This window comes from Mauremys reevesii, linkage group 4 (assembly GCF_016161935.1).
Source record: "Mauremys reevesii isolate NIE-2019 linkage group 4, ASM1616193v1, whole genome shotgun sequence".
Classification (NCBI taxonomy): domain Eukaryota; kingdom Metazoa; phylum Chordata; order Testudines; family Geoemydidae; genus Mauremys; species Mauremys reevesii.
Window position 1 is genome coordinate 107,372,767 of NC_052626.1, and position 144,179 is coordinate 107,516,945.

The following is a 144,179-nucleotide window of genomic DNA, read 5'->3' on the forward strand; positions in this document are numbered from 1 at the left end:
CTGGAGCAAAGATATGACATCAACAATGATGGCTTCATTAGCACTAATATTATAAACAAATGACAAAAAATCTTTAATGGCCTGTCACGCTCAGGCAAAGTTTTAAAAGTATGAAAACCCAGCTGAATTGTATGTATTTTTCCCATAGCTTCTTCCCCACTATTATTGTGTCCTGTGATATGTGTATAAATGGCACAAAGCTAATGTGACCAGGACAGTTTTCTATATAATGCCTTATGCCCCAGCAACTTATTGTGGAACACCTGAAATGTCCGAGTTTTTCATTTAATCATTTTTTGGGGGGATGGGGGTGGGGAGGGTAAACTACAAAATGTTTGGCCAAGATATATTGCATTATTGAGTAGAATTTCTTCGTTGTTTACCAGAAACAAACTGCAATGGAATGAGAGTTCAGGGTAATGAACAGTATTTGGAGTTAAATGAAAAAGGTGAATGAGTGATATTATTCAAAGCTGTGTTTTTTTGCTCTAAGTGAATGTTAATGACACGCGGTCAGCATTTCGTGATAGACTCATTCAGACTTACTTGATACCAAAAAAACCAAACCCTGAACTCCAAAAAATACACACGCATTGTTACTGTGTCAGAAGTTGGCAGTAGCAATCCCAGCAGAAATTCTGGCACTGAAGTCAGTAATATCAATGGCATAATTCCCTATGGGACCAGGATTTTGCCAGGCATTCTTTTTAAAGTGAACTTTTTCCTGAATATTTTGCAACCCTAAAAAATGCTGTCTCAAACCCGTTTGTTGATTTTGAAATTATGGTCACCTTTTCTAATGCTCTCTATGGCCAGCTGGCTCCACCTCCCTGACTCATTCAGAGATGTCATCATCTAGCATTTGTGATTTCACAATCACTTTCATGGAACTGGATTGTGACTTGAATTCAAGAATCAGGAACGAGAAGGAAGCCGATTACACATTACAATTATGCACAAACAAGGTGAGCTGCAGCAGCTGTCTGAATGGAAATACAGGAAATCTACATGACAGTTAAATAAGGTTTTGGTAAAATATTTACAAATATTAATGTTAGGGTGTCTCATTAAATATAATTGAACTCATTGGAGAGACAGATCTCTGTATAACATAAGAAATATTTCACTCGTTAGCAAAGATGCTAAGAATCATGTTCATGTTATAATGAAAGTGTCTGACTGGAACACAGCTGAAGGAATTGACAATGGGGTATAGAGACTTTCACTTTTAGGTTTCTGCTTCAAATCCAGTCCAGGAAAATGGTGACTGAAAGTTGTTAATTTGCAAGAGCTGTCTGGTGGCCTTTGTGAAATGAGCTCGTTTCAATCTAGTTCCTCCTGGATAAGTATCCACAGAACAGAAAACACCACTGTAAATGGTAATAATTAGTACCCAGGCCAGTGGACTCAGGGGAGAGGCCAAGGAATAAATGGGCACAGAAAATGAATGGCTGTTTAGAGGTAGCCCATCCTGGTTAGAGTTAGAATCATAGACTATCAGAGTTAGAAGGGACCTCAGGAGGTCATCTAGTCCAACCTGCTGCTCAAAGCAGGACCAATCCCCAGATGGATTTTTGCCCCAATTGGCCCCCTCAAAAATTGAACTCACTGCCTTGGGTTTAACAAGCCAGTGCTCAAACCACTGAGCTATTCCTCCCCCCTGAGTTGGGGGTGGATTGGTGGGGCAATAGGAGGAAATTTGCACGTCAGAGAAAATGGCTTTTGAGTAATTATAATGGACAAAATTTATTTGTGACCATTCTTCTGATAATTCCCTAGCCTTCATATATGTAACCCTTGGAAAATTGAAGGGCAAAGGAATGAAGTCTAATGTCCAACTTCTAACACATTTTAACATTAACTCTTCACTGCTTGAAATCCTATCTTTCTTTTTGCTAGGAATGTTACTCAAATGTTTGAGGCTTAAATAGGGTGTGAAGAAGAATTGCAGGATTGAATGGAGTCAACGAGAGGGTTTTTCATGCTTCAGAGGACAACACAAGACTCTACTTTCCTGAGGGAAGATGGTTCTACTTTCCTTGTAAGTATTTTAGTTGTGAACATTCTGTGGTTCTGGCAATGTTCCTTTCTCTTCCTCTGTTTGCGTATCTGGACACTACCAGGACTTCTGCAGGTCGAGGGATTGTTTTACTTTCAGTGGCACACAAAACATTATACTGAGCACAATTGACTAGTATTGATGGGAGAGCAGGGGAGCAGAGAGGAGGAAAGGAGAGGGAGAGGTTCTGAGATGGAAAGAAAGGTTGAGAAGAAAAGGTGGAGAGAGTGATAGAGAGAAAGCAAATGAAAGAAAGGAGGAGACAGGAAAAGGTGTGGACAGAAAATAGGAAAGAGAAGAAGAAGGGTGAAGAGTAGCTTGAAGGAGAAGGCAGAAGAGGCCGGAGGGAAAGAAAGGGGGAGTCACAGAGGGGTAGAGGACCAGAAGGTATGGAGATGAAGAGTTAAACATGACTCCTAACAGAGTTCCCTTTCACATTGATGCTGCTTTTCAAATGGAAATAGTGGGGTCAGCGGCACGGGGCTGATGCGGCTGTTGGACAATGGTACAGTTAGCTCTGCTCAGAGCAAGCGACAAAGAGAGAGAGAGAAGAGAAGATGTTTGCTGGAGGAGCCCCCATTCTTCACCAGGAGGTTGACGACATGCTACTGTTGTTTTCCCCGGCTCCTGTGGGGAAAGGGTGGAATAGGAGGGGGGGGGGGGTGTTGAGGTCTTGCCTGAGCTCCAGTTCACTTTGCAGGCTGTAGTTGGGCTTGTCACAGAGGGCCCTCAGGGCACTAAAACTGTCTCAAAGAATGTTAACAAGATTGGGGGGTGGGGGAGCCAAAAGATTTCAACACAAATAATCTTCAAGGAGTGTTCGGTAAACAAAAAGGACGGCAGCATGCCAGGAGCACCTGCCTCTCATTGCATTGACATTAATTGTTTGGGGAAGAAGAAAAAAAATTCCCTTTGTTCTGTGTGTGTATATTTGTGTGTGTGTGTGTGTGTGTGAGAGAGAGAGTCGAAGGGGGATTGGCTGCAGTGATAGAACAGCACAGTGTGGGCAGTTCCAATTTTTACTTGGTCCTTTATTCAATGGCCAAAGCACAGTCCTCCCTGCCTAGTTAGAGGTGCCATGTAAGTATTGCTTTGATACAGATACCATCCTCAATGCACTGCTATGGTTATACTGGATTCTTATGTATTACAGTAATATCTAGAGGTCCCATCTAAGATCATTAGGTACTGTTATCCTAGGTGCTGTTGCGCATGTAGTAGTGGATAGTCCCAGTCTGAAGAATTACAATCTAAATAGGCAAGACAGGCAGAGGAAGCATTATTATCCCCATTTTATAGAGGGTGAACTAAGGCTCATAGATTAAGTCACCTGCTGAAATAATTCTGTGGCAGAAACAAAAACTGAACCCAGATATCCCAAGTGCCAGTCCAGTGCCTTTAAAAGGTATGGGATAACCTGGTCACAGGCAAAGTTTCTTCCTTATCCCCTTTACTTATATATCGGATTATGTCCAAAAACATGAGGTTTTATTACCCTTTCCAAACTCTTTTCAATCCCGACTAGTATCACTCTGGATAGTCTTGTTATCTGTAAAAATGTCTAATCCTTTTTTGAACCCTGCTAAGCTCTTGGCCTCAATGATATCATGTGGCAATGAGTTCCACAGGCTATGTGTGAGACTTTTCCTATAATTGTGCTGGAAATAAAATAGTTGGAGAGTCCCTACATCTCAAAAATAAGTGAAGAGGAGTTAGCCCAAGGGAGAACAAATCCAGTGACAACCGCAAGGCTTATCACCTCATTCTCTAGGGCTCTATCTGACTGGGGAATGCACTTTTCAGGGATCCATGTAGAATGCAAATGGGATTTTCGAGTAGAGATCATTCTGCTCCAGGTTTCATCTGTCCACCTTTTTGGAGGATAGCAAGTTTCCTTCAACTCTCTGGAGCTCCAGGCTGAGCAACATTAGCCATCAAGAATTTTAATAGCATATATTGGCCAGTTAGTGTTTGGATACTCATCAAAACCTGGCACAATTTCTCTCTTTATCTCTAGTGCATGTAAGAAGATCCTGCCCACAGTGGGATCAGAAACATGATAGTTTACATCTGCATTTGAACATAGCTGTTTGTGGGTTAATGTAATTCTAAAGTAGTTCTCTCAGACTAAAAACAATTCTCCTGGCCACCCTGGTCATGGAATCAGTGTTAACCTTGTGACAGCATGTGTGTTTATAGACACACTTGCAGGTAGGTTCTTCTTCCAGTGTGGGCAGGGCATAAATCATCCTTTGGAGATAACTCTTTGGCAGCCTTTCCGAGAGCCAGCTTTGCACAGCAAGGCTGAGATACTGTATCTGCTCAGGGAATGGAGCCTAAGGGCTTTGATATAATGAAAGAGGCTGCTGTAAATCAAGGGGTGAGGGTGGGGAAGGGCAGAAGGACTCCCATCCCTGTAATTAATACCTCGGGCTCTGATCATCTATGATGCGCTTTTCCGGGAGGGATGAGAGCATCCACATTTCTTCACTCCAAGATTGAAACCCTGAGGGACCCAGCAATGCATGGCCCTCCTAAGCCATAATAATATGGGAGCTGCTTTTCCTGCTGGCTATATCTTGAATCACTCTGAAGGCTAGCCATGAAAGGTCATCCACCTATGCAGGTCTACAGAAGATGGTGATTTTTGAGACTTCAGGATGGTGCTGCTGCTGCTGATGTCATAGGCTGCAGCAGGAGACAACAGCCCTTTCCACATAAGTGGACCCCTGATATGCAAGCAGATTTGACTTTGTGTGTGTGTGTGGTGGGGGGGGCAATTCTTGAAATCAGTCATTTTTCCTTCTGCTATCTCATCCGGCATCCAACTATTCCAAGCTGCTCAGAAAGAGTACATGAAAGTGAAGTGAAATCGAGCAGTGACCACCTCTGTTGAATGATGGAGGTCTGCAGGTGGGATCATGCTTTGCCAAAGAAATGAGTTGCTTTAGAAAAGGCTCCCTCAGTGACAACAGGGTGAAGTCAAACAAGGTATGTCTCATTAGAAGATGATGGTCCATTTGGAAAGGTTCCAATGGAGAGCAGGTTTTGGAGAGGGGATTCCAATGGACAATAAAAACTGGCATTCTTGTACCACTTTGCACCTAGCCATCTCACAGTGCCTCACAAAGATGATTAAGTACCATTGTACTCATTTTGCAGGAGGGGAAATTGAGTCACAGAGGGGGTTATGTGACTTGCCCAAGGTTACGTGGTGAGTCAATGGCTGAAATGACTCTAGAACCCAGGTCTCCTGACTTGCAAACTGGTTTCCCATCCACCACACTGAAAAATTAAACTGTATTCTAACTTTGAACATATTTCCATGGAAAATACCTAGGTTTATTGAGAGGTGACAACACAACCCAGCAGACAGAGCTTCCTCATAAGGCACACCAAGGCTTCCTACAGAACGTGAATAACATTGGACAGGTACAGCGTCTGTGGGTAGCTACCCTGTGTAGCAGATTCAGAAATCATCCAACAATGATGATAGGCCATTCAGCTGCTGGAAATGGGGGTAGCTCCTTTGATTTTAATGGAATAGTGCTGATTTACACTAACTGAAGAATTGGCCTTGTGTGTTTCAGGCTTCCAGGAGGCTAGGCCTAGTCTACGCTTATAAGTTTTGCCAATATAGCTATATACTGCCAGCTATAGCTACAATGGCAAACCCCTGCTAGTGTAGATTCCTCTTATATCAACTAAAATGCCAGAATAGATTATACCAGTTCCATGAACAAAATAAGCTATGCTAGCAAAAACATTTTTATGCTGGCATAACTGTGGCTACAGTAGGGCTTTGGCCAGCAGGGGCGGCTTTAGCCATTTCGCCGCCCCAAGCATGGCGGCACGCCGCGGGGGGTGCTCTGCCGGTTGCCGGTCCCGCGGCTCCGGTGGACCTCCCGCAGACGTGCCTGCGGATGCTCCACCGAAGCCGCGGGACCAGCGGACCCTCCGCAGGCACGCCTGCGGGAGGTCCACCGGAGCTGCCTGCCGCCCTCCCGGCGACCAGCAGAGCACCCCCCGCGGCATGCCGCCCCAAGCACGCGCTTGGCGTGCTGGGGCCTGGAGCCGCCCCTGTTTGCCAGCATCGCTATGTCATTTCAAAGGAAATCACACCCCTAACTGACATTGCAACAGCAAAACTTTATGGGGGATACCTGGCCTTGCATTGAATCACAGACCTTAGAGATGGGAGGAGAGCTGCCAAAGGAAAATACAGTAGAACCTCAGAGTGATGAACACCTCGGGAATGGAGGTTGTCCAGAACTCTGAAATGTTCATAACTCTGAACAGAACATGATGGTGGTTCTTTCAAAAGTTTATAACTGAACATTGACTTGATACAGCTTTGAAACTTTACTATGCAGAAGAAAAATGCTGCTTTCCCTTTATTTTTTTAGCAGTTTATGTTTAACATGGTACTGTACTGTATTTGCTTCTTTTGTTGTTGCTGCTGCTGCCTGATTGCATACTTCCAGTTCCAAATGAGGTGTGAGGTTGACTGGTCAATTCATAACTCTGGTGTTTGTAACTCTGAGGTTCTACTGTGCAGCTGAAACTAAATGTATCCTGTCCCTTTCTTTGAACAAACTCCCAGGATTTAATGACCAACTTCCTTATTACTCACGTCTCTTTCACCTGGTCTGTATTTTGGCTGAAAAGACCATACTCTAAACTCCCCCTTCCCTTGCCATCTTTACCCCCTCTTCATGCTTGGGATCCTCTTAAGTCTTCTTTTGTTGGTTTATTCCCTAGTCTGCTTGAACTTTAATCTTATCTGATGGCACTCTGCACATCCTTGTAATGCCTTTCTCTTCTCTCTTACTTTTCCTTCAATAGTTACCTTTCCTACCACATATTCTGGGGTTAAATGCTCCAAAGGGAATTGTATACCCCCTACTTCCCCCCACAAAAAGCAATCGGGGCTAGCTGGAAGCTGCTAGAGAATGTGTGCCCTGGAGAGTGGTGGGGCCTGCTGAAGATTTGAGAGGAGATGAAGGGCTCTTGCAGAGTCTCTTAAAGGGTTGCAAGGAGGAAAGAAGATGTGGCCATATTAGGGTCAGCCCATCTCTCTGCTCCAAAGGAAAAGATTCATCTAATGATACTTTCAACTCAGGGTATGGCTACATTGCAAAAGAGGGGTGTGCTCTTAACTCAGGTTAGCTAACTCCGCTGAAAATATTAGTGATGACATTGCTTCTTGGCTTTTAACTCAGGTTAGCAGTTCTATTTAACCCCAGATCCCTCTGTAGGCTTTAACTCAAACAGCTAAGCTGAGTTAAAGCTGAGTTGTCATGACTTCACTGCTATTTTAACCCAAGTTAGCTAGCTAATCAAAGTTCAGAGAATCTCACAAGAACAGATTCTCACTTGATTTCTAATTTGCTTATTGGATAAAACTCAGAAATGAAATAACAGACCTTTAGGAGTCTGCCTATCATTAGCGTCCACCAGCCCTGAATTCAGTGGAGGAATTCTAATAATCTCTCTAGAGCTTCCAAGACTCAGATGTGAGACACAAGGTAAGCAAATACTCACCAGCAACCACAGACCACACAACAAAAACACTAACCCAGGAACCTATCCTTGTAACAAAGCCTGTTGCCAACTTTGTCCACATATCTATTCAGGGGACACCATCATAGGACCTAATCACATCAGCCACACCATCAGAGGCTCGTTCACCTGCACATCTACCGATGTGATTTATGCCATCATAGGCCACATGCCGATCCACCCACTCCTTTTTAGCAGCCCCCCCCCCCCCATGCTTCGGAGGAAAGCGAAAAACAGCCACCCCCAAATCTTCCTGGAGGAAAAAATTCCTTCCCCCCAAATATGGCGCGAACCCGCTGAAACCCACACATGGCCCAGTGTGGCACTTAATTGACCTATTGACTAAGCCCGTTATCCTATCATACCCATCTCCTCCATAATCTCTAGCTTAATCTTAAAGTCGTCGAGGTCCTTCGCTTCCACTGTTTCCCTCGGTAGGCTGTTCCAGTATGCACTCCCCTGATGGTTAGAAACCGTCTAATTTCAAGCCTGAATATCCGCTTGTCCTCGTGTCCACATTAGCACTGAGCTGAAATAATTCCTCTCCTTCCTGGTATTTATCCTTCTTTTGGTTAAGAAAACAAACTGAGCTCTCAAGTCTCCTTTTTCACGACAGGCCTTCCATCCCCCTGATCATTCTAGTGGCCCTTCTTTGTACCCGCCCAGAACATGGGAGACCAAACTGCACACAAATACTCCAAATGAGGTCTCACCAACGCCTTATATAACGGACTAGCACCTCCTTCCCCCTACTAGAAATACCCTCGCCTAATGCATCCCAACACCGCATTTTTTTTTTTTACACACATCATATTGCCTACTACTCATCATCCCGATCAATACTAATACTCCAGTTTACAAGGTCATCCAAATCTCCTGGAGGATATCCCCCTTTTTTTCCGAATTGGCAACCTCCCAACTTGGTGTGTCACCCAAAATTTAAAATCGGACCCAAACTGAACCTTGAGGAACTCCCACTAAACCCCCTCAAACTGACAGTTCCCCCTCCATACTACTACTCTGAAGTCTCCCCTTTAACCAGCTCCTTATCCCACCTCTGGATTTTCATTTCGATCCCATCTTTTCCAATTTAAACAGTAATTCTTCATGAGACACCCGTATCAACGCCTTACTGAAAAATCCATATATTAGATTCCCCCTTGTCTAAAAAAAAAAAAAAAACTTTACAAAGAGAGAGAGGTTGGTTTGGTTGGGACTTTGACTTATCCATGCTGTAAATCCATCTAATCCATCCATCTTCCCATCATCCCCCCACTCTCTTCTCTCTTTAAGATTTTTACCCGGTCACTTTTTTTCCCCTTCTTGAATATAGGAACTACATTAGCTAATCTCCAGTCAAACGGTACAACGGTACAACATGTGCCAGCAATGTCCCTCTGCCATGTACATTGGCCAAACCGGACAGTCTCTATGTAAAAGAATAAATGGACATAAATCAGACGTCAAGAATTATAACATTCAAAAACCAGTTGGAGAACACTTCAATCTCCCTGGTCACTCGATTACAGACCTAAAAGTCGCAATATTACAACAAAAAAACTTCAAAAACAGACTCCAACGAGAGACAGCTGAATTGGAATTAATTTGCAAACTGGACACCATTAAATTAGGCTTGAATAACAACTGAGAGGGGATGGGTCATTACACAAAGTAAAACTATTTCCCCATGTTTATTTCCACCCCTACTGTTCCTCACAACTTCTTGTCAACTACTGCAAATGGACCATTTTGATTACCGCTACAAAAAGTTTTTTCTCCCCTGCTGGTAATTGCGCACCTTAACTGATCACTCTCGTCAGAGTGTGTATGGTAACCCCCATTGTTTCATGTTCTCTGTGTATCTATCTATCTATCTATCTATCTATCTATCTATATCTTCCTACTATAGTTTCCACTGCATGCATCTGATGAATTGGGCTGTAGCTGACGAAAGCTTATGCTCAAATAAATGTATTAGTCTCTAAGGTGCCACAAGTGCTCCTGTTCTTTTTACAAGGTAGGGAAAGACCCAAGAGAGAAGCTAGTGGGAAAATTATACGGGAACAAGAAGATTAACATGATGAGGGACTCATTTTTGTAGCATAAAATTACATTCTTTATAGATTCATTTTCACAATTCAGCATTGCTGGTTAAAATAATTTGCAACAAAGTGAGATGTCCCTAGGTTTATGTGAGGGGGAGATGAATTCTGCTACAAAATGAGTGATGTCTGTGTGGAGGGAGAGATGTTTGAGATATATGGTCTACGATCTCCATTTTCTTGGGTTTGGCATACACCCTGTAAGGCGAGGCTAATCTGCAGGATGTAAAAGAAATCCCAAATTCACTCTTTATGATGAAACCTCCTGGAATGCCCTGAGTCATGATGGCAAATTGAGAGCAATGAACAGGACTCAATGAACAAGGCACCGGAATGGTCCTAAGGAGAACTGGGCTCTGCTGCTGGCTCTGCCATTAACTTCCTGTGTTACCTTGAGCAACTTGAAAAACCTCTCTGTGCCTCAATTTTGCCATGTGTAATAATGGAGGAATCCTCATTTGTAAAGTGCCTTATGATCTAGGGGTTAGAAGTGCTGCCTAGGCGCTAAAGAGGATGATAGAACATGATCTCTGACTAGCTGGGTAATGGCCACGCATCGCCACTATACCTTTATATTTTTCATCCCACATCACACCTTAGATTCTTACATCTAAAAATTCTCAGTATAATTCATAAAAGAGTTTCCTTAGGACATCTTGGATCCTCCAGTTCAAGTCTGCAGAATGACAGTCAGGACCCATAGGAATTTGCAGGTCCATTGCAGTCAGGGGCGGCTCTAGAAATCGGGCTGCCCCAAGCAGCGCGGAGCGCTGCGCCCCCTCCCCGGTCGCGGCCTCCCTCTTCTTCGGCTGAGAGCTTGCCGGCATGCCGCTGCGCGGCGGCGGTCCAGCCGACAAGCGACAGCCTGCCAGCCCGCGCCCGCCGCTCTCAGCGCAACGGAGAGCGAGAAGGGGGGGGCGCCAGTCATGCCTGCGCGGCAGGTCCACCGAGGCCAACCGCCCCCCGGCGCCCGCCGCGCCTGCCTGCGCCTGCTTGCGCGTGTCTAGCCCGCTGATTGCAGTGAACAGTTCTAATGGAACCCCCTGGCAGAAAATTCTGGATTCAATAGCCAATGTGTGTAGCAAGCCCCTGTCAATCCTCCAGAATCACTGCTTCTGCCTCGGAAGGATTCTATAGCTAGGCCTGATTCCACAGCATTTGCTGTGGCTACAGAATTACAAACCACTATGGGCTTGTTGTCAATCTATAGTTTATACTGGAGGCACTTGGGAAATCCCAGTGAATTCATGTGGGTCACTCCCTGATTGCTCAGAGTTGTGAAATGCATTCTCCATTAAATCCATTCTTCCTGCAATCCCCCTTTTCCCTTACTCCAGATGTCCACTCTTCCGCCACAAGGTGAGGAGTGCGGAATGAGCTCATGGGAGTACACTGGTGCCCTAATGTGTTATAATAAAACTGCAGACATCATACAAACATCATAACATGAACTAGCCAGCTCCTTTGCAGCCCAACTGCAGTTTGATGCCATGTCCTACGACCCCCCAGTTTAACCATTAACAGGCTGGCTAGCCCCATGGAGACAATGGTCTGTTTGTTTAGCGCCAAGAGCTAGAAAGGAGCTCCTATCAGGGGCCCTGGCAGATTTATCAAAGCGAAGTGATTAGCTCTATTAGAGAAGGGATTTGTGTAAACAAAAAGACAGGTGCAAAGAGGCTATTCCAGCTGGCAAAGGCTTCATAGAGCTTTCAGCGTTTCAGTGGCAATAAAACTTCTTCCAGGAAACAGAATCAAACCGGAGAGAGAGCATGTATATTTTTAACTCATTAGCTCTGACCTTCCTATTGTTCGTCCATTCTCTGTGGGATCAGCTTCCCCTCCCCAGCTGTCTCTGGTTTGGAGGAATGTGGCTTCTTATTAACCCCCACATTCCTCATTGTTCCCCACAAGGAGGCAGGTGTCCCTAAATCCACAGCGCTCCCCTTTGTCCCATACTGGGAAGGGGGGGGTGTCCTCCTTCCATACCTCTCATCCCCCAGTACTTCCCTTCCCTCTATTCCACACTGGGAGCGGGGAGTTGTCTTCATACTCCTTACCCTCAGAACTCCTTCCTGTATCACTTTGGAAGGGGGCTTCTGTCACAACTTTAATCTCATAACTGCATCTGCTCCACAATGGGAAGATTTTTTTTCTGTACCACTAACCTTCTGCTTCCACACATTCTACCAAATCTTCCCTATTTTATGTTGGAAAGGGATCTTTCTCTCTCTCAATAACTTCTGAGTGCATTCCCCTTCTTGATGCCATAACAGTAATGGCAACCTCATAACTTGAACAAAGACATCTAAAGGAGGGCTACTTGGCATTTGCTTCACCTGTTGAATATCCATGCAATTAAGTGGCTTGTTCACTTAAGTCCAGTGGGAATCATCTGTGCTTCCCTCATGGAAATATAGGTCTGCATATCCTTCAGGAAGGTGAAATAGAACTTCCATGGAAAGCCCCAGGACTTTGACCTATCAGGCGAGCCCTCTCTGCATCCAGAATAATTACATGAAACCTCATTAAGATCAGAAATATGATCCTTTCTTACTCCATGTGTTGTTCAGTTATATCTACCAACCAAAGCAAGACCTCTCTCCTGCCAAAAACTCTGCAGAGCAAACCACATCTGTGGAAATGAAGGTCGAATTCTATTCTTCCTCATGCATTGGGATCAAAAATGTCACCTGAAATTCTGATAGTAAAACTCTTTGTTACTTCAGGAGATAATCAAAGAAGCAAGAGGAACCCAGGTCCTCAGCTATGTTTGCAGCACTGGCAGTGAGAAAGATAGCCCTTTGCCTTGGAAACTGAGTAACCTTGACATGGAAAATGATTGAGTGAAGAAAGACAGCTAAACTACACAACACTGTGTTTTTCTGTTTTGCAATAATATGCATGTTTTTCTGATTCTTGTAGTGCCTACACTACTTCCCTTAATGGCTGGCTTCATTATGGTAGCCATATGATGCATTACCTCTGAGTGTAGCAGAACCTAAAAGGTATCTGTAAACCAATTTGTATAATTTTGGCAAAGGGCCAGATTTGGAAATGTATTTAGGCACCCAAAGATGCCGAAAGGTGCTCTGTAGTATTTTCAAAAGTGCACAGCAACTACGTGCTTTTGAAAATCCCACTAGATGCCTAAATATCTGGCCCTATGTCTCTTTGCAATGCACTGAATGCTTCTCATATTGTTGATTTTTCCTTTCTACATGTTTGCCATGCAACAAATACTGTGTTATCCCACTCAGATTTACACAATTAACAGTTACACTTTAAACAGTATTCGCCAGACATATAACCACACAAAGGCATGGAATTTCCTTGTGTGTGTGTGTGTATACTACTGGGGAAGCAAGACATGTGCACACTCACATATCTAAAGTAGGCACAGCATGGTGAATTAAAGGGTGGGGGAGATGCAGTTCTAAATTGGATTGATTTGGATGAGTTTGAAATAACCTTGGTCTACATACAAAGGTGCACCATTTAACTAAAGATTTGGATCCTGCAGCCAATTTGTGTGTGGACATTCTGCATGGGTTCACATTGGTTTAGCTTGTCCTTGTTAATTTGCACGACCACCACATGGGACACTTATGGACAGATCTGCCAATTTATTTTGGTGCCTAAATGGGACCTGAGTTCCTTTGAAAATCTGGCCCTGATTGTGGCTGCTAAAGTCTCTGGAGAATCTGGTCACCTATGTGCTAGAAGCCAGGTGTGAGACCAGATGCTAACAAGATAGCCATGCAAACTCTTTCCTCACTGACCCCAATGCTCCCCAACCCATTCTGCATAGCAATCCCCACTCCCACCAGCTCCCTCTTTTTTCTCCAGTCACACGTCTTCTTGGGAAGAATTTTAAAGCTGAAAAAAACCAACAAGCTTATCCCAGTTTGAGCAGTGGCCTACTAAACCCAGGGTTGTGAGTTCAATTCTTAAGGGGGTCATTTAGGGATCTGGGGCAAAAATCTGTCTGGGGATTGGTCCTGCTTTGAGCAGGGGGTTGGACTAGATGATCTCCTGAGGTCCCCTCCACCCCTGATCTTCTGTGATTGTGGGGTTTGAATTCAAAACATACCTAACACCAATGGAGCTCTGAGAGGAGGCACCTTTACATATAAAGGGGTAAACTGGTGGTGAATAGTCAGTATCTGTAATATACTACCTTTATTAGATGCTGAGCAGGCGGAAGTGGTTAGAGCAAGTCAAGAGCCTACTTGCTGACCACAGTAGCTGGAATACTGATTGCACTTCTAGTCCCATGGCTGGCTGGCTGTACGTGTATGGAATACAAGTGAGGCAGAGTGGTCACCCGGATGGAGATTTAGGTTTCTATTCCCAGCTCTCCTGCTGGGTGAGCTTGGGCAAGTCATTCCACTTCCCTGTGCTTCAGTTGTCCCATCTGTGAAATGGTGATGGTGATACTGGCCCCCTTTGTAAAGTGCTTTGAGATCTATGGATAAAAAGTGCTATGTATGAGTTATTATGATCCTGCTAGTTGCAGGGTGCGCTAACAGCTAACAGTGTTCTGATGCTGTTTGAAGTTAGTGTTTGTCTTTTAATGCCACTACAAAATAAATGCCTGGGGCTACATTTTCAAAACGCAAGTGCTTAGGTTATGCCCACAAAATATGCACATCCAAAAAAAAAAGAGTTGTGCATGAAGAACTGGAACTTGTACACAGAAGGACTCTTTTCACATGACAAATACAAATACATGTTTCCATGTGCAATTACCTGTTTGCATATGCACACACAATTTTGTGGATTCAATTTAGGCTCCTGTGTTTACAGAAATGTTGTCCCTAATATCTGTTTATGAATCAGCTTGAGGCTGCTGCTCTACCAGGTTATTCTGTAGATGTCTTACTTTCAAAATGTGCTGTTTTGTTCAATATTAGTCTAGTGAAGGCTTCTTTCTTGCCATCCCCTCATCTCCCCCTCTTCCTCCCCATACCACATTTCCATATGGGGGGGCCCCATATGTTTTGTATGCATAGGTGAAGATAGCTGTGTGACCAGGTCTGTAACAGAGCAATGCAAGACCTATTAGTACCACAGCAAGATGTATTCTCTACCTGCAAAATAAAAAGGTTAATGTTCACGCAGTCCAGAGCCTAGTATTCTGGGCAGATGCTGACCTTACAGTGCTTTGTGTTGTACACTTGTGGCTTGCTGGAATTGTTCTTCTCTGCGTTGGGAGAAAACCTCTCTGATTTGAAGATCACCCTCTAGTCTGTGATCCCTCTTACATTAGCTTCCTTAATTATGTTTTCACGTCTCTTTTCCCAAAGCTGCTAGGAGAGCTCTAAACCTGCAATTTCATGTCCTTCAGGCCCATTTCTTTGTCAGTTAATAGGATACGCATGGGTAACAATGGCGCTGACTTTAGAACTGAGGAATCAGAGGGGCTGCTTTGTGAATTCCCCTAAACCGATAGGGGATGTCGAACTGTTTCTGTGTCAGAATTGTGACTGAGGCCCCCACTCCCTCTAATTCCAACAGAACCGCCCCTCCCCCCTGCTGTGACGTCCACACTAATTAAGTACTATAGTTTCACATTTGGAACAGACTTCCCTGCTACAAGCAGCGCTCACCAATCCCTTGTTACAGCAGCTGTTTTATTGCTCTAGTGACACATGTTCGGTTCAAAGTGAGAGAGGCTCAGAATGTTCCCTCATCCCAGCAATTTGACTGGCTGAACCACTCGCCTTCAGTGCTATAAAAAAGTACCTGCATTCTAAGACGAGTCAAACACAGGTGTAACTCCTTACGTCGTATGTCATCGTCCTCCCCCACCCCCCCGCAACATACACTCCTTGTTGGTTTATGACCGTTTGCCATTATTTATCTTAACTGAAAATTGGTTAGTAACAAAAGGTGTGTATGTGTGTAAGAAACCAAACACTCAATTGGCAGGGCTGAAGTTGGAACCACAACCCATTGGCTCACCAGCTGCTTCTGTTTCCCAGTTCTGCTCTTTCTCCTTGATCTGCACTCATGTTTATGCACTCACTCTACCCAAAGAGGCTTGCACACATAAGTCTCATATTTGCATCCCTCTGCACAGTCACACACGAACCCCTCTCTCCCTCTCACACACTTATAATCACCTACAGAAACATGCTCCAACATACATACTAATTCATATGACCGAAGTCCCACAAATATACTCCTCTACATGCTCTCTCACATGCTCACATAATAACAACCATCTACACAAACACTCACACAACCATCCTCTCTCCTACACTTACTCCTTTGCAGCCACATACTCATACCCTACCATACAAACTTCCTTCCAATACAAAACCAATCACACATAAAATCTACTCAAGCAGCACATGCTTACTCATGTACCATGCAATGCCAAGCCATTACTGTATTCTTGTATAATCATTTCTGTTTTACCTTTATCACATAATTTGCATAGACAATGAAGGGGACTTGTTCCATTTTATCTCACCTGATACTATACAGCTGTTTAAAACAGAAGGCTCAAAAGGGCTCTGTTCCTTCATTGAGGTGCAAGAAAAATAATGCATTTTCACTCCCCTTAATGCAAAAGCATGTGTTCTCTGCTGTGATGGCAGAATAGATTAATCAGAGTGACATGTGTGTCATAAGGAACTTCATTTATTCCTCTTCCTAAGGATTAATATTGGATCTGGGCAAAAGAGGAGGGAAAAATATACTCATGAAAATTCATGCAATTATTTTTTGGCTAGTAATTTCTCAGCATTCTGCCACTGAATAAGGAGGAAGTGGAGATACTGCTGCCTGGAAGGCATGTGGCCTAGTGGCTTAAACATGGGGCTAAGATCCAGGAGACTTGCATTCTAACCCTCGTTTCAACCCTGCTGTGCTATTTTGTGACCATCACAAAGGCAATTCAATAAAACTCACTATGTTAAAGCAATGTCTTGAAACACAGAATTGTGATTCCCATAACAACCTTAGCTCCCTCCTGCCTATACCTTACAATAAGACCTTTCATCATATGATCACACAAAATGTAGGTCCTTAACTCATGGAGCCAGTGTGAAAAGGCAGGCAGGGCACAAAGATGCTCCCCATATTTCTTCTAAACAGGAATGTGCAAACGGCATTCTGTCACCTAATCAAATCCATGCAAATATTCAGTGTCAGCAGCAAGCTGTGTGTAATGGGTTCAGTGAGGGCAGCTGTTCCATATACAGACAAGGCAATGTTTACCTAAATGTGTACAAGTGCCTGCAGTTTATGGCTCATGGAGAACCAGCCTGCCACCATAGCAATTGGAATAGGTGCATTGCCTGCATGTGGGGGAAGCTGATGGTATCAGCAGAAGCAGGTAGGCAGACATTGTGTGCATTTCCGATGGATAGATAATGGGAATGCGGTCCATAATCCTAAAGGTGATTCATTATTCTGAATGTTTGGGGTGATTCAGGGCTATCCGAGAAGAAACATTCTCCAAACTCATATGGCAATGTAGAAACATAGCTGCTATGACAGATGTCCAGTAGTACACACTGCATCAGTCTTGCTACACCCATGCATGCCTCTCAGCTCTGGAATGGAGTTCTCATTGATGCATGTGTTGTAGGAACACAGCATATTCAGTACAAAATTAAAAATAAAACAGCCTGCAGCACCACAGAAAAGCAAACAGTTAGTGTGATCACCAGAATTAACCAACACTTACCACAGTGGTATCCAAGGAACTAAATATCCCCTTATGCTTAGGATAGCAAACAAGGCCTATATTCAACAAAACACCTATTCACATGCTAACTCCCACTGAAGTCAATGGGATTTAAACATGTGTTTAACTATTTTGCTGTTGACACTGTTGATTTTTTAATGGTGACATTATATCATATACACTATGGACATCTGACCCATTGGGAGACAGATCTATCATGGACACAGTACCCCCATATAGTCCCATACATCTAAACCTCAGACAGCAAATATCCAGTGTGGCTCCACCATAGGCTTATTATCAGCATGACACTAGACATTTATTATTAATATTATGGTAGGTCATGGAGATCCCATCCAACACTGGGCCCCTATTGTGCTAGACAATGTACAACTCATAGAAAGAGGCAGTGCATACACGAAAGAGTTTACAATCCAACTAGACAAGACAGCAAAAGGGTAGGAGAAAGGGATATGACATACAAAGAGAAGATTTGGAACTGATGCCACATAGAATGAAGTGACTTGCCCAAAGTGACACAGAAAGACCGAGCTGTGGCAAAGCTAGGCACTGACCCCAGATCACCATTATCCTAGTCCAGTATTGTAACAATGAGACCATTCTTCCACCTGTGGCATCTATATTACAACCAGCTGTCTCATCCTATTATAGGGGCTTTGGGCACTATGTATAGCACGAGAACATGGCAAGTTTAAACTGCCTGTATTTTTTGCTCACAATCTTTTATCCTGCTTTTGGAGGGAAATATACCAAGGATGAGATTTAACCTTGACCTCCTCTCTCTCTTCAAAGACTGTGCCTGGCTCTTCTTACGGGGCACTAAAGAAGGCAGTAAGACCTGCATAGTCCCTTACATTCCCTGCAAGCAAACACAGGAGCATGGGAGTAGATTTTCCTCTTTGGCACTCTTTTTGAGAGGGACGAATGCATCTTGTTTGCTAACTGCACCTACTTGCCAATTAGAACCAGTAGACACCAGATGAAAATGCCAAGGGGGCATTTCAGCCAGGATTGCTGCATCCTTAGACTACTTTCAAGAATGCCTCCCCTACGTAGACATTCCTGATCATGGCATAAGGTGGTCAGGGCTCCCCAGTTTTTGAATGAAAGATTGAGTCCAGTTCCATAGACCCTTTCCAGGGTTTACACTATTGCTAAACCACCAGCTGGCCCCAACAGCACTTATTATGTAGATTGGCTTGCTGCTTGACAGAATGACCTGCCCCAGATTGCATGATGGCCTGGAGTGGTGTATTTCTATCATAAAGGATCAATTATTATGGGTGGACTGCAGGCAAATAACACAGTAGATTAATACTTCTTCTCTCCCCTCCTCTCTTTGCCTCCAAGGGATGAGTGTTTCAAAGCATCTTGGGTCCAAAGTGGTGTCATCAGTGTTTGTGTTTAAAAAAAATAAAATAAAACGAGGAAGCCCCCTTGGGTATGTATCCAAACACTTGGTTGAGTGAAAACACCCAGCTGCATGTTTGTAGCATCTTCCCTCCCTGTCTCCCTGGAGGGCAGAGCTCTCTGTGGTGGAATGTAGGTGTGCGGGGATCAGTAACTCATGGATTCCATCCACTCCGGCAAATCGGTGAAGCCCCAAGAGACAGGCTGCCGGGATAGCTCTGTTACTCTGCCTCACTGTCTCTTCTAAAACCCATGCTTTCGCAGCACAAAGAAAGCGAATGGGGATGTTTGGGAGCGAAGGGGACTAAAGAGGGACTGATTTGCCAACAGTCTTGTCTGATTCCTCACCTGTTTCCAAGGACAAGGAATTGTATTTATTTATATTTTTAAACCAGTGTGTGATGCCCCAGTCCAGGCAAGGGTCTCATTTCCGGTCAGGCCCTTTAAGTCTGTGTATGGAACATGTGTACGCAGTGTACTGTGTGAAGGGTAGTGAAATGTATGCAGAAGCCTGTGACATAGGTCTTTTCTCCCCCAACCCCCTTGCCTATTTTTCTCGTGTTTGTGCCCACTTAATTTTTCCTGTTATTTCCTTCTCCTGGATGCTAATTCCCAGCCAAGAATGTGATGGAGCTATCTCAGCTATTTGCTGACTGTAAGCTCTTTGGTGCAGGGACTGTCTCTTTGTTAATAGGTGCTTTATGGCTACACACTTCAAGATTAATCGCCCTATGGATCTTGAGGCACTGAGGCTGAGTCGTAAATGGTTGCAGATTCAGGGGGCACAAACTGTAATCCCTTCCTTGAAATTGAGCTACATATGCCCTCAAAGTGGAAAGGCTTGCCACTCGCGCAATGGCCTGTTCAGCCGCAGGCATACCCACAAGACACCTTTGGACAATAACAAACAATATGTTTACCCAGTGCTTAGAACAATGGCACCCTGGCCTCCTGGTGCTACCATAATACAAAGAGTAATATTTTTCCTGAGTGCATTATTAGACCAGAGGCGCTTGGATATGTGCCATGCAGCTGCAGATGTTCCACTTTCTCGTATGGGACAGGTGCCCAGGTGCAATGTAGCCACAACGTGTGGTGCTGCTAAGCTGAAGTGAGGATCATCCCAGTGCAAGGGCTGTACTGACACAGAGCTGACATATGGGCTTGCATGCCGCACATCCTCCTTATTGCCCTCTGGGGAGCTAGGGGGTGTGGTCAGGATGTCCTTACACCTTGCCAATCCCAAGCCAGGTTTTTGGCCCTCTACAGCCATTATAGGCCTCGGGGCTGCTCTAAGACAGCATGGGAAGGAAGAAGTGCTCAGAGGAGCACTTGTATTATAGCAATGCAACTGAGAGCCATAAGCCAGCTTTGAGTACCACCCCAACTGGCACTCTCTGCATTTTGGGTATAACTCAATGATCTGGCCTTGTGTCTAGAGGGATTCGCTGGGTGACATGCTGAGTAACAGTGTTGCCAGCTCTCATGTGTCTCGCAGTATTTGGTATTTTTCCTTAAAGCCCCAGCTCCTGGAATCTTGTGATCATGCAAGAATCTCAGCTTTCATTTCAAAATATTGTTCTATCCATCAGCTTGATTGTGGAGAAAAACTTGGAAAAGTGACCTGAATGCACTCTAACATTTAAAAAATCAGAAGGCAAATGAAAAAGAGCCCTCTTTTTTGCAGCCAATCTCATGATATATTTTTGGCCTGACTCATGATTTTTGAATGCCTGGGGTTGGCAGTACTGGTGTTACACAGGAGGTCAGGTAGATGATCCTAATGGTCCCTGCTGGCCTGAAAAATCTGTGAATCTTCATTGCTAGATCAAATTTCCAAAGCTTGGGCAGGCGACTTTATTGGTCATGCTCTGCCGTCTGTCTATTATTTTATCTCTATTGTCTAGACTTTCCTTTCCATGTTCCAGTCAGTTCTTGCAGGAAAAGCAGGGCCAATAGTACTTGGATAGACAAACTAAAATTGGTGAGTCAGTTGAAACCACTCTTCCTTCTGAGTCAGGGTGAACCAGTGGCCCACAGCTTGGTGCTTGGGGGCATTGTGTGTCTGAGGTGTTGTTTTTGAAATTGCACAAGAATAGACTGACTCCAACGTCCCATAAAAACTGAAATGTAGATCATTCACACTGCCGTTTCAACGGGAGACTTTATTCTTCTTTACTTTTGGTTCCTGGCCTGAACTGGTTTGTGGAGTTGCTGTGCATTGTTAAGCAGCTGTAAATCGCAGTTTTGCCACCAGTCCTAGATTAATAGCTTCTGTACTGGAGGAATTGGCACAAATACTACGTATCCTACATCTATGTAAAACCAGAACTGGGCAAAACCCACTAAAAACATCCTTTACGTATTCACTTAAATCAAGATGAAAATAAAATTCATTTTGGCCCAAAGCTTGCTTTATGGAAGTTCCCATCTATTCCAATGGTTGCAGTTTTCACACACGCGATTGCACATTTTAAAATTTCCCAATAACGTATTCCAAAATAAAATACAGATAAAGGCATAAACTCTAAGAGAGGCAGAGTGGCCTAGGGAACCTTGGCGTGGGACTCCAGAAACATGGGTTCCGTTCCTGGCTCTGCCACTGGCCTGCTGGATCACGTCACTGTTCTGTGCCTCAGTTTCCCCATCTGTACACTCTGGATAATGATATTTCTGTGGCAGATACTTGCTTTTAGCTCTGTGGATCAAAGTACTCTATAAGGGCTAAGTACTTGGACAATAAGGCAAGATATTTTTATGTATGCAAATAATTCAGGGAACACAATATCTAAAAGCTGCAAGGATAGCATGCTTTATGCCAATGGACAGGATCTAATCAACCTTCTTCAGCAGAGTGAGGGTTTAGCCCTAATTTAGTTCAGAGAGGGAATGGTCTTCATTTCCTCTTCCAGTTTGACTATCAAAATAATGTTCTGTCCAGCCTGTCAACAAGCTGGTGAATGAAACCTAATACACTCAATCAAAAACTTGAAGTCAAAAGGCGGGGGGTGCATGAGATAAAATCATTTTTGAGACACTTTCTGCAGCCTCCCTCATTTCTAGTAAACTCCTTGTGACCCATTCCCCTTTGGTATCCTTTGCGGGTGACCTTAAACCCTTGTCATTCAGAACACCAGCGTGACCCTCTGTTTTCTGGTCTTTTCAGCCAGACGTACTATTGTTTGGAGCCCTTTGAAATGAACTCTGGAATATTCCAGCGCAGTCAGGCTTATGTCTGGTGAAGACTTTGGTTGCAGATAGTTCCACACTGCTAGTGGTGCATTCCTAATCTCTCTCTCCCCTGCTTCTCTCTCTCTCTTTCTCTCTCCTCCTCCCCCAGTCTGGCCTTTTGTTACCATCAAGGAAAGCAGTGAAACAGGATTGCTCAATTAACGTATATGTACCTTGGCAGGGCACCAAGCAGAATCATTGGCTCCACCCTGCCTTTCCTTCCCTATAGCCATATAGTTACCCCCTCCCTCTTTTACATACCATTCCTCCTCCCTATCTAGACTAATCTTCATCAGTCACTGCTCCTACGCTCTCCTGCTCTGACATGCTTGGAGTTTTAGTACAATTCCTACGGCAGGTTGTGTCATGTCCTCTCATGCTGGCTGCTTTACATGGATCCAGGCCCATGTAAAGTGCTGCCTTGAGCAAGCCTCTCCTCTTTCTCTCTCTCTCTCTCTCTCTCTCAGTAATTTAGGGCGTATTTCCTTATTGCTTGGCATGTTAGCCTCCTTGCTAGCAGGAGCTGGCGCTTTCCGTTTGCTTTGGAGAATTGGCTAAAATGCACAGAGGGAAAACCAGCCAGCATGTTGCAGCTTGTGCCACTTCAGCTCGCAGCCTTGTGATTTAGACTCTCGGGGATGCAGTTGGGTTATTTCTGGAATGTCAAATGAATTTCACTTGTTACAAAACAAAAAGGCACAACTGAGACCAGGTTTATGGCCAGGACTGCTCGCTCGTTTATGGGAAATGCCTCTATTTCTCTGCCTCTCTGCCCCACTGCTCCTGCACTGCAGGAAGTATAGTATCTTTCTCTTTCCTTTGCAGAAGCCCTTATCTGTACAGGACATGGTAGAACCTATTCAAAGAGAAGATGTCTGTTTTCGTCTTTCCTCCCCCTGTGTTTTGCCTATCCTGCTCTGCCTTGTGCTCTTTCCCTTGGTCTCTCACTTTGCTTGTCCCTCTCAATCATGTCAGTCTGTCTCTCCCCTACTCTCTGTCTCCAATATGTCCTTCCTCCCTGCCTGTTCATTTCAGGTAGCTGTAATATTGAATCCTGTTATGCTATAGGGCATCCTGCCATGTGGATCTGTGATACTCATTATCGTACACTGCATGGCGTTTTAAGAAATGCCTCTTTTTTGGCAAAGGGACTGTCTCTACCATATCATAAGCCCCATCAGGTTATGTATTGCCAATGTACGTGAATAATATAGTCTGTTGAACAAGGTGACAGGATGGTGGCGCTGATAAGGTTTGTAGTGTTGATCCTGTGCTAGAGACAGCAAGTAGATGAAATGCCTGTAAATAACCACAGACATCAGCTGGCTTTCAGTAACCCGCCCAATGTGGAGAATTAGGAGGCATATTCCCCCACTGGAATTCAGTCAGAGCATAGAGGAGGGAATCCCCTGCACCAGAAATCAATCAGAACACCCCACAGCGCCAGCTTTTAGAGGATGCAGTAGAATCGCAGGATGTAGAGCTAGCCTGACCTATTGTATGATTCTTTTGGATGATCAGTTAATATGCTAATTAAATATATCTCTTCTGTATTCCGTGTCTTCACAGGGCAACTCGCTGGTCTAGTTAATGGGTGCGGTGTGACAATCTACAGCTTGCCTTCAGTACGCATGGTGTAGAGCAGTTAAGTGATCTGATATTCCAGTTATCTTGAATAACAACATACATTTGCATAGTACCTTTCACACTGAGGAACCTGAATGGCCTTGAAAGACAATAGATGGAGAGCAATCACTTTTTTTGCACACACAATTAACCATGTTTAGCGAGGAGTGGCAGCCTCTGTGGCACTGCCCTACAGTTGTGGGAGGGGACATCTGGGGAAGGGATAATAGGGCCATTTCTGTTTTTAATGAAACTTATCAAGGGCTAAATTACAAAACCAAACAAACCAGACTCTAAATTTGCATATGCATTTTTTTCTGCGTGCTTTGCAGTGACTGGCTTTGAGCTCTCATATTAGGGTTGTGCAGAGGATAGAAGTTCTGTCTTACAGAGGATTTAAAGTTTTCAGACTATGTCTTTGAAGTGAAAACCTGAACATTTCAAAATTCTCCACAAAGGAAAATTAGAAATAACGAAATAAATTAGGTGTCATTCAAAATGTTTCATTTCATTTCACTTTGGATTTTTTGTAATTTTGTATTATTACATTATAATGCAAAAGTAACACACTGAAAAGTCATTTCAAAACAAAAAATCAAAATGTTTCATGCCAAAAATATCTAAATGGGATATTCTGACAGAATATGACTCCACGGAAGTTTCAGGAAGATCCAGAAGATCTTGGTTCTGGAGATTTCATCTCAAAGGCCCATGCAGGAACTCAGTTTCAACTGCCTTGGAACAATAAAGGGCTGAATCAATCCTGCTGGGACTCTGAAGCTGTGTTTCCCTGGAAGCTAGGTATTTCAAACCTGGCATCATCTCCTCTGCCTAGTAGACTAGCCATAGAACCCTGGGATCTAATCCTGTCTCAGTCACTGACACTCTTGTGACTTTGGGTATGTCACAGAACTCCTTTGTTATTGAACACTTGTGTGCTCAACATTGTGCAAGATCCCACAGCTGACCAGTCCCTTCTCCCCAGGACTTGCACTGTAATTAGCTCCTCAGTGCAGGTACAGTGTCTTCCTTTGTGGCTTATACAGCACCAAGCACACAAATAGCCAGAGTTAGAATTGTAACAGAACTGCAGTGGGATGTGCTGGCATGAAGTTCTGCCCTCGTTCCTCTCATTGTGACCAAGGGTAGTCTGTCCTTGGGCCCGCCTTCCCATCTAACTCCCACTATGCCTCTCCCTCCCGGTCCCACCCTTTCACTGTGACGGGCAGCATGAGGTGCTTCAGTGTGGGTGGGGTGCCAAGACCCACGCTCTTTCGCTAGCTTGCTCCCTGTCTTCAGGAGCCTTCCCTTCTGTGGGTCTCCTTAAACATGTCCGAGGCAACAGAAAGAGGATCCCCACTAATGGAGGGAACAAAACGAACGTAAAGGGAAGGGAGGCACAGATAGCCCCAGAGAGCTGGAAACTGCTGAGGAACTCCTTTGGCCCCAGCAGAATGGATGGTGGGGAGAGTAATAGAAATGGGATAAAATGTAATCATGCAAAGTGCGGGGTCATGCATTCAGGGTCTAACAGCAAGAAGTTTTGCTATAAGATGGGGACTTACCAGTTGGAAGCAACAGAGGAGGAGAAAGACCTGCGTGTATTGGTTGATCACAGGATGACTATGAACCATTAATATGATGCCATTGAGAAAAAGGCTAATGGAGTCCTAGGATGCAGCAGGTGAGGAATTTCCAGAAGAGATAGGGAAGTGTTAGTACTATTATACTGTAGCAAATTCTTTCCCAGGTGGGTCTTGCCCACATGCTCAGGGTCTAACTGATCACTGTATTTGGCAAGAGGAAAGAATTTTTCCCCCAGGTCAGATTGGCAGAGACTTAGGGTTTTTTTTGCCTTCCTCTGCAGCATGGGGTGCGGGTCACTTGCAGGTTTAAACTAGAGTAAATGGTGAATTCTCTGTAACTTGAAGTCTCTAAACCATGATTTGAGGACTGCAGTAACTCAGCCAGAGGTTAGGGGTCTATTACTGGAGTGGGTGGGTGAAGTTCTGTGGCCTGCAACGTGCAGGAGGTCAGACTAGATGATCACTATGGTCCCTTCTGACCTTAAAGTCTATGAGTCTGTGGGAGTCACTTAATAACACTCACCCCCACCTGACTCCACTGAGACAAGTAGGCATGAGACCGGGGGGAAGGTGGAGGGGAGGGAAGTGAAATGTGCTCAGCAATGTCCCAGACCTAAGTGAGAGGAACTGTTGGGTGGCGGTGCAGAAAGGAAAAAGGAGACCAGTTCCTTATGGTGAGCTCTGGCAGGCATTCTCCCTTCCGCTTCCATCAGTTATTAATTTATTTAACAATAAATAAGGAACAAGGAAGTTCCTAATCCACTCATCTGAAAATGCGGGGAACAAAAGCAGGAACCTCGGTGAAATTAGTTCTCCTCGCGAAATAATCTTCCTCCACAGGAAGGACTCCCCTCCTGCTTAACACACTTGATCTAATAAAGGTGGAGCAGAACTGTACTTGTAATAGGCCCAAGCCTAGCATCCTTAATCCTGTTGACTAGTACCTTACTCGTCAAGCAATCCCAGAGTAAGTTACTGTTCAGGGTGAGCAGGGAGGGCCCTTCATTTGGGGATTCTTTGTGGTGGCCTCCTAAATTGTCCAGTAAGGGGGTTAGAGTCTCTCAGCAGTCACACTGTATTCGCATTAGGCAGGTTAGTGAGTGGAACAATATAGAGAGCTCAGGAGGAGAGAGAGAGACCAACCATAGGAGAAACCCTGCCCGCATTGAAGTCAATGGCAAAACTCCCATTGTGATTCCAATGAAGCCAGGATTTCACCCAGACTCTTACCCTGGCACTTATCTTCTCTGATGGGTAGGTATAGCTGAAGTAGTGGCCACTAAGAAAGAGGAGGGGTGAAGGAGAAACCAGGCAAATGTCCCCTACATTTTAAGATTCTTGCTTAATGAGCACATTCGCTCAGCGCGGCAACTTGTGCCATATCAGTAATCTTATCAGGCTTGGCCTGCCTTTGCCACCTGCAATTAAAGATATCAGGCGGGTCATAAACTAGTTTGTTTTAAGTTCCTCTGCACTAAAGAAGAGAACAAGTTTCAAAGTGAACTTATTGTTTTATTTTTGTCATAAAAAAGGAATAAAACATGACCGGCTCTCTTTATGATTCAGTGATTATGCACGTTTCCTGTTGGGAAGCAGTGGTGCCCTGCTCTCCGCTGCAAAGGCTGAAAGCAGTCGGCGCTAGCACTGCTCTAGGCATGTGTCTAGTGACTTCTGAGCCACTGATGCTTTCATGAAGCCTCTTGGGGAGAATTCACCTTGCTTTCATTCCCTCGTGAGGAGGTGAAATGGATTTTCATATCTGCACATGGGTTGCAGGGGCTAAGAAGGGTTTCCAAAGAGTCACAGCAGCTGCTAAAAAAAGTAAGCACAAGTTCTATGCAGTAGCACCCACCTTTTCAAGTGTGTTTTATATTTTATATATTGGTTAACTGCCCTCTGTTCTGATTCATAGAAAGTTAGGGCCAGGTTTGGCTACTCATACTCAAAGTGAATGTACCTACTCCAAAATGGTTTCATAGGGTAGCAGACTCTGGACCGCACTGCACATCTAAAAATTCCAAAGCATCACCACGCCTAATTACACACTGCTTAAAGCATAGCACACTGTAGTGTGTCTAGGCACCGGGGACCAGATACAAAATACTAAACTGGTGCAATTTTCATTATTTAAAGGGGAAAAAAAACAGATGTGAGTCATGATTTTTTAAAAAACATACTAACTAAGATATTTTGTATTCTAAAGTAACCTCAGCCAATTTTGTAATACTTTATATATATACAGAGTTTGTTTCTTAAAGGGGCTTTGAGCGAACTTCTTTTTGGTGGGTCCATTATTTTTTTTAACAGTGGATGCCTGAAGTGGCTCAGAGGTCTGAAATATTATAACTTGCAGGAAATATGGATTAGTGGGCAAAGCACAGGTGACATGATCAGAGTTATATGATACATGCAATTTATCACATGGTTCTGCTATTTAACCCATGCCTATCACCCCCACCTATACATGTGTATGAGTGTATATTTACACACACACACACACACACACACACTATATTTTCCAATAGATTTTAAATATGTGCAAAATATATTTTATACAACAAACCAGCAATTAACAAAATAGATAGTTTTATTACACCTCCCCCACGCCAAATTTTGGCCCAGGTGGCATGAAATCTGTAATCTTACTTCTCAATGTCTAATCTTTCCCACCACACCAAGTGTCAAACTATACTTCTTAGGCCTAGGTTGAAGATACACCTCTACCCTGATATAACACTGTCCTCATGAGCCAAAAAATCTTACTGTGTTATAGGTGAAACCGCGTTATATTGAACTTGCTTTGATCCGCCGGAGTGCACAGCCCTGCCTCCCCCGGAGGGCTGCTTTAACGTGTTATATCTGAATCTGTGTTATATCAAGTCGCGTTATATCGGGGTAGAGGTGTACTCCCATTTCATTCCTGTTGGGGAAGCTAGCTTTATCAGGAATCACCCTCTTTCAAAGGACTCTCTTTTGCCATTGGAAAGGATAAGACCCCCTCCCCGTTTAAAGGAGATGGAAGCAGGAGATTGTCCCTTCTGTCATCATGACTAAGATCACCCTTTCAGAGAACAATTCTAGGAGGAATTATTTCTCTCCAAGGAGCTGCTACAAGACCTATCTGGGGCCAAACCAAAATCCAGGATCTGGATTGGAACATTGTGTTTGGTGACCTATTTCTGTAATGGACTGAACCTAACACTTGCAGGAGTATAGGAGGAGCATGGTCACTGAGACACTCTGCGGCGGTTCAGCATTTCTGGACAAAATAACTCAGCAGGCCTGTCCAAAATAACATGGTTGAGTTCAGAGCTTCATCCTGCTCCTGTCCATCCATGCTAGGGGGTCTAGTATGGGCAGCAGCACTAGCTTGTGTAGGTCTCATTCTATGCAGTCACTCTACAGAGCCGCAAGAGGAAGGGGCAGCTCCTTGCCTGATTTTCTGCACTAGTACAAGACAGAGCCCAGTCTGGCTTTTCACCTTCTATTATAGTGACAGCTCTGTTTTGCTCAGGCTCATGGCGTTCTTTATCCTTCCAGTATGCCAGTGAATTCTTCGCTTGCTTTGCAATCAACTTTTATGACTACATGTGTACTCATTTCAGAGCTAAGGATCCTTGCACTTGGCTTCAGCTGTCATGCTATGCTAGGCTGAGAAAGAGATGAGGACTGAAATGTCCCTGTACAAGAGCACACCTCAGCAAGCCTTTTACCACTTGGGATAATACTGCACGCGGGGTTGTAGGGTTTGGATTCTCTCTAGAGAGGAATGGGCTTCCCTGTGATGGGATCAACATTTTTCATGGTGGGGGTGGGAGGAAGGAACTATGAGGAGTTTCATGTACCACTCATGTGTGGAGAGGGAGGCTGTTGAGTGCACACTCAAATGGTTATTTTAGTTTTACACTCAGGCAAGTAGCCTGGACACATACAGACACTCTAATGGTGCTCGCACAGATATACCCACAACAAATGTGCAGAATACAGTACACATACATCTATTCACATGCACAATGTATCTATCTCCTAGGGTAGTTACATGCTCTCCATTACCACACTGTCGTGGCACCTCACCATCTTACTTATCCTCACAATGCCAGGGGCAATAGAGCAGTGCTAGAATCCTCATTTTACAGATGGGGAACAGAGGCTCAGAGAAACAAAGTTTGTGATGGAGCAAGAACTTGAACGCAGGTCTTCCAAGTTCCAGGCTCGGGACCTCAACTACTGGATCCTGATGTACATGCTGATGTGCTCAGAGTACCGAATATGCATACATGTTCACAGACATGTATGCCTATGCAGACATAGTTTAACACACACTCACATCCATGTAACTAACACACACATGCGCTGTGGCTTTGATGGGCTCCGGCCGGGAAGTGATGTAATTCCTCCTCCGGCTGCCAGGGGCGCTGCGCTGCGGGAGCCAGGTGGGCCGCCACCTGGGCCTGGGCATGGGCCCTGTTGCTGCTGCTGCTCCCCTGACCCCTGGTCCTGGGGCTCCCGCTGCTGCCTGGCGGGTCTGTGGTTGCTCTGCTAGGCCTGGGCTGCGTCCTGCTGCTCGGGCTGCTCTGAGCCGCTCTCTCCATGAGTACCCACCACCCTGCCCACAGCCAGCCCCAGACCCCCTGCCCGCAGCCAGCCCCTGCCACGCCCCCTGCCCTGCCTGCACCAGCCCCGCACCCCCTGCCCTGCCTGCAGCCAGCCCTGCACCCCTTGCCTGAAGCCAGCCCCTGCCGCACCCCCTGCCCTGTCTCCAGCCAACCCCTGTCGCACCCTCCTGTGGCCCTGCCCAAAGCCAGTCAGCCCCACACACCCCTGTCTCCAGCCAGCCTCGCAACCCCCTGCCCTGCCTGCAGCCAGCCCCTACCTCCAGTCAGCCCCTGCCCTGCCGCCAACCAGCCCCACCCCCCCGTCTCCAGCCAACCCCGCACCCTCTTGCCTCCAGCCAACCCAGCACCCTCCTGTCTCCAGCCAGCTCCACACCCCCTGCCCTGCCTCCAGCCAACCCTGCACCCTCCTGTCTCCAGCCAGCTCCACACCCCCTGCCCTGCCTGCAGCCAGCCCTGCACCCCTTGCCTGAAGCCAGCCCCTGCCGCCCCCAGCCACTGCCCAAAGCCAGTCAGCCCCACACACCCCTCCGCCTCCTGCCCTGCCTCCAGCTAGCCCTGCCCCACGCTCCTGTCTGCAGCTGGCCCCACGTCCACTGGCGCCCTACAGTTCCCAGGGCAGTAACCCTGCACACCTACTTCAATGAGGGGGGCAGAGAGCAGCTGGGACCCACGCATGTGCACACCCTAGAGTGACCAGACAGCAAGTGTGAAAAATTGGGACAGGGTGTGTGTGTGTGTGTGGGGGGGGGGCGTAATAGGAGCCTATATAATAAAAAGACCCAAAAATCGGGACTGTCCCTATAAAATCAGGACGTCTGGTCACCCTAGCACACCCACAGGGAGTGGCGGGGACCCACACATGTGAAACAGAGCTCATTTCTAGTTCAGGCCCATCTTTTTAAAAAAGAACTTTAGGTGGGGTTAACATACATCCGTATTTTCCTGGACATGTCAGGCTTTTTGGTTCTTAAATTGCCGTCCGGGAGGAATTTTTAAATTTTAAATTTTAAAAAGTCCTCCCGGGAAAATACGGACGTATGGTAAACCTATTGGTACAAAAAAATACGTACTGTGGCACATCCCTTAAATCAGAACTTTTTATAGGGAACTGGTTGTTAAGATTTTGGCAGCTCATCATTGCATATACCCACAGCTAACACAAGCACCCACATACAGACAAATGCACACCAACAGCAGAAGCTTCATGGCACTATTTCTGAAGAAAATGAGACACAAAAATGTGAGGCTTTAAGGGTTGTTTTTTCCCTCTCTCCCTTGTTGAGCCATAAAGGAGCTGGTTTGCTGCAGGCTTAGCTTATTCAGAATCTGTCACCTCCCCAGCCCTACCCTGCACTTTTAAACAGGACAAACAGGTTATGACATTAAAGTTTCAAAACCTGGGGGGTTCCTAATAGAGGAGAGGTTAATGCAGGGGCACTTTAGGCCTCCAGAGAAGGGGAGTGGATGTTTTCACATTTGATACAGACAGAATTTCTCCAGATCCAGGAAAGCAGCTGTCTCAGAAGGAAGCCTTTTCTCCACCCTCCTCCTCTCCCAAACTTGGAGAAATTTTGTATCTTGGCAGCCACAGGGCTCATTATTCATGGCAACCTGTAGCCAGATCTGAAGTCTCATTGCCCCAGGCCATGTTTCTCTGCTACCACAACCTGAATGATTTGGGCTGGGTTTTAATCCAGGTTCAGAATGGATGGCTTTGAGTGAACAAAAATCCTCACATTTGTGCCAGATTTCATACTGAGTGCAACAGAATCCACACAGGCCAGCTTGTCAGTGCCAGGAACCACACCCCCCTGCCTCCGAGCACAGTGAAAACCATACATATGAGATCCCAAAGGTCATGATTTACACTCCTAGCCTGAGTGTGCAGTAAGATGAATGCACAGATGCACTTTGGTCAGGACTACGTACCAAATTTCCAGCACCAGCACCATACCATATTAGGATTCACACCACATGACATTAGTGCCAGGACTCTCCTTCCAACTTAATGGGCACATGCAGGCTATGCAAGCACAATGAAGTGTTATGTGTGTCTGTTGGTGGGAAACGGGGGAAATCACTGATGCTGAGGCAGAGGTTATGTGGGTGTGGAGGAAGCTGGTGTGCCCTGTGGGGTAGGTAGGAATGTACGCTGTATGATTAACTTCTTCTGTGTGCTACACCTTTACATTTCTAGGAGTCTGCAGTCTGCAGAAGAGTAGTCCTTTTGTTCTTAATGTAGCTTCATCCTGTTGCAAGGAGACACACACATATTCAGAGAGGCCTGTCTTGGAGACTTTACTTTCATTCTTTCTTGTAATTTTTCCTTCCTCTAAAATAAAAGTAATTTTAGACTGAAGGCATGAGCACCAAAACCTACATGGAATTTTAAACAAAGTTTTAAGAGGAAGATAAGCCAGGGCAGTATACAAGAAGCAATACCCTAGTTGCACTGTTCCTGTCCCCAACACTGGGTAGTGGGCATTTCACTGGGCATGTCTGAAGCACACACTGCACTCTGACAATCCAAGGCCAGCAGAACAGCCTGGGATGGACCTGAGGGTCTGGCTCATAGACATGGAGCAGGCGCAAATGCAATTCAAAATCACTGTCTTCCCTGCTTCTTCCCACACATATGCGCACCTGCATGTCTCTCACTTACTCTGTTTAGCTATCTCCCAATGAGAATAGCCCTGTCTTCATGAATCAAATTTGATCTCAGCATAGTTCAGGGGCTCTGAACCCAATTGGTTCTGTTATTTGCAGCCAACAATCTTGGGCCTGGCTGGATGAGAGAAACACATGAAGGCGCTCAGTGTCTGAGAACAGGCTGAAGCTGTGAGAGACTGAAAAGTATGAGGAACTTGGAAACTTGACAGCTTGTTTTTCTGGCTCTCCCCAAGAAGTAGAGGCAAGATGCAACTTTATACCATGGAATAATAGATCTTTAATAGTTACCAGCCCAAACAATCAAGCTGAGGAGGCAAGTGGGGGAAGCCACTTCAGGTATGTGTTTATGTTTAGTACTTTACACAGCAATACAGAGTGTGTTGAATCCAGTTCAGGCAGGTAAAATAAAGTAAAAGCCATTAAGGGAGTTCTCTGGAATCACTGCTCTACAGTAGGTGAAAAATCATTACCTAAGCATGTCTATATTAGTCTTAACTAGTGTGGAGCAAAACTCAAAATGTTTTCAGTTTGGGTTTGTATAGGACAAATGTAACCCACTGTTGTGCATTATACTCCTCAGCTCCATGTCTGAGCCAGAGGGAGAGTTGATGAGTAATGGTCCCTGTTAACTAACTTAAACCTTTAGCTCAAATGATAACGGTTTGTACAGATGTTGCCAGGTTCAAACCCAGCTGTCGGCCTACAGTAAGGGATACTCCTAGAGCTGGTCAGAAATGATTTTTTCCCCTTGTGGAAAATTTTGATGAAAATGAAAAAAACCCCACAAACCTTCATGGCAAATTCAACTTTTTGTATTAAAAAAACGATCACCCTCCCAAATGAAGTATTTCTCCTGAAAACAGTAATAATTCCATTCAGAAATGCCACCGCAGTGCCTCATGGCAGTTGTATTTTGTCTAGTTGAAAAACTAATTTTCCATCGAAAAAGAGTTTCAGTGGAAATGTTTTTGACTAGCCCTAGCTACTGAGTAAGCACAACACATTTTTTATGGTTCTCTGACCATGAGCTGCATCTTTCTAGAGCAGAGGTTCTCAAACGTTGGTCCGTGAGCTCCATTCAGGTGGTCCACAGATAGTTCCCTCTAAGGTGCGTGCCTGGGCAGCCACACACAAGAGAATGAAGAGCCACCCACCTGAGAAGCCGTGCAGGTGTGGCTCCACTAATTAGGTGCCTGGACCCTGGATATGATGCACATGTAAGGTGAGGTGGTGGCCTTGGGGGGACTAGGGGGTAGATGGAAGGGTGCTTTGGGGGTGGGGGGAATTTGGGACGTGCAGTTGTGCAGTGGCCAGAGAAAGAGGTGACTTTCCCTAGCTCCAGGGCAGTAGCTGCGGGGGAGAGTCATCCCTCCTTCCCAGCCTCAGCTATGGGGCTGCCGTGGTGGGAGAGAGGGCACCTGGCACACCCATTGCATTAGAAAGGTAAGACTACTGGTATTAAAATATGAGCTGTGTGCTTTTATTTGTAGAACAAAAAAAACTTTAATTATTAAGGTGTTTTTTTTATATAGTGCTTTTATCCAAAGCACTTCACAATAGTTAGCTAACGATACAAACAACATTTGGAAAGATCATTAAGTGGTCCGCCGAGACCCTCAGCAATGTTCAAGTGGTCCGCAAAAAAAAAAGTTTGAGAACCACTGTTCTTAAGTGTCTGTCCGAAGCCCTTTAGGCCCCACTCTGTGCCTAACCCACCAAACCTCAGGAAGCTTCCTCCATCCAAATCCCTCTTAACCCCTGGATATAGAGAGAAAGATTTTCGAACTGAAAAGCCAAGAGGCCACTTGCAGGGGAAGGACGGTTACAAGCCAGAGAAAGGATATTGGGGGGGTGGGGGCCCATGATGTACACAGGGGGAGGGTTAGGCAGCTGCGGGAGTGTACAGAGCAAAGTGTGTTACTCCTCTTTTCCCTCCTACTCTTTCGTCACCCGCTCCTTCGCTCTATGCCCTTCACAGAATGACAGAGTCAGGGCACTTTAAAGACTGATATGGAAGAAAACAGCATTTCCCCCTCTGCATCCCCTGCACTGTTCTCTCCCTGCCCTTACAGCCCCTGCCAGAACCATCTGCCACTTTTTCATTTTTAGAAACCCATCTCCTCCAGGGGGGCCCTGCCTTAGTTTTTGATCCTCTGTCTCTATGCTCTGTTGCCATCCTCCTTTTTCAGGGTGCCCCATTCTTCCCAGATTTCTATGTGTCTGGCTTCCAGTCCAGAACCCAGCCATGATCCAAACAACCAGGAGACCACTGAATGTAAAACCAGCCAGGAAAGACCAAAGGTTTCTACCTAGCTACTTTACCTGGTAACCTGGGCTCCCACAGGGATCACCTCACTCCTGCTGGGAGGCTTTGCCATGGCTCCTGATAATCTCTATTCCCTTTTCAGGGTTGGTGTGCGCTCTCTGAATCCATATAAGGGAAAGAAGGATTGGGATTCAGGGAACGTGGAGTGAAATCCTGGCACCATTGTAGTCAAAGGAACTTTTGCCACTGACGTCAGTGGGACCCGGGAGTCAAGGCCTGGTTCTATCCCTGAATTAATGTGCAATTCTGGGCAAATCATTTTACTTATCTACGCTTTAGTTTTACTGTGTGGCCAGTGGTTCAAATATTAGTTCTTATGGGATTCAGAATCTGTTCAGCCATTCTCATGTCAAAATCTATCTGCTCCCATTGCTCCCAGGCAACTCTCACAGAGATGCTAAACTGTCTAGTACAGAATAGGCTCTCCTATGTACTTTAACCATTGATGCTGTGCACACAAACCCAGATGACAGCAGCCAGCCATATATACACATGGCACTGGGAATAAAACTCATGATTCTGGGCTGCAAAAACAAGAGGCCTCTCTGTGGTAATCATAACCAGCAACTTTCCCTGCTCAGTTAGCAGGTCATAAACACACACTCAGGTCTACATGGCTTCGGGCATGGCATTAACCTTTGTGTGACTCAGTTTCCCTAGCCATATAATACTTCTTCTCTGCATCACGGCACCAGACAACAAGGACTATACTTCTTCAGTGGTGAGCAGTTTGAGGGTTTCAGAAGAGTCAGGAAAAAAATGTCAGGCAGGCCCAGGGAATGGAGGCGAGGTGTTACAATGAGCACGTCTCTGTAGTAGGTTTTATTTGCTTTAGGGCGCAAGGTGTGGACTCATTCTCATGCCAGCTCAGATGCCAGTAAAGGGGCATAAGTCCAAACTTGTACCCAAATGCTAGAATTAAAATGAAAAGTTTCAGGATTGTAAACAGTCGTGCTGACAAATGGGGAAAAAAACAATCCTCCTGCAGTTGGAACATTTCATGCAAAAGAGACTAACAACTTTGTAGGGACCAAAGGGATACAGTGATTGGCAAGCACAGGATTTGTACACACTTGTACATACATACACAAAACAAGACTGTGCTCTGAAGGACAGGACTTCCCCTGGCCAATTTTAAATTAAGAGAATAGTTAGCCAATAAGTTGTTTCTCCTCTATTTTTATTGCTATTACTGTTTAAATGAAATCTCTCTAGCTGTTCAGTTTGCTTGATCCAAAAGTGTCTGTGATAACTGTGACACCAGTACTGATGTACAATTGATGATGATTTCACAAACTGGGCATTGTGGCATTATTACATCCTGACTCCTCTGAAAACTACTCCCTCGGGAGGTGGTGGGGGGGCGGTTAGAGATGATAGCTAAGTGAGCATAGGGATAGCTAAGATAGTCAAGACAAAGATAGAGTTAGGTAAGTGATTTGAGTGCAGTCCAAACCCTTCCATGCCAACCCTGTTCAAATGTTTAGAACAAACCCATCTGTTTGTGTTCAGGGTTCCCAGGCAGAACTTTGTGATGTTGCATTTGTGGATAGAGTGAAAGTCCAATCCCCCGCTACAAGTCACCAAAGAACTATCTGAAGCAGAATAATCCCACCCTCTTAGAGAGGTTTTAGTTAGTAGTTTAGAAAATACCCACCCCCAAATGACACCGAGATTGGAAGGGCCCGTGGCTACAGAAATAAACCAAAGAATAAGTGAAATTAATCCATAGCGTATTATTATGGCAGTTCCTAAAGACCTCAACTACAACCAGAGTCTCGTTGTGTTAGGTTCTGGACTAACACAGACTAAGAGACAGTCCCTGCCTCATTGTGCTTACAATGGAAACAGACAAGACAAAGGAAGGATTAGTCTTATTCCCATTTTACAGGTGAAGAACAGAGTTACATAAAGATTATTAAGTGACTGCTCAAGGTCACACAATCAAGCTGTAGCAGAACTTACAACTGAAGCATGACCTCATGAATCCCCATCTAGTTCTTTAACCACAAGTCCATCCTTCATCAAAAGGATGGCCTTGATTGCTAGGGACTGCCTCCCACAAACTACAGAAGGGAAATGGAGGGAAAGTTAGGGGCTTCCCCCTTTTTATAGGTCCCTTCCGTCACAATGGAGTGCTGATGTCATTAATGAAGCAGGCTCCAGCAGGACTCCACTGTGCTCTCTTAACTCACCTGAGACTCTCCACGACGCCCACGGTCTGTCTCACCGTCACTTCCCTTTGTTAGAGACAGCAGGGTGGGGGTGTGACATGACTGTTAGGGCCCCTTCGGGGACATCTACACAGTCCATTGAATCAAGCCTCCCAGCCTGGGCTGACAGAAGCTGGGTTTGCCAGAAGCTGGGAATGAGCGACAGGGGATGGATCACTTGATGATTACTTGTTCTGTTCATTCCTTCTGGGGCACCTGGCATTGACAACTCTCGGAAGACAGAATACTGGGCTAGATGGACATTTGGTCTGACCCAGGAGGGCCATTCTTATGTTCATATGTTCTTATGATAGGCTCAGGCTAGCACTCTAAGGGTTTGTCTACACACACAGCACTGATGCAGCTGCACCGCTACAGCATGTCTGGTGCAGATGCTCTATGCTGACAGGAGAGAGCTTTCCTGGTGGCATAATAAAGCCACTTCCCCAAGAAGCAGTAGCTATGTCACTGGTTTATTCACACCCATGAGCGACATACGTTACGCTGACATAAGCTATAGTGTAGGCATAGCCTAAAAATAGCTGCATAGACAATGTGGGAAAGTTGTGGGTTGGGCTGGAGCTTGGGTTCTGAAGCCCCTCTCCCCAAGCTTCAGGGTGAGCCACAACTTCAGACCACTGTCTACACAGCCATTTTTAGGTACTAGTGCAAGTCCTGCTAGCCCAAGTCTTTCAACCTAGGCTGGGTGGCTTGCTTCCCGCTGGCTGGACAGAGTCTGAGCCACCCATCAAAACCTTTGAATGTGACGACTTTTCCATTGTGACATGTCATGACACCAGCACAGAGAAGCCCTGAGCAAGAGGAATAAGATTGGCCTATGAACAGTGAATTCCAAAGCACCAGGCCCCCTCTGCAAAATGGCCGGAGTAGGAATGTCCAGCCAGGCCCCTGATCCAAATGTCTGTAAGTGCTTCCTGAATAAAGCATTGCAGCCAAGCCAAAGCGTCTGTGTGACTAAAGCGTTTGGAGGAGGATGGAGGCGCTGGAGGCACTTGGCCCTTGATCTTGTGCCCTACACTCCTCTGGCACACTTACTCTTCATAATGACAACCTATTTCCACACCGATGTGTGCCCCGCAATTGTCTGAGAGCCTTGTCATCCTGATTCAGCCTCACTGATGTCCTCCAGCGGGGCTCACACTGGAGGCCATCCAGGAAGAGAGAGAGAGAGAGTTCCTATGGATTAAAACATTTAGAGGAATAAGATAAATGTAAGAATGAAGGAGGAGGTCCCTAACTAAATGCTTATCATACCAGGCTTGGCTACTCAAGATGGTTTCTAGCTAGTGCATGATGTGGAGGGGAGAGAGGGTCTGGTAGGGGTCTCTCCTTTGATGGGCGTCCTTGGTTCACTGTCAGTAACTCTGGGCTTTGAAATGTTAAGTATGCTTTATGGTGAGTTTCCCTAGAACAGAAAGATCTCTTACTGAGAGAGAGAGCGCTGTCTCCCTGATTCAGGAACAACCACTGAGCCCCCAGGATTGTCTTAGACCACAGCCATAAAAAGAGCAAGCAGAGGGAAAACCGCACCTCTGCTTTGGCTCCTTCCTTCTGCCCTTCTCCCTGAAGGAGAGAGCTGTGCCTTCAGATGAGGCATGTGCCGGCTGAAGGGTCCCCGAGCTCATCAGGGTGACAGGGTGACATGGTGACATTTCCCCCTTCTTTTTTTCTTTCCCCAAGTGTCACTTCTTAGCATAGCCAAGGAGCTGCCAATCTCCAACTCTCCCTATGGTATTTAAGTGGGCACCAGTCAGGGTAGCTGCCTTTGAGCCCTGAAGGAGACAGTTTCTCAAATGCAGACATTAGGAATGAGTGTGACGGGGAATGCAACACACACACGATAATAACCAGCAAACAAATCAGGTTTTTCATTCTGAGTCACTCTGGGAACGTTTTCTTGGATCTACATTTTTTTCTTTCAGTTCTTCTATGTTATGAAGCCCTCGAGTACCAAGCTGTCATTTTGCTAATTTAATCTTATTTTCTGTGTATGCTGCACTCTCTGCAAGTATGTGGGCTCTTTCTGAGAACGCTGAGAATTTAACCATTTAGTGGCACTTTGGTGCAAGATTCAGGGATGGACATTGTCACTGAAATCTCCTCTCTGCTTTCTGGGGGGAGGAAGTAAGAGAAGCCCCTGGCCTCCCAATTCCAAGCTCTCAGTGCACATATTTTCTCTGTGTCTCAGTTAGAGCCAAGTATCAGAGGGGTAGCTGTGTTAGTCTGGTTCTGTAGAAGCAGCAAAGAATCCTGTGGCACCTTATAGATTAACAGACGTTTTGCAGCATGAGCTTTCGTGGGTGAATACCCACTTCTTCGGATGCAAGTAGTGGAAATTTCCAGGGGCAGGTATATATAAGCAAGCAAGAAGCAAGCTAGAGATAACGAGGTTAGATCAATCAGGGAGGATGAGGCCCTGTTCTAGCAGTTGAGGTGTGAAAACCAAGGGAGGAGAAACTAGTTCTGTAATTGGCAAGCCATTCACAGTCTTTGTTTAATCCTGAGCTGATGGTGTCAAATTTGCAGATGAATTGGAGCTCAGCAGTTTCTCTTTGAAGTCTGGTTCTAAAGTTTTTTTTGCTGCAGGATGGCCACCTTAAGATCTGCTATTGTGTGGCCAGGGAGGTTGAAGTGTTCTCCTACAGGTTTTTGTATATTGCCATTCCTAATGTCTGATTTGTGTCCATTTATCCTTTTCCTTAGAGACTGTCCAGTTTGGCCGATGTACATAGCAGAGGGGCATTGCTGGCATATGATGGCATATATTACATTGGTGGACGTGCAGGTGAATGAATCGGTGATGGTGTGGCTGATCTGGTTAGGTCCTGTGATGGTGTTGCTGGTGTAGATATGTGGGCAGAGTTGGCATTGAGGTTTGTTGCATGGATTGGTTCCTGAGCTAGAGTTGCTATGGTGCGGTGTGCAGTTGCTGGTGAGAATATGCTTCAGGTTGGCACGTTGTCTGTGGGCGAGGACTGGCCTGCCACCCAAGGCCTGTGAAAGTGTGGGATGATTGTCCAGGATGGGTTGTAGATCCCTGATGATGCGTTGGAGGGGTTGTAGCTGGGGACTGTATGTGATGGCCAGTGGAGTCCTGTTGGTTTCTTTCTTGGGTTTGTCTTGCAGTAGAAGGCTTCTGGGTACACGTCTGGCTCTGCTGATCTGTTTCCTTATTTCCTCGTGTGGGTACTGTAGTCTTGAGAATGCTTGGTGGAGATTTTCTAGGTGTTGGTCTCTGTCTGCGGGGTTAGAGCAGATACGGTTGTACCTCAGTGCTTGGCTGTAGACAATGAATCTTGTGGTGTGTCCAGGATGGAAGCTGGAGGCATGAAGGTAGGCGTAGCGGTCGGTAGGTTTTCGGTATAGGGTGGTGGTAATGTGACCATCACTTATTTGCACCGTGGTGTCTAGGAAGTGGACCTCCCATGTAGATTGGTCCAGGCTGAGGTTGATGGAGGGGTGGAAGCTGTTGAAATCGTGGTGGAATTTTTCCAGAGTCTCCTTCCCATGGGTCCAGATGATGAAGGTGTCATCAACGTAGCGTAGGTAAAGAAGGGGCGTGAGTGGACGGGAGCTGAGGAAGCATTGTTCCAGGTCGGCCATAAAAATATTGGCATATTGTGGGGCCATGTGGGTGCCCATAGCGGTGCCACTGATCTGGAGATATATATTGTCATTAAATTTGAAATAGTTGTGTGTGAGGATAAAGGCACAGAGCTCGGCAACCAGTTGTGCTGTGGCATCATCAGGGATACTGTTCCTGACAGCTTGTATTCCATCAGTGTGTGGGATGTTTGTGTAGAGAGCCTCTACATCCATGGTGGCTAGGATGGTGTTTTCTGGAAGGTCACCAATGCATTGTAGTTTCCTCAGGAAATCAGTGGTGTCACGGAGATAGCTGGGAGTGCTGGTAACATAGGGTCTGAGTAGAGAGTCTACATATCCAGACAGTCCTTCAGTGAGAGTTCCAATGCCCGAGATGATGGGGCGTCCAGGATTTCCGGGTTTGTGGATCTTGGGTAGTAGATAGAATAATCCTGGTCGGGGTTCTAAGGGGATGTTGATTTGTTCCGGTGTTAGTGTAGGGAGTGTCCTGAGTAGATGGTGCAGTTTCTTAGTGTATTCCTCAGTGGGATCTGAGGGAAGTAGCCTGTAAAATTTGGTATTGGAGAGTTGTCTGGCGGCCTCCTTTTGGTAGTCAGACCTGTTCATGATGACAACAGCACCTCCTTTATCAGCCTCTTTGATTATAATGTCAGGATGGTTTCTGAGGCTGTGGATGGCATTGCGTTCTGCACGACTTAGGTTGTGAGGCAAGCAATGTTGTTTTTCCACAATTTCTATCTGTGTACGTCGGCAGAAGCATTCAATGAATGAAACTTTAGGGCCAGACTTCAAAGAGAACTGCTGAGCTCCAATTCATCTGCAAATTTGACACCATCAGCTCAGGATTAAACAAAGACTGTGAATGGCTTGCCAATTACAGAACTAGTTTCTCCTCCCTTGGTTTTCACACCTCAACTGCTAGAACAGGGCCTCATCCTCCCTGATTGATCTAACCTCGTTATCTCTAGCTTGCTTCTTGCTTGCTTATATATACCTGCCTCTGGAAATTTCCACTACTTGCATCCGAAGAAGTGGGTATTCACCCACGAAAGCTCATGCTGCAAAACGTCTGTTAGTCTATAAGGTGCCACAGGATTCTTCAGTTAGAGCCCTTTTCCTGGTTTCTTTAGGTCTTAAGTAACAAGGCCAGAGATAATTGGATTGGTGGGCTCTGTGAAATAATCCTCTAGAATCTATAGATTATTAAAACCTTCCCATTGCTCTAGGAAAGAATACTGTATGGTACCCTTCTTTCTTATGAGGAACGGAACCTCATTTCTCAGAATATCTGCTTGGGGAGTCAGTAGGAGCTGGGACTCAGTATTGCAGTTTCATCAAGAAATCCTTGAAGGAGAGAGGCGAGTGTATGAATGTTATCAAGGGAAAGAATTCAGACAATCCCTAGGGAAACCCTATGGATGCTAAGGAGAAAGGAGTGGGATGGCTGGGGAACATACTGTGGACTAAAAAGGGAGTGACTCCTCATTTAGGTCAGGTCTATGGAGAAAGAGAGACAAAAACAAGTCCTTTTGGATTAAACCTTAACTGCACTCATGAACTCAGATCCTGAAACTGCATACGTGAATTGGATTACAGCAGGTGGAAGAAAAAACTGAAGGAACTGTATAGACTCAGGAAATGTGCCTTTGACTGAGGTAGTTGTTCTCTTTGCCAAGTCGCAGCTACTAGACACTCTGAAAAGGTGTAACCAATTAACAAAGCCCCCTCTATTTTTTTGGCTGGACTCACTCATTACACAATTTGTACAACACCTCAGCTGAAAGTCTTGAAGTCCAAAGGTAAATGGTCTACCAGGTGAACTGTGAGCACGTCTCCCTCTCGTCAAACCAGCAGGGGATGGGTATGTTCTTTTCTTCCATACAGTGCAGCTGGGGCAACCTATACAAGCAGTTTTGCTGCAGTGGCGCATTTGCAAGTCCTGAAAGAATCTTCCAGAACAGTGATCCAAAGGGAGCATGTGTGATTTCTGTGTGGAGCAAGGGAGGTCAGTGGGTTTCCTGCAGAGCTCAAATGCATGTGGAAGGCAGTCTGTTGGAAGAACGCTGGCGCAGTGCTGTTCGGAGATTATTTGAAAGCTTTCTTGAAAGCATCGTGCAAGACGTGAGCTTCACAGGACCGAACAGATCTGAATTTAAATGAAGATCCTTGTTAGTATCATCAGTGCTGGTGTAACAACCCCCCAAAGTAGGAAGAATCCAAGGAAAGTGTCTGTAGTGCTGTAGAGGGATGACAGGTATGGATCACTGACAAACCGAAGACAGAAGAGCCACTGTAGCTAGGGATGTCAGCAATTCTGTTCTCAATCTCTTTTTCTAAGGATTCACAGAAGTCCTAACATTTCTTCCTTGACTGATTGTTTCACACACAAGATCTCAGTATGAGGCTTATATATATATAAAATGTGTGTGTGTGAGGTTTATGTGTATGTCTGTCTGTCTGTCCACTTTCAGGTGACGACAGTGTTGCTTTCACCAAACATAAAAGTAATAAGCCAGATCCTCTGCTCTAGGTCTGGCCCTTTATGCTGTTCCAGTGGTGCAAATGGGCCAGAAAGCTACCTTATGTGGCAGCAGAGGATTCTCCTTGTATGGAGGAATCACTGCATGGCACCTGTGAGGGTCATCATGGTGGAGTGAGAGAGGACATGGCTAGAGCACCATTCCTAACTAGTGTATCAGCCCCCTCGGTGGCTGTTCAAACTAGCACAAGTTAGAGCAGTTCCAAGTCTGCTTTACTTTGCACTGGGGAGTGAATTAGCCCCCAGGATTGGGGAGCACTAAGATGGCTCCAAGTCACTTTCCCCTAGGTACTCTGACATACCTGACGAGTTAGGCTATTATAATGTAGCGAGCAAGAAAACCCATCTAAAACCCATGAAACATCCTTTAACAAACTCTCTGAGTAAAACGAAGGTTTACACCCAGGGGCGGCTCTAGGATTTCCGCCGCCCCAAGCAGGGCGGCACGCCGCGGGGGGCGCTCTAGTGGTCACCGTTCCCGCGGCTCCGGTGGACCTCCCGCAGACGTGCCTGTGGAGGGTCCACTGGCCCCGCGGCTCCGGTGGACCTCCCGCAGACGTGCCTGTGGAGGGTCCACTGGCCCCGTGGCTCTGGTGGACCTCCTGCAGGCATGCCTGTGGATGCTGCACCGGAGCCGCGGGACCAGCGGCCCCTCCGCAGGCACGTCTGCGGGAGGTCTACTGGAGCCGTGGTCCCAGTGGACCTTCCGCAGGCATGCCTGCGGGAGGTCCGCCGGAGCCGCCTGCCGCCCTCCCGCTGGGATGCCGCCCCAAGCGTGCGCTTGGCATGCTGGGGTCTAGAGCCGGCCCTGTTTACACCAGGGTGTATGCCAGCAGAAAACAGGATATGAAGCTATTACAGGTGCCGGAGTGACCTCACAAGCCACAGGATTCCCACCTTTATATGATGCCATGTCTAGACTGAAAGACTCTCATTGACTTCAGTGGGCTTTGGATCAGAGCCTAACATAGGTCATCAGGACTACTGTGGCTGAAAGTAATTCCCCTCGACATCTTTACTGGTGGCTCATGTGAAATGAGGTTGGGTCTCAGCCCAGTCTTTAGTGGTCATGTGTCCATGTCACAAAGACTGCCATCACAAACTGGCAACCTTCTTGGCTGTGTCAACACAGAAACAAAGGAACTCATTGGCCATTTACCTTTTCTTATGGGTTTATAGTGGGTCCATCAATGTGGTATCTTAACATAGCATGGAGAGTGAACTACCCTCTTGGTCCTCTCCAAGTCAGGGTTGAATCACTTTGGGGAGGTGGGGAAATTTCCACCTTATGTGCTGCAGCTGCCCTGAAGTTTAATAAAGGAGTTTGTCTGAAGCTGACAATCTGGCACTTTTCCTCGACACAAACCTCTTCTGAAGTTTCTGCTTCTTGTTCCTCATCCATCCAAGCCCAAGTGCAAATTCTGAAACATGTACACAGACCCTTACTTGGGCTTCTGCCTTCAGACAGGCTGCCTCCAGTACTTTGTCTAGCGATAGAGATGTGAGGCGCTCACTCACTGGTCCCATGGAGAGCGCTGAAACGTTTGTTAAGAGCAGAGGGGGTGTGTCTGTTCTGATGATGCTGTGCTGCTGCTAACAGCCAGACCGGACCTTCTGTTCTCTATTTGTTGGTTGCTAAGCAAACCTTGGCCTCACTGGGAGCCTGGAAGCTGGACAATAGATCAAGGCCCAGTGCTTTGTGTGGCCTGCTAAGGCCTGTCATTTAAGGCAAGCCTCCCATTGATCCCTAAAGGTCAGTGAGTTTACCTTCAACTCCTCATGCTTACAAGAGGCTGAGGGGAGGGGGCTGCAAAAAGGAGTTTCTCCTATTGCCTCCTAAAGTGAAGCCACCTTCTTCCTTAGCCAGTCCAGCTGCCCATACAGGCCTCATGGAGCAGAGCTCAGTCAGTATAGCTTTCTGTAAATAGGGCAATGAAGCATGGATTCTGAGCATTTCTGTATCAGTCCATTAGGAATGCCTCCCTCCACTGCTTCCTTTCCTCCATGTCAGATATACTTAGAGGGGATAGGGTCGCTGTGACTTGAGTCAAAATGATAGTAATAATAATAATAATTAAAAAAAAACAGTATGAGGGAGGCAAGGAAAACCTGTTTTTGTTTTGAACAGAGCTTCTTTGTGCATTTACTATCTTCATTAACTCCCTCTCTCCCTCCTCTGGTGACGAGATTTGTATATTAATCACGTTCCACCTTCTCACACCCCAGCCTCCTATTGAGACTCCAGGGAGTTTACAGCATTCCTTCTTTCAGCTGCATTTCCACTCTGAAAAAGCGCCTGTGAGAAAATGGAACCTTCTTACTCAACAGATCTTGCTCCCAGTGTTTGTCAGAGTCAGAGTTGTTCAGTTTAGTGACAAACCATTTTTTATAACATTTTATTCCTCTTGGTCCTTCAGAGACAACACAAGTTGGGTTCTATTCCTTCTCGCACACCAACAAGAACAAAGCATAGGTGATTTGTAACTGGGTGCAGAATTTGAGGACAATTGCATTGCCTAGCGCATAAGTGAGGGCAGCACTTGAAGACACTGGGGTTGCAAAAATGCGATGGAGGACTTAATATGGCCAGTTGCTATTGCTGGAGTTGTAAATAATCCATCTTAACCTTCAGATCCTAGGCTGAGTTTGCAGGGCTGTTGGATAGATAAATAATTTTGTTACTAATAACGTGGGAGTGTTTGATCTGAAATTCATTGTGACTCAGTAAACGTGGGTTCCCATATTATATTCACTCTCCAGAGCAGATCCACACTTTAAGTTATGAAGTTCTTAGTGTATTTCACTGAACATCTACCCTCAGTTTAAGGATTCATGATGTACCTGTATCCTGACCAAAAAGGGGCACTCTGTTGCTGGAGCATGGATTTCAATCTCTCTAGTCATTCATTCCTCCATTTCATTTTCCCACACTGCTCCAGAACATGACCAGTTTTGAAACATTTTACCTTTGCTCCTACCATATAGATCATCTGTCCACATGCATCACTCTTCCTCTCGCCTTTCATTTTTCTTTTCTTAGTATGTTTGGGTCAATATGTTGCTCATGTAAGTAAAAGTCTAACAGCAAGATCTAAGCAAAGTTGGGACAACTGTCAGCCAAGCTTTCTGCGCACAGTTCTTCCAAGATACCTCAAACCTGACAGTCCTGGAGAATTCCAGGCTTGCTTGTCTCGTGAGCAAAAAACCTGCCCTTTTTGTGGCGTGAATTTGTTAAGTGGGCACATGGGGACTGGGAGGAGACAGCCAAACTCATTCTATTTATGATCTAAATAGAATTTGGATCCAGATATCCAGAGATGAAAAACTGGGGCCTGATTCCAAGCTCGCTGTAGTCAGTGGGAGTCTTTCCTTTGATTTAAATAGACTTTGGATCAGACTCTTGGTGCTTTGCACTGTTTCCCATGCGACATGCATTCTGGCTTTGTGGGACTGACAACCTCATCTTCCCTCAGACTCTAGTATCCCCTTTATTCCTTTGGTTAATCATCATTATTAACACGAATATTTATTTTTACTACAGTAGCACCTAAACACCTCTTTCAAGAAGCAGGGATCCATTGTGTCACATGACGTATTAAGTCACAGGATGACATAGTCTCTGCCCGAGAGTCTTGAGTCTAGAAAAAGAAAGGGCTGTGATTTGTACCTCTCTTCATTTCCAAATGCAGCTTTTTGAGGGTACATGTTTTTGGAGGCCCCCTTTGCAATGTGTTCCACACGTATGACTCCTTTACCCCAGCCCAGAATTCTCACCATGAGTCATGAGTACACTGGGGAATAAAGAAATTATCCCTAGAAACCAAGGATTTCCAAACCCTTGTAATTTTAATCTGGCTCTTCTCCAGCTGTCCCTCGGGCAGGTACTCATGGTATTTATGCAGATTGCTGCAGCAGAAGGACTAAGGCAATAGCCATCTTTTGAACCCACCACTCTTCTATTCTGTTCCAAGGAAACCAAAATGCCACAGCCAATAGTATAATTCACTGACTTCTGCCATGGCCCCCCAAGCCCCAGTCAATAAAGCTTGTCAGCAGTACTTGAGTTCTTTGTTTTCCTATGAGTTTTGGTCCAATGTCTGAGAGAAAGAAAAGTGAGTTTGAGGGGAGCATGCAAGGAAGGCACTGTGTGTGCGTCATCATCCTCAGAACAGGAGCAGCTGGATGTGGCAGGCATGAAATCCCAGCAAGAACTTTATCATCTAAGAAGATAGGGGAAAGACTGCGTTGAAGTGGGAGGGAGGAGAAAGAGGAGGAAAAGGTTAGGAAGCCCCTACCCCTCCCTTCCCTGAACACTCTTGAAGCAGATGCATTGTAATTTCCTCCTATTGTCAGTGACCCGAATGGTTATGGTGTTGTGGGGACCCCTGGCTTCACCTCCCCAAGGAACGGAACATTTATCAGCCAGAGTCAATGCCGAGCTGTGACCATTTATCACCCCCCTCCTCGGCATGTGATAATGGAGCTGCATGCTTCCCAGCAGGCCCTTTGGTCTGCATAAAAGACCGTGACACTGTTGCATTCATGGCAAACTTTAAGTAGTTTTTCCCTTCCTTGCTTCCCCTCCCACCCCCAACTCCTTTTACTTTCTTTCCCCTTTGTTCCTTTCTTCAGGGTTTTTGTTTTTGTTGTTGTTGTCTTCTGCTGCTGCGGCTATATTCAACTCCCTGCTTCTTTTCATTCTCCTCGGTTGGAAGAATTTCTCTCTGAGCATCTCCCCTCTTTCCCTTTCTCGGGAGCTCCGAAGAAAGGAGTTGTTGAAGGCAGAGAACTTGTTTTAAAGGAACACAGAATTTGGCCTATGGTTTAGATTTTGTAAAAACAATCCGTCACAAACCAAAGATTAATAGAAGTGTGACCACGCCTGAAAATAATGGCAGTCAAAAAAATCCCAGTGGGAATGGTTGCTTTTTAAGCAAATAAATATTCTCCCTGGAATGTTTGAAACCCAGATTTTGCAGCACTGAAATTATAAATGAAACAAATGAACTTTGCTGATTTTCATAAAGTGAGAGAAATGCAAAGTAAAGAAACATCCTAACAGCGAAAAGCCAATGGGATTTCTATGGCGTTAGTAGTAAAGTAGGCTGAAATTCACCACGGCATTCAGTTTCCAGTTGGTAACATGGAGATATATAGCACTTCCCTACCTTGTAGAAATGTGAAGATAAATACACCAATGAGTGTAAGGTGCTCAGATATTATAGTAATGAGACCCAGATAGATAGATTTTCAAAACTGACTACTGGATTTGGACACGCAGTTCCCATCCAATCCTTCTCGACAGCTTTGAACATCTCAATCACGGATAAACATGCTTGTTTATGATACCATTGAAATAAGTTTGTTTAAGCAGACAGTTCCCCTCATGCCTCTGCCTGCATCAATGAAAACATGCTTCTTGGGTTTAGATTGATGCATTTCCATGGCATAGACAGTTGTACGTGTCTCTGTTTTAGTGGAGGGGAGATCTTCCAAAAGGTGTGACACTGGCTTCTTACCATCCTATTTAGCCCAAGGAGGGAACAATACAAGAATGTCTGTATACCACATAGACCTTGCAAATGGCTATGCCCTCCCCATGACAAGGCAGTTTGGAATAATGAGATAGGTTTGAATATGGGTAAAGGACTGTAAACCTGGGAATGGACAGTGGAATAGGCAGCTGCAGCTTTATCTTCCAGTTAAAGGGGAGGCAGGGTAGAAGAGAGGCAAGAAACCCTAAACTATAGGTTTAATAAACCATAGGCCATTCTGTTGTTCCAAGGCAGAATGACCTTGCAGCATCCAGTCTCTGAAGGCTGGAAGTGGAGTGGCTGATATTAACAAGGGGGATCATTAAGCTGGCATGTTTAGTAGAGACCCAGGAGAGGTCCCAAGTGGTGATCCTCCACCTGCTAGTGGATCTGGTCACGTGGTGCTTGGCTCCAGTGGGAGCAATGCCCAGCCTGCTAGGCAAGAGGGAGCTTGGTCATGATGCAGGACCTCTGTTAATGTGGGAGTAAAGCGGGGAAATGTGATTTCAAGAGGAGTTGGAAGACCCACCAGTCAGTGACTGTGATGAGATGACAGGTGTGGTGGAAATCACCCCTTTTTCCATGTGCGTCTCTCAAGTATGTGACCATATCACTATTGCACACGATGGGACAGGCTCAGGATGGTCACGTCAGTAGCTGACTTAAGTGAAAGTGCGCCTTCAGTGTGCAGCCGAAAGCATTAACCTTTGCAGTAGGGGTATGTCTACCCTGGAATAAAAGACCATGGCAGGGTTGTGTCTGGCCTGGGTCACCTGCCTCCGGCTCACAGGGCTCAGGAGTAAAAATTGTTGTGTAGGAGTTCAGGCTTGCACAAGAGTGCTGGACCCTCCCCACACTTGCAAGGTGCCAGTGCTCAGGCTCCAGCCCAAGTCCAAATGTGTACACAGCAATTTTACAGTCCCACAGCCCAAGCCTGAGTCAGCTGAGCCAGGTCAGCCACACATGTTTAATTGCTGGGTAGATGTACCCTAGAAGTCCTGGGGTCAAGAGAACTTTGGCATGGCCAGACTAAGAGAGGGGTTTTAGACTGAGGATCTGGGCCCCCAGTTTAAAGAGGCTTGACACTGTAGTGAGAATGAGGGACATGGTGGGAAAACCCAGTCCATTGAGAGGGAGCGAAGATGTGTCTGTGGGATCCGGGGGGAAGTGTCTCTTTGGGGTGGAAACCTGAGAAAGGCAGATCAAAGCATCCAGAAGGTAGCCCACTGGTTTTGTCTCCCCCACTGCCCCTAAGCTTTTGGTGGATACATTTTGATTTAGTCTTTACCCACCCCTGGGAAGAGGGGAGCTAACATAGAAACACCTGCATCATCCTGACTGGTTGGGCCAGCAACCTTTCAGGAGGTGGCTGCCATCCAGCCCTGGGTCTCAGAATGACCGTGCAGATTCCAAGGCGAGACGGCATGGTGGGTGGGGGGGCGGGTAGGGGGAATCAGGCATCCTCCTTCACCCTCTGTTTAACACTTGCCCCTGCTGGGAGACCATCTGCTGACTGTCATGCTGTCACTGCCTCCGACTGGCTCCTCAAAGACAACTGGGGAGAGAGGGAGGGAAGTGAGGCAGCCGCTTTGGGAGACTTTGAGTGATGAAAAGAACATCTTCCCTTTCAGAGCTAATTTAGGGGTCACGGAGTGTGTGGGGGAGGGGAAGTTAAAGACCCTGACAATGTCCATCCCTGATAAATCTCCACTACAAACATGTTTGTCCTGATGGCTCAGAGATATCTGTACACATTGTCTCTCTCTATGGCTTTCTGAGTGAACCCACAGCCAATTCAATGGGGGAGTAGTGGCTAAACTTTGTGGCATGTCTGGTTAAATTTAATTCAAATCTAGTTTTTTCCATTGCTCTGGTGTAGACACAATGAGTAGAGTGGTCCTGGGGTACCAGAAGAGCTAGGTAGAACGCTTTCCTTTCCTTGTACTGTCTACCCAGGTGTCTTCAGATGAGAAACTGATTCCCGAGGCTACAGAAATCAGCCCTCAAGGTACACAATATTCTATGCGATGTTCGTACCATTGTGGTTAAAGACAAAAGGTGATGATCTCATATTTCAATTTAAGAATTATCTTCCAATGATATAAGTTTGCGTGGCACCTACCACAATGGGCCCCTTGTCATGCTTGGGGTCCCTGAGCCCTACTGTAATATAAACAACAGCAGTAATAATAATAATAATAATAATAATAATGATTCCAAAATTCTGGTCCTAATGCTCTCCAAACTTTGGGGGTAATTTAGACCCACACCTCATGACTCAGGGTCATCTCTAATTGTATGGAGAATCATCCTTTTATGGAGGGATGTTCCTTCCCTGTGTATTATTACTAAGCCTTTGTGCATGAAAACGGAATCTTTGTTGCTTAGGAGTTTATCTGCCACTGCTCTTTATTCCTCACCAGTAGTTACAAATCTTCCTATGTTTGTGTGTCTCAGATTTTGCTGTGGAGAGGATGATGTCACATGTTTGTTAGATCTTGTCCTAACAGATAAAGAGGAACTGGTCACAGAGCTTAAAATTACTGGTAGCTTAGGTACAGGTGGTCATGACTTGATCACATTTATAATGTACAAGCAGAATGGATCAGACCAGTAAAATATATATTTGGTGCTTTAATAGGTCCAGTTTCACAAAGCTGAAAATAATTATGAGCCAGATCACCTGGGAGGAAGAATTTAATCAGAAAATGTGAATGATAATTGGGAATAATTTAAGAACACCTTACTGAATGCCCCAACAGCCATTATCCCACAATTGAGGATGAAGGCCATGCTGGTTAAAAAACTAACCTATTTTAGAGGGGAAGTGAAGGCAGCTATAAAAAATAATATGTATATCCAATGGAAAAAAGGGGAAGGTTATAGTAATGAACATCAATCAGAAGTTAGAACTTTTGAAAATTGACAGGGGAAACAAAGGGACACAAGGCCAGCTGAGAAAAGGACACTAGAAGGAGTTTTTAAAATATATTAGGATCAATGGTATTGGTTCATTAATAGATGGAAATGGTAGAATTTTTGATAATAATGCAGATAAGGCACAAGTGTTCAATATGAGCACTACAACCAGGGCCGCAATCGGCAGCACTTCGGCGGCAGCTCTACCGCGCTGCTTTATTCTTCGTCGGCAATTCGGCAGTGGGTCTTACCCTCCAAGAGGGACTGAGGGACCCGCCACTGAATTGCTGCCGAAGAGCCGGACGTGCTGCCCCCTTTCCATTGGCTGCCCCAAGCACCTGCTTGGTGCGCTGGTGCCTGGAGCCGGCCCTGACCACAACACAAGTCCAGTGATCATGATGCTCAATAATTGTAACTCCTTAGAAGGTGTGACATTGTGAAGTACCTTTCTAGAATCTAAAAGCATTTCTGCCTCATTTTTCCTGCTGACAACAGCATTTCTACGATTAGTCTCTTCTTCCCTTGCCCGCAGTGGTGTCTGCTCCACACCTTCAGGTGGTACAGCTGAAGAGTAATGAATCCATGATGAGATACACAATATACAAGCATAAAATTGGCCTTGTTGGTTAGATGGGTGTAGTCCTGGTTTGGAGACTGTCTCTTATCTTACATTCCATCCTGGAAATTGAGATCCACTGGGACACTTCTATTCACAGTCCCTAAATTTGAGGTACAGGGGACTGGTGTTAGGGGAGACCTGGAGTTACCCAGTGTAAAACTGGAATAATATAGTGGTCAGTGAGCCTCAGGGATGGTGGGGCTTTACCTCTTTCTTATGTTGATTTGAAAAAAAGCCTGTGTTGGCTGAAAGGATGCTGTATAAGTCTCATTTTATTCAGGGTGTGATCCAAAGACATGGTAAGCATTCACAACAACCACTGTGTTCACTTACAAGAATCTTTAAGCCAGGGCTATCATGGGAATTGTGGATTCTCTAGATCAAGTCACCACACTTTTGCCTGAGGAGGTTGATGGTTGCATGGACTAAGACGGTGTCTTGGTGGAATTCCTGGGAATTGACTCTGGCCAACAACAGGTAGGGAATTTTTTGTTGTTGTTATAATTTAGCACATGTGCTCTGAAATCTTTTCCCTAAGTGCTCATTTTTATAACCCGTAACATAAATAGAAGTAGTATTTGAGACCTCCTTGAGCCTCATCCTGATGGGTCACCATGCTCAAACCCGATTGCTTTTTAGAGAGCTCACAATTAAGGGACAGATTCTGACACTCTTACTTAGGTTCAATAGCACCGTAGTTGACAAGAAGTCTCATGGAAGGTATTATTCAGCTATCAGAACCTGGCCCGAGGTCATGCTTTCAGAGTTTTAGGACTCATTTCCACTAGACAGCTACATAAGTTCATCTCTCTCCAGGTTTAACACATTAAACTTTGCTCCCCTTGTGCTTTTTAGCAACACTGTTGTTAGCTCCATATTTATTACCCCTTTCTCCCTATTTGATTTTGCTCTATCTGATCTCTCCTTCCCTCAGATGTTGTATTTTGTTGACATTTTAAGACGGTGGGGGTTTTATTTTACTTTTCATGTGATCTTTTAGGGGTTTTTTGTTGGGATTACTGAACAGTGCCACAGAATGGGGCAAGTAATACGTTAAATAACTGAGAACTATCATTACTTTGGAAACTATTGTTATCACAGAGGCTGTAAACTCTTTGGAGCAGGCACTCACCCATGGCCAATGGGAGATTATCCAGTAGTACCTCCACCACCATCTCTGTCACTTTCCAGCCTGAAGCCTGATCGGGAAGGGATCAGGATATTGCAGCGTCTAGGTAGAGTCAGAGGGAATGCTTGGTGAGCTTCTCCATTTGGTCACTCAGGAATGGGAGATGAGGAGCTGGGAGGCAGATGGAAAAGTCAGTTTTACAGAGTGACGGTTTCTTAAGTATTGGCTGGAATATGACGTGCTTTAGTCATAATAACCATAGTCCTTCCAAGGCACTTTCTTTCCCCAGGTCTCAGGGTGCTCTACAGAGGAAGGTAAGGTGCAAGGCTGTGCAAAGGGCAACCTGCCCTTACCTACCCATAATGAGCTTCATGGTGTCAGAGTCCTTGCCTTTTACAGTGCATTTCCTGACTCTTACTGTGTGTTTCAGCTTCTGGACAGCAACCTCCTACCCTTCTTCCAAGGGCATTTTTGGTTACTGAAAACTGGGAGAGGATTGGGGCAGAAAGAGGATCTTGATGGAGAGACAGTTGTAACAAAGGAAGAGCAGGTTGGGCTTAGCTCTTCTATACTTTAATATTAGTGGGATGTGTCTCCTTGCTCCCTGTGCCACTTCTATTGCCCCCGACTTTGCTTCCTTCTTGCTGATTTATAATTTTTTTCAAAAGTTACATTTCTTTGTCCTGTTGTGGTCTCTGCAGTGCCTGATAACTTTTTTTTTTAAATCTTTATCCCAGATGCATTTCTCTATGATGCTGAGTAATTTAATGGTTAGAGCAGGGGACTGGTAGTCAAGACTTCTGGGTTTCTATTCCTGGCTCAGCTACTAACTCACTGCGGAACTTTGGATAAATCGCTTACCCGGTCTGTGCCTCAGTTTCCCCAACTGTAAACAGGGACATTGATATATATCTACCTCATAGGAATGTGGTGAGTCTTAATTCATGTTGTGAGGCGCTTGCAGTTCCTCAGATGAAAAGAACGGCAAAGGCCAAAGCACCTAGGGCCTGATCCAAAGCCAACTGACTTCAGTGGATTAGGCCCTTAGCTTTTATTATTAAAGCAGATAATGGCGGGGGGGGGGGGGAATTTTTTAAAATTTTGCTTCAGAATCACATAGAGCTTTTTTTAGGGGCTCTCCTCAGCCTGTCTTCGCTGGCACAGCAAAGGAGAAAGAGCAGGGTCAGAGGAGAATTGAAAGGTACCCAACTTTGTGGTAGATTCCCATCAGTCTAGGCTTCAGAACAAGCAATTCAAAGCAGTATTGGCCTGGGCAGCCCTGAACCTTTGTTGAGTAAAAACTGTCCTAACAGCGCCATCGTGTGGCAGTTTGTCTTCATTGCCCCTGTGGTTTTGGAAATTTGCTATCCTTGCTTGTCCCATCAGCCAAATTTAGATACCTGGGGTGAAATGCTGGCCCTATTGAAGTCAATAAGAATTTTTCCGTTGACTTTGATGGGACCAAGATTTCACTCAAGCTGTCAGTTTTAAAACGTTTAGGGTTTCAGGGGCAAGGCAACATTTGTCAGATTTCTGATGAGCAGCCTAGGCTTTTAAAATCTTGTTCTTTCTCAGTATATCCTGTAACATCTACATTATTTTCATTTCTAACTTTTCCAGTGTAGCTATTCTGAGATGCTGGGCTCTTTGGCCCAGATCCTCCATGGTATTTAGAAACCGAACCCCTATGGCATCTAAATACCTTTGAGGATCTGGGCCTTTGTTTCCCATAGAGATGGCCCCAGGCTGCAAAATTCAGATCTGAGTCTGGATCCAAATGATTCTGAAGTGTTTAGATGTTTGGTCTGGTCTGGGTTGGATCTAAGAAGTGGTTAAACAAGAAGGGGGCTCTTATCACACTAGCATGGAGGAGATCTCCTGTGTACTTTTAGAAGCACCAGGCAAAGAGGAATGGTGCTTTTCCTTGATCTAAAGTCCCTTGCACATATTGCTGCCAATTTCAAAGCAGTGACATTTGCTGCCAATTTCAGTGACATTTTTGTGGGTTGTGAGCGCAGCTCACAGTTTTTTTCTGTTTCAGCCCAACTCCTCCTATCTAGTAACAATAAATAAATGCCAACACTTTAAACAGAGGACTGTAAGGTTCTTTCACATCACTGCAAGGTAGGTCAGCATTACAGAGAGAGAAATTGAGGCATGGAGCAGTGACATGATTTCCCCAGGGTCTCACTGCAAGTCAGTGGCAAAGCTAGGAATGGAACCCAGGAGTCCCGACTCCCAGTCCTGCCAGGTAGCCCCTATTTGTCCCTGTGGCATTTATTTTCCTCTTATTCCCTCTCTTTCAGAATCTCCAGGCATAACCTCTAGTAGCTGGAGGAAGAGCTGAAGGGGATACCTTGCTCACTGAGTGACACTTCAGCTGTCATGAGCTAGAGAGGAATCGCAGGGGCAAGTATGTGACTCACTCCACCCTAGAACACTGCAAAGCCTGAAAGGGCTGAGCAGAAACATCACAGAGACCTATGCTTTCATATCTGCCCAGCAAGTGAGGGCTGCTAAGGGGTAAAGCAATGGGGAGTGGGTCACCCTTCTCCCCCGGCTGGTATAAGCAACAGCTCCCCCTCCTCCTAGTTTTCATAGATCCAAAGGCCAGAAGGGACCATTGTGATCATCTAGGCTGACCTCCTGTATTGCACAGGCCATAAAACTTCCCCAAAATAATTCCCAGAGCAGATCTTTGAGGAAAACATCCAATCTGGATTTACAAATGGTCAGTGATGGAGAATCCCCAGGTTAATTACTCTCCCCAGTGGGGTGAAAGCTCCCCCTGCTGTTTAACTACTAGTGCTGCTGAGCCAGGAACATTGCAAATACGTTTGTTTTGGCACCTTCCCAGCAGCGCAGATGAGCTGAGACAGACGCTTCACTGTAACATAGGCTTTCACACAAGCCCAGCAAGTTAAAGGTGCTAAGCCAGTGACCTCACAGCAGCCTCTATCTTGCCATCATCCCAGCAAACCAGAAAGGCAAAACCAGAGACCTCAAAGATATACCTGCCTTCATATCGCAACAACACGCTCAAGGGCTGATTTGGTGACACTTACAATGGCCTCATTCTTGCTATCAGCCCAGCCAATTGCAGCAGCTGAGCCAGTCACCCTCAGAATGGTTTGAGCCTTGAAATCAGCCTAGCATAATACAGCTGCTGAGCCAACAACCTCACAGAGACCTGAGTCTTTACATCTGGCTTTCAAGCTAGAGATGCTGAGCCAGTGAGCTCACAGAGACCCATGCCTTGACATTGGTCCAGGAAGCAAGAGGTTCAGTCAGTAACCTCAGAGAGTTCTCTACCCTGACCTCAGACTAGCAAGCCAGAGGTCCTGAGCTCACAGCAAGCTGAGCCTCTACATCAGATCAGCAAAATGCAGTCGCTTGGCTAATACCCTCACAGTGACCTGTGAGTGAACATCAGTGAACAACCTGGAGTTGCTGACCAGGTGTTAAAGTGTGTGGGAATGAAGTTCATCTCCCTCTCCTGAGATTGGGGGAGCTCCCTAGGACTCCACCTCCTCCTGCCTTATCACAGGCTGGTGACCTGAATAGACACCACGCAGGAGAATATAGATTCATAGACTGCAAGGCCCTGGAGACCATAATGGTCAGGTAGCCTGACCTACTGCATAACAGAGACACTAAAATTTCACCCTATTATGCTTGCATCATGCCTACCACTTCTGGCTGAGCTCCAGCATCTGTTTTAGAAAGACACCCAGTCTTGATTTAAAGAGTTCAAGTGATGGAGAAACCACCCCATCCCTCCATAAACTGTTTCAATTGTTAATTGCAGTCAATATTAATCAGTTGTGCCTTATTTCTAGACTGAATTTGTCTAGCTTCATCTTCCTGACATTGAATTATTATTCTTTTGTCTGATTAATTAAAGAACCATTGACTCTCAGAAATCTTTTCCCCATGCAGCAGATTGTAGACAGTGATCAAGTTTAACCATTTATTGGCCAAGCTAAATAGAATGAACTTTTAAAATCTCTCCCTATAAGGCAAATTTGCCAGTCCCTCAGTCATTCTTGTAGCTCTTTTCTGAACCCTTTCCAATTTGACAACATCATTTTTGAAGTGTGAACACCAGAACTGGACACAATTTTCCAGTAAAGGTCTCATTAATGCTGTATACAGAGGTAGTAACTACCACCCTCCCCGACACACACACACTGCTTCTAGATAGTTCCCTGTTTATACATCCAAGAATTGCTTTTGTTGTCTTAAGGTATGTCTACACTGAAATGTAAGCCCAAGGTTAGTGGACTTAAGTCAGCTAACCCATGTTAGGGAACCCTGGGCTTGAGCGTCTACATTGTATTTTAACCCTAGGTTAAGAATTTTCTAACCCGTGCTTGAACCTAGGGCTCTGGCATCCACACTGCAGTGCGCAGACCCAAAATAACCATATCCCAGAGTCCATAATGCCCTCTGCCCCCCTGAAATGTGGCCACTCTAGCCCTAAGACCATGGTGTTCCATGGAAAAACTTTACTGCCTGCCCAGCATGTTACCAGGAAGCAGCTCGCTTTGCGAAAGGCTTGATGGGTTCTCTCTCCATTGCACACCAGGAGGCTCTCTGATAGTGTGCTTGCAGACTGGTGATCGGAACAGAATGGGTTAACGCTGATCTGAGCTGCTGCCGTTTGCAAAAGGAGGGTGGTTTCTGTTTTCAATAGTATAGATTGCAGATTGTTGGGCTAGACAGGACTAAGGAATTTGTCCTATGGAATTGTGGGATACATCTGGATAACTCCTGGGACCTGAATCAAGCGGGGCTGCAACTATACTGAAAAGCAATAGGACTCAGACCCTAGGTCCAGGCTTGACTTGTACTCGGACCCTCCAGCCCTCCTGGGACCCTGTGTCCAAGCCCTGAGTTACCACAATTGCAATGTAGATGCAAGGGCAGTTAGTCTTGATCCCAGGCCCAAGAATGGGCTAACATTGCAGTGTAGACATACCCTTAGCTACCACATTGCACTAACAGCTCATATTCAATTGGTTATCCACCATGACTGCTAAGAACCTTTTGGTGTCATTACCTTCCTGTATACTGCCTCCAATCTTGTAAGTGTGACCTGCATTCTTTGTTCCTAGATGTAGGATCTTACATTTAGCTGTATTAAAGAACACATGTTCTAGTGAGCACAGCTTAACATACAATCCAGATCACTTTGTAGAACTGACCTGTCCTTATAATTATTTATCACCACATCAATTTTTGTGTCATCTGCAAGCTTTCCCAGCAATGATTTTTAGAATTTTTTCCCCAAACCATTGATAAAGATATTGAATAGCACTGGGCCAAGCACCTGCGGGACCGCACTAAAAATGATGATTCTCCATTTTTCCAGATCTACCTGTTAGCCAGTTTTTAATCAATTTAACATGTGCTACACTGGTTTTATACACTGCTATTTTTAATCACTGTTGTGTGATCCTAAGTCAAATGGCTTACAAAAGTCTAAATATATTCCATCAACAATCATTATCTATCTATCTATCATACTTATATGGCTCCCATCACCATAGTATTGGAAAAACCTCACAGTCTTTAATAGATTTATCCTCACAACACCTTTGTGAGGTAGGGAAGTGCTAGTACCCCCATTTCACAGATAGGGAACGGAGGGACAGAAATGTAGGCATTTTGCCCAAGGTACCCTAGTCAACCAAACTTGTAATCTCATCAGAAAAACAATATCAAATGTGTTTGACAAGACCTATTTTGCATAGATACATGTTGACTGGCATTAATCAAATTACAATCTAATTCTTTCCTGTATCAGCCTTCCCATGATTTTGCTTGGCATCAGTGTCAGGCTAAACAGCCTATATTTACTCAAGTCATCTTGTTTATCCTTTTAAAATATCGGCACTACATCAGCTTTTTACCGGGCCTATGGACTTTCCCAGTGTCCCAAGATTTCTTAAATATCAACTTCAGTGGCTCAGACAATGCCTCAGCTAATTCTTTTAAATTCTTAAATTTAATTCTTTTGCTCCAAATTATGAAGTATCAAGTATCAAGAAGAGCTATTGTCTGACTGGGTAGCAGCATAAACACCTGATGTGAGAGAAGAATTGTCCATGCTGGGATTCTCCTATCTACACTCTTTCTTCTACCAGAAAAAAGGATAAACAGGAAGAACCATTCACCTTAGTTTTTCCCTTCACTTCTGGAGTCAAAGAAGACTTTAGCACTGGCTTCCTCTCTTCTAGCCAGAATCCTGGGGAAATGGAATGGGTCTTCCAGTTTCCATTCCATTCTCAGCACTCCATAGTGGAGTTTATGGGTGTGGATTGGGGCAAAAGAGATATTCACCTACACAGCACCATCTTCTGTGCATATGCACATGTGTGCACACACACAGAGTGGTTTAGCTGTCTATAGGGCTGCTTATGAACATGAGCTCCTTTCAGGTCCATGTAGTCCCTTGTCCCTGTTCTCTTCACCATGCCTTGTCCCATCACACAAAATGGTGAGATGTCATTTCACCATATGATATGCATTTGTTCTCCCATCCTGTAACTAGTCTACCACTCCTGAAGCAGCTGGATATTTTCTATTGGTTTGAAAATATGAAGATCACGTTGTTCCTGGGCAGGTTTCAGAGTTCCCGATGAATGGCAAGGACTTTGGCTACCCAAGGTTCAAAGTGGGGTGATAGCTCCTTTCCATCTGGTGAACATAGTTCTGAGCTTGTTCTCTGTGACAACAGCAGCAATACTGTAGAGAAATCTCATCCTCCTATTGCTTCTAGCTGGACAGATTCCAGAAGCCTCCTGTGTCATTACAAAGTATTACCAAAAATCCATACTCCTTCAATGCCATGTGTGCATCACCCACCAAATAGCTAATATGAAATACAGACCACTTGAGAAACAAATCAATAGACCAGCCTGATTTTGATGGCAGATGCATTGCACAGTGAAGCACTGTCTAAAAGCTCAATTACACTTCCTTCCCCGCTCCTCGCCTCCTGACAATTTCACCAGTTAAGCTCTCTTCAGCATTTCTATGTGGACTAGTACTTCATAAAAGACTATATAGTACCATAGCTTCCCTGGTTCCCTTTGGAAGGTCATTCTTAACTAAGTTTCTATTCAGGGTAGTTAAAGAGACACTGCCCTAAAATAATAGGTTTTGCAAAAGAAAAAATAGTGATGGTTTTACTGTATACAATAGGAACAGAAAGAATTTCATGGCCTTTCATAAAGAATTTCTAATTAAAACAGCTGATCTGATTGAGCAGTTTGGGGCTTTAGCTCTTCTGAAAATCAGCCACAAGATTTTCAAAACTTGGGTGCTGACATTGAAACACCTAGTTTAGTGGCCTGATTTTCAAAAATGCTGAGTCAATTATATAGATGCCTAAATATGGACTCCAGAGCCTAATTCTGGGCACCCTGTTTTGAACATATTGTCCTAAGGCTTTGGGAGATAATTCATTGTTTCCAAACATTGCAACTTGTGAGGCAGAAAGTGACACTAACTATAAACCCAAAGGGAAACTGTGTAGTCTAGTTTCACTGTCCAAACAGGAGGACAGTGCAAAACAAAAAGTAAACACACAGCATAAATAGCGAAAAACTGGATGAGTTGTTTTCAGTTTTATTCCTCGGAGGACCAGATTTTTAAAATTGCTCAGCACCCACAATTAGGAGGCCATTCATAATACATTTAAATAATTCTTTTGTTGATAGAATTTTACCTGTTGAGTGTCTATTTTAAGTAACAATCAGATTATATTTCACAATTTACACATTTTGTTTTACAGTAACCTATTAGTTTTTATCACTAGAAATTGACTTTGGTTCCATTGGTGCTTTCCGTTCTACTGGCATTCCATTTCTAACTATGAATGAAGACATTGCAGTACATACTATAGTGACTCCCATGCTATACAGCAGCTGCCCTAATTTACACTGGGACTGGCCCAGACCAGCCTCCGGGATCAGGTAGCTGTAATCTGTCCCTTGATCCCCCTCCATTTCCTAAGCCAAGCAGAGTTTGGGTGCCGGTGAGAAGGTACTCCCTTATGTCTATTCTATGCCACAGAAGTTAGCATTACTCCCAACCATCAGTTGTCCAATTTGCTGTCACTGGCTGCTTTTAACCCCTAGTACTTATTTTTCAATTTTTTGGTTCAGACAAACAGGGAGAGTTTGTTTTCTTCCCAATCTTTGCCTCCCCAGCCACTGCCCCTCTCCCTCCTCCCCCCAGCCTTCCACCATGCTGCAAACAATCCCTGGTTTGTTAAAGGGCATGAGTGCAGAAGGCAGCAGGTATTTGAGCTGGTGTGCTGCTTCATACACACACATACACAATAGGAAAGGTCAGAAGTGCAGAAAATACCATGCCCCAGAGGGACAGATTATAAAGAAAAGGAGAGCGAGCGAGAGAGGGCTAGAAGGACAGGAACACTGATGAAACAGCCTCTGTCGCTGCACTGGGGGCTGTGTCAGCTTCATTGAACAATACTGATAAGAGGTGATCTGATGGGGAGGGGGCATCACAGGCACTGCAACAGCTCTGCTATGCCTTAGGGAGGAGGGGGAGGTGAATGGGCACATTTAGACTGTGAGCTGTTGCCCACCACCCTCTGTGACATATTCCAGGGCTGCAGGTGGACGAGATGGAAATGGATAGGGAGAGGCAGGTACTCACTAGCAGAGTTTACAGAGAGCCGCCTGGGGCCAGACAGCAGCCAAATGAAATGGAAAAAGAGAACGTGTTGTCATTAGCAGACAAGGGACAGGATGCCTGGCTGGGCTCAGACTCGGCATCCAGCCTCGGTCAATGTGCTGAATTTCCTGTAAATTTGACGAGGGAACAAGATGACCTTAAAATGGCTACAGCCTCCCCAGCCCCCACACCTCTCTCCATTAAGCAAATTATCATTTACTGAAAAGAAAGGGACTGGAGCCAAGCCCCTGTTGCTTCAGGAAGCCATTTCTTTCTTTAGAAACTATCCCGATGTCAATGACTAGTGAAAGAGGTGGCAAACTAAGCCCCTGGTGAGTCTGAACCCCACCGAGGAGAAGCCAAACCAGAGAAAGCTAGTATAGCCCAGCAGAAACTGGTATGATCATATGCTGAACATTTGCATACAACCTCATTCTGGTGAGTCAAGGAGGCGGAGCTTGGCTTGTAGGGTGGAGTTTATGAAAATGCCACTATTGTTTTCTTCCTCCAATTCAAGTCCCGGTTGAGAGTTAGTTTCAGGTGGTGGGGTAGAGTTAAGATTTCTGAAGGAATGGGAGAGTTGTTGTAAGGATGGTTACCTTTAGGATGAGAGATCTGAAATAACAGCATTCTCAAAAGACCTCACACCTTATGAGCAATGAAATTCTGGAGAGTGGAGTTGATAGCATCATATGGGTTTCCTTTGCTCACTGATGTATGCTTGATTGGATTCTTTTAAATTGGGCAGAAATCTTTGATACCGTAGACCACATGGTTCTATGGACTTGACTGTGGACTCTGGTACTTTAAATCTAATTTATGCCTGGTTCAAGGCATGGCAGTTTTCTGATTAGCTACAGGAGCCTATTAGAAGTCATGCTGGTCCTTTAAGGAAGGTTCCAGATCCAGTACTGCCGGGGCCTGGTTTTTCACCCAGAACAGAGGCCTCCTGGGGCTAGTAGTTCCCAGAGCACATGAGAACTGTAGGCCTTGCAGTGACACATACAGGGACAAAAAGCATCCTCCTTTGGTTAGTGTGGGAGCAAGAGCTGTTTGTTCATCTCTCTAGTGAGGATAAGAGATTGGGGAAGGAGTCAGGTCTATGGCAGTCTCTATAGAGAGTTTGGAACTGACCAGTGAGGCAAGCCGGAGGGGGAAGCTTGGATGTCGTTTCTTGTTCAGAAACTATTTTGTGTGAGACTTATTAAACAAAACTCACTGAGGGGCTAGTGGGAGACTCTGCCAGTTTTGTTTGCACGGAGCCAGACTCCTAAAGGGGAAACAATTGTTTGGAAAAGGCTGGGGCAGTAGCCCTTGCATGTGGGGCCATAAGATTCTTTTTACCATTGCTATTGCCAGGGGCCCCAGGTATTATAATACATAAATAATTAGCACTAACGGTAATACTGAGCACTTACGTAGCTTTCCATCCTTAGATTTCAAGGCTCCTTACAATGATGGAGAAATATAATTACCCACATTTTACAGACCCTTGAATGCGAGACCTGCACCAGGTCACACAGCAGGTCACCTGACTCCCAACCTCATACTCTTTCCTTTATACCAGTGGTTCTCAAATTTTTGATCGCGCCCCTCATCTGTGGGTCTGTAGTAGTTTACGACACCCTCCCCCCACCATACAAGTACATATACCAATATATACAGCGACAGTGCTTCACTGGAATCGGTTTTGCCTTCGTTGTTTTTTGACCCTGTTGCATGAATGAGCTGATGATCCATTGTAATAAGAGCAAAAACAAAACTGTGATTGTGGTCAATGCTTCCAATTAAATACAAGTTTTTTATTTCCTAAAGCTTCTCTAGCCCCGCCCTGCCCCGCCCCATCCCGCCAGAATAGATTCTGTGCCCCCCCTAGTTTGAAACCTCTGCTCTATACCATAGCTTCATCCCAGCAGCTTTCTGCCTCACTTGCACTGGAGACTTTAGTGTCCAGTGCGGGAGCTTGGATTGCTTAGTTTTTTTTCTATTCCCCACCAGGTTGTGTCTGGCCGTCTCTAGATATGGACATTTCCTGCAGAGGATTGTCAAGTGTTTCATGTCACAGAAATAAATACCTGCATGGCAGAAGCAAGAAGGGGAAATTACAGAGCTCAGTAAGAGCCCATTTGTGGAGAACCATAATTGCTGATCCATTAACAGCACTAGTGACTAACGGCAATTAAAAAAAGAAGCGAGAAGTCGTGTTATTGGCAATAGCAACACATGGTCTTTGTTTAAAGATTCAGTACATAGAAAAGTGCATCGACAGGCTACTGACTGTGGTCAGGGTTTTGTGTGTGTGTGTGTGTGTGTGTGACATTTTCAAGATGATACTTTAAAAAAACCAGAACTGTTGTTATTAATATTACTGCAATTCACCTTTTAGAATTCATACCGCTTTGCACTTAGAATGAACATTGGAAGGAGGTTAAAAACTAAAGCCTGGTTTCAGAAAATAAGTTAAGGATTCTTTTTATAGAGAGATGGGCAAAGCCAGCTGGCCAAGACCTGGTTCACAATAGGACTGGATGGGGATGGTTGGCTGATGGGGAGCTACGCCAAACTCTGACTCTGGACTTGTGGGCCCATCTGGTGATAACCCATTTGAGATTCTGAATGTAGGCTAGGGATTGACAGCAAACTGGCCTTGGGATTACATGGACAGTTCATGATGAAAGGCTGGATTTTGACTCTGGGATTGGGGGCAGGTGATGTGGACTGGATTCTGGCTGTGCATGTATAAGAGAACTGGAGGTGGCCTGGTCTGGATTCTACTTTAGACTGGTAAAGTGGCTTTGGATTCCAGTCCTAGGGATCAGTCTTCATTCTCAGCCATGCCAAACTCAAGCCCAGTAGAGCCCTGAGAATGAGGAGGAGGCAAAGGGCATTCCAAGCCAGCTCTCTACCTCCCTGATCCTAAGGCTGGTCATGGGCTGAACTGTCCCTTGGTACAAATTAAAGCAGCTACAGGACTATTCTAATTTATGCCAGCTGTAATAGTCCCTTAGGGACTATTCTGCTGGCCCAGAATTTCTGCCGTGGCATGTGTTTCTGCTGCATACCTTGCTGTTCCTGGCCTGTCCCTTTCATTGAAATGATGGGGAGTGGATAGCGTAAAGGTGTGTGCAGTGCCATTTTTATGGACACAGAAGATATCTAACAGGAAACAAACTAGAGAGAGAGACAGGAAGACAGACTGAGTTTAGGGATTCTCTCAGCAAGAGGCTGACTCACGTTTCATTTGTTATGGAACTGATGCAGTAGCGAAAGAATAGCATTTAATGGAAACCTGAGACTCCTTGCTTCTTTGAGAGTGCAGGGGGAGTCCCCAGCTGCTCTATCAAGGGCAGCTTTAAGAGCAGTGCAAAGGGGGACTTAGTTTGGACTCAGGATCTGGCCCTAGTGTTTTACACAAAAGCTCAGTTTTTTCCAGTGGAGGGTTAGAACTGCCTATGTTAATAGAGGATGGTGACTAGATTTTTATTTTTCCATTGCTCACTTTAGGGTAGTCTATTTTGTGACGGGAATGTGTGCTTACGAGAGCAAGGTAACTAACTGAACACTGTTGCCTAATGTAAGCACAATCTATCGATCAGGTAGAAGGTATCACAAATAGAATATTCTCATTCTCTACAGTATATTTTATTCTCTCCCTATTTTCCTTAGAGGGCGCAATGATCTCCTATAGCCACTGCTTGAATCTCTAATGATATGTATTGTGGAGCATGTGCTCACCTTACAGGAGCTGCGATTTTGGCCACATGATCATGGAGAAATGAGGAAGTAGGGAGAAAGGCAAGCTCTAAAGGGAAAGCCCACTTCTAATTATATGCTTGTACCACTCTTGTTTGTATTTTTGGTGCCTCCTAGATTCAACAATGATTGGCTCTCTAAATAGCAATGGTAGGTTATATGGCACTTACACCAGGATAGTTTATGCTCCCAGCCTTTGCCTCTGGTAAGCTGTGTTATGAATCAATAATATTCTTTCTTTTCCCTTTTTTAACCGACCAAACTCTGAACAGAGTTTCATGTTTTGTTCTCAGCCGCTCATGTTTCTGGGTTTTGCACTGCAGAAGGAGAGCACAGATACTGAGTTGGAAAAAGCAAGGTCTGCAAGAGGGGTCCTGTGCTTTCAGAACACAGGAGTCAGAGGTGTGAGTGGGAGCAGGAGAGTCACTATTTCATTGCATAGACAGGAAAAATCCAGTCTTAGATTGTATATGGGACTGCAGCCCATGTATCCTGGAACCTCTCCCAAGCTTGCCTCTTTGGCCCTCCATGCTCCCCAGAATGGTACTTTTATGACCGTAACAAGATGGGGAACATGGCAAGAGAAATGAGAGGGGAGGCAGGGCTACACCAGCTGGTGCTTGTTAATCTGAGGCGACCTTCGCTGCTGGCCTCATTGGCCCTTTCCTTTTATGCCTCGGTTATAATGCAGTCCAAATAACACTGATTCTGATCAAACAGGGGCTTAATGGAGACCTTCTCCACTCATTGCCCAGGCTGAAAGGAGGGACTGCGTCACGGGTGGCAGGGAACAACAGGCAGCTGTCTCTGCATCTGCCCTGAGCTGCTTATCTGCAGAGCAGCAAGAGCTTCTCCATTTAGGGCAGTGTTTGCTTTGCCCAACTGTGGAAGTGTGATAGGGGCTGTGATGAGACACACGTTCCCCTCCAGCCCCTTACGTCAGAGCTGTGTGCGTGTGCACTTGACTCTGCACAGACAGAACCTGGTCTGCGTGCCATGTAAGATGGGGGCTCTAAGAATCATCTTATTCTTGCTGCCTGACCATGGGTTTCCTTAAAGTCAGTGAAGCAACATGTATCATAAAAACAAATGCCAACTTGTCTTGTGTGCATGTAGGCCCCCTCCTTAGCCAGGACCTTGCTGTCTAGCGATTCTTGTATGTGCCCTAGCGTGGAATTGCATCAGCCTGACAGAAGAGCAAGCCGAAAGAAAGAAAATTCCACCTCTGAAACATCAGGCCAGCCTAGAAACCCATCTGTGAATGTCACCCCGAACCAGATCTAATCAGTCTTTTCTCTGCTTCTAGGGGGGGTTGGCTTCCAGGGAGTTGCACCAATGTAATGGAGAGAAGAACCTGGCCCCAGGAGGTTTTGCTGTGCCTTGTCTGTTGCACAATACACAATGCCCTTTTCTCAGAGATAGTACACAGCTGGCACTCATCGACAAACCCCTGAATTCCTCCCCCCATCTCTCTCTTTGCACATGCACACACACATACAAACATACTTAGCCTGTCCCTTCTTGTGTCTTCATCAGAGATAGGAAACCTCGCTTCTTGCATCCTAATCCCTTCATTTCCTTTGAAAAACCAAGAGGAATGATTGGATTTCACTTGGTAATTTGCAAAAAAACAAGCGCCAGGCACGGATGCTGATATTGTTGATGGTGCTGCAATTACACCACGTTCCTGTCAGGAACGCCCAGCTCATCACCCCTGCGAGGTTATTTTTCAGCCAATTTCAGGAATAAATGGCTCCCATTCTCTCCCTAATGGAAGACCACTTGAAAGGATGATTTAGTAGGCAGAGAAGGAGGCAACTTAGTGGATGCCCTAATGACAGGTTATCAGGCACAACAATCCCTCTCACATTACTAAGCACTGGTGAAAAAACTCCCCAAAGAAGTGCTAATCCTCCAACATCTCAAAGGGACCAGCATGCTCTGGGGTAACAACCCTTTCGGAGCATGCACTGGACAGGTGTAAAGATAATTTGGGAAGAGGTGAGCCTAGAATTTGTCCTGATTATTATTGTTTGTATTGAAGTAGCACTTTGGAGACACAGTCCTGGACTTGATCCCTACTGTGCTAGGTGCTGTACAAACACAGAACAAAAAGACAGACTTTTTCCCAAAGAGCTTCCAATCTAAACTCTTCTGCCTCAAGAACATTCTTATTAACATGTATTTTGCAGTGGGGCCTACCAGCTGCAACCAGATTGGCCGGCATTGTGCTAAGAAATGTGCAAACACATAATAAAGGACAATACTTGCCCGCAAAAGCTGACATCTGCTGGCAATAATTTTAATTAAGTTAAACTATGAAGTTATAAAGAAGGTGAAAAATGAAAAAAACAAAAAGTAAACCCATGTATTCCAAAATATGACAGAGCTTAAAATCTTAAGATATAGGCAAAGCAGCTGGCTAATGTAACAACCAAATCTTAGTCCCAAACTTGACACTGGGCCCATCACTAGATCTTTATGGTTCATAAAAGTCTGGCTAACTGTTGGGTGCTTATTTGAACCAAATCTGCAAGGTCTGAGATTTCCCAAAAGTGACTGTTGATTTTAGATGTCTAACTTCAGACCCTCAAATGGGCCTGATTTTCAGAAAGAATTAAGCACTCACCTTCTGAGAAGCCGGTTCCTACAGTGTGTCTAACATTGAGCATCCAGAAATTCAGGCACCCAAAAATCACTGGTAGGGCTGTCCAGAAAACAAGATTAATGTTTGCTGAAAAATGTTAAGGTTTAGACATTTATTTTCTTTGTGCTTTGGAAGAAAAACTAGATCTTTCAAAAAATTTCTTGAAAAAAACAAGAAAGAGAGATACCAGAATAACCTATTCCCACTGGGAAGGGTGTTCACTTGGGATGTGGAAGACACAGGTTCAAATCCCTGCTCTGACTGATTCAGAGCAGAAACTTTCACCTGGGTCTCCTACATCCCAGGCAAGTGCCCTAATCACATAGCTATTCTGGGGTAGGCCTCTCTCTGCCTGACCAGAAATTCCATCCTGGACCTGAGCAAATCTTTTCAATGAAGCAGCATTTTTTAAATGAAAAACCACTTCACTGAAAATTTCCTGACCAGTTTTAATCACTAGTCACTTAAGGTGGAGGTGGTTATGTGAGAAATTGACAATGTGAGACTTTTCTTCTGTTTCCTCTATCTCTGGATAGATTGCCTAGGACTGGAATCCAGAGCCAATTTACCAGTCTAAAGTAGAATCTCCCCTCAACACCTTCTCCTGGGAGACCTGGAACTGGCTGGTCTCCGAGGTAGGGCAAACATTAGCCAATCAGACCTGCCTTGCTCAGAGTGGGGGAGGAAGTGAAGGGCATCTGCTGCCCCTCCCCCAGGGTGCTTTAGCCTATTTTTATTTCCCCCAGCTATTCTTGCTTGCATGTCTCAAGTTGAATCAACTTGCCCCTTTACTCGGAGGATCATAGGGAGATTGACAGTGCCACTTCCAACTCTCAGCCCGGGAAGGACAGAACTGCCTTGTTATGTCTAGCCAACGATCAGCTCTTTTATGTTTATTGTAAAGATAGTGGTTTAGGATGGTAAAAAGCAAAGCCACTGATAGCATTTAAGCTCTAGAAAAGTTTCATGGGGGAAAAAAGAGCGGGAGTGGCTAGACAGGGGAGGGTCCCCACCAAAGGAGTCGTGGTCATTAGAAGCTGCTCCTGCCTACTGGAGGGAATAGAGGACCCCAGGGGCTGTTCTTTAGCTGCTCCGCCCTTTTCCCCTAATCTCACTCAGACAGTCATAATTTTGAGGTGTTTGGTGTCAGGGCGACGGTGACATTTGCCAGGTTTTTAGAGCAATGTAAAAGAACATATTAAAGCTTTGGTTAGTCTATGTATCTCCCTAATCCTGATCCGCTTCTGTCTCTCTAGCATTAAAAACCATCCTGAGCTTTCTTTCTCTTCAGGGAGGTCCTATGCTTCATCCCCATGACACAAAATCTGTTTTTATTATCGAGCAGACTGCCCCAGACTGAATGGGCCAGGTCCTCAGCTGTTAGAAATCACTCTGCTCTGGTGAAAACAATGGAGCTATGTCAGTTTACACCAGAGAGATGCATGTCTCATTACAGCTTCACCGAGCATCGGGGGAGGATCCTGCAAGAAAATATACAGGGTCTCAGGGGAAGGATCCCTAGTTTTTGCTTTGGGAGCCCATGCTATCCCCCTCATACCAGATGAGTAACTTGGGAAGTCAGGGTTTGGGCAGGGGGCCTGAAATCAGCTGCATCTGCAACAGCAAAAGACAGCATAGGAAAGTGTTAAACTAAGCTTCCGCCATTCTATTATCGAAAAGAAAAGAATAAAAAAGGAGATAATCCTTGTTTAAATATCACAAGCAGCAGCTGAGTCAGTGGGAGCCTTAGGCTGGAAATGTCAGGGAGGAATTTAGATTTTCGTAGCAGTTGCTAGCCTGCAATTATCATAAGTCACTTATGACGACCCCTTGACCTTCATTGCCCCCACCTGCACATCCATAGCAGTGGGAAGAGGAAGTGGAGACAAAACACATGGCCCTAGCAGTGGCAGATAAGGCAAATTGAACAGGATCCCACTTTAGGTACAAGACAATTCCCTTCAGGCTATGGCAAGGTTGGTGCGTGTGTGTGTGTGTGCGTGTGAGATGGACAGAGAAAAATATTAGGGTGTGGGGGAAGCACAAAGAAGGCAGGAGAATAGGGGAAGAAAAGAGAGAGACATGGAGCCAGGGAAGGAGACAAAGGAAGAAAGTGGGAAAGAGATGGCAGATGAGGGAGATCATGTGCTAACTTCTGGTAAAGGAGGGATGGATTAGCGGAGGATGCTTTCAGCATCTGATTGCTTTTAGAGCTATTTTAAAGGTGGGGGTTGAGGGAAAGGAAGAAAGTTCCAACAAAGCCAATTTTTCTTCTGCATCGTCTCCTTCTCTGGTACTCCTAATGTCCTTCTCTGACAACACAGCCACCCTTGGATTGCAACTTAGCATCGTACTGTATTAAGGAGGCGGGAGCATCTCTACCAACTCCTCTTGCTGGAGGTTGGGGTGTCAAAAATCTCAGGCCTACCCATCCCTGTTGAACGTACCCTTGGAGGGCTGGGCGTAATTGTCACCAAATCAAACTTCCAAGGCCAGCTCTCAGCAAGATGACAAGACATTGCTAGGCACTGTGAGGAAGGTATTTAGTTACTACCTGGGCTCTTTTCACTCCTGGGCATAGCCAGCTGGTACACAGCTGAATGAGTCATTTAAGGTCTTCTTGTGTTAAGACCTCTGAGACGGCTCCTGCTTGGTGGTTTTGTAGCAATGGGGCACACATACTGGATCATCAAACTACATTACCTAGTCACTTTGAAATAGCCCCAAAGTGCAGTCACCCCAAAAACTTCCTATAAGGCACCATGGAGAATTTAGGAAGCTAATAACTGAAAACAAAGTTCCACTTCAATGGCCGCCCAAAATCATCCTTTGTTTTGTTTTTATTTGTCTGCATTTTTGGTAATATTGCTTGGGGAGGGTCTCTCTTATTAAAGAGGTACCTTTCTTTTGGTGGTGAGCGATAAGGGTCCCAATCTTGATCTTACTTCCACTTGTTTTACACAGGGGAATCTCTATTACCTTCAGTGGAGTTACTCCTATTTTGCATCAGTGTGGATGAAACCAGAATTGGACCCCATTTTTGCCTAAGGCTCCCAGGTAGGTTTTGGGGACAGCTGAAATTGAAAGGGGAGGGAGGAACATGAAATCATAGTGAGTTCTGGAGAATGTTTTGTACAAACGCACCTTTGTACTTCTAAAAGACCCTGATGGCTGAGCCATCACACATACCACCAGGCAGGAAGCATTTCAAAATATAGGTTGTAGGTGTAACTCTGCATTCTGTAGCTGCATTACATGTGGCAATGTTCCTAGTTCTACAGCTTCCTCAGACCTGCTGGTATATCCATTCTGTTTCTACACTGACTCATTACTAGATTGGACAAAGTACTGGAGAGTCATAGATTTTGATTCCAGAAAGAGCCATTAGATCATCTAGTCTGACCCCCTGTATGACACACAGCATAGAATTTTGTCCAGTTACTCCCATATTGAGCCCAGTAACTTATGTTATATCTCCCAGAAAGGCATTCATTCTTGATTTGAAGACTTCAAGAAATAGGGATCCCACCACTTGCCTTGGTGGCTTGTTCCAAAGGTTAATCAACCTCACTATTAAACATTTGTGTCTTATTTCTAATCTGAATTTGTCTGGCTTTAACTACCAGCCATTGGTTCTTGTTAATGCCTGTCTCTGTTCATGTAGGGAACACTCCTGTAACAGCAAAGGTTATAGAACATATAACCTAATAAGAGTCAGATTCACCATTGTGTTACTCCAATCTTACATTGATATAAGTCTACTGAAATCAACCATGATACACCAGTATAAAACTGCAGTAATGCAATGGGGAACCAAGCCCAAGTCTTTTTGGTCCTTAACGCCCAGGAACTTGGGTCAGCAAATCACTTTTGATATATCCCGAAGGCACAAAAAATGGGCTTAAAGTTTGGATTAAAAATGAACTATCCCTAATCCTGAGTGGGTTGAATGAGGCTTGTCACTGGTAGACATATGTCCTTTTTTTACAGATAAAGAGGAACACAATAATGTTTTCTCATGCTCTTTCCCTTTTATTTAACTCATGAAAATAACTCATGATTCAGCTGGTGTGAATCAATGTAGCTTGCATGGACTTCATTGTGAAATACCGTTGGCAAATTCTGATTCAGAATTAGTTGAGTCTACATAATAAATCTCATCCATTCAATGCTGTATGTAAAACATCTTTCTATTAGCATATAAATAAACAGCTGTATGAAGTCAATATGGTGCTATTTCCATATGATCTGGGACTCATAGCCCTTGATCCTAAAATTATATCAGACCTTTTGTTTGACAGATGGATCATTTTCATGCTCTGATGCCTGAGGAGAGACCTACCAAAGTGGGTAAGAAGTGGGTTATTTACTGTGCACTCAGAAGTAGTACTGAGCTGCATTTTACTGTCATCTGCTCCTATTGTCTTCTTGGCTGACATGGAGCTGCCATTCAAAAAAAATGAGAAAAAGGGGTGGAAGGATTGAGGGGGAGGGAACATATATATTTAACAGAAATTATATGTTACTGACAAGGAAGAGCATTCAGCAAACACTGACAAAAACACTGCCTGTGATGGAAACCCATGGCTTTTTCTGCGGTTGCCACTTTCCATTTGCATCTGCAGGCAGATCCCAAAATGAGTTGCTGGGAAGCTCTGAGGGAAAGGGCATTCTATAAATTCTATAAATGAAGGAGTGAAATCCTGGCCCCCTTGAAGTGCATGGGATTTTGGCATTAACTTCGATGGGGCAAGGATTTCACCCGAAATCATTTGCTGAAAATAGTGAACAGTGAAAATCTTCTGATCGTTCCAAAGGGAGATGGAAACTGGTTTTTGAGCTTTGATACTGGCTTTCCACTCCCCCTTCTGCTGCTGGCACAAATTATATAAATTATTTCCTGCTATAGAAGGCTCAGAAACGGTGGCCAAGGGTAAAAATTTCAAAGGCGCCTGAATGATTTAGGTACCTGCACTAGGTGACTTATGCACTAAGTACGAGAGCCTAAGTCTCATTGAAAGACAATGATTTTCAGAGGGTGAGGGCTCAGCACTTTCTGAAAATCAGGCCCCTCTAAGATGTCATACGCTGGGTGCCCAAACTCACTAGTCCTTTTTGGAAATCTTAGCCACTGCTTTGTATCAAAAACTACTCATTTTCTCCACACACAAATGCATAGTCCATGTAGTGTAAGGTTTGCCACACCTGGTGGACCCTGAGGGGGTCTTGTGCAGAGGGAAACTCCCTGCTTTCTTTAAATGTACTGTTCATTGCACCATCCATTCTTGCACTTTTTGCATACCCTGAGGAAAAGTGTTGGAAACTGAGTCTACTCTAGTTTCAGCCAAGAGCTGCATTCACATTTAGTGCATAAAGAATTACTTTCACCCTTTTTGAAAGTCCACTGCAGCACATTCGGTTTATGCCTGGTAGCAGGTAAGAACCTCTCAACGTTTCCTTTTTATCTATAGGGGAAGCCAGAGAGTTTAATATGCTAATAAACCTGGCAGCATTTAGGAACACACCCTCAAATTTCACCTTTAGATGGGGCCAGAGAGCATCTGTTCCCTGCAAACCTCCTAGTTCTGAGGCTTACAGCTAGAATAGGTACAAAATAAAGTGAAGTGTGATTTATTTTTTTTTGCTTGCACACAGTGTTAGGGAACAGTCTGCTGGGAGTGCCACAGGAGAAAAAGTCATTTTCCAGATTCTTGCAAATTACAGGAAAGCAGAATCCATTCTCTGGCCCCTCTGTGGTCCAGGTGGAGTTCTCCAGTCTTCCTGTCTGATTCAGGGAATATTTTCTAGATTATACCCTTCATTTGAATTTGCTCTGTTGGAAATGGAGATTTCTTAAAATAGGCACCAGGATGGGGTTTAGGGTGGGAGGGGTAGGAGAGAGAGCACCAACAATATAATTGTCCATGATCTCTGTCAAAATACAGATGGTGATGGTCCTGTCTGGTGAATGACTAACTAATAAGATCCGAATGTCTCTCTCTTATTGCTTTTCACGTGTATAATTTGTCAGAGACTGTCAAGTGCTACAAGGGATGGGTTGGAGGCTTGGTATATGCACTGTAGACATAGTGTGAGCAACAGGGCATGAGCTTTCATCTGCTGTAGGAGAGGACTCAAGAAGGATAAGCCAGTCAAAGAAAACAGTTGAGCAGGTGTGTGAGAGAGACTTTTGGTGCCCATGAAATTGATACACTAAACTAAAATTACCAAAGGACCAGCTGCATTAAGAGGAGATGTTTAGGCATCTCGGAAATAGATCTGCAAATGCACCTTAATCCTGACTTGTGAAATACCCTACTGGTCCTGTCCTTAGGCCCTTATGCAGCTCTACCATTGAACTTCTATCAAAACTTGCTACATACTCCCCTGTTCCAGTGCAGCAGCAGCAATGCCTTCCCAGTTCATCAAAATCCCAATTCAGAATACCCCTTTCAAGACTTGATTTCAGGCCTGAAGTGCATGAGACGTACTGGGTTGGAACCTAGATTAGAAGAAAGGAGGATGTAGCACGATAGAGTGGAGATGCATTTGCAAAACACTGTGAGGAGACAAACTCACTACTTTTGAGTTTGTCTCCCTTTCATGACCAATAGGATTTGCTCCTCGATAGAAGCCTTGTGGAAGAAGAATCCAGCCAAATACTAAAGTACTTATATTGCTTTCTTCATTTACAAAGTTCTGGAGAGACATTAACCAACTATTCCTTACAACAGCACTAAGCAGTAAGAAGCCATGAAAACTCTATTAACCTAATCTAGAGAGGGGGATATTAAGGCAGAGAGTTATATGACTTGCCCAAGGCCCCATAGTGAGGCAGTTGAGAAAGGCAGCCCCATGTTTGCTCCACTTGTTCATGTAGGTGCTCTGTAGATGTAATCAGCCCTGGACAATTGATTATGTTTTTTTAATTTCAGATTGCTTCTGATGTTTTGCCCTCAGCTTGTGGTATAAGGATAACTGTGTAACTGTTTTTACAGATGAGAGATAATTTTGCCAATTCCAAATGTTTAAAAATCCTGAGTCAAGCTACCCAAATTCATCAGTTGGGCTTAAAAATCATGAGATTTAAAAATAAAATAAAATAATAATAGTAATTTGGGCTCTTCTTATTTGCCTTCTGGTTTCCTTTTGGCTATCCTTGGATCACATTTTCAGGGTTTGCTCCACAGCCATTAGAGCTAGAACTTGAAAGCTGAGGTTCTCATGCAATTACCTGACTCCAGGAGCTGGAGCTTGCAGTAAAACATTAGCTATCATGAGACTCATCTTAGAATCATAGAGGGGCTGATCTCTATAAGGAGAAGTAAGAGGTGCATAGGCCTTGTGCTGACTCTACACCGGGTTGAATTTTACTCTGTCTGAAATACCTGCTGTCCTACACAGGTGACAAATCAGAATCAACTAAGAATTTGGTGCTTATAGATGTGCATTTTTTCTTAATGGCTCCTATGAGGTGGACTATCACAGGACACTGGAAGGCAGCAGAGAGGATTGATGGAAATATGGGCAAACTTATGAACTCTCCAGAGATCTCACAGCTTTCTGATGTCATCAGGGAGCAGAACTATCTCCTCTACTATTTATTTATTTTATTATTATTATTTTTGCTGTATCAATGTCCTTACAAGTGGCATTTTGGGGAAATATCTACATTTGCTGTGTAAGGTTGAGAAGGTGACCAATTAGCTTTATAATTGTGAAAGGTTCCAAGGGAAGGTACACTTTATTTTGTCTCCTGTCAGCTGCCTGTCTGTTCGCTGCCCATATTTCCAAAGACCAAATGACACTTAAGTGCTTCCCCATTGATCCAAGAGAAGAGCGTTGTTTTGGATTCTGCAGTGACGGTCAAATCATCAATATGATGTTTCTGAATTCTCGCTCAGATGCTGCTTGGCCATTTCCTGGCTCTTGTTAATGTTAATTGCTGCAGCATTTCTCCCTCTGAGGCAGAAAGTGAGAGATTGTTGGTTTTTTTCTGAGAAGTCAAGACTGAATTCTAAGCTATAGGGTCATGTGAAAACACTGATTTTGCATGTGTTCTTGGAGGAAAAAAGTTCACTGTTTTGCTCAAAGCCATGTTATGATCCTCCCAACAGTTGATTGGTGTGAAATTTTCACAGAATGGCAATTGCCCATTGAACCATGTCTGGTTTCAATATTTGGCTTGTGTCAGTGCAAAAACTAAGCTTTGTGAGAACAAAATTTTGAATTTTAATACCATCAAGAGCTGTGCTTGAAAACAGGATCATACATGAGTAAAACCAGGCCCATTTTCATTCTAAAATGTCCCATCTTTGAGAAGGGGAAAAATTGTAGAAATTTATCATAAAATTTAATCAGTTTCACAACTTGTAAAACCTCAAATTGTGAGGTTTTTCAGATACTCAGGCCTGGTCTACACTATGGGGTTAGGTCGAATTTAGCCGCATTAGGTCAATTTAAAAATGACTGTGTCCACACAACCAACCCCGTTCCGTCGACCTAAAGGGCTCTTAAAATCGACTTCTGTACTCCTCCCCGGTGAAGGGAGTAGTGCTAAAATCGACTTTGCTGGGTTGAATTTGGGGTAGTGCTGACACAAATCAATGGTATTGGCCTCTGGGAGCTATCCCAGATTGCTCCATTGTGACCGCTCTGGACAGCACTTTGAACTCCAATGCACTAGCCAGGTACACAGGAAAAGCCTCAGGAACTTTTTAATTTCATTTCCTGTTTGGTCAAAGTGTGGCAAATTCAGCAGCACAAGTGACCATGCAGTCCCCCCAGAATCATAGAGCATAGAATGTTTCTATGCTCCTCCTATCATCTCTGCCCCTGAGGTTATCACAGATTAGAAGGTGAAAAAAACACGCTTGCAATGACATGTTTTCTGAGTTCATGCAGTCCTCCCGCACTGATAGGGCACAGCTTAATATATGGAGGCATTCAGTGGCAGAGGCCAGGAAAGAATTAAGTGAGCGCAAAGAGCGGAGACAGGCTGCGATGTGGAGGCTAATGGAGCAAACGGACATGATGAAGCGTCTGTTGAGGGAGCAAATGGACACGATGAAGCATCTGCTGGAGCTGCAGGAAAGCCAACAAGAGCACAGACCCCAGCTACATCCACTGTATAACCGCCTACCTTCCTCCCCATGTTCCATAGCCTCCTCACCCAGATGCCCAAGATTGTGGGGGAGGCTCCGGGTACCCAGCCACTCCACTCCAGAGGATCACCCAAGCAACAGAAGGCTGTCATTCAAAAAGTTTGATTTTTAGTGTGGCTACAATAAGCAATGTGGCCTTGTCCTTTCCTCCTCCCCACACCCCATCCGGGCTAGCTTGTCCGTTATCTAATTTTTAAAAAAAATAATAAAGAAAGAATGCATGGTTTCAAAACAATAGTTACTTTATTTTGAAGAGGGGAGGGTGGTTGTCTTACAGGGAATTAAAATCAACAAAGGGGGTGGGTTTGCATCAAGAAGAAACACACACAACTGTCACACTGAAGCCTGGCCAGTCATGAAACTGGTTTTCAAAGCCTCTCTGATGTGCAGCGCGCCTTGCTGTGCTCTTCTAATCTCCCTGGTGTCTGGTGCAAAATGATTGTCTGCCATTGCTTTCACGGAGGGAGAGGCAACTGACGACAGGTACCCAAAACCACCCACGACAATGTTTTTGTCCCATCAGGCATTGAGAGATTAACCCAGAATTCCAATGGGCAGTGGAGACTGCAGGAACTGAGGGATAGCTACCCACAGTGCACCGCTCCGTAAGTCTATGCTAACCACGGTAGTGAGGACACACTCCACTGACTTAATGCTCTTAGTGTGGACATACACAATCGACTGTATAAAATTGACCTAATTTCGTAGTGTAGACATACCCTAAGATATTGAATCAGTTCCTCAGCTTGTGTAAATCCACTTGACTTTGGTGATGCTACACTGATCTAGACCAGCAGATTGTTTGATCCATTTTGCACAGTCCTGCTTATCTATGTCTCCACCTCAAACCATTGACCTTGTGGTTCTTTTTAAGGAGACAGCATAGTGATTTGGCTTTGCGATGGTTCACCTTCCCCTCCCATTATCCACGAGAACGAGGCTGGGAAGAAAAAAATGCTTTGGCTTCATATGGATCTCAGTCTACGGGAGGCAAAAATCAGAAGCTTGAATCTGAGACGTAATAGGTCACTGAAGATGTGGGAGAGCAGAGACAAGTCACCAGTGGTGAGCAGTGGATTGAGCCTCAAAATTCTAGGGATCCTTGATGGAGTTGGGATGATTGGAGGAGGCCCAAAGCAGCATTTAAAAGGCGGTGAAAGAAGGTCAGATAGCCAGTAGCACGGAAGGAGGATAAAGAGTACATGGGAGCATTACAAAGCCAAGGAGTATGCAAAAAGACCCTTTCTTTCTCCCTTCTGTATACTACACATCTATCAAGTGGCCAACATTCTTGCTACCCTGGCAGTATATGAATTGTGAATCTGTTTCCCTGCCAGAGCCTTGTACACTTAATGAGTTCCCAGTCTCTGAACACAGTATGATCCATTGACAGCAATGCGCTAGGGCCAGATTCTACTCCTCACCTCTGAGCATGGTAAGATCTACCCATCAGCATCCTAGTGACCTAGTGCACAGGAGAGCAGCTCTCCATGTTGGATTCACACACCATGCCAACTGCCTGTCAAAACCAACTTGTCCAGGGTGCAGTGGTTTGGCCTCAGAGGAGCCTCAGAAGTTAGAAAAGCTTCCCTGAGTGCAAGGGGACAAGTGCTAAAAGTCATGGTTTGCTAAATAATAGGTGGCTGTAAAGTCAATGTAGATGTGGATTTTAATTATATTCTTTTCCTGTTCTTCCAGTCCCAGGGAGGTTGCTAATGACGCTGAGCTGTGAAGTATCATTATGGGCTATTAAACTCTTTTGTGGCATTCAGTGAAGTTGAATGGAGCTGTGAATGGAAAAAGCACAATTTGATAGAGCTGGCTAAACTCTGTTGTAATTGCTTAAAGTGGAAGACTATAATTATTCAAGACTATGGAAGGAGGGGGGAGAGAGAGAACCACATGGGGAACTGAACTCTAAACATGGTCATCAGTAGAACACTGTATTGTACACTGTTGGTCATATGAGATTTTGTCCCATTGAATGATCAGTAGGTACTGGTCACTTTCACAGTAGTATATATCAGCCCTTTAAAGCATATAGGGCCAGTTCCTTGGATCTGGTTGGGCTTCATGCAACATAGGAGCTGAGGCTGGGGGACAGGTGGTGTCAAGAGCTTAAATGAGTGCTGCTGTGTTCCCAGTGCTCTGCCTCTCCCATGACAAGGACACTCAAGGGTGCAAAGAGAATTTTTGTTAGGAGAATGTGACATACCGTATCTCAAAGTAGCACCCTGTAACCCCCATATTCATTATTCATATATGGGTATGCTATTTCATACAAAGCTTGCCATGGAAGATATCATATGAAAGGTCATGATCTCCTGAAACCCATTATTCTGTCAAAATATGTATATCATTAGTGTGTATGAAGTTATGACATGTTGCTGTATTGTTGTTATTGAAATACGTTATCAGTTGGGGAGTCGTCCACTGCTAGTTCTCCAGTGACAACAAAGGAGGTGATCCACACTCAGGCAGGTGTTAAACGACCATTAATCAGCAGGGGTATTGTAAACAAGAGATTTATAGTTCTGTAAGAGAGTTGTGCAAACACCACACAATGGGGATTGCCCAACTCAGGGACTCAGCAAAGCCCGCCAGGACATGTCTGGGCTAGTATATTCCATTTTTCAGGTAAATGGACTGAGAGTATAAAATAAGAGACAGTGGCACCATGTGATTATCTTTCTCCTCGCCAACCTATGGTGGAAGCAACAAGAACAATGGGAAGACACAGACTTGAACTGAGGAGACTGGTCCCAGGCTTAAAGGGAAAGCCTGTGTAGTAAGGACTGTAACCTACCTGCAACATCCAGGGGGATGAGAAAAACTGCTTGATCCAAATACTGCCTAGTCTAATAAATCTTAGGATTAAGACTCCATGCTTACCTTTTATTTTCTTTGGTAACCATCTCTGACCTTTTGTGCCTATCACTTATAATCACATAAAATCCCTCTTTCTGTAGTTAATAAATCTGTTTTATATTTTACCTAAAACAGTGTGTTTTGGTTGAAGTGCTCAGTTTACAAAGGCTAGTGTGGGTCCTCTCCACATTGAGGGAGGGGTGGACTGGGTAATGAACTTACACTGGTCAGACTTCTGATCAGGACAAGACGGTACAGTTCTGGGGTACAAGGCTGGGGGCTTGGGAGATTTGCTGGAGCCTTTTTCTGGGCAATTCACGAGTGGCGCAGGGAGCTTTCATGCAATTTAGCTGGGTGTGGGGCTCCACATGCTGTTGTACTGAGTGACACACTGCTTGGAGAGGTTTGCTGCGTCTCACTAGCAACCAGTTCCAGGTTATACCCCAGGATGAAGGTGTCTGATTTATTTTTGACTTCCAAGAATGTCAAACATCCTGCCTGAATCCTTTTGGGGAATGGGACATTGTGATATCTGAGTGGGAAGCAGAGCTTTGGTATACATGTGGGCTCCTAAAACAATGCCAACTGCTTTATTAGAGGACAGACGACAACATTTTCCTAGGCGGGACAGCTTTCCCAACTCCCAGGCCCTCCAGGCTTCTCTACACATACAAGCTGGTTCCTGCTGTTCAGCATATTAACACTAATTGACTCAGCAACATGTCATCCTAATGATGCATCAAGGAAGGCCAAATCCAGTCCCCTTCAGGTGGACACACCTTTTCCATTGTGGGAAAAAAGAAAAACAGAATGATCTGTGGCTTGCTCTGATGCCACAGCAACTCCCAAAGAGGTGGAGGGGTGCGTGCCAGTGAAACTCCAGAGTAGGGACTATGCCACAGAACTAAAGGGACAGTGTGGTCTAAGGGATATGGCACTGTACTGGGACTCAGGTGACCTGATTCTATTCCCAGCTCTGCCATTGATCCGCTGTGTGATCTTGGGCAAATCACTTCACCTCTGTTTCCCCTGTGTCTATCTTCTCTATTTAGACTGCATGCTCTTTTTGGCAAGGACTGTTTTTCCCTCATGTGTATGCAAAGAACCTAGCAAAATTTGGCTCTGATCTCAGTTGGGGCCTCGAGGTGCTACTATAATACAAATAATTAAAAACAACACCACCACAAAGGAATAGTCAGAGTCAGAGGTGCTGCTCTCAAGCAGAGGACACACAGCCTCTTCAATGGATGGTTTAAATGGCTTCTGTTGGAATGGAAGTATTTTCCCTCCTTTTTTTCTTGCTTTGGTGTCTTGACAGCATTTATTTTTCAGTGAAGGGGGCCGTTCAGTCTGTGGTACAGCGAGGAGGAATATACCGGTTACTAATAGTTTGGATATTCTGGAGTCATGTTTAGACCAGTTGGCGAATGGTAACACCCACAAAAGTGCACTCCCTATCATTCTGCTTCTGAAATATCAAATGAGTTCTGCCTTTGAGATCAAATCCCGAGTCTTTACATTACGCCTCTGGCCCCACTGAGCCAGCACGCCCTTTCAGGCACTGACCGGAGGTGCTCTTTCACTGGGCTCTGATTCAGCTAGGAGCCCGGGTGGTCAGTGATGAGCAACCTAATTCTGCCACCAGTAGCTCTAGGAGAATGTGATGCATTTGAGACCTGATCCAAAGCCCACTGAAGTCAGTTGAAATCTCTCCATCAACTTCAATCAACAGTGGCTTAGGCTGTTGGTGCTTTAGTAGTACCTTGGGCCTTTGCACATGCTGGCTGAGGCCATGGGCATAAAAGCTCTTCTGCTTCTGGGTGGGGTTTCTAAGAAGGCTTGATGGGCTGTAGAAGAAGTAATATATGAAGGTAAGCTCATTGTGGAAAGTGTGATGCTGGAGACTTAGGCCAACTCTAGGCCTATGTGTCAGCTGAACGTGTCAGGCAAAATGCTGGTGGAATATTATTAAAATTAAGTTGTTAAAACTGAAGTAAAATATGTAGTGTTTGGACTTTCCTAAATGCTGGTAATCTGATAACCGTAATATGCATATGTTAATCTCCGTATTTCTCATGTGAAGAGTAACATCTGTGCATGTGTGTTACATAATTCTCACATGGCTGGGACAGACCCCATGAGAACAAGAGCCATTAATCATTGCTGAGTTTCACCCATAGAAACGACTATACCTCTTAGGGGAAGAATGGTCAGTTGATACCCATTAAAAAGCAACATGTCTAAAGGGAACTCCTCAGTTCTCAACACAGTAGGTAGAAACCAGTGTACAGGACAACAGAGAAGAGGAAACTTCCACCCAGGGATGAGTCACTCAGGATGACTTCACTGAAGAATTACCTCATGGACTCCTCCCCATCACCTTGTTCATCTGTGAGCCTAGGTTCGAATGGGCACATGGCAGGGTTTTCAGATAAAAGCTGCCTAGGGGAAGGAAACCAGATTCTTTTTACCAGACTGGATCTTAAGAGGGAAGGACTTTGTGTGCCAGATAAAGGACCCCTAGCTTCCATAGCTGGGATAAGCCTCAGAAGTTGAAACTATGAGACTTTGTTACTTTGAGCAAGTTTTATAAGATAATAACCTAAGTTTGGCTTGGTCTGTCTGAATGTTTAGTATTCTTCACATTGTGCAAATGTCTCTTGCTTCATTTTCATTTAATTAATAAAGCCTAAATAAGTTTATTAAAAGGATCAGACTGAGCATTGCCTTATTGGATAAAGGAGGGAAACCTAACAAGGAACTGACCTGTGACATGTTTCTAGTCCTTTGGGAACAGAGAAAATTGGATTTTCTGCTATATTACGGTGAAAGGGGCCTAATATCACAGGGGTCCACTTATTTAGAGCCAAGAGGGGCTGGGGTTTCCAAGGGGATTGTTTAAATTCTATATGAAGGCTGGCAAAAAGTCTACAGAGTTAACAGCCAGTGTGGTTAGCTGGTGTGTTTGAAGAGTCACAGCTGGCACTGGGCTATCTTCCTTGTTATTGAACAGTCTGCTCTGAAGTGGAGCCCACAGTCTTCAGATACCAAGTGGCATGTCAGTAGGGACTGCCTTTTTGTTCTCTGTTTGTACAGCACCTAGCACAATGGGATCCTGCTCCATGATTGGGGCTCTGAGGTGCTATGGTAATACAAATAAATACATACTAATATCCTTGCCCAGCTAGGGCCCGATCCAAAGCCAATGGAAGCCAATGGATGTCTTTCCATCGACCATCATGTGCTTTAGATTAGGGCCATAAAGTATTCGGAGTGTGGTCTTTTCAGCTGAGTGCCCCCTGGGCAGTTTAGACAAGTGTACACTAGACAAGCAGATTGCTCCCTGCATCCAGGACACTTAGTAAGGGCATTTATTACAAACAAAGTTTTAAGATGTACGAACAACCAAATTAATCCACCTGAAAGGTCTAAAGTAACAGGCACTTCCCTGCTATTTCTTCTGTATCATCAACACTAGGATCCAGCAGCAGGTGAAATGAACATCCAAAAGACAGACCAACAGTGCTGTGTATGATAATGCCATTTCCTTAATCTCTCTCAGTTCTGGCTTACCCTTTAGTAAGGCACAGTCAGAGTTGCTTTCCCTTTTTCAGACCAGTTCAGATAAGCTGCCTCCAAGGGTGTTAGCAGTTTCCAATTCTGCTTCAGGAATAAGATCCGATAAATCCCTTTATACACACGCACTGTCCCTGTATGAACATGATGCCTATACACATGCAGAGAGAATTCTGTGGCCCGAACAGCAGAAACATAGCGCTAGAGAACGAGCGTTCTTGCTTCATCTTGAATCCCTTTCAAATGCTTTCTAAAGAAGTGCTCCTCTTTCTTCCCAAACAGGTTAGTTATTTAGTCAAATGGTGGAAACTGCAGGCAGGCATGGCTCTGGTGGGGCCAATGTTTAGCTAGGCGCACACACAAAAATTACATTTGACATTAGCACTAATTGCACACCCAATGGAATAGATGATTAATTGAGACACAGAGACACCAAGGGATGGAAATGTCAGAGCTGTAGGCGGTCTCCTAGCAGGTGGGGGTTGGTTTTCATTAGTGCACTTCTTGTTTGGATGGGCTGTCCCGCTCCTCTCTGAACTGGAGAGGGGTCTGACCCACCCTGAGAGAATGGACGGTAGAAGAAGCTGATCTTGTGATTAAGAAACTCGCCTGAGGCTTGGGAGCTCCAGTTTCAGTTCCCAGCTCTTCCACAGGACTTCCTGTGTGACTTTGATAAGTCACTGATTGGCTCTGTGCCTCAGTTTCCCATCTATGATAATGGGGGTACTGATTCTTTTGTCTGTTTTGTCCATTTATATGGTAAGCTGTTTGGTTCAGGGACTGACTCTCACTGTATGCTTGTGCAGCACCTAGCACCAGGGGGCCCTGGTCTCAGCTGCAGTTTCTAGGCAGTACTGTAATGCAAATAATAAATGCTAAATGAAGCCATACTTAGACTCCTGCTCATTTCTAGTCCAAACTTGAACTAAGATTGAGGCATCAGTAATAACTGCTTAAGAAGTACAATTTGGGAAGCAGGGAAGCTGGACTGATGGGCCACAGTGACTGTGCAACCCGCCACTATGGTGGGAAGCCCAGCTGGGGGATTCAGCTCCATGAGGCAGGAGCTGGGTGTGCTGCAGAGATCATGCACCAGATGTTGTCAGGAAGCTATAACTTGTGTTGCAGTGCAGCCATGACCCACTCCTCCTGGCAGATGCACTGAACAGTACCAACTGTCTCCAAAAGTTGCTGCACCCAACCCTCCTTGTCCAAAAGGAGACTGACTCATGGTGAAATCTTCATCAGCTTTCCTCTCCTAGAAGCTGTGTCTCCAGATCTTCCCATGACATTACTAAGAAGATGATGAGGTACCAAAAGGCAGCACCACCCCAATCAGGGCTGGCTCCAGGCACCAGCTTAGCAAGCAGGTGCTTGGGGCGGCCACTCTGGAGAGGGGCGGCAGGTCTAGGTATTTGGCGGAGGGTCCCTCACTCCCGGTGGGAGCGAAGGACCTCCCGCTGAATTGCAGCAGATCGCAATCACAGCTTTTTTTTTTTTTTTTGGCTGCTTGGGGCGGCAAAACCCCTGGAGCCGGCCCTGACCCCAGTACATTTTTATTGCATGGGGACACAAATAAGAGGGTTTCAGTTGAATGCCAGAGGAAAGGTGGGTGTTAAAGAACTTGCCATTTTGTCTCCATCCCTAAGTAGCACGTCCCTGACACTTCTCTCTCTCCCAGGCAACTGTCTATATGCATTGCCTTTAGAAACACCCATTCACCACTAGAAGGAGTGGAAGACTCCTGGAGAGTGGGGGCAGAGACTTTTAGAAAGGATACAGTAGGAAAAAAAAAGAGAGGCCAAATTGTGGTCAATTGAAAAGGGGATAGAAGAAATAAAGGAGAAAGGAAGAAGTGAGTCACTTCAGTTTGAGGGACTAGTCTGTCCTGGACAGAAATATTAAATTCCATCTCCATGAGCATTCAGACCTGGAAATCTTTTTATTGACTATGGGTGAAATCCTGATCTATATTGAAGTTGATGGGAATTTTGCCACTGATTTCAACGGGTCCCAGTTTTTTCCCTAGTTTCACTCTATTTCTCCCAGCAGATGCCTCTAAGGAAATCCTTGATAACTTTTTCACAAAATGAATAATTAGTCTGTGGAACTCATTGCCACAAGATAACACGGAAGTCAAGAGCTTAGAGTTAAAAAAAGGATTGTTTTTTCATATGGCTAAGAATATCATCCTGTGATGGAGAATGTATTCCACACTGTCATGAAACTGATAACTAGAACTACTGAGCTCAAGGTACCTGGCCTCAGCTGCTGGGTGGGCCAGCCCCAATTATTGATCAATCCAAGCTTTGGGTTAATATAAAGAAAGGAATTTGACAGTAGTAAAGGATTTGTAGGGAAAGAGACAGGAACTCTGCAGTCACCCTCTGGGACCAGAAAAGGTCAGAGGAAAGTTAATCCTATTGCTGTTGCTCCCCTACAGCTGGGTATATGTGAGCTTCCTTAGGTGAGTGGTAATACTAAAGTCTGGTTTTAAAGCTTAATAGAATCTTCCCCTTCCTCCTCAAACCCCAGTCCAGCTGCTCACCAGGGGTCACTTCAGCCATTGGCACAAACTAAATCAGCCTCAGGGATACTCTAATTTGTTTCTCACTCCCAATAGCCCCAAAGTGCCATTCCAGCAGCCAAAAGTCACCGGAGCTCAGCAGCACTTTGGCCACGCACCACTCCCTGCTTCTTTCTCCAAAATGTTATGGCGTCTATAGCATATACCTCAGTCTGCTCTCCCCTTCATACACTGTCTAGAACTATCAATGGGAGTAGCACATAGGCACTGAGCAGGACAGTGGACTGCTTTGGTTCTGTGATAAACAGCATCTGACTTCAGGAAGGTGATGTAGGAAGGTTCCGAGTGCTGTCCTGCACTTCAGTTTGGTAAGTAAGACTATTTTTCATCTCACGTTTCAAGCAGCCAGCATTTAGCAGAGGGAGAACAGTAGGTTTGAGAGGCACAGAGGGGATTAGGGATGAAATTAAAGGCATGGAAAGAACTTGGTGTTCAAAACGTGAGAGAAGGGGACACGTGAGATCAGGGAGGCAGAGGTGGCTGAGAGCTGAGGAGAGCTGGGATAGCAGACTCCCTGTCTGGTACTTTGCACATTGCTTCAGTTTTTTACCTCTGAAGAATGGCTGTTTTGAGGCAGCCCCTCCTAGGGCCACTTTCCTGCAGCAGGCCATGGCATAACCATACACCTTCCTCAGTTTCCCTTTTCTTCACACATTCAAAGGAATATTGTCTTTCTTAAAGGCAAATTTAAACCCTTTTATTCACATAAAGTGCCCCGGTCCACAGATCCCTCTTAGTAAAACCAATTCCTCTCAAAACCGCCTAAGTAAAACCAGGGTTGCCACGCAGCAGCTCTCCAATCCCATCCAAAGATCACCATTCCCAGGTCACCCACTCAAAAGTCATTAACTAGTCTACCCCAATTCCTTTGTCCTACCTGAGAGTTCCAAGACCAACTTCTCTCCCACAGGTCTCCTCCCATAGCCCCAAGTCAGGTCTGCTGAAAGAGCGTCTCCTCAGAGTTTCATTGCCCCAGGACTCCTCACCTTTGATTCCTATCCCTGCTCAGAGGAATCTCCCTTCAGGACCAACCTCTGGTTCTCGGGTTCTTCCCACAGCACTCCACTCAGGTCTCTCTGCAGTGTTACGCTCCCCAGGCTTCCTTGCTGTGAGTCCTACCTCTGCTCCTTGGGACCTCCCTCTAGAATCAACTGCTTGCTTCTGGGGCCAGCTTACATTGACCATACTGGTTCTTTCACTCTTCCTTGGGACCACTTCACAAGCCTTCCTGCGGGGTTCCTCAGCTCTAGCCAGTCCTCCCAACTGTTTTCCTTCATACTCATCGTCATCAGCTTGTAGTTATTGCTCTCCTCCTGGTTTCCTGGTACTCTTTCCCCTCAGACAACTAGCTGTCTCCTTCTCTCTTTCTACTCTGCCCCCAGGAAGCCCATCATCTATCCCTTTCTGACTTTCCCACTTCTCTGGCGCAGGTGTGTTTATTTAAACCCAATTGAGAAGCAGCTATTGAGTCACAGGTGCACTGGACTCTGCTCCCCCATAAAGGGGCAATTGACCCTCTGACAATAGTATTTGCATGCGTTTAGTGCTGGTAAGCGGACTCCAAAATGACCAAATTCAGTTGAAATTTATTTGTATTCAGTAGTGGGACAGATCCTCAGCTGGTGTAAATTGGCATAACTCTGATGTCAAGGAAGCTAAGCTGCCGTACACCCGCCGACGTGCTGGTCAAAAATATCTCTGTGCAGTGATACAGTTTTGTCATGCTGTTTGTACTTTCCAATTTAACTATAGTAGGTGACAAACAACAAAACTGTAACAGCCAAGAGATGTCAAGCACTTTACAAACGGGGCTTATTAAGTCTAGATCTCAGTGTGGGATCACTGCAACCATGACACAGCAACCACCAGTGCCACTGACACCAACGTGGCAGTTAGTAGAGAGGCTAAGGACCGGATAGGCCATCAAGAGTAGCCTATCATCTCTCCACTGAAGATGGTCCCTCCCAGCCAGAGTTGGGAGCCTGTTAGGGAGATAACATGAGTCTTACATTGCTGCGGTCCATGTTATTAACAAGAGTGGGTTTCTGGGACACATCCTCAGCTAATGCAAATTGACATAACGCCATTGACTTCAATGGTGCTATGACCATTCACACTAGCTGGCCCTCAGTCTTAAGGCTTGCAAGCCAGCACACAGCATTAACACCATTTTTTTAAATTATCAGAACTTGTTTCAAGGAAGTCTTGCCCAAGAGAAAAAGGCAGTTGGAGCAGCACCAAATCCCTGAGGCAGCCCCTCAGCTGGCGTGAATCGTCATAGCTCCATGGATCTTCGAGTCATTGGGTTTGGACTAATAACACCAAACGGCGCAAAACCCTGAATCCTTTTCATATTGTTCCAATTAGATTTCTGAATTAAAAAAAAAACGTCCTCCTTTCTTCCCAAGGAGTCTAGTCTTATTTACGCTGGTTTTACACCAGTCTGACCCCTTTGGGCCAGATCTTCAGCTGGTGTTAATCAGTGCTGAAGTCAAGAGAGTGGTGCCTATTTACTGCATCTGGAGAGCCGACCCTTTTGACTTCAGCAGAGTTATTCCTGATTTACACCAGGGGAGTGTATGTGAGCTCAGAATCAGGTCCAAAGTGGACATGCCACGTCCTATTTCTTTTCTATTATTCATTATTATTGTGTCTACATTACTGTAGGGCTGCAGACTAAAAAGGATAGAATGGTCTGGCTCTTTTTCTCCCTTGGTTTTATTCTCTTACAGCATCAAAGCACTTCAGCTCAGCGTAGCCCAGACTGGAGAAGAAAGTGGGGGAGAATAAAACACACAGGACCAAGGCGTGAACTCCATTGCAAGGAGGGAGAGAAAGAGAAACAGAGAGCAAAAGCTTTTGGGTGCAGGAGGAGAAGGGCTGATGGCTGGTTTGCAGAGGCAGGGTGTCTGCAATCTTTGTAGCAATTAGATTTAATGGGACAGAAGCGTTTTTCTCCTCCACATCCCCTCCTCCTCCTCTTCTCTCCCCCTCAGGCTAAAGGGAGGGAGGTGGGGAAGGGGGGGGATGTGAAAGGGTCTTTGACGTCAGACCTGCCCTATAAAAGCCTGACAAGGAGAGGCAAAGCTGAGAGCAGAGCCAGTACGACAGCAAGGATGCCAACCCCCAACTCCTCCACTTCTTCAGCCAAAGGCTTCCGCAGGGCGGTGTCAGAGCTGGACTCCAAGCAAGCCGAGGCCATCCTGGTAAGAACCCTCCCACCCCACCACCACCACCCAGTAATCTCCAGAATGGCTAAAGCTGCACAAGGGACTGTAACTATAGCTAGATGGACTAACAGAATAACTTTATTTCTAAAGCATCACTGAACCCAGGCATCTAGGCACTCAGGGTTGGCAAATCATAAATAAAATCCAGCCTAAATAATTCATGCACACAAACTAATACACAATAAATATAAATATCAGAAAACAAATAATCCTAACTAATAATATAATAAAACCGCCCTCTTAAATTGGAATGACCAATAGAGGGAAAACAAGACTAACAAGGAATCTCCAGGGTAAAACTGCACTTTGAAAATCTAAATACTCTCTAGGTTTTAAGTTCCCGGCACTAAGGCAAAGATCGTTCTTCTTTGCCAATTGAATGAAAACGCATGTCCGTCTTTTTTCCAGTGAAGCTACAAGGTGGTGGGAATTCAGGCAAACTTGTTAACTGTTCCTATGTAATTACTGCAGGGTCTGCTTCCACCCACAGAGATTTAGGATCATCGGCTCAGTGTGTGGAACAATCCCACATGCAATATAACTATAAGTGAGGGGAAAATAATACTTCCTGCTGAGTCTTAAACTACCTTTAAAATCTGAATCCAGCCCAGGTGAGTTTCAGATACACTGATTCAGTTGGCCTGGCACTAGGCACACGCAGGGCGTTTTAGTTACAAACAGTTTTGTCATCTAGTGTCAACTGATGTCCCTAGGAGACATTAAAGCCAATGAGACAATAAGGCATGTAGCATCCTGTCAGATCAAACCTTTAATGCATAGTTTGTCCCTTTTTGTGGCAGTCTCCCTCTCTGCTAGATGGCTGACTGTTACAGTAGGCAATCAGCTGTCTGGAACAACTTCCAAATGCCCCACAGTTAGGGCACTATAGGATCTCAAGTGATAGCTTTGATTAGCACCTGCATTTGGCAAACTCAATTTAGTGCCTTCTGTAGTTTGTCCCAAATACTGGTAGGTAGGAGATTGTAAAGTTTTTTTAAATGGATCTTACTGTGTGCAAAGAGTACATATTGAAAATCGGGATTTCACATAAGTTTAGAGTTTGTCTATACTGTAGCGTATATATGTGTTTTAAATATCCCTCGGCTTTTCCTAGCAGTGACTGTACAACCTTTTCCCTATCTGAGTCACATGAGAGCTTCCCCACATAAACTCCCCCCCTTCCCCCCCGCCCGCAAATTAAAGCTCCCCTCTTTCCTACCACTTTCCAGAACCACAGATATTAGACATGGATAGAAAAGACATTTCCAGAATCACCAGTATTTGACATGGAAAGAAAAGAGATGAGGTCAACTAATCCAATACATCATTGTTGTTTAATATTGTGTGTAAAACTGGATTTGACTTCTGATATGTTATTTGCAGGGGATGGAGCTTTCCATTCTCTGCTCTCTGTATTTTGCTGACCCACTCTTGCACCCGCTGTTTGCAGTGCTGTGTATTTTGTAAAATCAACTACTGTGCAAACAACAAAAAAGTTTCCCAGACACTGTAGCATGCTAGGAAAGAAGGGAAGGAGAGTTAGGAAATGAAGAGGTAAGCATGAGTTCTGCAATACGCAATCATGGAAAACCATGGGAGTTTCCACATCTCACTTTGGCATTTTCCAACTGGCACATAGGGAATGACAAGGTAGTTAATACTTAGAACACTTTTAGTAGAGATGCATCTTGTTCCAGCAAAAGAGTGCTTTGGCGGACGTAGTAGTGAACTCTTAGAACACTGGCACTTTCCAGATTGCCAGTCAAATGAACACCCCTCTGACTATGGGAACAGCAGGAGATGACAATGGAGGGGCGTTTATTTGGTGCTGTAATACAATTCATGTGGGTATTTAGTCTGTAAATGACAAACGTGACATTGAATGGTCTTGTTCATCAGGTGTATTAGTGATAGCAATACTGTCTCCTTTCATGGCACCCTGAGAAGAGAGTTTAGAAAAGCTCAGAATGAAATTGTGTTCGATTGTCACCTTTCGTCCCTTTTAGTGACTCTCTCCCTCCGCCCAAATGGCTAATTTAAAAATTGAGCCGGACTGCTGGGGGGGGAGCATTTTAAGTACTGTTTTGCCAAAGCTGCTGCTCCTGGATTATGGTAGCCCCCTTCCCCCGCACCTTTTTCACTCCACTTTCGGCACTGAAAAGCTTATATCAGACTTCAAGTTATTTCAAAACACCGTTGCCTTCGAAGGTAAGGGGACTTGGAAAAGCTCAGAACGAAATTGTTAGGCTTTAATAACAGATGGCAAATCTGAAATGCCCATTTAAGACTCTGTCTTTTCTTTTTTAGTTTATCCTTTTTACTGCACCTTTAGCAGAAGGTTTCCACATTCCCATTATTCATTAATCAGATTTATATCAACTGAGTCTCTGCTCCTGCATTTCTGCTATGTATTGAGTGTGGCCCAGATTTTTAAAGCTATTTCGATGTTGCTGTGCTTAGCATCGCAACATCTAACTGATTTAGGAATCTAAATCTCTTTTTCAAAAGGGATTTAGGCACTTAAGAGTCTAAATCTCAGAGCCAACTGATGGATTTAGACTCCTAAGTGCCTAAATCCCTTTTGAAAGTGAGATTTAGAATCCTGAATCATTTAGGTGTTGTGATGCTGACCGCAGCAACATCTATACAGTTTTAAAAATCTGGACCTGTATGTCTGGGACAAGTTGTCATCCTGTTTCAGTGTTTTAACATCCTGGCAGTGATCTGTTCCCTGTCCCACATACTTGCTCTGTTCTAAAGGAGCTGTTGCATCTCCTTTATCATGATGATGATCATGCACCAGGACCCTACTGTGCTTGGCGCTGTACAAAAACAGAACAAAAAGACAGTGCTTGTCTCAAAGCATTGAGGATCTAAGCATTGTCTACACTAAAAAGGGGTTGACAGTATAACTGTACCGTCTAACTCTCTTACAGGAGATACAGCTTATACCAGCAAAAGAGTGCTTTTGCTAATATTGTTTATATCAGTTCCTGAACAAAATAAGCTAAACTGGCAAAAGGAAATAATGACACAATATTGGTCGGTTATGCTAGGCTGTAGTAAATGTTCTTAACAAGTAAAATCCTCTCTGTTTCCTAGATTCTTGAAAATTATAAGCAGGGAGAAAGCTAAGTTGCTGTGGTTACTCAAACTCAAAAGGCCATACTCTGGCATCCTTACTCACACCAAGTCATCCCGCTGAGTTGCCACAATTTCAAAGGGGCTGTTGGAGGAGTAAAGTACCACAAACTGTCAATCATGGATTCACAATCTAGTCCAGAATAAGCAATCTGATGCTTAACAGAACAAAAGTAATGTTTTTACTGTAGTAAGAATTCTAAAATACACGAGATGAACTAATCTGCAAGCTGATTCAAAACACACCTTTCAACAATGACTTCTAAAAAAACCCAAGCATTAATGGGAGAACAGTCAGTGTGGAAAGAGGAATCAATTTTGTTTGTGCGTATCTAATTTGCAATTGACAATGAAAACCCTCTGCAACTGTACTGAGTTACAGCTTAACCCCTTTGGGAGTAAATAATATTCTAAAAAAATAGCAAGGAGGAGGGTAAAGAGAGAGAGACCATTGTGATGGAAAGCTAGCAAACAGACAATAGAGTAAGCCGTGGAGATGGCAGGCAAATATTACCTCCCCCAGACCCTCCCAAACAAAATCTAGTATCTTGTTAACTTACCCAGACATACTAGGTGAATGTTCAGGTGACTGCCTGCCAGCTGCTAGGATGATTCTACAGTTCTTTCTAGTAGCCAGATGTAAAGGAGGAAGGGAAACAAAACTGATTCCCTTTCGATCCAGTGCAGTCTGCTGCACATCCGTGAAGCCAGCCTTAATCATGCAGAGGAGGAGGTGTCATGTAGTAAGTTTTAGCAAAGCTGCAGTGTCAATGTCTGATTATGTTGGGGACTGACCGCTAGCATAACTCATCGAATGGAAGCAACTTGTGTCAAGTGGATGTTTATCAATGATCTGATCTGCTTATTCTATTCTGATTTTCATACAACACATGATCATGCTTTCAGAGCCCTTTCCAGTTGTCCATTAGACTCTGTGATTTATATCTGTCATGCACGGTTCATTCCTTCTTTTTCTTTTTCTCTACTCAGCCAAAGCTAAAGTTTGTTGAACTTCAGGGCACAGGGCAAGACACATCTTTTTGTTAAAGCATTGCTTGACTTGGACCATTGAGGAGGCGATTTGTTACAGATGGTGGGTGTTGCACAGGGGTGTTTGTTCCATCTATCATGGGAAGTTTAAATTAATTAACTTTAAGCACTTTCGATGGGATTTAAACCTGTGCTTAACTGCTTCCTAAATGGGGATGCTTTCTTCAATTGAGACCTAATATATTTATTAGATGAGTTTTCTGTTTGGACATGGACACATGTCCTCCATACCCATTGTGGACCTGATCATGCAGATAACCCATGATTGTTTGTTCAAACATGTGTGTTTTATACTGCAAGGAACAAATGTGTGACTAGCTTCAAATATCATCATATAAGGGAATCTATAATAAAAAGTACTGGGGGTAGGTGCATGGGTTGATGTATAAAAATATGCGGCACAGAAAACTATATAAGTGCTTGTGTTTAAAATATCAGAGGGGTAGCCCTGTTAGTTTGGATCTGTAAAAAGCGACAAAGAGTCCTGTGGCACCTTATAGACGTATTGGAGCATAAGCTTTTGTGGGTGAATGCCCACTTCATAAGATGAGAAGATGAGTGTGTTTTAAATGTGAGAGGAAAACTTTGAGACTGGCTGCATACAAGATGCATGAATGATTTTAAAAGAAAATACACGTGGGTAAGTAGAGGAAATGAAAAATACAAAAAAAGGTTGAATGGTTGAGCTGGTTTAAATTTTGCAAGAATTTTTTTTTTAATTTTTCCCCAAAACCTTTTGGGAGAGTTATGGACATTTTTAAAATATTTTCAATGGAAACTAACTGAAAAAATGTAGCCATCTGGGTTTTAGTCTCTTGGTGTTAGTCTTCTCTGTGTTTCTTCATAAGTCATGTCTTCTTTTTGTCATGCTCAGTTGTCATCATTCATCATCAGGTTTGGGGGAGTGGTTAGGATGAGTTATATGGTAGGATTCTTTTGACAGTTTTAAGGGTTTTTTTTTTAAATTTTGAAAACTTCCGATTGTGATGTAGAAAATGTTCAAATTTTTGAAGGAAAAAACCACAAATTATCAATGAGAAAGAAAATGTCTCTATTATGAGAGCAAATGGAAGGTCAATGCTTCCAAAATTGTTAAGAACTCTTTTTTCAACAGGTGAGTGAGGTTTGCACCTAGCTCTACTAATTAAATAAAGGCACTTGAGTAGGTGGGGAGAAAAAGGAAGTGAGAGATTTTATAAAGCTTTAAAACCAGACTTTAGTATTACTACCCACCTAAGGAAGCTCACATATACCCAGCTGTAGGGGAGCAAAATATTCAGTGACTGTTTATTGTACACAGGACTAATCTTTACTAGTCCTCCTGTTGGCATATTCAACACATCTGAAGAACTATGGGTGGGCAAACTTCAAAAAGTTCAGAGATTTTTCAAGACAAGAGGAAAGAAGGGCTTGTGTTTGAGGTCCTGAGTTGGGATTCAGAAGAACTGGTTTCAGTTCCTGCTCTGTGACACATTTCCTGTGCAAACTTGGGCAAGCTACTTTAGCTCTCTGTGCCTCAGTTCCATATCTCTAAAATAGGGATAATATTTCACTTCTCCCAATCTTTGTCTGCCTTGTCCATCTAGATTGGAAGCTTTTTTAGAGTAGGGACTTTCTTACTGTGCTTTTAAAATGTCTAGCACAATTGGGTCCTGAGCTGAGTTGGAGCCTCTATGTGCTACTGTCATACAAATAAAAGTTTCCATTTGGAAAAGCACCCAAAAGTTTGGGTTATTGTCACCATCTTATCTGAACTAGACAAACCTCTTATGCCTGCAAACTTGGGCTGGGAACAGGTTTTCTCAGGAGCTCACAATGCTTCCTGTTTCCAGCCTGGCCAGAATAGCTGAAACAACTTTTCTTCTTCTACTCTTCCCCGCAATCAGGGAGCACAAAAAAAAGAGCATTTCAAATGTGGGGTGAAGATTCAGTTTGGTTTTATTTTGTTGCTTAGCCTATTTGTACTCTGTTGCCAAATCTTGCCCAGGGAAGGAGGTATATTACCAGCAGTGTGCTGAGGCCAGGTTAACTAGTTGTGGCTGGGATGGATTTACAGCTTTTTCGGTTAGATCAAACAAAACATCATGAATATATGATCCCATAATGAGCAGTAGACACAAGCCTGGTGGAAGTTTACAGATGGACCATCTCACTCTCTTATAATCCAGTTAGGGCCATTTCAGATGGATTTGAAACTATTATTTCTGATAAGAGTGGTGTTAAAAAAAAAAAAGACAACCAAGGGAGCCTATAAAAGATGCTATTTGCAGGACAAAAACCTCCACAGACATACTCCTGCCTCAGTGTTTGGGAATGCACATAAGACACACACACAAAAAAATGGATAAATCAATTTCTCTACTGGTATAAATGGATCTAGCCCAATTACATCAACAGAGAATGGGGCCCAAGATCTGGTTTTGATGGCAGTGAATAAAAGGATCATAAGTAAAAGGTGGTTGGGTTGGCATATTCCCTCTGCACTGGAACATACCACAGCATGAGAGGAGGGATAGCTCAGTGGTTTGAGCATTGGCCTGCTAAACCCTGGGTTGTGAGTGCAATCCTTAAGGGGGCCATTTAGGGATCTGGGACAAAAATCTGTCTGGCAATTGGTCCTGCTTTGAGCAGGGGGTTGGACTAGATGACCTCCTGAGGTCCCTTTCAACCCTGATATTCTATTCTATGAGACTAGCCCAGTAAGGCATTAGGAACCTGTGATTCCCAGTGAAACTAATGCGAGTTGAAGGTAGTCAGCTCCTTGCAGTAGGCATTTGTGAGATCCGGACTTCTGTCTCCAGTAGAGGCCAGGGTTTAAATCAGTGTGTCTCAAAGCGCTAAAAGAAGCTTCTTTATCATGAAACAACACATGAAAACAATAGAATCCATAGTGCCCATAGCAAAAATCCAGGCTCAACCTTAGTAATACAAGAAATACACTCTTGCCTGACTACGCTTACTGCCAAATTCAGAACCTTGAAAAGAGCCTGGACCCAGACTGAGGTTTGCAGAGCCAGATTGCTCTAGTTGTCTCCAATAAGAGCTGTTCTCTGCTAGTCCTTGAAGGAATGTTACAATGGGGATCAGGTGGTGGGAGTCCCATTGTTCCTCGGTTGTCTTAAGGAGAAGATTGCTGCTTTTTAACTCTGCTCTCCTTCCAGTCTCCACGGTTCATCGGTAGACGGCAGAGCCTCATCGAAGATGCAAGGAAGGAGAGAGAAGCTGCTGCAGCAGCAGCAGCAGCCGCCGCCACTGATGCTGCAGAGTCCACAGAAACAATTGTCTTTGAGGAGAAAGATGGGAAGGCCATGTTGAACCTTTTCTTCATGCTTAAGGGAGCGAAGACTTCATCGCTATCCCATGCACTTAAAGTGTTTGAGGTGAGCGGCTAACCTCCTGTACTGCACTCAATGAACACTGCATTTGATGTGGGTGGAAGGTCTGCTACTGTAGCATGGGGGAACACTGCCAACTCACCAAAATTCAACTTGATAAGGGTCTAGTTTAAAGCCTCCCTAGTATGAATTATTGATTTAATTCTTCAGGGCTTAACTGGATGAATTCAAATATTGATGGTTACATTAACTTAAGTAGTACACTCTATTCATTTACTGGTGTCTCTATCACACTCTTTCCCAGAGAGACCAATACAAATGAGACAGACCCCTTGCCTGACAATGCTGTGGTTGTAATTCAGGCTCTGGGCTTGCCTTTGATTGAACATTGCCCAGAGTGAGCCAGTACCCAGCACAACTAAAGTATAAACAACTGTGGATTTGTATTCACCCCTGATTCTCATGGTTCTCTCTAATGACCCACACCCTGCACTGTTGTCCAACTTTATAGCAATCCCTGAAACACATCAGAGACTGCAGAGTTTGGACAGATTGCAGATGAGCCATGCAGCTCCCTCACATAGCCTCAGTCACCCCCTCGCTCAAGGCTCTGCCCATCTCTGAATCATATCCCCACTGAACTTCAGCCAAAGTGACTGGACCAGCTTCAGCATGGGCATAAATCAGCATAGTGCCCATCAGTTATACCTACTTACCACAGGGATGAGTTTGATCCATAAACTTTCAAAAGTTGCATTGATTTCCTTCATTACTGCATCCTGAATATGCCCATGACAAGCAGCATTTCTTACCACTGTATACAATTGCATAGGGAGATGGTAAATACTTGGGCTTTCCCAGTCAAAAGTAGCTTTATCTATGACATTGGTACCATGGATGGATGCTCACATAGGTAAGTGCTGCTTATTTAACCAGTCATAACAGATAATGACTTGAATTTATATAGTACTTTTCATGCAGAAATTTTCAAAAGCAGATTACAAATCATGAGCCTGAGTCTCTTCATTTATATTGGTTTAATTCCATCATCTTCTGTGGTATGAATGAGAGGAGAATTCGGTCAGTATGTGCATGTATGTGTGTAACGCCATAGTCCCCAGTGAAATGCAGCCATTTCTGAGGGTGAAACCTGACCACCATTAACAATACACAGCAACACTGAAAAACAGCTGAGGACACGTAGAAAAGAAAAAATATTCAGTTGAAATTGTTTGTGTGTGTGAGGGGAGAGTTTAGTTAGTAATTACTCAAACTGAAATTTGATCAGGACGCCTCCTCTAATCTTATGGAAAGCTGTTTGGGATCTTTAATGTCCACAAGTGGCCTTGCATCTCTTGTGAAAGCATGGGTGGAAGCAGGATAGAAATGTACCAACTTACAGTATTTAACACTGTGTTCCTGTAGCATATTGCCTTTGCTGTGGGATCTGTGGACCAGAAGTGCTCCACAAGGCAAGCATTTGAGAGCCCTGCTGGTCTTGGTCACAGTTGCTGTCTCTTTCCAGGAAGTTTGTGGCTGTCAGAAAAGGCTCAGAAGTGCATCAACAACAGATTTCAAATGCAATTTACTACTTCTCTGGTATGAGATGCCAAGTGATTCTCATCCTGTGAATTTTACAGGGTAAAGTTCTGCACTTAGTAGATGTGGGTGATATTTATTTTACACTGTGTGTGTGTGTGTGTGTGTGTGTGTGTGTGTGTGTGTGTGTGTGTAAAAATATATATTCCAAGGGAGCAGAAAACAATTTAAAAAGTCAGGCAAGAACTCAGGGTGGCTTTTATTCAAATGGCACCTGCTTTCTCTTGGGGCAATTTACTCATTGCATGAGGAGTTCTCTCAGCGAAGCGCTCTCTCAGCTTGACACAGAGAAGGATTTTTTTTTTAAAAAAGCCACAAGCATCTCAAGTTACAACAGGGGAAGATTCATTTCTCAGATCCCTCTGGCAATGCAGGTACAAGATATGAAAACAGACGGGTGTAATGACATTTGCCTCATCATGAAACAGGCTGCAGGGAGGCTGGTTTCACTCTGCTGTATGCGTTGCATGCAGCCAATGCATAGATAATGCAATCAGAGCTGTCAGATTAATGCTAAGGTATTGATTATTGGGGAACAATGTAATAGAGGTAAGTACATTTAAAAACATGGTCCTAAATTGAATTTATTCGTGACATTGCCTCCATTCCTTCTCCTTGTTCTGCCTCTGATTAACTAAAAATCACACCCCTTCCCTACTGAAGAACTCAGAGATTCAGAAAAGACTGGGTCGTCACCCAGAGAAGTGGGTTTGCAAGGGCCAGATTTCCCTGCATCAGGGAAAATATCAGAACCCTCCTGTGGATGCAAAGGGCCAACCCCCCTTCTCCACTCTTTATCTCTGAGTGAATTAATTGCTGGTGAAAGATGCCAAATTGATATCTCTGGAGACCAAGCAGTGCTCAGGTACAGCATGGGCAGCTGCAGAGCAAGCTTCCCATAGCATCCCTCTACCCTTTTCCTTTGCCCTAGCTGGAAGGACCACCTCTAGGACTGATATTTCAGTAGTCATTCCCCACTGAGATGCCAGAAGTGTGATGAAATCAACATCTGTCTGCAGGCAGGGCCGGTGCAAGGATGTTTCGTGCCCTAGGCAAAACTTCCACCTTGCGCCCTCCCCCGTCCCTGAGCCCCCACCCTGAGGCACACCCCCCCACATGGCAGCTCCCCCCCTCCGCCCTGAGGTGCCCCCCTTGCGGCAGCTCCCTCACCCTCCGCCCTGAGGCACCCCCCGCCCCCACCCCAGCTCACTCCTGCTCCGCCTCCACCCCGAGCATGCCATCGCTGCTTCACTTCTCCCGCTTCCCAGGCTTGTGGCACCTAAGCTGATTGGTGCCGCAAGCCTTGGAGGTGGGAGAAGTGAAGCATCTCACCCCTGCTCCGCCTCCTCCCTGAGCACGCCATCACTGCTTCACTTGTCCTGCCTCCCAGGCTTGCAGTGCCAATCAGCTTAGGCGCCGCAAGCCTGGGAGGCAGGAGAAGTGAGGCAGCCACGGGGGAGGAGGCAAGGCAGGGGTGAGCTGGGGCGGGGAATTCCCCTGTGTGCCTCCCCCCTTTACTTGCTGCAGGCAGCCCTCCCCGTGCTCCTCTGCTCCAGCTCCCTCTGCCTAAATGCCGGCGACAACTGGGGCGGCCAAAGATCTGGCTGCCGCCGAAGAAAATGCCACCCCCCAAATCCTAACACCTGGTTTCACCGGCCCTGTCTGCAGGACTGAGGCCACCAAACTCATTTCACATAGGTCATTCAACAGCAATCAGATTAACTCTCAGTTGTTACCAATCTGAGGTTTGACTCAATCCTGTGACCTAGAGGTGAAATCTTCTTGCTCATGGCACCAGCCTCCCCAGAGCCACCCCATCTGCTTCCAGATTTTTTCCTTCTGTCTAATCAGAGTCTGGTTTGGCTGGTCAAACTTGTTTTTTTTTCACCACTGCTGTAAGCCTGTGATCAGAAAGGAAGCTAAAAGTAATGCCTGGGACAGCCAGATGTTAGTACAAGTTTCCCGGGTCTTGAAGTAGCTAATAAGACCATGTGCTGTGCTTGTTTTTTTCCCCACTCAGTAAGGACACAAGTAAGATTAAACACCAGAGACAAAGCTGCATTTTCTATCTTTGCTGTTCTTTTTTCTCCCCCATTTTACTTGTGTCCATTTTGTTTTGTCTGAAAGGAAGCAAGATCAGACTTTGACAACCGAAGCAGTAACAGCTAGAGCCCAACTAACTTCTGCTCTTTTCCTCAGAAGGACAGATATTGCCACCTATCATAGCATCTAAACGACTGTCAGAGAAGGCTTTTTTTTCCCTTCTAAAGACTCATTACTTCTAAAGGGAAAGGGAACAATGGATGTTAGAATAAAAGCCTTACTTAATACTTAAAATTTCTGATGGTTTACCTCTTTCTCTTTCTTTTCTGTAACTTTAATAAATACCAAACTGTTGAAAACTGTTTAATGTTGGAGAGTTCCAGGGTCATGTTAACACCTTTAACTCTTTGGGCTCCTTTATTCCATCTGAATCAATCATTTCAGCACATGTTCTAAAATGAAGCCTGTTTTCCTATAGCCAAATGCTGGGGAATAAGCAAAAAAATGTGATAGCTTGAGTTAAAATTATAGCTTGCACCTGCATTCAGTTAGTCTGGAGACAGCAGAGAAAATGGGCCACTTGAGTGCTGCTAGTGAGAAACAGACTAATTCATAAGCTAGTTAAACTCTGTTAAGATGTCTGACTTTTGGGGTCTCTCTTTCATGTTTAATAAAAGAATTAGAATGATCCACACCTAGTGTAACTCATCTTAGTTCCATTTAGCTTCAATGAAGTTATGCCAGTTTATACCTGTTGTTGGGAATCTCGTAGTGGGTGCTTTGGGATTCTCCAATACACCGCAAGATGTTCCCAGCAGCACACCTAGCTCTGTCACTGAGATTGTAGGGTAGGGCATGAGGCCAAGTTCCAATTCTTCTCAAGAAGCAAGATGTTCCAATGGCAGCATGAACACTGGCTGATCTCTCATGATGCTGCTGCCTTCCCTTTGTTGGATAATAAAGATACCAGGAGACAAAGGAGGAACCTTTCCAGGTATTTATGATTTCATAAGTGTCTAGTAATTAATTCAAAATGGAACTGAAGGAAGTTACTTATTAGATCTACCATGTATCGGGAGTCAAGGTATTGGAAGGGAAGCTAAACCAGTCACAATGCTCTGTGAGCCAGCCCAATGGCCAAGCAGTATCACAACTTGTTAACATGCTGGAGATTAGAGTGAGAATATTGCTTCCTGGCTAAGAGGGGATGGGAAGACAGTGGAAGTAGCATGTAGACCTGCTGGCTCGTATGGGTGGTGAGAAAGGACCAAGGTGGTGGTTCTTAATATTACTTTTTAGAGATGTTGATAGCTTTTTTGACAAGAATCTGTAAAGGAATTTCCTTGACTGAGATACAGTAGCTGTGGTATGAGATCCTTAAGGAATTCAGAGGAGATGGGTGTAATGCATGAAAAACTGCCTGTGTGTTGGAAAGAGAGAGCGACTCAGTGTGTTTGACCCTGTAGCTCCTTCAGAGAGAAAAGATGATTCATAAATGATGTATAGCATTGACAGTTTCTTCACTGTCTTTATTTCAGCACCTTGGCCAGTGCATAGGACTGACACTGCCTGGTAAAGCTACCTCCTCACTTCCTGTTTTGCTTCCTTTGGGGTAATAGTGGCTGAAATCCACACCCATAATAGGCATTTGAGAGATATTAAGAGAGGTATTGGTGGAATGTCACTTCCTTATGTGTACTGCAGCTGTTCAACATAAGTAATAAGGTTCTGCAACTACAACAAATTGCAGCTATTTGTTTGCACACTCTGAGCTGAAAGCTTGTGCCTCTTGACTGACATTGATGCCTCATCACTTTGATAACAATTAGAACAGTTTGAGGAGGGCAATAGTCCATGTACAGGAAATGCCTCCATTTAGAAATTACTTTTTACCTGTGTCAGAGTGAAAAGCCAAAATAGAGAAAAAGTTAGTTTAAAAAATTCTGAAAATTTCAAATAGGAAATGCTAATTTTTGACATTTTAAATTGAAACAAAATTTGTTTCAAATCACCATTTCAAAATGAGACATTTTGTTTCAAAATAATTTTTCTCATTTTCATTTTCCCAATTGGAGAATTGAAAAATATGTCACCATGGTTCACATTTTCTTGCGCAAAATTTTTGACATTACAAAATGTGGTTTAATCTTGCAGAAAATGTCCATTAAGATTTAATGGCATTTTGTAATGGGAAAATGTTTCAGTCATAGAATTTCAACCTACTCACGTTACAGTATACGAAAGGGACGGAATTAACAGGAAAGTGTCCTGTTCTGATTTCAGGAGTTCCTAGCTCAGGATCAGAAATACCCATGCTCCTACCCTGCAGGCATCCTGGAAAGAGTTTGTGTTTCTGGACTTTCTCCACTTTAATTTCACCCTGTTTGAAAGTTTGCAATGCAGTGTTATCAGAGCCTGTATTTTTATATTATATCTTTCCCCTCTTCCACCCTCTAAAGACATTTGAAGCTAAAATTCACCACCTGGAGACAAGGCCCAGCAGGAAGCCTCGGGCAGGGACCACTGAGCTGGAATATTTTGTACGGTGTGAAGTCCATAGCTCCGATGTCAGCACTCTCATGAGCTCCATCAGAAGGGTGTCAGAAGATGTGAGAAGCACCAAGGAAGACAAGTGTAAGGAACTTGTAGCTGTTTTTTTTTCTTCTTCCAAGTCTAACATGAAGATTGAACTTTAGAAACTGTGGCATGGGGATTTCAGCACTCTCATGCCAGGGATCTGAATAGACTAGACTAGACTAGAATATTCCTCCCAGCAAGCTCCTCAGATCCCATCTTTTCTCTCACCTTCTCCCTTTTCAAGAGATGTCGGATTCCTTCTTTCAGGTCCAAATAGCAACAGGATTAGAAATGTAATGCCTAATACCTAGTACAGTACAGCTTCCACCCTGCTTATTCTAGCTAGTTGTCTATTTTATATTTCTGACCTTTCTACCCATGTGTCAGTAACCCCACGCGTGGTTGAAGGGTGCTCTTTCTACACCAGTGAGACACTAGTGACCAATTGCGTGTCTCTAAGGATTAGTAAAATGAATCCTTTCTAGTTGAGCAATAATTCTACTTTGATACATCACTAAGATCAGAGGATTTCTCTCTTCCTCCCAGCTTTGATTCCTGGAGCAGCTATTAGGGGGTGGTAAGGGTAAGGTAGCCCTGGAAGTTCATCAGGAAAAGTCAGTAAGAGCTTTAATTTTTTCCTGGTGAGATGCCAGCGCTCCAAAAATTGGCTAGTGATTTAAACATGATATTGTCTCAGACTTTATATTTGGGGTAGATAGGGAACAACTCTGGCTAAATGTGCCCAACAGATACAAAGAGAAAGGAGAGCTGAAGATGGGGATGATGATCAGTCATGGAGGCTTTCCTTACTATACCTGGTGTCAGAAGATCATGTGCCTGGGGTCTGGGTATCACACTGCTAATCTGGGGCCATTATTATCTTCCTGCATTCCTTGTAATTCCATCCCTTCAGTGTTAGCTGATCAGTGCTGCATCATCTCTCTCTGAGCTAGCGATGCAGGTGAATAGCCTGGTCCAAGTCATTGAATGATGGTTCCATATGTACACACAAACCTGGGAAGGCTGGTAAAATGGATTTGTTCCCTTACCACCTAATCCTTGATATACCTGAGCTTCATCAACAGAAGCAGTCAGAGGTGTGTGGCGGGGAGGGGTGGGGGGGTCATGCAGGATCCTAGGTGTCTTATAGTGACCATGTATTATTTTACCCTTGGGAGGGTGAAGCTGCTATGAGTGAAAGCCAGGTTTTTTTCCCTAGTGGTTTCCTAGTATCAGAAAATATCATTGTGCTGGGAGGTTGAAAGGAAAGTCATGTTTGCTCATGTGATGGAGGTCACTTTATTATGTCTGGCTGTGGGATAGGTGTACCATAAGAAGGGATCATGGGCACTCATGGAGCATAGCCATTGAAGCACAGTGGTGTCATATGCAATTAAATAATTTGGAATGGACATGGTCATGTGTTTATGCATGTGCCACATCAGGTCATGTGTGTGCTATGACCTTATCTCCTCCACTTGGCATGAGATATACTTAGCTCAATGTTCATTTCTATGGTCTTATTTCTCTTTACAGTTTACTGGTTTCCAAGAAAAATCTCTGAACTGGACAAGTGTCACCACTTGGTCACCAAGTTTGACCCAGACTTGGATTTGGATCACCCGGTGAGTTGGTGCATACAGATGTATCCTCACTTTCCAGCCACATGTCTTCCAACAGAAACAGAGAAATGGAAAGCACCGGTGATTGGAACTGGTTGGGAATTTTTTGACAAAATGTTTTTCTATCAGAAAATGTTGATTCTGCAAAACCATAACTGTTTTCAGGAAAGGGTCCGTTTTTGTTTAAAAAAATGTTAAAATACAAAAAGATCAAAATCAAAAGGAACTGTTTTGATAGACTCGAACTAAAACTTCTGTGGGAATATTTTTGAGATTCTGACTTTTCATCCAAATTGGGAAAGGAAAGCTTTTTAAAATGTCAAACATTTTCCTAGGATGAGAAAACCATTTCTGGCCTAGCTCTACTTGTAATCCAACCTTGCCTATCTCCCTGTAGCCAGCACAGGTTTAGTTCCTGCAGGATACTGCATTCCTCGGTGCTTTGTCTAGTCTAGTTTGATCAAGAGATGGGGCTTCTACTACATTCCTAAGGAGATTATTCCTCAGTCCAAAAGATCTCACTTCTGAGGAAATTTTCATGGCAATCTAGCCCAAATTTTAACTGGTTCTGTTTCAGAATTGGCTTCCCAGAGACGGAGTAGAGATGTCTTGTGTTTGGCTTGAAGGACCTGGCTTCTCAGAAAATGAATAGATAGGACATACATTGGATTGGGGCAGGGCCCAATTCCTCCACCTAGAAGGAGAATACAAAGCTCTCACTTTGAGATGGGGAAAGGAGTTACCTATGGGTATGAAAGGAGGGGCCTCTGTTGTAACGAGGGGCAGTTGCTCACTGCTAATACGTGAGTGTGTATATCTCCACCACTATAGGGCCTATATATAAGCGTGTATGCGGTAGCGTGGGAAATGAGAGAACTTTCCTGTATGAAATGTTAATTAACTTAAACTCTTGTTTTCTGTTCCCTTTTGTCACAGGGATTCTCTGACCAAGCATACCGGCAGCGAAGGAAAATGATAGCAGAAATTGCCTTCCACTATAAGCAGTAAGACACTTTCCAAACATATGTGCAGGAGCAATTTCATAGCACAGTGCCACCTGCTGGGAATTTATTATGTTACTTCCATAAACCTGTCTTCTATCAGCTTATCTTCTTCTCTGTCCATTATTTTGCCCTTCCATTCTCCCTTTCCAATTTCTTTTCTTAGGTCCTCTGCTCTCTGCATTCATTTCAGCTTCTTCTCATGTGTAAAAATCTGCATGTTCATTAATTCATAGATGTTAAAGCCAGAACAGACTTGCTGCATAATACAGGCCATAGAACTTTATGCAGTAATTTCTGCATCAAGCCCATAACTTCAGTCCGAGCTAGAGCATCTCTTTTAGAAAGATATCCAGTCTTGATTTAAAGACTTCAAGTAATGGAGAAAACACCCCATTCCTAGGTAAATTGATCCAATGGTTAATGACTCTCACTGTTAAAAATGTGTGTTTAAAGCTAGACAAATTCAATCTAGAAATAATCTTTCAACCACTGGATCTTGTTATACCTTTTTCTGCTAGATTAAAGAACCATCTACTATCAGAACTCCCTTTCCCATAAAGGTACTTGTAAACTGCAAACAGGTCACCTCTAAACTTTCTCTTGGGTAAGATAAAGAGACTGAGCTTCTTAATTAGTTCATTATAAGGTATGTTTTCCAGACCTCAAATCACTCTTGTAGTTCTTTTTAAAACCTTTTCCAATTTTTCAACATTGTTTCTGAAGTATGGATACCAGGATTAGACACAGTATTCCAGTAATGGTCTCACTAATGCTGGATACAGATGTAATACCACTTCCCTGTCCCTACTTAATATTCCTCTGCTTATGCATCCAAGGAATGCATTCCCTTCTCCACCCCACCTCACCTCACCTCACCCCACCCACTTAGTTATAGTATTGCACTTCGAGCTCATTACCAAGCAATCCAGATTGGTCTTTAGAACTGACTTGACCACATCATTATTTTTTATCACTCCTTCAATTTTTATGTCATCTACAAATTTTATCAGCAATAATTTTGTATTTTCTTCCAAATCATTGACAAAGATATTGAATACCATGGGGCAAAGAACAGATACCTTGGAGATCCCACTTTCCTTAACAAGATGATGATGATTCTCCATTCACAATTACTTTTAGATCCATTGGTTAACCATTTAACCTTAATATTTGCTGTTTAACATCCTCCCTGGTTACTGATGGAATAAAAGTATTTCATTATCACTGTAAGGCATGAATGCATCATCTTGCTTCTTTCCAAATACAGAGCAAAATTATTTATGGAATATTTCTGCCTTTTCTACATCATAACTGACAGTTTTATCATCCTTATATATTACCAGGTCTATCCCAACGTTAGGATTTTGTTTGTTTTAGTATATTTAAGGACAATAAGAAGGAAATCTTTACCTCTACTGGCTGTACATTTTTTCATTGATACCTTGAACTTCCCTTATCAATCATCTGCATTTCGTAACTGTCCATTTGTATTCATTGCTGTCAACTTTTCCATTGTCCGTGTGTGTGTGTATATATATAAAAGAAAAAATAGTCACATATATATATATATATATATATATATATATATATATATATATATATATATATATATATGAATAAATGTGACTACTTTTCTTTTATATATATATATATAATTTCTTGTGGAATTGTGGGTTTGCTGGGGGCATTGAATAAAGCATTCTTAAACATATGCTAATGATCACTCATATTTTGATATTTAAATTTTTCCTCCCCTCCCACTCAGTTTTACTCAACAGTCAGCTTTGGGGAATTGTCTTTATTAAAGCACCAAGTGTGTGTGTGTCTGTGTTTATCTATATAATTCTTGTGATTTATCACTTAGTACATTGTTCCTGTCCTTCTGAATTGTCAGTAACTCTAAAGTAGGCAATAGTATCTTTAATGTAGTGTGTCACTCCCTTCCCTTCTTACTAAGCCTACCCTATGAGCTAGGGTTGTGATTCCCAGCTCACATACACTAGCTTGATGAGCGTTAGCATGAGTATAAATAGCAATGTAGCTGTGGGAGCATGGGCAGTGACAGTGGAGGCACAGCCTAGCTGTGCCAAGATCAAACCCACCTGAGGCCTGTGGGCATGTACTCAGCACAGCTTAGCCGTGCTGCCATTGTCCATGTTACCACAGCTACAATAGTATTTATACTCTAGCTCTCATCGAGCTAGTGGGAGTATGTGTATACAAGCTGGGAATCACACCCCTAGCTCAAAGTGTAGACATGTACCCTATCAAGGAAATATAGGCTATCCAGTGATTTTAACAGTCTGGTCATGTGACTCCTCCCACCAGGTTTCAGTAACACCAGTCATCAATTTTTTTCGATAAAATGAGCATTTCTAATTCCTCCTGTTTATTTCCCAGCTTTCTAGTATTGGTGTACAGGCAATAGAAGAATTTCTGCTCCTTACGGCCCTTGATGCCCTGATTCTTTACCTTCAAGCTACGTTGAGTCTCAGTTACATGTTTTGAGCATATGTGCAGGGTTTGATTCTTTAGCACTCACCCCAGTAGCTGCTAGTTTAAAGCCCTCCTAACCCTATGTTCAGTTCTAAGCCCCATGTCTCCAGTTAGACCCATGCTAGCCCTATCCTCATATACTAGCTGTGTCTCTAATTAGCCTCATGACCAGAGCAGGGCAACTAATAGTGTTTTCAGTTTTCCCTGGCTAGTCTGAAAAATTGAAGAAAAAAATAATTTCTGGGGACAAAAAGGAAGGGTTTTTTTGACAGGTTCAGTGAATCAAAATATTTGTAAAACGTTGTTTTGTTGGGCACACCATAAAACCTTTTGCTTTGATTTTGAGCATTTTAAATATATTACAAAAAATTATAAATAAAATGAAAGGAACCTTTGAAACAAAGTTTCCATTTTTCTAGAATATTTTTAGCTTTCATTTTGACCCAAACAACTGAGCATTCTTGACAGAAATTCACTAAAAGTTTTGGTGTCGCTGAAACTGCATTTTTGGCCAAAGAAGTTTTGATCAAAAAATTTGGCCGAACTCTACTTATGGCCCATATGTTTCCTACTAGACCTGTGCTAATCCTGTGCCCCATACGCTAGCCATGTGTTAAGTTTAAAGTTGTCTAGTCCATATTATACTGCGCAGATATTGTGCATCGTAAACTTAGTGCTCTTTTCTTAAAGGGTGGGGGTCCTTTCTTAAGGTTGGGGCCCCAGAGTGTATAGCATGTTGTTATTGTGTTTCCCCATCTCCTATCGTCCCTAATCCCATGTTTGCCTTGCAGCGGGGAGCCAATCCCTAGGGTGGAGTACAGGGCAGATGAGATAGCTACATGGTGAGTGTTGATTTAATGCAAAATCCTTTCTGACTCCGTCCTGCTGAATTAGGAACCATGAAAGAGATAAAAAATATTGTCCCATTGACCAGCTGTGGAGGAGTGTGCCTTGGGCAAATAGAGAAATCAGAAAACAGTAGTGGGTTTATACTGGGGCCAGTACTGGAAGTTGAGAACAGAATGGTTGTGGTGGAGTGTCTTAAAAAATATATCACGATGTTACCTAATTGCCTCTCTGTAAAGAGCTCTGACTGTCTGCAAGGGATTCCTTGGGTGCTAACTTTCAGAGTAGCAGCCGTGTTAGTCTGTATCAGCAAAAAGAACGAGGAGTACTTGTGGCACCTTAGAGACTAACAAATTTTAGTTTCTAAGGTGCCTCAAGTACTCCTCGTTCTTTTTGGGAGCTAAGGGAATTCTAAGTGGGAGGGTCCAGGAGGCCCATCCCTAAAGAACAAGAACGTCAGATGATGCTAATGTTCAGAACTCAGAGAAGGAGGTGCAGCATGTGAGGAAATCTGACCCACTACTGCCACTCTACTTGTTAACTGCTCAGTCACCTAAGAAGGTCTAAGGCACATCCAAGACCCTTTAGTACCATCAATCAGTTTCTGCTGCTCCTCCTCTCTAAGGGCTTAGGGTGACCAGATGTCCCGATTTTATAGGGACAGTCCCGATTTTTGGGTCTTTTTCTTATATAGGCTCCTATTAACCCCCACCCCCATCTCGATTTTTTACACTTGCTGTCTGGTCACCCTATAAGGGCTGTACCTAAAGTCCATTACAGTTCCACTTCTTATTGTCTCCAGAGGCTCTTAGGGTATGTCTAAACTGTTTTAAAACCCACAGCAGCGAGCCTCCAAGCCTAGGGACAGGGTTGGGCTTCAGAGCCTGAGCTCCAGCCCAAGCCATGACGTCTACAGTGCTGCTTTTAGCGCCCCAGCATGAGCCTCATGAGCCTGACTCTGTAGATCTGGGCTCTGAGACTCACACCTGCAGGTTTCGTGTTTGCCGTGTAGACTTACCTTTGGTGGGTAGGACCACTAATGAGAAGATGACTTATCAGGGGAGCTGCTGATGTGTATTTTGGGATTATCCATCTGCTGTCTCTCTTAATTATCTCTCACTACTGTGACTTTTTTAAAAGATAAAGCCACTGGGACTGGATTTTTGTTTCCAGTTAGAATCAACTCTCTTGATGCACCTTGGCCTTGAGTTAGTTATCGCCAGATACAGGAATTGTCCTTGTGAAGGTGGCCTCTGAATTCTCCACTCTCACAATCAGCAAGAAGCATTTGGGTGGAGAGTGTGCAAGTGCATGTGGTGTGTAAACAGATAGAAAATCAATGGTTAAAAACAAAAACAGGGAGAGGAACTCCAGCAGGATGCTTACTGGGTGTTGTCTGTCCTGATGAGAGGAGCAACAAAGGCCGGCAGGGCTAGATCCTGAATTCACACCCTCTCTCCCATCTGTCACTCTGAAGGAGGGAGGTTTACACCACACTGAAGAGTCTGTACCCGACTCATGCCTGCAAAGAGCACCTGGAGGCCTTTCACCTGCTAGAGAGATTCTGCGGCTACAGCGAGAACAACATTCCTCAACTGGAGGATGTCTCCCGCTTCCTGAAAGGTGGGTGTGGGCACATTCCAGGGCCAGGAGTGGGATCACAGGGTCGTGGGTATCAGCATGGAGGCATGTGACTCCATGGAATGGTTGGGGTGCATTGCAAGGCAGAGGAGGGAACTGGAGGTTAGGGTAAAGAAGTGCTTGCTATGGTGGCCGACAGCATGAACTGATTTGTAGGGTAGTACAATCAAGGGAGAGGTCTAGCGGGCTCCAGGAGGGAAGTGGGCGGGGGACTCATGCAAGAGTGTGTACACCTCTGTGGAGTCTGAGAGTGACTTTAGAGAAAGGGAGGGAGCCAGCGAGCATTCTGGGCCCCAGTCTGAGAATTCAGGGTGGTGGCAGGAGTCAGTGCATTGAAACATGGGCTTCCAGGTCAGAAGTGCAAAGAAGGATTTGGGAGGGGACGGGGGGACGGTCTAGAGTGGAAATGTGTATTCCGAACACAGGAGTGAGAATCAACTCAAGAAATGTAGGGGCTACTGTGGAGGGTGTGTGGGCTGGGACGGAGAGCCCAAGCACTGAAATATTTGTGTATGGACCCCATTGTACGTAGTGGTGAATTTCAGCATTTGCCCAGTCACCATGTCCTCTTGACTTGCAGGGAATTTGCTGCCTATTGCAAGTAGAGATGCTAGGTCTGCCAAGGTAAAACTGAAGACATTCACTTACAGTACCATAGCTTTTGCTGTAAGTGCTGATAATACTATCATGACTAATGAACATCCCACCCTGAGACTCGGCTCAAAGGACTTTCACTATATAAGTAGGGCCCTACCAAATTCATGGTCCATTTCACGGTCGTGGGATTTTAAAAATAGTAAATTTCATGATTTCAGCTATTTAAATCTGAAATTTCATGGCACTGTAATTGTAGGGGTCCTGATCCAAAAAGGAGCATTGTATGTGTGTGTGTGTGTATGGCGGGGAGGTCACAAGGTTATGGGGGGGTACTGCTACCCTTACTTCTGCACTGCTGCAGGAGGTGGCACTGCCTTCATAGCTGGGCAGCTGGAGAGTGGCGGCTGCTGACCAGGAGCCCAGCTCTGAAGGCAGAGCTGCCACCAGCAGCAGCACAGGTAAGGATGGCATGGTATGGTATTGCCACCCTTACTTCTGCACTGCTGCCTTCAGAGCTGGGTGCCCAGCCAACAGTTGCTGCTCTCCAGCCACCCAGCTCTGAAGGCAGTGCAGAAGGGTGGCAATACCACAACCCTCCTCAAATAACCTTGTGACACCCCCGCAACTCCTTTTTGGGTTGGGACCCCCAGTTTGAGAAATGCTGGTCTCCCCCATGAAATCTGTATAATATAGGGTAAAAGCACAAGAAAGATCAGATTTCACAGTGGGAGACCAGATTTCACAGTCCGTGACATGTTTTTCACGGCCATGAATTTGGTAGGGCCCTATAGATAAGTAGTTGTTTGGATTATTTCAGAGAGAACGGGGTTCCAGCTCCGACCTGTGGCTGGCCTGCTGTCTGCACGTGACTTCCTATCCAGCTTGGCCTTCAGGGTATTCCAGTGCACACAGTACATCCGCCATGCATCCTCACCCATGCACTCCCCAGAGCCGTGAGTATTGCCGGGTACAATGCAGAATCCTCTCTGTCCTCACACTGCTCCTGCCACAGTGTATAACCAGGAAATGGGATTCAACCCTCTAGCAGTGACTAATCCATCCTTCCTCTTTTCTTTCCAATGGAAGGGACTGTTGTCACGAACTTCTGGGGCACGTACCAATGCTGGCCGACAGGACGTTTGCACAGTTCTCCCAGGTAATTAGGGCAGATTGTTCCTTACACTGAAAGCCCAGCAATGGGTCCTGATGCTCAGAAGCCATTTTAGGGAATGGTGTGAGAACTCAAATCCAATTTATCCCACCAGGGGGATTACTTAGGGATATGTGTAGTTATGTTGGCTATAGGGGAGCTACTTCACTTCCAATTTTCCCCAGCAGTATGGTTGGGAATGGCATGGAAATAGTAGCTGTGTGGGAGCGTATTCCTAGCACTGCCCTAGCAGGAGTTATTGTAGGGCATGCTATAGGATCATGGACTAGAGCTGGACAGAGTATCAAGCACAGCAAACAATTTATCCAGTGGATTTTGGCCTTGTTCCTCCCCGCAAATGATCCACAGATCAAACTTTGCATTTTATGAACATAGTCATTCTTAGTAACTGTTCCTCAAATACATGGCGTGACTGTATTTCAGCCCACAGGTTGCTTGTGCCCTCTCTACTTCGAGTTGTGCTTTTTACTCTTTGTTCATTTCTGATGGGTGACTGGCTACCTACATCATTAGTAGTAGTTGTATTTTTACTATTGACATGACTATTGTCATGGACCAGGACCCTGCTGTGTCTGCATATCAACTAGCATAAAATAAAAGAGGGTCCCTGCCCCAAAGAGCTTACAGTCTAAATATGACAACAGAAGGATACAGACAGCTGAGGGAGTACAAGGAAACAAGAGACCGTATTGGTCAGCAAGATAGACTGTGTTCTCAGTGCACCAATAGCCAAACTGTTTTCAAGTTTTTGGTAGGAATCATGGAAAAGGAAAATTCTAAAGAGGGATTTCAAGAAAAATAATGAGGCAGCTTTATGGATGTTTATGGGGAGCTCTTCCCGAGCAGGAGAGTCAGCTTGGAAGAAAAGCATGAAGGTCCTTGTTCGAAAATGTAACAGATGAGTGACAAAGGCTGACATTTGCTGGTTGGAGGCAGAAATTGACATCTTGATACCGAATGAGAGATGATAGGGAGGTGGAGATAGGCCATCAAGGGCCTTAAATGTGAGGTCTGTTTACAGACTGAATGGACAAGACAGAGAGAGAGAAAGGAAGTATTACCCTTCTTTTACAGATGGGGGACTGAAGACTAAAAGATTAAGTGACTTGCCCAAGGAGTCTGTGGCAAACCAAGAAATAGAACCACATTTCCTGAATCCCAGCCTGGTGATTTAACTACAAGATCATCCTTCTTCCCCCTGCGCTCTCAGCCTCCGTAGCATGAGGTGCTAAAGGAAATGATACCGAAGCAGCTGCTACACACTAAGCTCAGAATTAGTGTTGTGCCACCTTGCTGCTGGTTTCTGAGCTGCTAACTAGGGGGTGGTGTGAGAAGTCCATAAAATGAGTGACATCTGAGCAGGCTAGAAGCCAAACCCATTAGCAAAACTGACTGGACTGAAATGGCTCTGGGTGTTTACGCGTTAACCTTCTTCCTTCTCTTCCTAGGATATTGGACTGGCATCGTTGGGAGCCACTGAGGAAGAGATTGAGAAACTTGCAACGGTAAGTTTTCCTTTACTCTGTAGGGGTCCCTGTTACCCTAGCAGAACTGGTGAGCTCCTTCTCCTCCTTGGGTATTAGTGGCTGGGATGATTCAGGAGGATGTGGTTTAGTTAGGAAATGGGGCAATTTTTCCTGAGTTACATACATACAGGTTCAGTAGAGGCATTAAGATCAGTCACTAATGTCCTGTCTCCAAATGTCTTCATTGTCTCTCCCCTCACGTTCTCTCCATCCAATCAGCAGATGTGTCACCAGGCTTGTTTCCCACACAGCATGCTGCATTACACCACTGGCGCATGTGAGTGGAGAACACAGAGTTCTGGTTCCCTTCTTAGGTGGCCTTCTCCAGAGCATCACATACCACCAATGAAACATGGGGCCTAGCCATGGGGCGCTGCAGTGTCTGTTGAAGTGCATGCTGGGAACACAGTCTACCTCACTCACAGGGATAGAGGTCAATTACAAAAGACTAAGGTCGAGCAGAGCTGACACGGCCACACATTAAGTTTCATGGACAATGGCACTTACAGTTCTGTATCATCTGGCATCATGCTGTCAAAGATGTGGGATTCACTGCATAGCATTGAAAGGAATCTTTGGAGCTGGATTAAGTTATATCCCTTTCCTTTGAGTCTGCCTAACCAAGTTCAGCTTCAAGGCCCATTCACAAAGGTATTTTGTTGATGCTGAATACTCAGTGATATAACCAGATTATTTAGTACATTATCCAGAGAGATTCGTGAACCACATTGGGACTAGCTGGCCCTGAGCACCTGCAACACAAGCAATTGCTTCAAGCCCCATGCTATTGGGGACTCCAATAAGACTACTAACTTGCTGTCTGTCTCACTCCCTCCAGCAGTGGAACTAGACAGGGTGGCACCATGTCCCCAGATCTTCCAAAGGGGAAAGGGAGGAAAGAGCCAGCTCATCACCAGCTATGAAGGAGGGATTTATTCTTGAGTATATCTCAATTAGTCAATGCAAGTCAGATATGACAGTGATGGGCACAGTATAGGCAGACAGGCTACAGAGATGAAAGTTGTTCCAAAGCATATGAGTGATCTGATCTGGGTTTGTGGCCAGTGACCTCTCTGGTTCCTTTCAAGCCCATCTAGCAGCCCCGGGAAGGCTGTTCTCTGATCTGAATGGTCTGCGGGGAGGTGAAAGGAAAATGAAGAGGAGGAAGAGTGACTCCTTGCTTGTTTTTCTCTTCCCTTCACAGCTCTATTGGTTTACAGTGGAGTTTGGGCTCTGCAAACAGAATGGAATAATCAAAGCTTATGGAGCTGGGCTCCTCTCCTCCTATGGGGAGCTAATAGTAAGTCTCAACCTACCTTGTCCGTCTCTGCTCATACACATTGCGGCAATGGGCCCCTTTTCCCTCTGCACACCTGCAGTTCCTTTAGCAAATCCACTTTCTGCATTTCTCTCTCTCATGCACGCAAACTTCCTTCCCCTCCTTTAAGCATTGGCTTTTGTTCGTACCTTCCTCAGCACTCCTTGTCGGACGAGCCGGAGGTCCGGAACTTTGACCCAGATGCTGCTGCTGTTCAGCCCTACCAGGATCAGAACTACCAGCCAGTGTATTTTGTATCCGAAAGCTTCAATGATGCCAAAGACAAACTCAGGTAGGATCCGGAATGGAAATGCTACCAGGGCAAATACATATAGTTAATTATATCATGGCCTGTCTTCCTCCTTGCATCATTCAAAACAATACTTGGTACTGTATATACTCAATCATAAGCTGGTTCGTTTATAAGCCAACCCCCGCCCCAAGATGGATAACTAAAAATGGAAAATTTTTATGACCCATTCATAAGCCGACCCTATAATTCAGGGGCTGGCAAACTTTGGCTCCCAGGCCATCAGGATAAGCTGCTGGAAGGCCGAGATGGTTTGTTTACCTCGAGCGTCTGCAGGCACGGAGGTAAACCTAAGTAAACAAAGTGTCTCAGCCCGCCAGCTGCTTACCCTGATGGGCTGGGGCAGCAACTGGTGGGGAAATTTGTGGGGGGAGGGGGAGAAGCTGGGGGTCAGGGGAGTAACCCCTGTGACCACCCCCACATGATCCCATCCCAGCCCAGGACCCGCACGCTCTCCCCATCCCATCCCTTCCCACCTTAGATGGGGCTGGCCAGGAGAGGATGTCTCTGGCCTGGCTGGGGCTGCTCCAGCAGGCTGGGCGGTGCGACCGCAGCATGTTCTGGTGGGTTGGATGGCGTGGCCACAGCCTGCTCTGGTGGGCTGGGCCGAGTGGCATGGCCGCAGCCTGCCAGCCCCGGACAGGGGCGACTCTAGACATTTCGCCACCCCAAGCACGGTGGCATGCCGCGGGGGGGCACTCTGCCGGTCGCCGGTCCCGCGGCTCTAGTGGACCTCCCGCAGGCGTGCCTGCGGAGGGTCCGCTCGTCCCACGGCTTTGGTGGACCTCCCACAGGCGTGCCTGCGGAGGGTCCGCTGGTCCCGCGGCTCCACCGAAGCCGCGGGACCAGTGGACCCTCCGCAGACATGCCGCTGAGGGCAGCCTGCCTGCCGCCCTCCCGGCGACCAGCAGAGCACCCCCATGGCATGCCGCCCCAAGCACGCGCTTGGCGTGCTGAGGCCTGGAGCCGCCTCTGGCCCCGGAGCTGGAGCTGCTTTGGAGGCTGGGGGAAGAGCAGTGTGGCCAGAAGCGGAGAGACTCTGGCCCCACCTCTTCCTTGCTGGCTCTGCCGGCTGTACTGCCTCTCCTTGCCCCCTCTGTTGGGGGGGAGGGGCTGTGTCCCACATCTCCCTCTTTATACCCATTCATAAACCGACCCCCTTCTCTGATGCTTCCCTTTTTTACTAAAAAAAACCCATCAGCTTATGAACGAATATATACGGCACTTCAGTTGAAAGTCCCCATTTATGACCTCAAAGCACATTAGAAACCATAATTAATTAGGCCTCACAAGGCCCTACAGGCAGGTAAGCATATTAACCTCAGCTTTAGGTAGGGAAACTAGGGCACAATGAGGTTAAAGCAACTCTGCAAAGCTCACACAGCAGGGCCAAGATCAACCCCCAGGAATTCTCACTCGTAAACCTCTGCTCTAAGCACTAGGCCACCGTGCCCATCCATCCAACCCTTAATCGTTCATAGGCATTAGACCTGTCAATGGCAGTGAGCTGGAGGGCAGACTGAATGAGCTAAAGGAATGGATACTTCTATCTCTACTACTGGACTCCTATCAGAAGGGTCACAGAGTGGAGCCCCAGCTTCACACTAAGGCCTGGTCTACACTGGGGGGGGGGTCGAACTAAGGTACGCAAGTTCAGCTACGCGAATAGCGTAGCTGAACTCGAACTACCTTAGTTCGAACTACTCACCCGTCCAGACGCCGCGGGATCGAAATCCGCGACTCCCCCGTCGACTCCGCCACCGCCGTTCGTGGTGGTGGAGTTCCGGAGTCGACGGGAGCGCGTTCGGAGTTCGATATATCGCGTCTAGATGAGACGCGATATATCGAACTCCGAGAAGTCGAACGCTACCCGCCGACCCGGGCGGGTAGTATAGACGTAGCCTTAGTGGTGATATGGCACATCTGCCAGCCATGCCGTTATTGCAGAGTATGGCAGAGACCAGACTCATGGGTGGTTGGGGATCCGACCAGTTATGGAGTAGGACCCTATTGTGGTAGGTGCTGAACAAAAAGATAGTCCTTGCCCCCAGGAGCTTACAATCTGGCACTTATTTAGTTATCCATGAAGCTACCTACAGAGGGGATGTTGTGTTCCTATGCACCAAGAGAAGCAAGATATAGATAGATATAGATATAGAATATCAGGGTTGGAAGGGACCTCAGGATGTCATCTGAGATATAGATCCTCAAAGTGCCCACATTTCTAATGATTAATGCTTTCCCCCAGGATTCTCCCCATCCCAATTTGCAGCAGACCACTGCAGTTCCAATAAGACTACCATTGTCACAATGTTAACTCTTTCAGTGCTCTGTCAGAGCTTCTTTTATCTCTTGAGCCACCATTCAAAGAGCAATTCATTCTAATCGGAGTAATAATGAAAAACAGTGATCAATAGACATTATCAGGGGGGGTAGCTGTGTTAGTCTGTATCCACAAAAACAACAAGGAGTCCGGTGGCACCTTAAAGACTAACAGATTTATTTGGGCATAAGCTTTCATGGGTAAAAAACCCACTTCTTCACTCCATGCATCTGAAGATGTGAGGTTTTTTTACCCATGAAAGCTTATGCCCAAATAAATCTGTTAGTCTTTAAGGTGCCACCGGACTCCTTGTTGTTTTAGTGATCAATAGAGGCATAGTTAGGAGAGAAAGGAAGGTAATACATCTGTCCAGAAAACAAGAATTCCATTTCATGAAAAATTTCGACATATGGTTGTGTTCCACATTGGAACAAAACTAGAACTTTTTTGGGAAAAAATGTTTTTGTGAAAAAAAAACAAGAGAGACCGACTGACCCATCCACACCAGTGTAACCAATAGCCTAGTGATTATGATAGTCACTGGGAGGGTGAGACACCCAGATTCAAGTCACTGTTCTGATTCAGGCAGATATTTCTTGTTGGAAAATATGGATTTGTAGAAAAATTTTCAACCAGGTCTGGAAGATAGTACATTTCCCTATTTTAACTGTAAGTGGATGGCATTTTAAAGACCACAAGAGGGTGCCAGAACCTAAGGAAAGACAAACGTTACTTGATACTATAAAGACTATCAGTAAAGGATGCAGGTGAACCAGGTATTACAGATCTGTCAAATATTGGCAGCAAGGTGAAATGTGCAGGATCTTGTATAACACTTTTGGTTATCCTAGTTCTCTTATGCTTTGGGTGATCATCATCCCAGTCAGTCATTCCCCTGTCCACCTCTATCCACGTGAACCTGCTGTTACCTGTTTACTAGTATCAATTATTACCATCAGAAATAATGACTCATGTAACTGGGGTTCATCAAAAATACTCTCTTTAGTAGAACAAACTTGTTCCCCCATCTTTGTAAACTTTTTTTGGTTTTCAATTATGGACGTCTAGTGTCAGGATCCTAAGTCCATATTCATTCAGTAGTGGAAAATCATGTCACTTATTTAGGTGCTTAATATTGTCATATGAACCTAATGTCAGACACCCAGTTCTGACAATCTTGGCCTTTGGTTTTTTAACTTATCCTGTGATCTTTATCCCACATTTTGGGTTTTAGAAGGTTGACAGCTATGGTCCTGATTTTTGAGAGGTGCTGAGTGTTTACACCTACAACTGAAGTCAATGGGTTAATGCTGAGTCAGGTGCAGGGTTACTAATTGGGAGTGAAGTACTGACTTGAGTCAGGAAACTGTACAGAGAAGCCGTGTAAACTTCCCCTTTGCCCAGAGAGCTCTGAGAACAAAGCCTCTCTTCCCCCATGGTCCACTCTTGGTTCCCAGCTCTCCAGATGTACCTCTCTCCTGACCTGCAGCACTCGCTACCATTCCACTCCTGAGCAGAGACTATAAACTATGGCAAGACTTTCAAAAGTACCTACGGAGCCTATGCCCCAATTAAAATCAGTGGGACTTTGGTTCCAAAGTTACTAAGGTGCTTTTGAAAGTTTTACTTAGGGCTTCTCTACATGAGACATTATACTGGTCTAATTACACAGCTATAGCTAAATCACTATAGTTATACAGGTATATCTTGTCATGAGGACACTCTTATTCTGCAATAAGAATTGTGTTTTTTTTTTCTGATTTAGTTTAAACTGCTTCCAAAGTGACCTAAGTTAGACTGGAAAAAGACCCTCTTATTCTGGAATAAGAGTGTCCACACAAGGGGTTATGCTGGTACACGTATAGCAGATTAAATTCACATGCTGCCTTCTATGAGCATAACTTCCCCATGTACACAAACCCTCAGTCTCCAAACACCCTAATGCCTGAAAAGTATTTAAACACCTAATTCCCATTAAAATAATTGGTTAGATAACTTTGAGGGTGTGGATGTTAGTCACTTTGCCCAATGCCAAAATGGATGGTGTTTTGTCATTTACACAAACATCCTCCCAGATGAAATTCACTTTCACATTTGACTTATGGCAACATTTTAACCCTTATTTTCAGAGTTATCTTAGCCCAGTGAAATGTGCAGGAACAAATTCATCCCTCCAATACATGGAAATACACTAGGGATATATCAAGACTACATCTCTGGCACTGTCATCGGGGATAAACTTGATGTTGGGAAAAGCGCAGATTTTTTTTTGAAGTTGATAAAATGTTAAAATGGAAAGTGATTGAAAGCAGAGAGTGCGTTCTGAAGATATTTCATGGCAGCATACGCGCCCCTCCCCCATTATTTTCAACCCATTCACAACCCCTTTCTACTCATTACATTTGCTTTTACCCTCTCCCTACAGAAGCTATGCTGCTCGCATCAAGCGACCCTTCTCAGTGAAATACGATCCATACACCCACAGCATTGAGCTCCTGGACAACTCGCAGAAAATCCACCACTCTCTGGAGAATGTGAGGGACGAGCTTCACTCCTTAATTGATGCGCTGAATGTTATCAGTTAATATGAAAACCATGTTCTTTCTCGCCCCTCTGCCACTGGGTGCTTCCTCCTTTCACCATCACAGAGATGGCCCCTGCTCTGGCACTTTGCCACTGTGCTTTCAGCCAGGTCCTGGGCAATAGCTTCAGCCCATTCTCTCTTAGGGTTTGTACTGCTGCCCACCACCATTGTATCTCCACGGTCATTTAAAGATGGATGTTTGTATTTTGAGATGATCCAGTTGGAATGGAAGATGGAAGGGTTAAGGGCCTGATCCAAAGCCTACTGAAGTCACTGGGAGTCTTCTTATTGCCTACCATGGGCTTTGGGTCAGTCCCCAATCCAGTGTCACACTACAGTCATTATACGGGAGCTGTGGGTCATAGACTCAAGTGCAATTAATGGAATTAAGAGCACAAGAAGTCAGGAGTCCATTACAAATACTGGACATAAGGGATTTTTCATTTAAGATCCCACAGGAAACATGTTCATTTAATTAAAAAAAAATATTCCAATAGCAGCTTCATGAAGAAGCAACCGCCCTGTATTAAATCCCCTTTGAGGGAAAAAAGGCTTCTAAGTGAATCCTACCAGCTCTAGGTCCTAGTTTGAGCTGAACTCCTAACCCAAATTAAACTTCTGAAACTGGGCTGGGCTCTCTGGGCTGGAGTAAACTCCAAAAGCTAAAACAAGCCCCTGAGCTAAACTAAACTTCCAGGCTAGAACAAGCTTTTGAGCCACACCAAACTTCCAAGTTGGAATGAGCTTCTGAGTACTGTCAGACTCCCGGGTGGAAGTGAACTCCTGAGCTATATTAACCACAACCATCACTCCAGAACTGGAGCAGCCTTCTAAATAGACTGAACTCCCAATGTGGAGTGACCTTCTTGGGCCTAGTAGCCAGTTTTATAGATCCTTAGCCCCACCCCTAATAGAATCTGGCCAATCAGCCCTTTCCAACCTACCCAAAATGGAGTCTCACAGCTAGTAGCAAACAGCCTTTTCTAGCTCCAAGGAAAACTGCACCAACATGTTAGCCCAAGCTATAAATACTTAAAATATATTTTCCATAGGATAAGGACAATTAGAAGGAGGGCAGGAGAAACCAACCCTTCAGTGAAGCTCTGTTTTCCTGCCTCCCATTGGGACTCATTAAGGAGTTTTAATGCAAACACCACACATCACCCATTTAACCCATTCTCAGACTTACTCTGAGGGGGCCTCCATGCTCTGCCTGCTCAGTTACAGAGAGATAATAACCCAAAAGGTTACACCAGTCTTCATTCTACCAGTGAGGGCGCTCATTCCAAAAGGGAGGATTTTAATTATTTTACGTTGTTCAACTACAAGAAACAACTAAATATATATAGTTACTGTAGCTCCATTGTCCCATTTCTCTCCCCTCCCAGCAAGCAAGCAGGCTGGGTAAGGAGAACATCCAGGGGTCGAAGGTGCCTTAGCAGGAGTGTCTTTGATTCAGCAAAGCACTTAAACACGTGCTTAACATTAAGCACGTAGGTAATCCCATCAGTGGTAATCTTTGTATTGACTTCAGTTCTGTTGGATAACACCCACCAGGAGATTACTCAGGTGCTTAAAGTGAAGCATGTTCCTAAGTGCTCTGTGGGCCCAGATCTGGAAGCTACAGTGCCATTTCCCAAGGCCTCATGACATGTGGAGGCAGTTTGTATAAAAATGATCTGGAGAATGAATGAGCAACTGGTCACTGTTTTAACTCTCCTTTAAATGAAGCATGCTGGGAGTAGGAGTTCTGGGGCAGGGAGGAGGAGGAAGATACAAAGCCTTCATCTGATTCAGCCTTTAGTTTATTCACTGATATTCATCATGCCTCGATGAATGGTTCTCTCACTGTTGTTGCTGCTGCTGTGGATGGATCTGTCTGTCTGTCTGTGTAAAGAAAAACAATTTATTTTTCAGTTCAGAGTCATGCTGCTGCACACATATTATTAATAATAAAGATTATATTTCTGGTCTAGCATCCTGGGTTTGGTTTCTGTGTCTTTTCTCATTTCCCAACTGAGACCAGGCCCCATGTCTGCCGGCAGGACACAAACATAACAAGGATCTGATAAGGCAAAAGATCTCCGACTTGTCCCTTATTGACTTAGTGAGCCATTGTGTCCTAGGGAACAGGCTTATTTGTTGCCTTCACAAGGTGTTATTAATTGCACAGTTACTCGTGGAGCACTAGCGGAGATGTCTTTTTTCTTACTAGTAACACCAAACAGAAGTTTACTTCAACCTTGCCTTCACTATCCTTTTCCCCTTCTTAAATCCCCCACTATTACTACTACAAGTTCAGCCCCAGTGGTGTTAGTAATGGTAGGAGTGCTAGCTTAGCCACTGTGTCTCTTTGTCCATCTCTAGGGGCTAAACCACATGTAGTATGTCTACACAGCCAATGGCAGCAAGCCTCCCAATCCGGGTCAGCAGACTTGGGCTTGTGCTACTGCTTTAAAAAAATAGCTGTATAGACAGACAGATTTTTGAAATTGCAGCTTACCCTGGAGCTCGGGCTCTGAAGCCCACTCCGCTTCCAGAGCTAGCCCAAGCCACAACTTCAAAATGCCATCTACACAGCTATTTTTAGAACGCTAGCATGAGCCCAGGAAAGGTCTGTGAGTCTATTACTGCCTCAGCGCTAAGGGGGTTGGTATTCCGGCTCAAACATTGGTGGCTTCTACTTTTAGATCCAGAAGTCCAGGGTTCAATCCTTGCAGATGACTTAGGGATCATCTAGGGATGACCATGAACAGCCTAGGGACGTCATTACAAGTGCACTTGTATAGGAACCGACGAATGTTATTAACTGTAACACAAAGTGATTTTGATGGGGATGAAAACGCACCTGCTGCTGCTGCAGTTTTACTCTCTATGTCTAGACCTGCTCTGAGCAGAGATACAGACAAGCCGGTGGGTAACACAGCAACAGCTATCTACAGCATTTGTACCTTAGTGCGCTCACCAGAGGAGCCACACCAGTGGTAGTAAAAATGGGAAATTATATATAGAAAAAAAGAGGCATGTACCTTGCTGAATAAGTTTGTTGAGTCCGACAAACTTTGCATCAGACCCAAATCACTGCACAAATCAGTACAATTATATGTTTCGGGTTTTTATTAAAGAGGATTTTGTCCTGAAAATATCTAAAGTATTTCCTAGGAAATACTTTGCTTTTAGCAAACAAAATATGGTCCAAGTACTTTAAAAAATAATAATAATTGTGTATTATTCTTCAGTGAAAGCTTTTAAAAAAATGGTGACAGCTGGCTTTGCTGTTCCACAATGGCAGTCTGTGAACTGAAGCTCTGCCTAGAGTGTGTCACACTGTTGGGATGGGTATGTTTGTGTATTCACATAAGCACCTGTGAATTGATTTGGGTAAAATGAGAACAGACCTGAACCATCACCCAAAATTCGAATCAAGCTCAAATCAACCTCTTTTTTTTCCCGGGTGGGGAGGGGGAGATGAGGGGGAGGGGAAGAGAGGCAAAAAAATGTTCTGCACTTTTCTTTATTAGTTTTCAATAGTCCAGCTCCTTTGCAGCTGTGCATTATTATGTTTGGGACTGAAAGCAAAAGTCCTACAGAAAAGCTGGTCTTGTGCTATTTCTGGCATGGCCAAAAGCAGGAAGTATCAAATATCTCATGAAAATGCCTGATTGAGAGATTGAGCCCCATTTTGCTGACTAACTAGGTTTGGCAAGATCACATAAGGATTCATAGTTAACGATGTATAAACACTGACTACAAAACAGAAGTCATACTGATATAGCGTTGTTGAGTTCTCAACATACAACTTCCATTACAAACTAAGCAAACACATTACAATTATTATACAGCCTGTTTTTCAGACTTAGATTAATAAAATGAGCTGTTGGGGGGCTGAATGTTCAAACCTGCACACTCTTTTTATATATGCCTGCCTTGCATAGATACAAATTGGGATTTGTGCATGATCACGTCAATATGTGCACACAAATCCTGGCTTGCATATACTCATTGGGCATTATACTTGCACAAGTCATGTTTGTGCTCCACTGTGAATGGAGGAGTTTTGCATGGGTAGCTTTCAAAACCTAACTAGAGGTGGATCCATCTCCCCCCACCATCCAAAAAAACAAACCCTGGCACTGAACAACCCAGAATTGTGAAGAGCTTGGATCCAGATCTAAATTCCCAGTGTCAAACCCTGGATCCAACCCTAACCCAACCTCCAAACCTTTAGAGGTTTGCCCCGCATTGACAAAGAGAGAGATGTGTACATACATTGCAATAAAACACACTAAAGATTCAGCCAGAAGGATGCTGGAAGTGCTAATTAGGAATGAAACACAGGTGCTTTTTGAGATGTGAGCCAAAGGGATGGCAGATTGGTGACTCAGAGTTAAGCAGGAACCATCTTAATTGGTCTTGTTGGAGAAACAAGACATAAGATCCATTTTTATCCTTGCTGTTAAACGCTCTTACCCTTTTATTATTTACGGTGATTTACTATCTCTACACGCTTGGTAACTGAGCAATGAAATGATTTCAAAAATATTCTTATGGCCTGGGAAGTAGTAGCTATCCTGCTCTGATGATCTGATGTAACAAACAATAACCTGAGAGAGAGAAAAATAGTGAGAAAGGCGAGTTGTTCATTCTTATTCCACTGAGGTCAGCCCTAAATAACTTCTGCCTCCCTTTGGGGGCACAGACAAGTTAACAAGGACAACAATGTCAGAGCAAAGTACCGGGCCCCTCGATTTATAGCTAAGGCCAAACCACTAATGAACAGATTGGAGCTTTCTTTCTAAACATTGATAAGAACAGAGAGGAGGTAACTTTGAACTAATGGGAGCAGATCCTCAGCTGGAGCAAGTTGGGAGAGCCCCCACTGGTAGTGATAGCCCAATGCCTCAAGTCACTTCCACACCACAGTGTGAGCAAGAGGGATTCTGAAGCACCAGATGCAGGCTGCACAGCTGACAGCCCCTGTGAGAGGGACAGCAGAGAACCAGCTCTCCACTAATCATCTCCCCTAAGAACCTAGAGATTCATGTGCCTGTCTCCAACCAAACCACTCTCCAGCCTACCACTGGCTTAGTTTCTGTGGACCCTGTAATACTAAGGGTGCTTATCAGTGGGATTTACACCTCGTTGTCTAGGTACCCAATAAACCAGTAGTCAAAAATCTACCTACCAGTTACTGCTGTGCCTCTGAGCCTTAAGTGCTCAAAACAATCCACTTATCCAGTGATTATTATTGGTATCTAACCCCAAGGGATTTGATTGATTTCCAGAATAATTGGGAATGTCTTAAAGACCTGTGTGTGTGTGTGCGTGTACACACATGAGAGAATTAACCCTTCTGTAACCTCATAGTGCTTCACAGGGCATGGGGCTATTCAAGAGTGTAATTAAGTGTAATTGATTATAAAGAAAGTTATGGATAAAATAAACTAATTCCAGCCTCAAAACAGCAGCCACCCCTCCCTGTGTCTCAATTTCCCAATCTGTAAAATGGGAATAAATAATGTCCCTGACCCTTCTTTGTAAAGTGCTTTGAGATCTGCTGATGAAAAATGATCAGAACTAGGTTTTATTAAGAAATCCAGTCGGCACAAAGTGTGGATGGAAAGTAGAATCATCTGAGCTCCCAGGGATGTGAAAAGGGATGAAGGAATTGGACCAATTGTTTCCTCCCTGCTACAATGTCACCGTTGGATGAAGGAATCGTAATAAGAGCTGGAGTCAAGAAGCCATGTGCTGTGTATAGCAACAACTTTATTGAACCTTCTGCCTTATGAACAATGCTATGTATTCTTGGGTACCAGTATATGGTACTCCTTATATTCATTAGCTACCTATCCATATATACAGATATATCTCCTTTCTCTGGCAATCTTGTAACAGATCAGATCTGATGGCAGAGTCAGATACAAAACCCATGGGAAAAGTCTAGTTGGCTATACTGAGTTTTGAATCAGGCCCTCGATTTTATACTATTGCACCGTTGCTGTGGATGGCACCCTACAAACAAAGAACAAGACAAAGTTCCCTACCCAGAGGAGCTTGGAAAGTTGTGAAATCCAATCCAGTAGCAACATTGCTCCTCTGGTCTCATAGCTGGAGGGAAGATCAGGTCAGCCCATAAGAGGTGTGCCCGGCTGACAGCCTGGATTAGTTTCTAGAAACAAGCTGGATTGCTTTTAGCCCAGATAGTGGAGTGAAGTCCTTGTTAGCTTGCACAATGTCCCTTTTGACGCAATGATTTCTCTCATTGTATGGCTCCAGATAAGCCTTTATAGCTCACCACCACTGCTCTTCAGCTCTGGGCCTCCATATCTCCCACACAGGCAGAGATTCCCTGCCACACCTGCAGGCTGAAGCTACAATCCCTCTTCTGATACCTCGGATTTTTAATCCTGGATTTACATCCCCTGCTTGCTGCCAATTCACTCAGCGTTTCCATTGCAGATCCCTCGTTTCCTGATCTGTTTGTTATTGTGTGTAATACAGTAGCACACTGCAGCCCCATTGTACGACATGCCGAGGATTTAATATGAGCAATAGGGAGCTAATCAAACGCTTAGTGAGAAACAACCCTGGAGCTTCCAGTCTAATGGAACACAGGATTGGAGGGGATAGAGGTGAAATAACTTACCCTTTCTGTTGTATGACCTTGGGAACAGACCTCCTGACTCCTAGGCCAGTGCCCTACCCTCTAGACTACACTAAATCCTCATCTCCTTTTTTGATGATGCTGAGCATAAGGATTTAGTATGAGAGAGCAGCACATGCAGAATGACACAGAATATGAGTGCTGGGTGGCATTGTGAATTGATGGACTGGCCTTTAATTGTTGGACTCCCGGAAGCTCTATTCTCCCACCACAGATACAAAGCAGCTGCCACTTACAGCAAGGGGATTTACTTGCATACTACAGCTAGAGAAACAGACTCCTGGCTTCAGATCCAGATTAGATCTCCGTTATGAGTTGGCTTGTTATGTCCTTTGCTAAGTGGACATCATAAAAGCTGCTAACAACACTTCTGATCTTTATGAACATCTTGAGAGGCCCTGTTGCTGCTGGATCAGTAAAAAGATGCAGTGGCAGAAAGGTATGGGGAAAGTTCAAACAGTGCTTGCATGCATTATGCCTAGCTCCGCTACCATTGGTTTAATATGCAATGAATTCACCCACAATTGAATAGAAAGAAGATGACAACAACAACAGGTGATCCCTAGAGAGAATGAGTCCATGGTCTCTGCCCCATTTTCAATAAGAAAGGTGTCCATATCACAAAAACCATAATCACAGCTGACAGAGCAACTGACTAATCAGCCTGCCAAGGACTGAACTTCTGTGCCCGTTTAATGGAGAAAGAGCTTCAGTTTTTACTGCTGATCCATATCCTTACACAAGCACTTAAATCCAAACTGAGAGCAGATGGGTAACAGTTGGACATGGTTAAACAGCAGTGTGATAAGATCAGGCTGGTGAGAGAGCTGCCAGTGGCACGGGGACAGGGCAGCCCTAGCAGTGAACGGTGAACACAATACATGTGAGGCAGCTAAAGCCACGGGTGTGACTTGTGGTACCAATTGGTTTACTCACCGAGAACTTGCTCACCTCTGAATCTGACCTTTGGTTTCAGAAGAACTTGCACAAACTTGTAATCATTAACCAGTTCCCCCATAATAGTCCTGTTATTTTTCAGGACACCGTTTGAAAATGCTAGACATCTACTGTAGTAAAGGATTTATTGTGCTGGCAACAGACTGTAAAACCTGATTACACGACACTGAGGATTGCCTAAGCCAAGTTCCCATTGATGTTAGTGCTTAGGGTCGGGGGAGGCACAAGTCTTGCTGGAAGATATCAGCTCAGGACGTGACTTGAAACTATGTCACACAGGGCAGAAGTCATGAGCAGTTCAACAACCCTTCTCAACCCCCCACAGCATGTTCTTCTCTCCAAATGACCAGAGGATGGGGCGGTGCCGCAGGTTTGAACACACTGTTCAAATCTGGCCTAAAAATCTAAGAAATGTTTATGACATTGGCCCGTTTCCATCTAATTAAGTGATGATCCAGGGGTAGGCTCACCCCACAATGAAACTGATTGAGCTGGTTGAGATTTTTCACACATTTTTCATTGAAAGATGGCCTTTTGCAAACTCTCAACTTTTTGCAAAAATTTATCTTCATTGACACCGTCATTCTTGCACAACATTTTCCAGAATGTTTTTATCAACGTTTTATTTAAATTTATATCAGAATCATTGTTGATATTTTTCATTGACTGAAAACCCATGTTTGAAATGCAATATAATTGATAATGATTTTTTGGACAAAAAAATCATAGAAAGTTTTCACAAGAAGTGGGAAATGGGTCTATTTTGAACCCCGAAACAACTTCAAAATTTTGATTTTTTCCCCCACATCATTTCCCACCCCCCCATCTGTAAAAACTGAGCTGTCCACAGAAATGGAAAATGAATTGAACAAAATATAACACTCTAATAGTCCTAGTAAGTGCTCTCAACCACTCAAACTATGGCAAAGCTATGGGAATTACTGTCTGGACAGGTACAGTTTGGCCTTTCTCCTTTTCCACAGCTAGCTGTTATTTTATTCCTGAAAAGATCGATGCTATTCTAGACCTCGTGTGTGCATGCTACAGAAACAGGATGAGATTTTCAAGCCTGCCTAAGGGATTTGGATATCCGGAATTAATGGGAACTATAGATGGAGGGATAGGCCTGTGGCCAAAGTCCAGTTAATCACAAAACAAAATTGGTTTTGGGTGCAACTGAAAGCAGTGCTTTAGACATCTAAGTAAGGCCCGTAAATGAAATGATATGACTAGGACAGCTGGAGCTGCAGCTGAATCAGTGTCATATGGGCCAGCTCCTTGACTGGTGTAAATCAGAAGAGCTCAGTTGACTTCCCTGGAACCATGTCAGTTTAAAACATCTGAGGATGCTTCCCAAAATGTACAAAGTGTCACAAGCCCTTGCTCCAGAGCAGGCTCCTCTTGGAAGCAACCCCAATGGCACTTGACCGGCTAGCTTAGGCAAATCTGCTGCCCTCCAGCTCTAAAGTGTAGCCAACAGGCAGCAGCAACCCCTGGCATAGGCAGACATGCAAGATTCAAGTGGCTGCAAAGGTTGCTTAGTATAGGTGGATGGGAGTGGGGATAGTTGCTAGGACATGTAGATTCCTAGGTAATGGGGCTTGCTTTCAGACTTTTCTGGGAAGGATGCTGAAAGGGTCCTGCTTATCAAAGCTCATTTTAAAACCTCCAGAGTTTGCGATAGCTGTGAGGACGGAGGCTTTAAACAAAGAGATCCGGGTGTCTTCTCTGCAGCAATCCTTCACGGGCACCCGGAGAGTTTACAGTCTGGCCTTCCTACCGTGATGCTTTTGATGCTTAATAGCTGTCACTAGTGATTAAACTGACAAAGAGCAGGGTTGAGAGCAGACAGCCTTGCACAGTGCCCCTGCTCAAGGCACACCATTCTAAGGTGTGGAAAAGAGAAGAGGAATAGGAGATATAAACAAAAGTCTAAACAAATATTTAATGGCATAGTGGAGACTCATTGGACACTCCTATTCCCAGTCATACAAGAACAAGGGAGCACTAAGGCAACAGATAAATAGGAAACACTTTTCTAAAATAGCACCTCTTGCCATTAACCTATGTAACTCATTGCTATAGGATATTATTGAGGCAATCAGTTTAGTGAACTATGGTTCTTCAAGAGCCTAAGATATGCAGTATATTGATAGGGTCCCTAACCACATTGCAGGAGGGGGAACTAAAAACGTCTAACTTGTAACAGGACTTGGGGTCCTAAGTCATTTCTGTATTTTTGCCAATGCCACCCATAATGTCAGAAGCACAACAGGCTGTGAGATTCATTACTTTGGATCAGTATATTGGGGGAGATTACCATAGACACAGAGATGTGGTAGGCACCCAGTTTCTATTCATGGTTTTGAAAATCTCCTGAACATTGTATCTCAGTTTTGTGATTTAGGTGGCACTTACTCTAGGAAGCAGGTAATACCCTCTCATAGCCCAGTGGAAAGCAGGCCCGATTAAGTGAATTTACTATACTCAGATCTTCCTGGCACCCGAGCCCCTATTCCTGAATATGCTGCCAGGTCACTCAGTAGTGCATGAACAGGCTTTTGGGGGGACCGCGGGAAGGGGTTGATAGGGATAATGTTACATATTGTGCAGAGATGCTATTAACTTGTTTGAATGTCATGAGGGCATGAGAAAGAGAGAGAGAGAGAGCATATATAGCAGAGGACATGAATGATAACCTTGTCTTAGATCTATGTGGGTAAATAAATCCCCTCTCCATCCATGAATCAGAGGTTTGCCACTTTTCACAAGACTTTCTGCTCCCAGAGTCATTTAGCAAACACATTATACTATATTCCCTAAAAACATGAAAACGCCAAACAGGAGTTATTACTTACGGAGCACTGACAGCAGAGGAAGACATGATCCCTTACCTAAGGACTTTAGGCCATTAATTTAGGTAATTTAGACTGATTCAGCTCTCATCATTTTTTACATTGGTCTAACTCAACTCATTTCAAAGGAATTCTGATTTATACAGATTTAAGAGGATAATCAAGCCCTTAATTTCTAAATTAAATAGGCGAGAGAGTTAAGAGAGATAAGGTCCTGAATTTCAGAAGTGTTGAGTGTCTGTAACTCCAGTGAATAGTGTAACAGGATACCAGAAGATGGTCCAATCAAAGGAGTCCAGATTTTTAAAATGCATTTCTTTTGCTGAGAGTCTTTGCAGAAAAATGAAACAAATGCTCCCCTCCCCCTTTGCTGGTTAGTCCTTTTGATCTCACATACTTTGTGTAATGATGGTGTGGATCTACACAGTATGGTGCTTTCTTTCCTTTCTTTGATGAGCAGTGAAATAATTAAATGTGTTGACATTTAAAGTATCATCATTGGCATCTGGTTAGCACCCATTGACATGAACAGAGCATCTCACACCTCAGAGCTATTGTTTCAGGCTCTCTGCAAACTCAGGTGCAAACATCTCTACAGCGGTTACACTCACTTCATGTTCTGAAGGTTTTCTTCTCAACCATACCAGCTAGAGACTGGAGAACAACAGGGAGTTCCACCCACACCCCACACTTTGGGAAACAATGGGGAAGAGCAAATCAAAGTGGTCAGTGACGAGGAGTGTGTTGTGATCAGATAATTAAAAAGAAGGGTGATTGTAGCAGCATAATTCTGTATCAAGTGAAGGGGGGTAAGATGAGTTTCAGGAAGGCCAGAAGAAAAGGAAGCTACTGAAGACAAAAGTAAGATATGATCCAAGTTGTGGTTTTGGAAATACATAGGGGAATTCTGCTGATGTCTGCTAGCTTTCCTGCATGTGAGCTGGTTGCACTTGAACCTGTAACTCCTTCTGGGATCATATAGATTTCCCTATGATGTTCCTTCAGTCTCTCTTTTGCTCATTCTCACCCAACCTGTATTCTACCATGAACCAAACAACTACTCCTCATGCTTTTTATCTTCCATAATTCCCTTTATTGCTGTGCGATAGAGACATAAAGGTAATAAACTTCTTAAGAGGAGCGGAGATGTCTACCGGTTTTATTTCCCCTATTGATTTTGTATCATTTGGATACCAGTACGGAAGTACAGAATAATAATAATAAAAAAACCAACCCATGCCTTGTCTGCAGTGTGTAGTTTTATATAGCACCTTTTTATGCTACAAGTGCTTTCCAGAGTAACATAGCATCTGGACAGGCAAACGTAGCAGCCATTATGCATTCAATATGAACTCCTAAAAAACCTAGAATGACAGCAACCTCCCGACTCCCATATATTCTGAGGGGAGAGAAACATAATTCTGCACTTAGCTCCCTATGTTCTGCAGCATTCTAGTAGAAATTCGGTAGCAGCTTATGGTGAATTTTTTTTGTTTTGTTTTTATGACTATGAATAATGTAGTCAATACAGTAGCCCCTCCATTATTCATTCTGATATTAAATTCTATTTATTTGACTTTCTCCTCACATTATAATATGCTAAATGTTATCATTAGGATTCAGAATTAACAAGCTAATACTATAAATAGGGTAGCTCCCACCTCTCCAAGCTATTCCTGAAGTCTAAATAATAAGATGGGTGAACTAGAGTGCCTTGTGATAAAGGAGGATATTGATATAATAGGCATCACAGAAACCTGGTGGACTGAGAGCAATCAATGGGACACAATCATTCCGGGGTACAAAATATATCAGAAGGACAGAACAGGCCGTGCAGGGGGAGGAGTGGCACTATATGTTAAAGAAAGTGTAGATTCAAATGAAGTAAAAATCTTAAGCGAATCCACAGGTTCCATAGAGTCTCTATGGATAGAAATTTCATGCTCTAGTAAAAATATAACATTAGGGATCTATTATCGACCACCTGACCAGGACAGTAATAGTGATGATGAAATGCTAAGGGAAATTAGAGAGGCTATCAAAATTAAGAACCCAATAATAGTGGGGGATTTCAATTATCCCCATATTGACTGGGAACATTTCACTTCAGGACGAAATGCAGAGATAAAATTTCTCGATACTTTAAATGACTGCTTCATGGAGCAGCTGGTACGGGAACCCACAAGGGGCGAGGCGACTCTAGATTTAATCCTGAGTGGAGCGCAGGAGCTGGTCCAAGAGGTAACTATAGCAGGACCGCTTGGAAATAGTGACCATAATACAATAGCATTCAACATCCCTGTGGTGGGAAGAACATCCCAACTGCCCAACACTGTGGCCTTCAATTTCAAAGGGAGAACTATACAAAAATGAGGGGGTTAGTTAGACAAAAGTTAAAAGGTACATTGACTAAAGTGAAATCCCTGCAAGTTGTGTGGGCCCTTTTTAAAGACACCATAATAGAGGCCCAACTTCAATGTATACCCCAAATTAAGAAAAACTGTAAAAGAACTAAAAAAGAGCCACCGTGGCTTAACCACCATGTAAAAGAAGCAGTGAAAGATAAAAGACTTCCTTTAAAAAGTGGAAGTCAAATCCTAGTGAGGCAAATAGAAAGGAACACAAACGCTGCCAACTTAAGTGCAAGAGTGTAATAAGAAAAGCCAAAGAGGAGTTTGAAGAACGGCTAGCCAAAAACTCCAAAGGTAATAACAAAATGTTTTTTAAGTACATCAGAAGCAGGAAGCCTGCTAAACAACCAGTGGGGCCCCTTGACGATGAAAATACAAAAGGAGCGCTTAAAGATGATAAAGTCATTGCGGAGAAACTAAATGTATTCTTTGCCTCAGTCTTCACGGCTGAGGATTTTTGTGATATTCCCAAACCTGAGCTGGCTTTTGTAGGTGACAAATCTGAGGAACTGTCACAGATTGAAGTATCAGTAGAGGAGGTTTTGGAATTAATTGATAAACTCAACATTAACAAGTCACCGGGACCAGATGGCATTCACCCAAGAGTTCTGAAAGAACTCAAATGTGAAGTTGCGGAACTATTAACTAAGGTTTGTAACCTGTCCTTTAAATCGGCTTCGTACCCAATGACTGGAAGTTAGCTAATGTAACGCCAATATTTAAAAAGGGCTCTAGGGGTGATCCGGCAATTACAGACCGGTAAGTCTAACGTCGGTACCGGGCAAATTAGTTGAAACAATAGTAAAGAATAAAATTGTCAGACACATAGAAAAACATAAACTCTTGAGCAATAGTCAACATGGTTTCTGTAAAGGGAAATCGTGTCTTACTAATCTATTAGAGTTCTTTGAAGGGGTCAACAAACATGTGGACAAGGGGATCCGGTGGACATAGTGTACTTAGATTTCAGAAAGCCTTTGACAAGGTCCTCACCAAAGGCTCTTACGTAAATTAAGCTGTCATGGGATAAAAGGAAAGGTCCTTTCATGGATTGAGAACTGGTTAAAGGACAGGGAACAAAGGGTAGGAATTAATGGTAAATTCTCAGAATGGAGAGGGGTAACTAGTGGTGTTCCCCAAGGGTCAGTCCTAGGACCAATCCTATTCAATTTATTCATAAATGATCTGGAGAAAGGGGTAAACAGTGAGGTGGCAAAGTTTGCAGATGATACTAAACTACTCAAGATAGTTAAGACCAAAGCAGATTGTGAAGAACTTCAAAGAGATCTCACAAAACTAAGTGATTGGGCAACAAAATGGCAAATGAAATTTAATGTGGATAAATGTAAAGTAATGCACATTGGAAAAAATAACCCCAACTATACATACAACATGATGGGGGCTAATTTAGCTACAACGAGTCAGGAAAAGATCTTGGAGTTATCGTTGATAGTTCTCTTAAGTTGTCCACGAAGTGTGCAGAGGCGGTCAAATAAGCTTACAGGATGTTAGGAATCATTAAATAGGGGATAGAGAATAAGACTGAGAATATATTATTGCCCTTATATAAATCCATGGTACGCCCACATCTCGAATACTGTGTACAGATGTGGTCTCCTCACCTCAAAAAAGATATTCTAGCACTAGAAAAGGTTCAGAAAAGAGCAACTAAAATGATTAGGGGTTTAGAGAAGGTCCCATATGAGGAAAGATTAAAGAGGCTAGGACTCTTCAGTTTGGAAAAGAGAAGGCTAAGGGGGGACATGATAGAGGTATATAAAATCATGAGTGATGTTGAGAAAGTGGATAAGGAAAAGTTATTTACTTATTCACATAATACAAGAACTAGGGGTCACCAAATGAAATTAATAGGCAGCAGGTTTAAAACAAATAAAAGGAAGTTCTTCTTCACGCAGCGCACAGTCAACTTGTGGAACTCCTTACCTGAGGAGGTTGTGAAGGCTAGGACTATAACAATGTTTAAAAGGGGACTGGATAAATTCATGGTGGCTAAGTCCATAAATGGCTATTAGCCAGGATGGGTAAGAATGGTGTCCCTAGCCTCTGTTCGTCAGAGGATGGAGATGGATGGCAGGAGAGAGATCATTTGATCATTGCCTGTTAGGTTCACTCCCTCAGGGGCACCTGGCATTGGCCACTGTCGGTAGACAGATACTGGGCTAGATGGACCTTTGGTCTGACCCGGTACGGCCTTTCTTATGTTCTTATGTTATGTTCTTATGTTCCTTCAGGTTTTCTGCAGACATCAATGCATTGGTTTACATTCGGGTCACAGTTTTAAGCTTTCCATTGGAACCCTGAAGGCAAGGAACCTAATTCGTTTAAAAAAAAAAAAAAAGAGAGGTTCATAGATTCCAAGGCCAGAAAAGAACATTGGGATAATCTGGTTTGACCTCCTGTATAACACAGGCCATAGAATTTCTCCAAAATAATTCCTAGAGCATCTTTCAGAAAAACATCCAATCGTCATTTAAAAATTGCCAGCAATGGAGTAGAATTCTGCAGAAAATCACACGGCAGTAGAATCATGGAGTATACAAGCCCCATGAAAGTTAAAACTTGTTTCATTCAGACAGGTGGATGGGCAGTATTAGTGAGGACTCGGATAATAAATGATATCCTGTTTTCAACCCTACCCCTACCCCCCACATGGCAGGAGCCTGAATTTCAGTAGCCCACCATAGATAATTACCTTGAAGGACATTACAAACTTAGCTAAACCTTGATTCACAAACAGAAGAGCTTATACGAAAGGAAAATTTGAGAGATGAAGTCTCCCTTCTCATGCTTTTGTAGCCAGAGGCAATTCCTTGCTCAACACTGCTGCAGTTTACATTTCTGTTTATTCCCACCCTCCCCACAACTCACTAAACAGCCCTGCTTGTTCACCATCCACCAAGGGCCTTGGAATTTCACTACTGCCTCTCAGTCTTATTTTTTTTTTAAATCAGATAGTGATCTTCAGATCTTTGGGCTAGCATGAGAAAATGTGACCTCACTGCAAAATGACAGTCCGCTCTAGGCCACCAAGCACGGTAGTTGCCTGGACTACTGTAACAAGCAACACACAATTGAGGGGGGTTGTGTCTGGATGGGGGAGTGAGTTAATGGGAACAATTAAGCTAGACTTAAAGATGAATCTCTAACGAGGAGAAGTCTCAGCTGTACCCCCTATGTAGTCCTGCATTGTAAAGGTCACATACAAGCCTAGGGCCTGTTCTGGAACCCACAGCCTTCTGGCCTAGAGGTGAGAGCATGAAGCCATCCTTCCTAGTCCATCTGTAGGAAGATCTTGATGCATGTTTTCTTTTTGACAGATCTTTTCTCCGTTGAAAATGCTGTTTAATTGAAGCCAAAATGTTTCATGGAAACACGTCAGTTTCAAGGAAATTTTCATCAGGATCGTTTTCTGGGTCCAAGATCCAATTTCTAGTCTATCTATATCTATATCTATGTGTGTGTGAGTGAGTGATACAGATATCCTTCTCTCTAATGAAGTGTTTTCTTTCCTCTTTTAACACCTGGCTCTAGCATAGTCTCATCAACAGCTTGGCCTATCGTCAGTTATTCAGTGGGCTGAAATTAACCTAACATATTAACATGTTTGCTTTTCTCTAATTTTACACGTCAGAAACAGCTGTTGAGACTGGCAGCCACTTGGCCCCCTCAATCCTGGCAGTGCCTATTGCCCAGCATTAGTGTAATCGTTAGAGCTTTAATAGCAGCATTATCTCCTGCTAAAAGGGTCACCACAACTCCAGGCAGAGCTTCTGCAAAGCAAAATCAGTCTATAGGTGAAATGAGATGGAAATTGCACACTGTTGCTTCTATCTTAACCCTCCTAAAGACCTGTTGACACTGTGCAGAGAGGACTTAATGTGCCTAGGCAGCAAAAATTTTGGCCAGGGCCTCGCTGAGAAGGTGGAGCTCTGATTAGCTCCTGTGTTGTTCGAACAAATGCAAAGGATATAAATACAGTGAAAGGAGGATAGGGAAGTCACTATAAAGCAACTCTTGTCTCTCCAAGCAGACCTCACTTCTTCTCCTGCTGCCACCTAGTTTGGTAAGTCCATTTTCCTCTCTATCACCTCAGCCTCTGTGTTTTTTTTCAAGCCCTTTTCTTAGGAGAATGTAGAGCCAGTGAAAGGTGTTGGCTTGACAGCTCTGGCAAATTATATCAGCTATCTGCAGCATTGGCACAGCATGGGGATATCAAAATTTCCCATATTGCCCTGCTTAAAAGCTTCAGATTTGACATGAATGGGTTACCTATCCACGGCTGGTCAGTCTTTGTGCTCTCTCTGCTAAGACAGCAAACCAGGGTGCTAGTCAGTGCCTGCAGTGGTTTTGTGATGTTCATAGCACAGGTGGGCACCACAAGTGGGAAGAGGTGACCATGGAGGTTCAACAGTGAAAGTCCATCTTGAGTGTTTTCCCCACAAAATATTCATTGCCGGGGCAACCTGCTAGAAGGAGAAGAAACCCACAAGCTAAATGCAGGCTAAAATAAAAAAAAAAAAACAGCCCAGCGTTGCGGGCTGCCTCCTTATCCAGGCCATGGCTGAAATGCATTGGTAGGATGGGTAGGGAAGCTGGCACTGCTATGGCACGTGTTGTACCTGTTCTATGGATAAGCAGAAGTAGCCTGATCAGGTCTGTTTCACCCCTTTGTGTGCATCTTGGGATTAACATGGCAGATGACTGCATCATTCCGTTCAAAAGACTATGGCCCAGATCCTGGTGTGTGCTGTAGCCATCGCCTAACAAGCACCACATAACTAACATAACTGGCCATAGAAGGGTCATCCTGCTGTAGGAGGGTCCTCTGCTGCTGCAGAGGTGCTGTTGTGACTCCGACAGTACAACCCCTCTTCCCCACCAGCGCTGGTGTAGGGAACGTGGCTGGGGTTTCCATATGCCCCACTGAGTCCTGACTGCTTTGCTGCCCCAGGAATTGGGGAGATCATAGGCTATCTTTGCATTCTTCTCCCTGAGGCTCCGAGCTGCGGCTGATGTGCAGGAGTTAAGAGCAGTTCTCTGTTATTTTGTACTCAGGCACTTAGGGTCCAGTCAATTCTTTGGGGGAAGAGGTCAGGGAGTGATAAATTAGACATGAGCCATTTTCTACTTGACTGGGTTCCATATGTACTGGGTACGAGTTGTTTTTTAAAAAGTATTATTAATGTAATATCACATAGGAGGCACCAAAGTTTCCCTGCAACTGGGATTCATAACGCACCCTCTCACCCATGCTTCTGTGGGATTATTAGAGGGGCCCTTCCATCACCTTGCATTGACTCTCTTGCCAAAAGAATTAAAGGCTTTAAGATACACTATGATGTAAGTCTCATATTCTAAACTCTCTCCTACCCACCCTCCCTGTCTCTAGCTCATTCTCCCCGTCCTAGCTTTCCTGGGTCTCGCCCTTCTCATCATGGCTCTCTGGATCCGATCGCTGCCTCTCCTGGCCCTTCTTGCCCTTTCTGGCCCCCCTATCAGCCATGCTGCTGCCAACCAGCACCTCTGTGGCTCACACCTAGTGGAGGCCCTCTATCTGGTGTGTGGAGAACGGGGCTTCTTCTACTCTCCCAAAGCCCGACGGGACCTCGAGCAGCCCCTAGGTAAGTCAGTTCTTTCCAGCAGTCTCACTTGCTTCCCCTGCAGCTCACATCAGCTTCTTTCCCTTTGCAAACCGCTTCTCTTTCCTCAGGAACTCGCAGGCTATGTATATATGAGTAGGAAGCATGTTGCTGAATCATAGTGAGAAGATGCTTCTCCATCACAGCGTGGCCAGGGAGGAAAGGGGAAGTCTGAACTGCAAGTGTTGGCAGGGAGAAAACTAGGGCACAGCATGTCTTAATAGTTCCAGCTGTCCTTCAGGGCATGCTGTTGAAATGTTAGCAGCCATCTTCTCTTCAATGGGGCAAAAATGTATGAAGCAAATAAACGATGCTAATTATTATTATTAATGTGTATTGTGGTAGAGCCTAGCAATCCCAGTCCTGGATCTGGACCCCATTGTACAAATACGGGAAAATCATATTTCAAGTGAAGCTTTGTTGTTTTTTTTAAATGCAAAGACTGGCTGGGTGGTCCTGCAGTAAAGCAACATGCTGTAGGAATTATCACTGAAGGCTCACACTTGTCTCCTCCCTTAGAAAGCAGGGAGTGGGAACAGTGCCATTCCCAGCTCCTGGTGGGCTCATAAAGTGCTTCATGCTGCCAAATGGCTGACATGGAAGTGGTATTGTCAGGCACCATGGCTCTTCTCAACCTGTTGGCTGAGCACAGACAGTCTTAGGAAGGACAAGACTTGTCTACATGGTAGCCCAAGATTTCAGGTGCATTCCAAGGGGAAGAGAGGCTCCTCCATGTAAACATGTCATGGTGTCAAAATCAGGCGCTCACTTGGGTGCCAGTGGTACTATAGCATCTGCCTGACTGAGGTGCAGAGTGAATGGGCTTGTTTCCAAGCTATTCTTTTTGACATTAAAAGGACTGGCTGGAAAATTTCAATTGAACAGGAAGCCCCTTTGTGCTAGGAGATTTCCAAACATAAAACAGAGAGCCCCAGAGAACTTCTAAACAAAGACAAACAAAGAGCCAGGGGAAAGTGATGCAATAATGGAAATGGTCACAATTTTTCCATCTAAACTTTTGTAGTTGTACAATTGCTTTTTTTTCCCTTCCAAGCAAAAATTTTCACATCATTTGAAGTTTTCCATGTTTTTCATTGAAAAGCCGAATATTTCTATGGAAAAAAATTCAGTTCATCAAAAATTTGGAAATTTTTTGCAAAAGTCCTCCATTTCCCATTTTTCACCAAACATAAATATGTACCATGTTCCAGTCATCCCTAGGTTACATGCGGCCAGTGAAGAGGAAAGGTTATTCCAGATTCAAGAGGCAGCACATCCAACCTGACAACTAACACTTGCCCACAGTCCCTTGGGCAGTGTTATTGTTTGCTCAGGCTCACAAGATGAGGCCCCTCTGAGACATTTGCAATTCCAACCTAACTCACCTCCGTGTAACAAAGCAGCACATTTTTACAATAGTCTATTACCAGCAGGGGCGGCTCTAGGATTTGCGCCGCCCCAAGCACGGCGGCACGCCGCGGGGGGCGCGCTGGCGGTAGGCGGTCCCGCGGCTCTGGTGGACCTCCTGCAGACGTGCCTGCGGAGGGTCCGCTGGTCCCGTGGCTCCGGTGGACCTTCTGCAGGCACGCCTGCGGGAGGTCCACCGGAGCCGCGGGACCAGCAGACCCTTCGCAGGCACGTCTGCAGGAGGTCCACCAGAGCCGCCTGCCGCGCTCCCGCGGGACGTCGCCCCAAGCACGCGCTTGGCGTGCTGGGGTCTGGAGCCGGCCCTGATTACCAGCCAGACACCTCATTTAGCTCAGAAGATCTTTCTCCATCTCTACAAGTCCCCCACAATAATTCTACACCCTCTTCCTTTTAGTATTGCCAAAACCCATCAGGCGTGGCCCCTCTAATGAGTTACAGAACCTGGTTGGAACATGAAATACAGGTAGCATGACCAGATTGCAAGAGTGAAAAATCAGAACACCTTTTTTTTTCTTTCCAGGGAGCAGGGTATAGTTGTGTATATAAGACAAAGCCCCTAATATCGGGAGAGTCACCCTAAATACAGGGCCTCTAAAAGCTACAATATTAATAAAGGGAAAATAAATTCAGTTTCCCCCTATTTTCCAATCAACTCTATACAGGAAATCCTGATCACTATAAAGAGGTACCCCCGCTGAGATAAAACAGCCAAAAGGTAATTTTATATTTAATTCCACAAGGTTTTCTTCTTTTTCCTGGCAGTGAATGGCCATCTGCCGAATTCGGTGGAAGAACTGTCATTCCAACAGGAATACCAGCAAGACAAGAGGGGAATCGTTGAGCAATGCTGCCATAACACCTGCTCCCTGTACCAGCTGGAAAACTACTGCAATTAGAGGAGACAAATATGGAGGGGAGTGTGTGTCTGTGTGTGTGAGAGAGAAAGGCACTTTTGGTATTGCACCTTTAAAGCAATTGAATAAAAATGCTGTGAATCTACTCAAGGAGCTGTGTAATTCATTATATGTTTGCCTCTAGAGCCTACTTTATGTTTATTTCAGGAATCCAGAGTCTGAAATGTCTTTTGCAGTCTGATAGGTCTGTATCAAAGGGATCAGAAAGGAATGGAGTCACCCATCGTGTAATAATGCCTTTACCCAACTCAGAAGACTTCTTGGGAATCTAAAAAGTCCTAAAAGCAGAGAACACAATGCTGAACTGGGCATGTCAGGGTTAGTAGTAGAAACTACCATCAGTGACTTGGTGATGGGTGGTAAAAGGGGGTTTAAGATGAAGCATATCTTGCCAACAACTTACTCCCGTACCATCTCCATCAGCACTTGATACTGACCAACTTTCTGTAGGTCCATGGTCCAAATATAGAAGCACTGCTGGAAAAATGGAACTCATTCAGATAGCAGGGCTCAGGCTGCTATAAGCAAAGAGTGGAGTAATCTCTTAACTATAACTGCTTAAATTAATCATTATGAATGACTGATTAAGTGAATCCAGCCCTCTTTCTGTTTGCAAATTACCCACAAGTAGCTCATGGTTATTAAAAATGTGTTTGCTTTTCAACAGTCTTTAACCAATAGTTCATATAAAGCTAAATTTCAGTGAAAGGAGTTTCCCCAAACCATTTGTAGTGACTACTCGGTGTTCAAAATGTGCTGTTTGAGCTGTGCTCCATGTGGAACATAGAATTGTTTCTGTTCCTTGCTGGGATTTCCCTGACCCTTATAACATGCTGCCCCTTCCACTCAAAACAAGTTGTTGCCTCACAACATGAATTTCATTTCTTGATTAATCTGATCTCAGCTGCAGCCCTGAAAAGCACCTACACCCAACTGCCTTGCTTCAATAAAACAAACAAGGTTACTGAGATTCAAATGCTGTATGCGTGGGAGGCCATTCCCATCTTATTTTTGCACCTAGGGCATTTAACTTTATTGTCCCTTTTCATGGGGCAACACTGCATCCCCACTTGCGCTGCACTAAGCATCCCACTCCATCACTGAGACGAGTTTCTCTTATCCAGAAAAGGTGAGTGAGGTAATTTCTTTTATTGGACCAACTTCTGTTGGTGAGAGACACACTTAAATCCTGTGGCAAAGTACCTTCTCCTCACTAGGCTCAGTCCTTTTTAGCCTTGGAGACACAGGCTTGGGCAAGACAAATCCTTACCAGTAGCATAGGGTCAGGCTATTCCTTTCCCCAGTCAGTCCCTTGTGCTTGTTTTGCTTCCCTTCTGAGAAGGAAGTGCAGCCTTCCTTCCTGGAAGGGTTCAGTGTCTTGCTGCACCCAACCTCCGGACCCGGACCCGGACCCGGACCCGGACCCGGACCCGGACCCGGACCCGGACCCCTCCCTTTCCCTCACCCCCTTCCACTTCCACACAGGAGAGGGTTTAAAAAGGTCACAAGCAGTTGGAGCCAGCTGAACCTAATTAGTTCCCTAGTAACCCCTTTCCAGCTGAACCTTATTTTCCCATGGTTCTCTCTCCTCAGTGGATTGGGAGAGGCCTTTTAACCCCCTGGGACTAATTACTACCACCCTCACCTTTGTAGCTGTTTGTCCTGGATTTACCACAGTCCACTTGAATGAAAAGCAAGCACCTCAAGGTGGCTGCATCCATTTTATTCCTTCCTGTATCTCCACTGAATTTTTGTTTGTTCATTTGTTTGCAGGAAAAGAAACCCAATTCTTTCCTTTCAGAGGCAAATTTTGATAATTTCACTTGGAGCTCAGCAGATGAGGGAGGCTACTGAGACATATTAGTCTGAACATATACGTCCCCTCTTCCCTGAAACAAAACCATCAATGGTCAATTTTAAATTGCTGATAAGCAGATGTTTTATAGAGCATCCTCACTGGTCTGCAGGCTCACAAGCATAACTTGCACTACCTGGGTTCTACCCGTACATGCCTCACAGAGATTCAGATGCCCCACCCCCACCCTGCCCCCAAGTCCTTTTCATAGAACCTGGCCCAAAAGA

The 144,179-nt window shown here is 44.5% G+C and overlaps 2 protein-coding genes and 3 long non-coding RNA genes across 6 annotated transcripts; 4 read left to right on the top strand and 1 right to left on the bottom strand.

The window, feature by feature from the left end:
• The first annotated feature begins 850 nt into the window (after positions 1-850).
• Positions 851-23,895, top strand: LOC120404287. Its single transcript, XR_005597912.1, has 3 exons — positions 851-965; positions 1,900-2,041; positions 23,654-23,895. It is a non-coding gene; the product is annotated as an uncharacterized LOC120404287 (long non-coding RNA).
• A 14,273-nt stretch (positions 23,896-38,168) lies between these two features.
• LOC120405372 lies at positions 38,169-44,306 on the bottom strand. The gene is made up of 3 exons (XR_005598529.1): positions 44,185-44,306; positions 42,521-42,894; positions 38,169-38,318 (listed from the first exon to the last, which is right to left on the bottom strand). It is a non-coding gene; the product is annotated as an uncharacterized LOC120405372 (long non-coding RNA).
• An 8,441-nt stretch (positions 44,307-52,747) lies between these two features.
• On the top strand, positions 52,748-72,947 carry LOC120403272. Its single transcript, XR_005597511.1, has 5 exons — positions 52,748-52,836; positions 53,919-54,038; positions 55,795-55,901; positions 71,562-71,654; positions 72,899-72,947. It is a non-coding gene; the product is annotated as an uncharacterized LOC120403272 (long non-coding RNA).
• A 16,961-nt stretch (positions 72,948-89,908) lies between these two features.
• On the top strand, positions 89,909-121,364 carry TH (tyrosine hydroxylase). Of its 2 annotated transcripts, none has more exons than XM_039537199.1 (13): positions 89,909-90,006; positions 97,371-97,593; positions 103,650-103,824; positions 105,304-105,392; positions 106,326-106,393; positions 109,681-109,731; positions 111,213-111,358; positions 112,791-112,926; positions 113,060-113,129; positions 114,593-114,649; positions 115,875-115,970; positions 116,147-116,280; positions 121,047-121,364. In XM_039537199.1, exons 1-13 carry the CDS (start codon positions 89,909-89,911, stop codon positions 121,204-121,206), a joined length of 1,503 nt encoding a protein of 500 aa, XP_039393133.1. In that variant the 3' UTR covers positions 121,207-121,364. The 2 variants fall into 2 exon arrangements, with proteins under 2 accessions (XP_039393133.1, XP_039393135.1); XM_039537201.1 differs by having other exon boundaries at positions 89,909-89,998; positions 97,375-97,593.
• A 16,533-nt stretch (positions 121,365-137,897) lies between these two features.
• Positions 137,898-142,120, top strand: INS (insulin). Its single transcript, XM_039537843.1, has 3 exons — positions 137,898-138,179; positions 139,506-139,737; positions 141,946-142,120. The coding sequence occupies exons 2-3, from the start codon at positions 139,551-139,553 to the stop codon at positions 142,077-142,079; spliced, it is 321 nt and encodes a 106-aa protein (XP_039393777.1). The 5' UTR covers positions 137,898-138,179; positions 139,506-139,550; the 3' UTR covers positions 142,080-142,120.
• Positions 142,121-144,179: the final 2,059 nt, after the last annotated feature.

Bases quoted from the DNA above. Each gene is read 5' to 3' on its own strand.
- TH (XM_039537199.1), top strand. From the start codon at position 89,909: ATGCCAACCCCCAACTCCTCCACTTCTTCAGCCAAAGGCTTCCGCAGG. The intron at 90,007-97,370 runs CCTCCCACCCCA...TCTGCTCTCCTT, and splicing joins GAGGCCATCCTGGTAAGAAC to CCAGTCTCCACGGTTCATCG. The intron at 116,281-121,046 runs GTAGGATCCGGA...CTCTCCCTACAG, and splicing joins GATGCCAAAGACAAACTCAG to AAGCTATGCTGCTCGCATCA.
- INS (XM_039537843.1), top strand. From the start codon at position 139,551: ATGGCTCTCTGGATCCGATCGCTGCCTCTCCTGGCCCTTCTTGCCCTT. The intron at 139,738-141,945 runs GTAAGTCAGTTC...TTTTCCTGGCAG, and splicing joins GGACCTCGAGCAGCCCCTAG to TGAATGGCCATCTGCCGAAT.